Below are 144,179 nucleotides of genomic sequence, written 5' to 3'. Positions count from 1 at the left end.
GTGAAAGATCAATCCTTACCATGTGGACTAACTTGATTCCACTTCCTCCACCTCCTCCCGTTGTTCTCCCAAACCTACAAGTTCGAAGGCTTGAAAAGTTCAAGCTCACTCAAGCCCTTTTGGCAAGTAAACACGAAGATGGGAAACCTGTGTGTGCACACGTCTTAGAGATGAAGTCACACATTGATAGGTTAAGCATGTTTGGTGTCGAGATTTCAAGTGAGTTGGCTGTTGACTGGGTTCTTCAGTCACTTCCTGAATCATATAGTGAGTTCGTTAGAGAGTACTATATGATGGATCACGACGTGACCCTCATTGATCTCACCTATTTGCTTATAGTTGTTCAATCAGCAATGATTTGGCGTGCTGATCAAGCAAATTTGTCTGGTGAATCAAACTCCCAAAATTCAAGGGACATTGAAAATGATGACATTGGAGATCCAGAAAAGGTAAACTCTGAGATTGTTCCTTGTGTCATTCCAAAAGAGTCCATTTGCTTTTATTGCCAAGAGAAGGGGCATTGGAGACGAAGCTGCCCTATCTACCTGAGAGATCTAAGAAATGGGAGAGTCTAGTGTCATGACTCCTCCTTGGGTATAAAATCCACTATCTAACTCCATCAAGTGCCTATTCATTGATTCTTAATACATAATGTGATAAGATTACATTTGAATGTTTTGCAGGATGAGAGAAAAGAGAGGAAGCTTGATGGAAAAGCAAGATGAGTCTGATCACGAAGAAATGGATCATCGTCGCATGGATTCGAAGATCAGATTTTGAGCTTAGAAAGTTATGATAGATTTGTTAGGAATAAATACATAGTTTTTCAGTTGATTTTGCATTGTAAGGACAAGTTTTCCGCTGCTTTTATGAATAAAATAAAATTTTTGGTTTGAATAATTTTATATATCCTTGCAATGAAGTCGTTATGAAAAATTGATGTATTGTTTTTTATTCTTAATTATGTCATTTGTGGAAATGTCGAGAATTTGCCAAATGAGGAAAGATTCTCAGCCCAAGCTTCAATTGGACAGAAACTTGGAGTCATGCAACTTGATTGCGTGATGAATGAGAAACTTCATATTTGGAAATTAGACTAATTCTTTGACAAAGTGTCAAGAGAAGGACTAGGAGATCAAGTACACTAGGTTGTACATTGATCAAGTTCACCACGAGAGTGATAAAGATATTCGTCATGATTTACTAAAGTTTAGTGAATATGGTTATGCTTATAAGATTAAATATAATTCTGAGTTGATTGAAAGAATTTCAATCAATGGCAGAACGAATAAGAAGAATCAAGTAGGCAGAAAGATAAAAGTATCTCTATTCTAAGAAGAAGGGAGAGTAACTTTTATTGTGTTTTATGATAAGTCTTAATGATTAGGAACCATATCTCAATTGATCCTCTAAGTAAGTCTTAGTACATTTGCATGTCTAAGAAGAGAAATCGAGAATTGTGGAAATGGTTAAAATCAAGAAGTCAATCATACTTTGTTCCAACATCAAGTCTTAGAGTTATACTCCAAGATTGTGAATTGAGTGACAAGTCTCAAGAAGGTTTATAACACTCATCAAATGTGGAATTTGGAAAAGTTTTCTTATTCTTGCACATTTAAAATTTGTAAGTTGTGATGTCTTGGATAAGACAAAGACCAACTAGGACAAATTTTGTGAAGTGTTTTGTCTTGATAAGAACCACACTAACTCTTGAATATTTGTTTTGTCGAGGAAAGTTTCCTAACAAGAGAATCGTATATGTCAAGAGGTCAGTGGGAGTTTTAATGATCTTGAAAAAGGTTTCAAGAACTAATCAAGAATAAACCTTATCGATCATCACTAGCACACGACTTAAGGTTTATAGCCTATCGTTGATGACATACTCCTTTTCTATGCCATTCCAATTGAATTAATTATGCAAGTGAGTTCTATGAGTTCTCATGTGAATGCATAAAGACATAGCACCTTGATCAATGGAAAGTACATTGATAAGTAAGGATGAGTTGATAAACCACTTGGAAGACATGGTGGGCACTCGTGTTACCATGAAGCAAGAAATCGAGATTGAGAAAGTTCAGTCCATATGAGTTTGGATTTGTCACAAACTTTGGTTTTGACAAATTCACATGGATAGGAACTTATACACCACAAAATCTAAGTGTCATAAGATTACCTCCTTCATGAAAATGACTGTGAGGAAATGCTTTCACTAAGAGAGATTTTAAGAAGATAGCAATTGTGGAAATTGTATTCTCAAATTCGATTATGGTTACGGCATCCCTTTCCATAGTTCGAATTATGAGATTTGACAATTAGTCTGAACATTTGGGACTTAATGACATAAGTTCTGAATTTGTCTAGACACACATATGAGCTTTCTAAGGCAAAGGTGTATGATTTTAAGAAGCTTTGATAAAGGCTTATCAAAGCATTAGGTATTAGAAATATGAACTTAAGGAATTCAATAAGCATTGTTCTCTGGAAGTTTAATTGTTTTCTGAATACATGTCAAAGCTAGTGGGAGCATAAGTGTTATGCTGGTAAGAAAATAATCATCATGTTAGTGGGAGCATGATTATTATGGTAAAGTATTGCGAGTTAGCAATATTAATTATAGAAAATAAAGATTCACTTTGCAAAGTTGTAATGTTTGAAAAGTTGTTTTGCTATAATTAAGGGAGAGAATATTATACTTCATTTCAAAATTTTAAAGCTTAGATCGAGAAATGTTAATAAATTTAGTCAAGGATATATAGTGCATTCTCAAATTCGATTATGATCACGGCATCCCTCTTCATAGATCGAATTGTGGGAACAGGACACATAAAATATTATGGCAGAAGGATGATAAAGTATCACTTCTTTATGTGAGACATTATGCATCATGTCCAATACGCTTCGGGTATAGGATCGATTGCATATGCTGTAATATTTTACCATTCTAAAATTTTCCAAATGCCTAGGGCATTAAGAGGGAAAAAGGAACTAGAATCGGTTTGACTAAAATAATTAAACAACTATCAAAGGAAAATCTGAGGTTCACTAAGGATTTGTCGTTTGTGGGTAGTTAGAAGTATAGTACTGAATGGGCTATATTGACATTATTATGAATAGATAAGATTCTATTAAGAATAAGTTGTCATATGGAAAATATGGAAATGTCTCCATATTGGGAGTTGGATGTTGAGAGTCTGTGTCTAGATTAGAAACTTTTATGCAAGAAGGATATTCAAAGGAATGTACTTTGAATGTGAGACTTCACGTCTATGGAATTATCTTGTAACAATTTCCGATAGAGTACTTTGTAATTTCATTGGCCAAAGTCTTGGTGACTTTTGTGCTATGACTTTGCGAAAGGATCGTTGCATAAAATGTTAGAATCTAGCATATTCTAGTAGTTGCAAGAACCTTGTGTTCTAACACTAATAATAGGGATTGGGAATTGTGAAATGAGCATCATTGGAAAGGTTTTTCAATTGATTTATTTCACAAAGTATGGACCATAGGAAACCAAAGTGTGCATGCTTGGAGCATGGGATAATTGTGGTTATAATTCAAGTAATAAGTTGATTTTCTGAAACTATAAGCAATGAATAATGAGTAATCAATATGGTGTTTAAATAAAAGTGTTTTTATTTACGCTCAAAAGCTTTGGGGCCATATAGGATTAATATTATTATTGCGTTTCACTTAGCATGTTTTGACTTCCCGAATAATAAGATTATTCAAACTCCACAGTCGCTCGTACTTTTGGAAGTAAGTAGTGAATCAAGACTGTCATGAACTGGATTGTAGATTGTCTAAGGATAGACATGGCAATAGATTTGCTGCAACGTTCATGAGTACTTAGAAATTGAGATTTGAGTATTGGATAAACCCACGCTCAGAGTATTACTTCATGGAATTCATCACGAGTAATACTGAGACGATAATATCTATGATCTTGAAATAGAGATATATGAGTTGTAATTTGCAAGTCGGCTATACATTGGTGATATGAAAACGCATCAGTAACTTGGTGTTATAAAACATATTGTCATGTATGGTTTGATGAGTAAAAGATACAAGCATATGAGTCAATGTTTATTCGTTCCTTTTGCCCTAACGGGAAAATCGATATCTGTGGGCCCCTCGATGATTTGGTGTTGACTTATGCGCTGGGCCCAGCCAGGACTGAATTGATGTGTTCGATTAGAAGTCCTATATCATCACAAATCAGAAATCGGGAAACATAGATTCTGGACAAAGAGATTGATTGTATTCCATGTCTTATGTCTGGGGATATCTTGCAGAACAAAGGATTATATGATCACTTATCTTAGGACTCGTAACTGACTGGGTCAGAGTTCGGCAGCAGCTTTTTGGAAGCTACAATTTGCTGGTCAAATTTAGAAGGCATACTAGCAATTATAGTTACAGACTTATCCAAGTGGGAGACTGTTGGATTAGGTGTCTAAGCCCATAACTATAATTGGTATGTACTTGAATTGATAGCAGCACAGTCCTTTTGGGTTGCCCTCAAACCTAGCAACCGGACAAGGAAATTATGAAAGGAGAGATATTAATTTATTATAAGATTAATAAATTAATATAAATGAATTTATTAATATGTTAAAAGATTAATATATTAATAAGAAATCATTTTGTTTAATTAATTGTTAGCCAAAAATTAATCAGAATTAATTTTGGGGTTAAAAGAATTAATTATAAAGTGCAGAGACTAGTTTGCAATTATCTAATAGTTGAGTGGAAGGATCCAGAACCTCCTTGGAAGGAGGTGGACGAAATCTAAAGGGGAAACCCTAAGGATTTCGTCCAAGGGGGCTTAGATAAGGCCTTTGGCTTTGCTTAGGCCCTAAGCAAGGAGCATTAGGGTTTTTCCTAAACCCTAGATCCCTCAACTATATAAGGAGCATCCTGGTTCACATTTTGGTCACTCTTTCTTTGGAAGAAACCCTTAGGGCCGAAAATTGCATACTCCCTCTCTCTCCTTCTACTTTCCTTCTTGCTAGTTTGGGTGTGATTCCATTAGAGGCATTACACTTGTGGTGCTAAGCTTCCAAGAAGATCAAGATCAAGATCAAGGGAATTATCAATTGTTTACTATAACAATTGAAAGGTATGTAATTACTAAACCCTAGTTTGTTAATTTTGATATTAGCCTCTCTCCTCTAGGGTTCTTGTTTTGCAATTCAAAGTTGTATGTTCAATAGATAAAACATAGATCCAAAGTAGGTTGCATGTGAACTTAGGAATTGTTTTTCTAGTTTATTTGTTTTACCTAAAACCCATCAACTTTAGGGAACTCACTAAGCTTGGAGCTTACAATTATTTGTTATGGTTTCAGTTACTTCAGATGATTGGGAAAAGCAAAGGTGTGATCATGCACATCCTTCGGATTTTATTTTATTGGATTTTGGGATACTCTCATTTATGAACTATACTTTTGAAACAATGTTTTTGTAAATATTTATTGACTTGGGGTTGTTTTGGAAAAATGAAAAATTTTACTCTTATTTTTAGGACGTTTCAAGTTGGTATCAGAGCCTAGGTTTGAGAGAATTGGATGAGCATTCGTGCTAATATTGACTCAAACTAAGGATCTGTAAAAGTTTTCAAAATGATTTTTTAATTATTTCAAATTGTTTTCAAAAGTAACCCAAGAAGGAGGAGATGTGTATGATTAGCCGGAGCAAGAAAGTATACCCCAAGTTACCACACTATTATTTGTTATGATATGATAGAACTACATGCTAGTCATATGCTAGGGATCTTCAGGAATTGCATGATAGAATTGTCTAATATATGATGCCTGATAGCCTAGGATTACTTCTTGTATGGAATTGACATCATTACTATAGTTTCTTAGTGTATGCATCATAATTGTACACAACTAAGATTTTGTAGCCCGGTAATGTTTGGTTTAGGCTTATTTCATGTTCCTTGTTTGGTTGTGGGCTTAGGGTAGAATCAAATATTCGATTGTCTATAGGATCCAGTGTTATGTATGATTTGCATATGCGAGTGCTATAGGGTTGGTGGATGTTTCATGGATGGGTATATGTGTGAGCAGCCGGCCAGATGATGGATGTTTAGCCACTATTAAGAGAGTAGATGCAGGTGCATGTGTATCCTTAATGCTTAGGCATAGTGTTCAGAAATTTGCATGTAAGGATCTGCCTGATTTTTTTTATGGTGTCTTAGTGCTAGTCGGTTTCACTACTCGAATGCCACTTGCTTTGTGCTTTGTCGGACTCATATTGATGTGAGTTAACCATAAAATGAATACGCAAAGTTACATGTTGCAAAGGTTAAATAATTTTATAATTTAATAAACCTATTAATTCACTCATTTTGAATTTAATACAGAACAATTATAAAAACTAATGCATTCTTACGTACTTATACAACAAATATATATATATATATATATATATATATATATATATATATATATATATATATTCACAAAAACATTAATACAAAAATTCATACATAAATCATTTATATTTTAAGAAAAAATTTATAAAAAGTTCACGGTAAAATGCTGTCAATTCACAACTTAATACATTCTATTACTGTTTAATACACAAAGTTCACCGTAAAATGTTGTCAATTCACAACTTAACAATTTATCAGATTTCATCAAACACTTTGTGTGCATCACATACATCAAATCCATAATCACCATAAAACATTAGATCTAACCAAATATATAAGGCGACATTATATTAATAATATATATACTCATTTATAGTTTAATTTAATATATTTACTTTTTCAATTCTAAAAAAAATCACCAGTAACATTCACAATTAAATTCATAACTTAGTAACCTACCTAATTTCATCAAGCACCTTGTGTGCATCCTTTTTTTGCAAAACTTTCTTATGTAAACACTATCACCGGAGACTAGATCTGATGTGGTGGTCTAACCTGAAAATGCACAAACACATCATATCTGATAACGATTTATTTATATTAGACTATATATGAGAGAAAAATAGATGGAGGTGAGTTGGAGAGAAACATATCTGGTAGAGATCATGTAACGCCTGATTCCTGGTACGCATTTAATTATAATTTATGTATTTTTGTAGAGCTACTCGACAAGTTGGGAGCCCCAGACTCATCGAGTAAAAACGGGATTGGACGCAGGGTTTTAAGCAGTCTACTCGACGAGTTGAGAGCCCTCAACTCGGCGAGTAGGTCTGCAAGAATGAAACCCAAATTTCGGGATTTTGCACCCTATTTAAGCATCTTAATCCCCACCCCTCAGCTTCATTTACAGCCTCTAAGTCCCAAACCCTAATCCACAAAACCCTAGTGATTTCCTTGAGCTTGTGAGCCATTTTGAGTGATCTTTGTGTGTTTTTTAAGCTTGTGGAAGAAGAGAAAGCTAGAGGGCTTAAAAGGGAGAGAGTAGATCCATAAACTACACATCATTTGCTACATTTTCGGGTAAGAAAGTCCCAACCTTGCTCAATGGTTTCTTTGATCTCTTCTTTTCATCTTTATGAGGGTTTTGGTCCAAGTATGTTAGCATGTGAAGAATGGACGACCCAAGTGGGTATTCTTCCAGATCTAGGACCTTGAAGGACTATTATGGCATAAGGGTGTGAACTTTATGCCATAGGAGTCCCCATGCAAGCCATAGAGTGTCATTTTGGCCCTTTTAATCCCAAAAGGTCATGCATGGAAGTAAAGTCTGAGACTTTACGTGTTCATTTGGTATCTAGGACCTAGATCTCGGTTTTCATGCTTTTGGTTGGAGTAATAAGGCTTTTGGACAAAGATCTATGTCCTAAGTAACTAGGGTTTTAGCTAAATCCATTAAGAAGGGTTATTAGCGGGTAAAGTTGGAAACTTTACCCCTAAAAGGGGCATTTCCAGTGTGTAGACGAAGTATGGACTTTGGATCTGGAGAGTACATGCTTAATCTGTTAAGATGGCCAGAACAGACAGAGGAACTCGTCAAGTCCATAAGGGAACTCGACGAGTAGGGTCGTGTTGTCCTGTTTTAGTTTAAGATAGAACTCGACGAGTCTGTGAAGGGACTCGACGAGTTGATTCGCTAAATCGTGACTATGAGCAGCCCGATAGAACTCGACGAGTCGGGGGGATGACTCGGCGAGTTGGGTCGCGATTTTAGGACTGTTGAGTTAAAGAACTAGGCGAGTTGATAGGTCAACTCAGCGAGTTGGTCAACCCAGAATGCTGACTTTGACCAGAATGTTGAATTTGACCAGGGGTAAAATGGTCATTTTACCCTTAGAAGAATTATCAGTTTTTGACTAAGTGCTTAATGTGATGATGATAGTCGGGGAGTCGATTGGAGCAGCCATCAGAAATTCCTAACATGAGATTTCAGCAGCCAGCTTGAGAGGTGAGATTTCTCCAGTAGGAACGGGTCTAAGGCACCAATACCGGCCCGTTTATATATGTTAGTGTATGCCGGACTTAGGTCCGATGTCGGGGCTAGCCCGGTGTAGATTATATGTTTCTGGACTTCGGTCTGATGTCAAGGCAAGCCCGAGTAAGGATTTGTATGCTCGATGTCTTCGTGATTCTTGTATGTGTTTGGTTACATGTTCCGGACATTGGTCTGATGTCGGTGCAAGCCCGAGGAATGTTTAGTTATATGTTATGTGTTACATGTTCCAGACTTCGGTTTGATGTCAGGGTAAGCCCGAGGAAGGATTTAGCTTATATGTTTATGTTACGTGTTTATGTTATATGCTTGTTCGTATGTGATATGTATACTGGACTTCAGTCCGATGCGGGGTAGGGCCTGATGCCAGACTTTGGCTCGATGTCGGGCGGGGACCGTGCCGGATTTGGTCCGATGTCGGGCGGGGCTCGATGTAGTGGGCAAGGGCACAAGGCCCATGTATGGCATTATGTGATTATGTGTATGGTATGTGGTAGTTTGGGGAGACTCACTAAGCTTCGTGCTTACAGCTTTCAGTTTTGGTTTCAGGTACTTCCGCTAACAAAGGGAAGAGCTCGTGATGACTTCATCGCACACACCACAACTTTTAGCCTGGGATGTTTAGACTCTGATATTTGGCACATGATTTGATACAGTATTTTATTAGGATGATTTGAGATACACTACTTATGTTTTTGTGAGATGACAAATGGTATTTATGGTTTTTATAAATAATCAAAACGAAATTTTTGGACCGTATTTTTGGGATGTTTCAGATCTGATTGAGATTTCTTTGGTGGAGGAACTATCAAATAAAAAACGAGTTCAAGAGTTCTGGAACATAAATGAGTAGATTAACACTTGTAGATTGTGATGATGACTGCGATTTGTAAGTTGTGATGCTCTGACGACGAGATCGGCGAGATGAAAACAGATTTGATGTGGTTCCAAAGACAAAATGCTGAAATAGTAACAAAAACCTTTGTGAAATAGCACCAAACACTTAGATCTACATCAAACCTGACCAGATCCGGTGTGAGAGAAGATAGTGGTGGACATTAGTAGTGTTGCAGTTGCCGGCAACGATGGTTGTCCCCATATTTTTCAGATTTGGAATTACTACAGAGAAAGGAGGTGGAGATAATAGGGTAGCGACGAAGGAGGGAGGAGACGGAAGTTGGACTGACATCAACGAAGGTGGCGGCGGGAGCGAAGATGGTGGCTCTGACGGCGGCGGTAGGTGGTGTTAGTTGTGTGTTCTTAAAGGTTGGTAGAAATGTTTGAGAGTTTATGAGTTTGAAAGATAGGATAAGTTTAGATCTAATTTTAAGTGTTATTGTTTGAATGACAAAAATACCCTTAATGAAAAGGGTTCTGAGATGGTTCTTAACATTTAGTGGTTCTTATTTGATATTTTAACTATATATATATATATATATATATATATATATATATATATATATATATATATATATATATATACATTAGGCTGGAGGGTGTGGTGTCACCGAAACCGCACTCCCTTCACCGTCACATGTGCGCCACGTCAGTTTTTACCACACAAATGTGGTTTCTTGCCACACCAAGGGAGTGGTGCCACACTTTTATTTCTTTTTTTTGTTTTTTTTTAACTATTTTAATTTAATAAACTTTTTTTTAATAAAACAACATATTTTTTTCATTACTTGAACATTTAAAAAACCCATTACATTGAAAATTCAAAAAACATTACATTGCATTCCCAAAAAAAAATACATATGAAAAAAAACACATTTTTGAGATTGGTGAATTTTTTTTAAATAAAATAGAGAGAAGAATTTAAAAAAAAAATGTAGTATTTTGACATGTTTCCTCCCAACCAATCACATTGCACGGCTGTAGAGGGTCACGGTGCGGCTAAAACCGCAGGAGACCGCAGTGAGGGGGCGGTGTTCGCGGCTGAGGTGGCATAAATCGCGGCCACTCCCTGCAGCCTTGAGAGAGAGAGAGAGAGAGAGAGAGAGCTAGGTTCAAATGTGGATTGACATCTATTGTGCGGACGTGTAGACAATGATATTCTGTGAGAATGACAAAGAAAATATGTTGTTTGATAATATGAATACATTCAATCTTACATAACTATTGTCATTATCACGTATTTTCACTAATTAAATCGTCTATAAGATTATTATAGATTTATTATTATTATTATTATTCTGTTAGAATGTTGTCAGAATATTTATTGAGTTGTATTCTGTAAGAATGAAAATGATACGTGATAACAAAAATAAATAAGAATTAGTGAGAATACATGAAAATGACGATAGTTGTGTGAGGTTGAACGTATTCTCATTACTAAACAACATATTCTCTTAGTAATTCTCATATAATAACATTGGACCACATGTCCGCACAATAGTTGTTTATCCACATTATAGTCTCTCTCTCTCTCTCTCTCTCTCTCTCTCTCTATATATATATATATATATATATATATATATATATATATATATATATATATATATATATAAGATTAAATAGGAACAAAAAATTATTAAGAACTAGAAATCACTTATTTTTAAAATTATTAGAACATTTTTATTTTTTTCTAATATTTTGATTCCTTTTAAGTTTTGATACCCGACGCAAAAACAATAAGGATATTTTGGTTATCATTCATTTTCTCTTTGTACCATAAGCATCATCAGATAACTCTCATTATGTCACCAAACTTCAATAACTCATTTCCCTTTGCTTTTTCCTTCTTCCAGTGATAGCCACCGTCGCCGCCCTATCATCGGCGTACGGCGTTGCTATGCAGACCTTCCACCACCGTCTCCTTCGACGAATGTTACCATTTTCGTCTCCTCTGTCGACATCATAACCAATATCATCTCCTCCAGCGACTTGTACTATTGTCAAATCCTCTGTTGACACAAACAACACCATCATCGTTGATCTCCGATGAACCATCAAATCTTCATCATATCTCACTATATATATATATATATATATATATATATATATATATATATATATATATATATATATATATATATATATATATATATATATGTGTGTGTGTGTGTGTGTGTGTGTGTGTTTGTGTGTGTGTGTGAAATTAGAAGTAATATTATCAGGAGAATAGTAAAAATTAATTATAGTCATTTGTAGTTTTTTGGATTTAATTATTAAATATTTCATCCGTCCCAGAATTATTGTCCACGGATAAAAAACACACAGATTAAGGAAGCATTAATTAACACTAACTTTATACAATAAAATGACAATTTTGTACTTACTTTGCATTTAATGTTCCATTAAATGCTTAGTTAGTTAAGTAATAATAAGGGGGTATTTTGGTAAAAATATTATTTATTTTTAAAAATGAACTATTATTTTGGGAGACACCAAAAATGAAAGATGGATTATAATTGTCCATAATTGTTGCGAAATTATATATTAGTGATGGTCATGGTCGCCTACGTCTATGCCGCCCGGTGTTTTGTATTATTACTATGTGTGAAATCATTAATATTATTTGTTAAAATGTTTAAACTCTATCATATATGACTCTATAAGACATAATTACAACGATCTATAATATTTTTTGTTAATAGACCAAAAGTGCAATCCATTTTTTTATATTAATTGACTTTTTTTTACCAAGTGTTAAACATTGAAATCGACGTTACACACATGGAACAGAATCTTATGTTGAAATTGAAAATATCTCAACTAAGGTCTAAGGATATATTTGATATGCAAATAGCAAATATAATTAGTAGGGTTTGGAGTCTGACAACCATCCAAAAGAGATGGTTACAAATTACAAGTGACCAAAGTTATATGGTTCCTTGATTGTGATCCGCATTCATGCATCATGCCTACTCTAAAAGGAACTTGCCTTTTCAAGAATATATACCAAAGTCTTGCCCCATCTCATCTAGTGTGGTCTCATTTTTAATATTCTCCAACACATCACACACATCCCCTTTCTCTTCTCCATTTCCGTTTTTGTATCTTATCGTTTTGGCATGGGAACCTTATAATGACTTTTGCTATATTCAGTTTTATCTTTTATGCATTTAGATTTCTTTTTATTCATAAATAATCATCTGTCATATGATATCGCATATGTATATTCAAACGTCTATGTTGATATTAGCTTGTTTGGCCTGTAAAGAATTTGTATGTTTTGCAGCACATAAATCCTGTATTATATTTATCCTATATATTTTCAAATATTTGTCTTCTCGATATAACGAAGAGTGTATGTCGTATAAGTAGAGTCTATTTGTTGATGACGACTAATAGATTATTGGCTAGGGGGCTTTTGCACGTCAAAGATGAACCTATATATTAATTTCATTACAAGAAAAATATGATATTTATATGTAACGATTGTTTTTATTTTTATGTTTAAAAGATATTATAACTTATAACGTATGTATCTATTCTACCCTCTAAAGGCTATATCTATTCTACCCTCTTAAGGCTATATAAGTATCATATATCTTGGGTTTGGACTTTGGACAACCTTGGGTAAAGTCGGAAACACATTGAGCCCAAAGTACCAAACATTATGGACCCAAACAAAATATAGATTAGAATTTAGATTCCTCATTCCTGTATAATAACTGGGACAGGAAAGCCCCATATCTCGTAGGTTGTCCTGTTTTCCAAAAGACAACAGTCACCCTTTGAAAATCGAATGTTTGCTCTAAACCGTTCATATGAACGGACCAAATAAGATTAGAACCAGATTCGGAACAGCGCGGTTAAAATTTTCCACTTTTCCACATTTTTAAAAAATATCAAATTACAACCTCATAATTTTCCAACATATGAAAATAAACACTTCCTCATCCACCTCATATAATGACATTAGGCTATAATGAATAGTGAATATGGAGCTTCTTTGTAGTCTAGGTGGCACCCACCATGAAGGTGAACACCACCCCGGTGTTCCGTGGTGGCTCATGGTCGTTGTTGTATGTGGTTAGGAGGACGAACTACAACAACCAATGACATGTGAGATTGTTTTGACCCGGTTGACTAGCCATTGAACGGTCAAATGCATTTTTTAAAATAAAATCTTACCTATAAATACAACCTTACACTACCATATTTTTCACATCAATCTTCTTCATATTTTCTAAAATCACATAGATGGAATTTTTTACAAATTTTGATTTGGATGATGATATGGGTTTACCAACATTCTTTAATGTTGTACAAAACATAGCCGATGAAGATCGTACGAATTTTTTAATATAATAACGGTTGTCAATCGAGATCGGCAAGTTGCACATGAACTTTTTCGTACGTGATTATTTTGCCGATAAATGTCTTTATAATGATGAAGCATTCGAACGTCAATTCCGTATTAGTAAGGGATTATATTTACGTATTAGTAATGTTTTAGAGACGCGATATGAATATTTTAAACAAAAACCAGGTGCTAGAGGTAGACTGGACTTTAGTATTATAAAAAAACGTGCAATTGTACTTAAGTATTAAGGATACGGTATATGCATCAAACGGGTACTTGAAAGTATCTGAGATGACCGCAATTGAGCGTACACATTATTTTTGTGCTTGTGCTTATGTGGCTTTTCACAAAGAATATTTATGCAAACCTACTGCACATGATATTAAAAGAATGTATTGGCACATAAAGAGAGGCATGGATTTCGAGAAATGATCGGTAGCCTTGATTGTACGCATTAGGCATGAGAAAATTGTCCAAATGTGTGGCACGATCAATTTACTAAGGTGATGCAAGTGAGCCGATTATGGTAATGGACGTTGTTGCATCTCAGGATTTGTTGATATGACATTTGTTCTTTGGGGTTGTAGGGTCTAACAATGACAGTAATGTTCTTGGTTAGTCCCTCATTTTCAATGATATATGGACCGACAAAGCACCTGATATGTCATTCACAGGCATGAGTACAAACATGGTTACTAGCTTTGTGATAGGATATATCCAAATTATTCCATTTTTGTTAAGGCATATGTAACGACCGAAGATCTGAGTATTGACTATACTCCATTTGGCATGTAAGAGGCCGTTTTTTACATAACTTGTTCAGCAAAGTCAAGAAAATGGAAATGAGAATCGCGGCGCGACATGTTAAAGTCGTGGCGTACCTATGTGTTTAGGTAATGAACACATGTCACGAGAATGTAACGCGTGGTAAAGGATAAATCACAATGCAAATAAAAGATTGTTGTGACGCGACAAAGGTGATGGACACGTGTCACCAGAATGTGACATGTGACAAGGGATAGGATTCGTGGAAATATTTGCGACGTGATATCAAGGTGGACGTGACACGACCATGAGATATGTGGAAGAACGTTTGACACGTGTGGACACGTGTCGAACTCTACGGAGGCACATGTATTGCGATGTAACCTAGAGGTTTATGTGATGTGAGTCGTTAACCTATATATGTGATTCGTGTAATGTTTAAAGAGCTTTTCTAAGGAACGTGAAAATTCGGTATAATGTTTTTTATAAAAAAAATAATTGTTTAAAGGTCCCCGTAATGAGATATAATAAATTGTTTATTTGTTGAGAGAGTTTACTTTCTAATAAAATGGTTGTGTATGACTTTGCTGAGAGAGCTTACTCTTTAGCAAGGAAATTATTCAGAAAAGGGTTTACTTTATGATAAAACGATTATATGTATGGTTTTACTAAGAGGGGTTACTCTTTAGTAAGGAAATTATTCAAGAAGAGTTTACTTTTTGATAAAATGTTGGTGTATGGCTTTACTGAAAGAGGTTACTATTTAGAAGGGAAGTTATTCAGAAAGAGGTTTGCTTTATGATGAACTAGTTGTTTATGACTTTGCTGAGATGAGATACTTTTTAGCAAGAAAATTATTCATAAATTGATTTCCTTTCTAATAAAATGGTTGTTTATAACTTTGCTGAGAGGGGTTGTTCTTTAGCAAGGAACTTATTGAAGATATTATGGCATTTTTAGAAAGGGATTAATTTCTAACAATGGGATTTTTATGGTTTAGGGTTCCTACTGGAACAATGTTATGTGATTCTTTTAGGAATATTGAATATATGATTCCTTCAGGGAATATGAATATGTGATTCCTTTGGGAATATGTGTATGAGAATCCTACCACAATATTCTATGAGAATAATTTTATGTAGTTTCGTCATGAACTTTGTTATAGATTTCTTATGGGAAACATTGTTAAGAGTTTCCTACGAGAAACATTGGAAAAGATTCCATGTGGGGATATTGAGCCAACTGTTGGGATGAAATATGTGGGCTTGTAGTTTATATGAAAAGTTTATATTTGGTAACACCAATAAGTTGTAAACTCTAATAAATTATGAAGGTTTTTGTAAAACCAAACGTTTATATAACTATAGGTCATGATATTTTTACAACCAAAGTGATAATTTTGGTTGTTAAAAAGTTGGGTTGTTACAATATATGCGATACCTCAAACTGAAAAAAAAAATGTTCACAAAAAACATGAATATGCTAGAAATGATATAAAGAGGGCATTTGGAATCCTCAAGTAGACATGACATTTAGTGAAATATGTTGCACAACTCTAGGATGTAGAAAGGTTAAAAATAACAATGTATGTGTGTATTATAATGCATAATATGATTACTGAACATGAAGGTGGAGCGATTTGCACATACTAGTTTTGTCAACACGTCAATTATTGGTCAAAACCCCATATTTGATAAGTTGACAACGAAGGCCCTCGAAGCAAAAAAAATCAATTTGATTCAATAATTATAATTTAATTTTTCTCATCATATATATCTCTAATACTTAATTATTAAAAATTTATTTCATCTTATTATTTTATTTTTATTCTTTTGATAATATAGCCAGAGCTTATAATCCCAGAAAGCGGATGTTATAACACTTGTTCCACTTGTTTCTTGGCCAAAACCAAAGATCAAAAACCATATGAAGACATGGAGTCGTTGGATGTGTCACAATGGAAATAGAATATAATTAAAGTGTATTTTGTCACAAAATTGCCAAGGAAAAAGAAAGCACATAACTCTATTTGGGTAACCATCGATACATCAACCTAAAGTGCAATTTCCATGGCGATAGTTGAAACTGGTCCATGAAGAAACTTGTAGAACTATATGTTAATGAAGTAGTGCAGAGACACGGAATTTCATTGTCGATTGTATCAGATCGAGATAGTCGGTTTACGTCTTAGTTTTGGAGGAGTTTGCAAGAGGAACTTGGAACTGATTTTTGTTTAAGCATCGCATACCACCCTTAAACTGATGGATAAAGTGAAAAAAAAGCCATCAAAACTTTTGAAGATATGTTGTGAGCATTCACTTTGGGAGATATGGGCAATTGCGATAAGCATTTAGTCTTAATTATCTTTTCATTAATTAATAATTATCACCCGACTATGAACAAAATAACTCATCATGAATCCTATATTGTAAAACATGTCGGTCCTAATCATGTTGGTTGCAAGTTGGAGATGAAATTTTTACCTAAACGAGCACATAAAACCATTGAAAAATGTACAAATGATTCGAGAACGGATTTTGGAGGCTCGAGCTCGACAAAAGAGTAATGCAAATTTGAAAAATCGATCCACGTTTTTGAAAGGGGTGAACAAGTTTTGTTAAAAACCTTACCCCCGGAGAGGACTCTTTAGTTTTGGAAAAAAAGACAAGTTGAATCCAAGGTATATTAGATCATTCAATGTTTTGGAAAGACAAAATGTGTAGCACATGGGTCTTGGTACGTATTTCTTTCTAAGTATTTTGCATTTTTAGCCTTGGACTCGACGAGTTGAAGGACCAACTCGCTGAGTAGAAGCGGGATGGGACGCAGGATTTAAGTGATTGACTCGACGAGTCAGGTCCCGGAATCGACGAGTAGACCCTGTCTGGACAAAAACCCTAATATGAGGGTTTGCACCCTATTTAAACAATGTTATGTCGGCCACAACGTCCCTTATGCTCCCAGAACACCTCTCATTGAAACCCTAGCCGTTATTGAAGCAATCTAAGCCTTGTTGGTGGATTTTGGTGCTTGTGGTCTTAAGAAGGAAGGAGAAAATCTTGAGGAAGCAAGTAAAGACCAAGGGAACCCGAGTTTGTGCACCTCCTACAGTTCATTGAAGGTAAAAATTTGTAACCTTGCTCTTTCATTTGTTAGATCCCCTTTTGGGGAGATTTAGGGCTTTTATAAGCCATTTTTGATGGCCAATCATGATTGCAAACATGGTTGGGGGTTAGAGCTCCCGAATCACGTCATTAAGGGAGTCACAAGGCAGTTGGGGACTGCTTTTGCACCCATGAAAGGTCCCATGCATCATAAGAGCTTGTTTTATGTCTTTTTGAGCTCAAAGTCCCATGAAAGCACGTAAAGTTTGTAACTTTACGTGCTAGATCGATTGTAGAAGCTTCGATCTATCTTTTGATCAAAGGTTGTACATAAGAAATCGAGGATTTAGAGTGTGGACGTGACCGACTGTTTCCTAGGACTCGACGAGACCAAGGTTTTGAGTCCCATATCTGTTGAAGGTCAAAAGAACTCAGTTGAGTGTTAGAAGGGTTGTAACCGGACAGAAAGAGTAACCCAACGCATTGGATGTAATTTTAGACTTGGAGTTCATGGGACTCGACGAGTACTAGAACAGACTTGGCGAGTCCAAGGCAATCTTCTTAAGATTAAAGATGAACTCGACGAGTTGTTCATGCAACTCGGCGAGTCGAGGACAGGACTTGTTCATCAGATGAAGGTGGACTCGACAAGTGTTCATACAACTCAGCGAGTCAGATGAGTTTCAAGCGATGTTCATACAAGAGAGGAACTCGTCGATTCAATGCCAAACTAGACGAGTCGAGACATGGATAAGGACGAGTAAAGGGTTAGGGACTCGACGAGTTGACGAACCAACTCGGCGAGTCGGTTCAACTTGAACTTGACTTTGACTGGACTTGGACTAACCCTATTTAGGGTTGCACGTGATGGGTGTTGACTTGAAGGCTGTCGTGTAAGAATCGAGGAGTCGAAGGGAGTCGACTTGTGCACCGAGGATAATTCAAACACTGCACGATATTGAGATGAGTTACCTTCCAGTAGGGTTGGGTCTAAGGCCACAATGTCGGACCACCAAAAAGGGGTATTTAGAAGATGATTGTCTTTATGATAATTATCTTGGTCCGGTTATGTGTTTTGGTCATGAGATTTGACTGTATGACATGTTATGTGTGTAGTAGGGATTAGCTTCCCTGAAAGTGGTCCTTAGGACCTAGGGGTGGGTCAGTACCCGGATATGCCTGACTGTATGCTTATATATGTTGTTGCATGCTAGTGGTAGGGGTGAAATAGTCCCCAGTTACCGATTGAAAGATACTGATGGCAGTTACCGGTTGAAAGATACCGATGATGGTTACCGGTTGAAAGATACCGATGAAGGTTACCGGTTGAAAGATACCAACGATATTGTATGGTATGTGGTATGATGGGGGAACTCACTAAGCTTTGTGCTTACAGTTTTGGTTTTGGTTTCAGGTACCTCTTCGTCGAAGGGGAAGGAGTCGGCGGTGTAGCAGCACATCACACACACACACATGGTTTCCGCATCGAGTTTCTGGGATTGTACTCTGATTTTCATTACTTTTAATGTCATGGTTTGAGACACAACATTATGATTTTGTAAGGTTTTGTTTTATCTACAATGTTTTGGTAAAATGTTGATTAAACATATGAATTCAAAAGTGAAATTTTTGGGCTTGAATTTTGGGATGTTACAAAATGTTTGCTCTTCGAATAAGATTTCATGCTTATTAAACGTTAGTCCACCATCAAACTCTATAAAAATGTAATCATATACTTCCAATAAATCATGTAGCAAACATTATCCGTAAAATTTGGAACATATATTGTCAAGTGTTACGAAATGATAAAGAGAAACCAAATGTCATAGTCATATGACTACAAACACAAACAAAAATCTAACAAAAATAACATGTACTAAGAAAGGTAAAACTCAGTTCTATACAATTCAAACACACTAATGCTAAGCCTCCATATCCTCTTATTGTAACACTCATTTTCCATAATAAATTAGATAAAGACTTAATGGGATAAAGATGGGTTTTTTTAGAGAAAAACCCTATGCCACAACGTGGTTCATGGTTGACTAGAACATAGCATGGCTTTTATGAAATGCATACTTCTGGTGAGCACCATGACATGACAAGAGGGCTTCCATGATGTGGTGGTTGTTGTAGCCCAAGCCCACAATTTTTAGGGTTTCTTATGTATTTAAAGCCTCTAACTCCAAGATTATGGCAACCTCTTCAGCCTCCAACCTTCCAAAATGAAACTCTAGCTTCCTTTGGGTGATTCTTATTGTATTCTTTGTGTTCCTGAGGTTTGAAGCCTTCGGTTGCATTCGGCATAGAAGAATAAGGTGTGTTTTCTAGTTGGAAGAGTGTAATTACTTCGTATCTTGCATATCCTGCATCTTGTGTTGCTTGGGAAGGTATAAAGCTTCCACCTTTATCATTCTCTTCTCTTATTTCATGCTTTGAAGTCCTTTGAAAGAAAGTTCTTGGAGTTTTGGGCAACTCCAAAACCTTAGGATTGTTTGGTGATCATCTTCTGACCTTATTTGATGGAAACAATGCTAATTCATAACCCTTTTTGTTCCATGCTAAAGTCATAGTCATATTAAGAACTTTATGGACTTAGGGTTTAAGATCTTGTCTTGTGGTGAGGTCCTAATGGATAAAGTTGGAAATTTTATCCATTAAGTCGTTAAAAATAATCAGATATGGAAGTATGAGCTTTGATTTATAAGGATTAAGCTCTTAATGAGAAATTTTGGCTTCTGGCAGTAACCATAACGTGGCTAATAGGTAACCATGTCGTTGAGAGGTTCATCCCCATGACTGTTTTGTATGGAAATACCCACGACGTGTCCAAAAGATCACCACATCGTGGTGATAGTTGACTTGGTTAACCATTGACTTTTGTTGATCGTTGACCATTGACTTATGACTAGTTTGACTTAGGTTCAAACTTTGGATTTTTGGGTTGTTGGTTGATGACTCATCTCTTTTGGTGTTAGGTTGTTCGCGGACTAATCAGTGCAAGGTGTGAGAGTGTTATGGTGCTTATCTTGTTCTTTAGTCCTTGTGAGTTTCTCATTATGCCACATGTCCCATTATATATCCTTTGCATGGTAGGATAGTGGTACTGTTAGTGTACTAGTATGCTAGTTGACTAAGAGGACTCCTTGTTATGGTTGAGCAGTATAGGACACTTGGTGTCACGACACGCTAGACTGATAGAGTCTTGTCTAAGGTTTATATGATACTTTTAGGTGTCATGATTGGTTAGGGTAATCATATTATTAATTGTTTGTTGAATGGTTACCCTAAGGGATTGTATGCAGTCAAGTTGGATAGCCTGAGAACTCTTGGTCTAATGCCCGATTGCATGGTTATTGTTTGATTTATTGCTTCTGGGTGGATCATTTGTTCAGATCTATATCTAATTCCGACTATGTATGGCTTTGGCATTGTATGGAAGACCAAGATTTGAACCCTGACAATAGTACGAGAGACTAGGATGTAGCTCTTGGCAATGGTGTTTGGTTTGGGCTCGTTTACTCCTTGGGCGGGGCCCGTTATGTATGGTTGGTCGGGACCCGTTATGTATATTTGGGTGGGGCTCGTTATGTGAGTTGGGTTGGGCCTGTGAACTCTTAGGTTGAGCCCATTACGTGTGATATATGTATGTGGTTAGGAGTTTTGGTTGATTGGCGCTATAGTCGAGAATTGTATGCGGATGCATTTTATGCATAGTGGAATATGTGGTATGTTGGGGAACTCACTAAACTTTTTGATATAGTTATGGATTAAAAATGTTGCAAGTCGTTCGTGAGAAGAGCTTGGTGGGACTGTACACACGCATCGAAGATAATCGTTTCCGCAGTTTTGTAATCTTAACTCTGATAATGTATGGTTTCAATAAAAAAATGTTATTCAATGGCTTTGAAACAAATGTTTTTAATTGGTTAGCCTAATTTATAAATTAAAATCTCTTGTAATTTTTTGGACGTTACACTTATGCAAGATCATGTCTTTAGAAAAAAACTTACTTTTTCAAGTCGAACATCAACCTACATGTCCATTTTCTTCTCGAACATCCTCTCCTCCTTAATGGTTAAATCATAAAAAAAGTTGTAAAATTAATCGGTTGGTGAAACTTAGAAAATAAATATCAAGATGGTTTTATAAAATTTTGAACTTTATAGTTACTTGAAGCATAACATTTCATGTGGGTTCTAAGGCTAGAGGGAGTGGCTCGGTGCCACCCCTCGACAAAGCTTATGTGGACCTCAACAAAAAAGGGAACACCACCCCTCAAAATCAGTAGTACTTTCTTAGCGAGGCAACACGACAGCAGGGAAAAAGAAAGTTATTTTTTTAATATTTTTTACCATTTTCAAAATACCACATTGTTAGGTGTGTCAAACCCAACAATTAATATGGGTACAACAGACTCCAAATACACTGCTTTAATGCACTAAAGAGTAGTACAAGGTAAGCAGGATCGAACCACAGAGACACGGGATAAAAGTCTATACCTCTTTGCGCAAGGTACTTTGGTCACAAAAGGGGGGTTTGTTTGCAAAAGTCAAACAATGAAAATAACAATCAACTTTGAAACATGCAGAAAATGAAATAGATTTGTAAACAAGTTGTAAAAGTTCTTCTAGTTCTAGTTCTCAATGTTGCCATTCAATAGGGCTTCCATGACTTCGTATGAGGATATTATGATTTTTCTAAGTTTTAGTATAGCTAAATATACAACTAAAAACTCGAAATAAAGATCGAGTGATTTTTAGCCGACACAACCTAAATGAGAATCGAAGGTCTCGTCAATAGTAGTACAACGGTAAAAAGACAGACGAAAACGGACATCGGATGAAGAAGTTATGAATTTTTAATGGATTTTCCTGTCCTGGTCTGTTAAAAATAATAATATTAAAAATAAAGTCAAAATTAGCCAACAAAGTCTAAACGAAAGTTGTAAAGTATAATCTCACCTACGCGTGCATATAAAGAACATCGAAAATGGAGCTTGTATGCAAAAAGTATGAATTTTTTAAGATTTGGGCACAAAATCCGAGAAGCTTCGCATGCTTGGCTCGGAATCGGCCACGTCGTCCCACCTCGCATGCCTGCCCCGTGTCCGACTCGTGGCGCGTCCGAAGCTCCGGAGTGAGCCACCTCACCCTCACATTCGACGTGTGTCCTCGCCTTCGCTGCTGACGCGTGTCTCGGGCTCACATTTGACGCGTGTTCTGCCCTTCCCTCCGGATCAGAAGATTCGCACCCTACATAAGGGGAGGTGCGAATCCTCCTGGTTTTGTTTGGAAATTTCACACTTTTTACCCCTAAATCCATTTTTAAGCTATTCCAACATCCCCCGAAGCCCCGGGATCATACCTAACACCCGAAGAACATCCTGAAGCGTCCGAAGACCCTAAGAAATTTATCTTTTCGGTTTGAAACTCAACCCTCGCAAGGCCTGGTTTCAATAAAGCTCCCGGTTGTCATCAAAGAAAGTCATTTATAGAAACGAAGTGCTATCCAGATTATCATTTTATCATCCGGTTATTTCACGGTGAGTTTAATATAGGGATAATTGTATGTTATGTGTTATATGTGCAATGTGCTTTCTCGTGTTATTATGATAATGAGCTATACCATTGACCACGAAGTGAATGACTAAGCATCACTTGGGTATTGGTATGTAGCCTTTGACCATGAAGTGAATTATTAAGCATCACTTTGACATTGGCAGAAGGTTAGGTAGGGCTGAAAGCTTGTAAATTGCTAGCAAACTGCTAATTCAGAAATCATTTATTTTTTATGCCACATGGGCTAAAGTCTTATTGATGTATATCATGTTGAAATTGTTGTATTTCATTGATTGTAAATCTTTGAATCAGATTGTTCGTTAATATGGAAAACTTGTCATATGATACTCATCCGCCTTTGTTGTTCTTTGCCCCCCTTTGCTTCTGTCATATTGATATATATATATATATATATATATATATATATATATATGGCATAACGTTATATTGTAACTGTTATTGAACTCACTAAGCGTCACCGCTTATCCCTCTCAGTGTTTATTTATTACAGGTGATAAACATCCAATATAGTTATGTACTGTAAGAAGATGTAGAATAGTTTATATTATAGCTTTTGTAATTAGTGAATAAATTCTTGGGAAGTTATGTAATATATAAAACTTTGTAAAAACCTCGTTAGTCGGTTTGTATCCAGTCTTTTGTAATAAGACCATATATGTAAAATATGTTTATGAATGTGCATGTAGCATGTTTGGAGTAATAATGTAAAGTATGAAAGAGGTCTTTCACCACACCCTAAAACTCCTAAGTTGACCAAAGTCAATAATGGTAAAAAAAAGTCAATGGTCAAAGTGAGCCCCAGCTGACCGTCACGTCGAGGCCACTTATTGGTCACATCGTGACAACGTTAGGACAAAACATTCGCAAAGTTGTCTTTCTCCATGTCATGATGGTTAACCTGTCACATCATGGGAACTGCTCTGGACAACTTAATCCTTTAAGCTCTTAATCATTCAAGCTAAGCACTCAAACTTTCCATAAGGCTTTCTCCATCCTAAGGCATCATAAAAATCATTGCGTTTTAGACATGCATGTCTTGAGCACGAGTTAGGTCAAAATGAAGAAAATAATATCAAATCTTATACATGGAACTCATAATTCAAAAACTTTCCAGATCTAGGACAAGAGGTCACAAAGGAACCTCAAGGACTCATAAATTCGGTAACTTTATGAAATCTCAACACTCAAACCTCCTCAAACATAGTCTAGCATGTTCGAACTAAAAAAAGGAAATTGAGGACTTACAAGAGTCCTAAAACGGCACAAGATGATTATGGAGATGTTTGTTAGCTGAAACAATGCATCAACACACCTTCTTTTTCTTTAAGGGGCTAAACTCACCACAAAGAGCTCACAAGGTTAATATGGGTTTTAGGGTTTCATGGAGGGTAAAATGGAGGTGATGTAGGTTGAGGGTGTGCAAACTATATCCCTCACTTCCCTTAAATAGGAGCACAAATCCTGAAATTAGGGTTAAGCACTTAGGCGGACACCACGTCGTGACCATAAGCTTGTCACGTCGTGGCACACGAGATTGATGCGTGTTTTATTCATCCATGACCACGTCGTGGTGTATCCTTCACCATACCGTGACCATCACAAAATTCATATTTTTAAACGATTTAACTTCTTAAAAACATAATTGAAATATTTACCTGAAATAGATGTTACACAAACCTTTTCAGTTTATTGAATTTTGGAAAGTTGTGAGGCGGTGCGACAAATAACGTCAACACTGCGAACGAACTAGTGTCTTGTGTGTTTTAATTTCTAGTTGTCTTGTGTATTATTTTAATTTGAAGTTTGTTTTAAATTGAAGTGTCTTATGTTATATTTTAATTTCAAATGTGTTGTGTTTTTTTTAAGCGTATTGTAATTTTGTTTCAAGCTAATGAAATTTTAGTTTTTATAAAAAAATAATTTGTTTAAATTGATTACTTTTTGTAAATATTTTTTCTAAAAATTAACATGTCAAAAACGGCAACCACACCCTCTAAATGATAATATTTTGAAAGACAAATCATATATTACCCTACATTTACTATAAAAAAAGTAACACCACTTCTTCTAACCTAATTTAAAACAATAATACCAAAACATAAATGATTAAATCACACAAAAATCTTATAAGATGGTTGAAAGTTGAAACCAAATAATAATAATAATAATAATAATAATAATAATAATAATAAACTAGAAAGGATTCCCCGGTGTTGCCGGAGTCGAAAGGTATTGCTTTCTAAAGTAAAATAGCATGTTGAATAAAATTGAGATAATCCAGTAAAGGAAGATAAACAATGTCATCTAATTAAATAAGTAAAAAAATCCAAATAATTATTTCTTACAATAAATGAGGAAAATAAAGAAATGGTGTCACAAATTGAACTTTATTGCCATGTATGGCAGCGGCCGAAAAACCAATCCGGAAAATATAGACCGTTGTTTTTTGTCCGTTAATGTGAGGGTAATTTGGTCTTTTCATGTAGTAGAGACTGAATTTGTGACAACGGGTAAACCATATGGACCATTTATGTAATTTTGGCGGCGGCGGTGGTGGTGATGGTAGATGGTGAGTGACTTTATGGTATTGGACGAATATTTTCTAATAAATAAAACATTAATTTAAAACAAAAAAGAGAAATATAAATTAATAAAAAAATCGGATTAGGAGTAAAAGAGTAATTTCGGTTTCCATCGTTGTCCTCAATGTGTTAAATCCGGTAAACCACGAGGACCAAAAAAGACAAAAAGAAAGTAACGTTAAAATGACGCAAATATAGTTGAGGGACTATTTTTCAAATAAATGTGAAATAGTTGTTTGTGAACAAAAACATAAAGGTGAAGGTATAATGTTGTAAGTATAAATACTAATAATATGTAATAAACAGGGTTATGAAAAATTCAAACCAAAATTAAAGGGTTATTTGTGAATAAAAATATAAAAGTAAATGGCAATGTTGTAAATAATGGAGGAACAAAAGAAAAAAAAAATGTGCCATTTACTATTAAAATTTTCCAAAACTTTAATATAATATTATATAATAATACCGCCAAGATTTGTATTTTATGAAACAAGCAACTATAATTGAGGCAATCCCAAGGAAAGGAGGTGCAGCCGACCACAAATTGCACACATTTCTCTGTTGGCGCAACCACCATTTGGTCAAACCCGTGTGCTCGCCACCCGCTGTTTCACCTTTCAATCATATATTAATAACAGACCCTCATCACTCATCATCTCCACCGCTAACAACATACCGGAAAACTCAACATGTGCCGTGGATTTCAGCAAAGCGAGAAAGATCGTCTCTTAAAAATCAAAGCTTTTTATCTCTTGTTATCCCTTCCCAAAACCCACAAACACTTGCCCGATTCCCTCACTCTACATTATCTACCCCGGATTAATGGCAGCCCCTTGGAGATTAATGGATCCGTTATCCGACCCGATGCTCCGGCGTTTGTCACCCTCTATCGGGTAATTGTGTCTGATAAGGGTAAAGGGTCGGTTATGTATGGGAGCAGGGAGAAGGTGGGGGTGAGTGAAGGGGTGAGATTTGAGGTGTATTTGAGGGAAGAGAAGGTGGTGAAGGGTGGTTTCAGGAAAGATGAAGAGGGTGAGTGGAAGATGGAATGCAGGTGTGGGTTAGAAGGAGAGATGGTGGTGGAGATGCAAAATGTGGAGGTTTGTGTAGCGACGGAGGGTGAGGTGGAGGTGATGAGGGAGAAGGTAGAGATGGTGGTGAGGAGGAAAAGAGGGAGGTGTTTTGAAGGGTTGGAGGAGATACTGGAGCAGCGGAGTGAGGGGGAGGAAGTGGAGGAGAATTGTTGTTGTTGTTGTGATTGTGGCGGAGAAGATGACGATTCGGAGGAGGAGGACGGTGGAGGTGAGGTGGAGGCAGAGGTGGAAGGTGTGAGATGGGCGGTTGACGTCGGCATATGGGTCATGTGTTTGGGTGTGGGTGTCGGGTATTTGGTTTCAAAAGCTTCATCGAAGAATCTAAGGAGACGCAGATTATTGTAGCTTTGAAATTAATCTGATTTATTTTTTGTTACAAGATCACATAAGTTTTGTAAATATAAAATAGTAATACATTTCATGATCTTTATATTATTATGATCACGACAATTTATATATATAGTTTGTTCAAGTGAAATAACATTTAATGTTATCTCTCCAGCATTCAATAGACGGCGCCTTTTCGATAATTTTTGAAAGGTCGATATAGCGAATGTGATTATCAAAACTTTTTAAGCAATCTTATCTTAAGAAATGACATCATCCATTATTTTGCAAAAATCTAAAGAACATAACTTACTTATTTTAATATTAAATTCTTAATACTTCATTGACTTACAAAGCTTTCATATTATTTTAATGAGGTAGAAAATCAATTTTGATATGATAATATGTTTTATTAACAATATTATAAATAAGATCGAAGATAAGAAATAAGAGAGTATTACTTTATAAAGAAAAAAAAAAGTTAAGTAAATGTGACACAAACAATACGTAAAAATGGAAATTAAATACCAAAAACAACAATTTTGAGATAAAAATATTTTTTATGAGAAATCGGTCATAAATAAACAATCAAGGAAAGCCACTCGCTATTATGATCAATCAACACTAGAGATGAAAAAAGCATTAAAGTAATAGTTATTGAACTGATCCCCATTTTTGAAACCAAAACATATTCGTGTGTATCAATTTAGTCTTGTTATTATTGTCGATTGTGAACCATTTGGTTTTAGGTTTGGGTATTCTCACAATGCACCAAACATCTTTGTAACTCTTCTAATTTTTATTTTCTTTATAGACAAAACTGTAAAAGTTGTCTTTATGATTTGTCCAAAATTATTATTTTGATCCTAAAAGTTTTGGATTTACAGTCTAAAACATGGGGTGTTGGAGAACAAAGAGGGAGGGTAAAGTGAGCAAGTTGCATGGGGTCTAATTTTTTTTGTTGTATACTTTTATTTAAAAATAAAAACTTATAATAACGATAAAGGTTATTTTTTTTTCTGACTGAGCTTTTAAAAATATTTAATTTTTCAGGACCGGTTTTGCTTATAAAATTGTCATATTATTATAATGAGGTAGAAAATCTATTTTGATAGGATAATATGTTTTATTAATAATATTATAAATAAGATCGAAGATTGAAGAAACAAGAGAGTATTACTTTATAAAGAAAAAAAAACGTTAAATAAATGTGAGACAAACAATACGTAACAATGGAAATTAAATACCAAAAACAGCATTTTTGAGATAAAAATATTTTTTATGAGACATTGGTCATAAATAAACAATCAAAGAAAGCCACTCATTATTATGATCAATCAACACTCACAGATGAAAGAAGCAATAAAGTAATAGTTATTGAACTGAACCCCATTTTTGAAACCAAAACATATTCTTGTGTATCAATTTAGTTTTGTTATTATTGTCGATTGTGAACCATTTGGTTTTAGTTTTGAGTATTGTCAAAATGCATCGTAAATCTTTTTAACCTTTTATTTTTTTAATAAGCAAAACTGTAAGTAAAAATGGTCTTCATAATTTGTTAAAAGTTATTATTTTGGTTCAAAAAATTTTGGACTTATTGTTCCAAAACTTTGATTTTATTACGAATTTAGTCCAAAATTTTTTTAAAATATTTCAAATGATTCTATTTTGTTTATATATATTTTTTTATCTTTCTGATTAAAAATTAAACAACACAAAAAAAAGGTAGCCCCACTTTTCTTTATTTCCCTACAAGACTAGTCTTCATCTTTTAACCCTTCGGTCAACATCACAACCACCGGCGTCGATCACCACCACTACAACCACCGGTTCGATCAAACAATTTTTTTTCTTTTCAAATTTGAAAAACAAAATGCTCATTATTTTTTCAAATCTGCAATCTCAAAAATGAACTATCAATTTTTCTGCAAACACATTTTTTTTCAAATCACTCAAACCGGAACAAGATTACTCAAGAACAATATATTTCTACAAACTCAATTTTTTTAGATTTCAAGAACAATAATACATTTTCCAAACTTGCAAAAGCGAAAACCCTAGAATAATGAACTAAAAAACTCAGTTTTCTAGACTTACAAACAAAAACGAAAACAAAATTTGAGTTTTCGAGATCTACAAACAAAAAATCTGATAACCTTCAGAAAACTAGAGTGTGACATTCCCAATTTCATGGCCAGAAAAGACCGATTTGTTTATGCTTGTTTTTAAAATCAGAGTAATCTTTTAAAGAAAACAGTTGCGGAATTTGTTCCCAAAACAAAATATGATAAGAATTTATCAAAACATTTCTTTTGAGAAATGTATTTTCATTAAATAACAAAATCTCGGGATGTCATGTTCCGATACAGACCAAAAGCATAAACAATAAAAATAGACCTTACAACAGTCATTTATAACTACTGATCTATAATCCAAAATCTCTCATCAAGTCCACCAACTTATACTCTTGTTCCATTACCTGCAATGCAAAGAAAACTGAGTTGGTCAGGCTTGAGAGTCTGGTGAACATATAGGGTTTTCGACCCACAATAATATAATTATTATATTCAACCATCAAACAATCAACCCAATTACCCATCCTCATTATCTTCTTTATTTCTTAGGATTTTACCCTAATAATTCAACTACTCGTCATCCATTCATTCCTAAGGATTGACCTAAGGAATTGACACAAAATCTATTGCTACATAAGACGCATCTACCAACATCATCCTTTAAGCGCCTCTGCCAGGATTACGTCATACACTATGAGGCGCGACTGTCAGGTTTATGACATTCTCTTTTAGGCGCATATGCCGACATTATCCTATAAGCGCATCTGCCAGGATTATCCCATAAGCGCATCTGCTAGTATTATGATATTCTCTATTTGGTACATCTACCAATATTATTCTTAAGCGCATCTGCTAGTATTATGACATTCTCTAATTGGTGCGTCTATCAATATTATTCTTTAAGCGTATCTGCTAGTATTATGACATTCTCTAATTGGTGCATCTATCAATATTATTCTTTAAGCGTATCTGCTAGTATTATGACATTCTCTAATTGGTGCATCTGCCAATATCATTCTTAATCATCTTACATACCTCATCATTTTATCACATACCAACTATCTCATCTACCCATGTTCTACCCAACATATTGGTAGATATAAAATACATATACAGTTTAACTCATTTAAAATATAAAACATTCATTCCACACTTATCTCAAATAAACAACGGTACATAAACACATAACATGTATTTCGAGCAAATACTTCATATTTATGTGTTAGAAGAAAGTAACCACACACTCACTTGATCAGAAGATGACCGGACAGCACTGTGACTATTAAAATAATCTTTTGCGACGAAACCGGGTTGTTTCCTCCAAAACCGGGCTTCACGCGGGTAGAGCTTCGGCCCGTGAATTTTACTTCTCGGGATCTTCGGGGCTTCGGGAGTATAAAATGCCAAGAAGAAAGAAGTTTAGGGTGAAGAAGTGTAAAAATTAGCAACAAAAGCCGGAGGCCTCGCTGCCCTTTTTATAGGGGCTGAACCTCGCACGTACGCCGGGCGTACGAGGCACTACGCGGGGCGTAGTTCGGATCAGCCTTACACGTTTCGAGCTTCGGGTGGTGAATCGGGCTCTCTCTCGGACCGCATAAGACCGAGGTATGCTGGGCGTACTTAAAGGTTACGGGGGGCGTCCCCTTAGGATCAGACCGGTGACTCCTCTCTTCGGATAGTATCCGAATTTCTTAATTAAATTTAATATTTTAATTATTTAATAAACTTCAAAAATTCATATCATCCTTATACGAACTCCGTTTTCGACGTTCTTTATATCCACGCGTAGGTGAGACTACGCTCTACAACTTTCGTTTAGACTCCGTCGACTGATTTCGATTTTTTTTATTATATTATTTTTAGTAGGCCGGGACAGGAAAACCCCGTTATAAATTCATAACTTCTTCATCCGACGCCCGTTTTCATCTGTCTTTTTACTATTGGACTACTATCGACGAGATATTTGATTCTCATTTAGATTGTTTTGGCTAAAAACCTTCGATCTCAAATCGAGTATTCGGGCTGCATACCGCTAAGTCGAAACTTAAAAAAATCATAACTTCCTCATACGAAGTCAGATTTGGAGGTTCTTTTAATGCACGCTCTCGGTTTAACGAACTCTATGACTTTCGTTTAGATCACTAAGGCTAAATATCTCTCTAACGTAAATTCATTTTTTACGTCATTCAACGTCGTGTCGGTTCTGTCGCGAAACTTCGACAGCTCATAACTTCTTCGTTATAACTCGGATCTCAACGTTCTTTATATGCACAGAATCCTTGTAACATATACTAAAACTTAGTTAAGATTAGTCCTTCAAAATAATCTTCCATCGAAAAGTCATTTTTTTTTACGCTTAACGTCTCTAAATTAACTAGCCCTGATCTACGGGCGTTACATAGAGTGAAAACCAAATTGATTATCGTTTTATGAAAACATAATCGATGGAGAAGAGGATGAATGTTCTTGGTATACTGATCTACAACGTCACCGGTCGGACGTCAGAGTCGTTGGAGTCATAGTCGTTTCTCTTACTGGGTGGGTTATTTTTTAGTATCCTCGCATGCTCTGTCGTCGTCTGTATGGAGATGACGACACCCGTTTAACAAACCCTAATCGTCACCACGAAAAGCTCTAGCTCTTCGCCGCCACACTCCTACGATTTTTCAAATCTGTCTTGGACCAACACTCGAAACACCAAAAACCTAGAAACGTTGTGATCTTATTCATTAGATTTTGTAACATCCTGTTTTGGGGCTAAAAGTTTTGGGTGTTTTGGTTAAAATAAAAGTTTCTTTAATTCAAAATAAAACACAGTGAAAAGAAATAAATAAATGAATGGAAGTACATGATTTTGATTAATAATCATAATAAACATGTTTTCTAAGCCATAAATAGATTATGATAAAGTTTGGGGGCCAAAAGAAAACTTTAAAGGTTTAGGGGCTAAAAGTGTCAATTCTTATAAACTTGTTTTTGACCTAAGAATTTGACCAAATAAGCATCCCAGGCTAGATTTGAATGAGTTATGGTGGGTAGGATCAATTGTATACTAAAAATAATTTTTATTAAGTTTTTAGCCATTTTATGGACCAAGTATGAAAGGAATTTCAAATGAGGGACCAAAAATGTCAATTCGGTAATTCTTGAAGGGCGCCCGAGCCCTAAAGCGCCTCATGCGTTTCGACGTAAATCAGACCATATCAACATGTTTTCCTATTTTCACTCTTTTTCTTCTCCTCTCGGTTTCAAACCTCTCCCACCATTTTGGATCGATTTTCCCCACTTAATCCATGGTGTTTTCATGATTGGAATGTTTAGATGAATGTTTGCTCAAATCATTTTAAGAATCTTGCATCTAAGGTAGATTTCTTCCCTTTTTCCCTAGATTCGAATTAGGGTTCATGTTGAAGTAAAATATGAATTTCTTGCTCTATTGGTGATGTTTATATGAAATTAATGTTGTAGTTTCCTTCCTTAATCCATCTCCAAGATCCAACCAACAAATGATTGTGAGATTGGAGTTGTTTTGATGAACTTTCTTAACCATCAATGGTGAAATTCAAGTTTATGTTTAAATTTGGTGAGTATTGTGAAACTATTGATGTAGTTTAACTCCTTGATCTGTCTACAAACTCCAACTAACAAATAGTTGGGAGATTTTTGAGTTTGAATGGGATTTGGTGGGTTTCTAAAACCTTAGATCTACAAATATGAAGTTGAACCTTCAAGCAATGATATGAGATTGAGTTTATGGTTAGATGATATATTTTCCATCAATTAGTGATCTATTTATCAACCTTTTGGATAATGGTGAGATTCCATAATGTTTGAATCAAATACTAGTTTCAGTGATGGTAATTAGTGATCTTTCTTCTTTTTCTTTATTTTTTTAAATCTAAAAATGATAAATATAAAACAAAAGAAAATAAGAAATAAATAAATAAGGGCAAAATAGTCTTTTTTATGTCCACATGGATGAAATGTGTAACTTTTAAACTAACGATGGACGGTCCTATTTAATTTTTAAAAGTAGAGACTGATCATGTCTTCTAACACCTAGGGACGATTCATATAATTTACTCTAATAATTATTGTAACATTCCACAAGGCATATACATTTGTTTCGTTTTGTTTCGCAGTTTTGATGTATTTATTTATTGATATGATATTTTTATTAGATATTTGTGAAATAGAAAAGGTTTAAATGATATAAGAAGCTACATAAATATTTGGATTTCTTTTTATTCCGCCACCAATTGATACGTCTCTTTTAATGCCCATCCCATGCTACTCAATGTCGAGAATCATGGTGGATATATGTTTCTAGCCTTTTGAAATCCAATATTTAAATAATATATTTCTTAATCAATGATAATATACCCGACTAACCGACGTCATAAATATTTTATTATAAGTTTTGAATTATACAAAAATAAACAATATTATACGTAAATGATACAGACGTGTTTGACACAAAATGTTTGAGATTTTTAAGTTTCTAACGTTTGACAAAACACTTTATTTTGAACAAAAAGTCTTGTTTGACTCTACAAACTTTTATTGTTTAGTTTAAACAAAACGTTCCAAATGTAAAAGTTATCTCACGTAGCATTTAATAAAACGTTACCAGCTATATGTTATCCGCTACCAACTAGTTTTGTCAAACACCCTCTATATTTTTTTCACAAAGTTTCAATGCCCCTGTCTAACCACACATTCTATCCTGAACTGAAAGATTGAGATTACTAGCATGCATTACCTTCTAAGATAAAGAACGGATGGTTATCAAAGAATGTGATAATGAAAAATTAATTATATAATAGTCTCTTATAAAATTATATTGTTATAATGATTGTTATTTCAAATTATAAATTTAATTACAACTTGTAATATGGATACAACTGTTGTTGGATAGGTGCACACTCGGTGCGATGAATAATAATGTAACCTGCTTTGTTCTTTTTGACAGGTTGTGATTTGATTAGTTATACATTCATGACTCTTGTTTGACCTGTTATTACAAAACCATGGTGGGACGATGCTAGATGATTTTTTCATACTTATACATTTTTTATAATTATCATTAAGTTCTCTATTTTTCTTTTTGTATTTTATATTATTGACCATGTATATTTTCCTATTAATATTGGTCATTGTCATCGGATAATAACAGACAAGCTAGCTATACAACATGACTTTAAATATATATATATATATATATATATATATATATATATATATATATATATATATATATATATATATATATATATGGTAGTTTTGCTCTGGAAGATAGGTTTTAGAGGCTTAAATGTGAAGGAAAATTTGAGAAATTTCAAAATGAAATTGCCACAACTCTAGATGACATCGACTATTGAGGAATGCATGCTTGTCGCGACGACTTATCGTCATTAATTTTGTTTTGGTTGAGGGGTTGTCTCAACAAACAAACATGACTCTTAGAAGGTTGGTGTTTCTTTATTTGAATGTTTTTAGAGCAATTGCTATCGGGTCATCATTTGATCATACCTACAACATCACAAACAACCGTTACGACTTTTCGTTATAGGGTGACTTGTATTTATAGGAAATCTTTTGCAAACCTCTTTAATTATGATAGATTATTGTATCTAACATTTATATGTGTAACACTTATTTGTAATCTATATTGCGTTGATTACTTTCTATAACATTTATATGTATAACACTCATAAATGATACTTTTGTTATCATTACTTAAATCAAAACTATACAAAATGATATAATAATATTGAAAATCTATAATAGTATCATCATGCTGATTACAAACTTAATTTTTGAAAAATATATCAACAATTTATAATTGATACATTATTTTTTTCATGACCAATAAAAAATCTTCTAACTCTAACAACATCTACAAGATGGTTTCATTCTGCCTCAAGCATGTCAATCTCCGCACCTGCACTACCAAAGCATGTCAATCTCCACATTCTGTCACTTTTATTTTTTTTTCTTATTATGAACTACCTATTCTTTTCTTTCCATTCACATATTTTGAGAGAAAGTCTTCATGCTCATTATGTATCATGTATTCGACTATTTTCGAATCCTTTCGGTTTCCTTATTCAGCCCGTGTCATTGCTTTGAATATATAATTGAGCATCTTAACTAGTAGCAGTTGATTATGACCACCATAAAATGAGTTTATATCAAAACAAATATAACAATCTTTCATTTCATTATGTCAAACACCAACTTCAAATGAACTCATTGTATAGTCGCTAAAAACGTTAGGTTTAAAACATTTTTGTATAACACCAAAGAGCTTGTAGTTTATAGATATCAAGTGTGTTGAAAATATGCTCATCTCTAAATGGTGGAAGGTTCAAATCATGTAATAAATATAAAATATAGATAATGAGTAGATTAAATGGATGTGTGTATTAGCCGTTAATAAATATTTTATATAATATTTAAGTAACATGGTAAGTGATAATTAAATATTGTTAATTGAATTCATATGTAGATGACAAATGACTTTTGTGAAATGGTAATTTTTGCTGCGGATAGCCTACTAATTTTAAGCTGTTTTTTTTACTATTTCAAAAAAGTGTATAATAAGATTAGAATATTTGTCTCTTTTTCTACCGTATATGTCATATGTAGTATGATACAGTTGAAGAAAAAAACGCCGAGAGATACCGAAATAGAAAAAAGAATAAAAAAATATAAATGATCGAAATAATGGGAGTTTGACGTGAAAGGCCGAGACGGAAGGGGTGCTCGGAGTGTGCTAATAAAAATCAAATCTAACATAAACATCGCCAACTTGGCCGAAGCTTTTCTTGGACTTCCGACTTCCGACTTCCGACACCGACCGAGGAGTCGAAGATTTAGTCCTCACACTCCATTCCATTCCAGCAACTCCTCCTCATATCACCGTTTCCTGTTTCTTGTGTTTGTTTATTGGAGGGATGGGAGGCACTCAGAAGAGCTACACCACTAATCCAAATGATTACAAGCTTTTAGAAGAAGTAGGTTACGGCGCCAGCGCCACCGTATACAGAGCGATCTATCTCCCCACCAATGACGTCATCGCCGTTAAGAGCTTGGATCTCGATCGCATCAACAGCAATCTGGTAATTCCATTGCTCCCTAACTTCTCTTGCTGTCTTGTTTCCTTTTCTGATTAGGGGTTGCTGATTCAGCTATCCAGCCACCAAATGAAAAAAAAAGGGCATTTTTGCTTCTTTTTTATTCAGTTGAAATTGATTTTGTTTCCGATTTTTGGCTTGTTATCCTAGTTAAATGCACAAATAGGGATCGACTTCTTACGAATTTAACATCATCATACATCTACTTGTAATGTTCTTTCTTTCTTTTTTTTTTTTTTTACAAACTTCAGTGCGATCACCTTGAAAAGCGTTATAATTGACATCGATCTTGGAGTTGAAACTTGGCCCCTTTGACATGAGAAGTCAAACCACATCCCCTTCTTCTGGAAGGGGGAAAATTCTTAATCTTGTGAAAAATCCTACCTTTTTGATTTACTATACCCTGGGTAGAGATCAAAAGGCAGTGTTACGAAGTTCTATCTGTGATCTGTCTATTACATGGCCCCTTCATTTTGTGCAAACTCTAGAGACTTTCTTTTGAGTTTATTCGTGGACATGAGCGCTAACTGCATAAAAGATAGCGCTAACAGAACAGGCTTGATTACAGTATTAGGTTTAGACCAGTTTGGCTTGCCAACACAACTTTAGCCATGTTCACGTAATGTGCCAAGCTTTTAGAAGCACTAAATGTGCAATCAACATAGAATTTATGACAGCCCATCCTACAATAATAAAAAAAAATCAGAAGTTTGAGCACCTTATAGGCTTTAAGCTGCTAGTTACTAAATACAAATATGGTTTTAAGTTGATTTAGAGGTTATTGGACTTGTATGCTACTCTAGGATTGGGCTTTACAAAATGATGATGTTTTTGTTTTGTTGCATTCATAACGCCTTTTGATCGTTTTGAAAAATGTTAAATGCTTAAACCTAAAAAAGAATAAGATCAAGTGAGGTGTTTTTTATGGGTAAATGGCCACTTTTATCATGTAAAACCTATATTGGTTGTGATTAATCAAACCTAGGTCTTCTAAATTCTGGCCAAATAAGTATTAATGCATTGTCTTTAAATGACAATAGATATATAAAAGCATGTTGAATTACTCGCCATGCCCATGCTGTTATGGATAATTTATTATGATATTGTTTGGGCATCAACTTTTTTATATGGTAGATACAAAATGATACCTTTGACTTTTGCTACATGAAAACAAACACGATAAAGTCAAAAATACTTCATCAATTAAATGCAAAGTTTTTAGATATCATACCTAGACATTTTGGATAAGATGATAAATGCAAACTCATCAAAGTAAGCAATAGTAACTATCTTCAAGTTGTCATCATGAATGACAATTGACATGTTTTTCTTTTGTTTTCCAAACTTTTTTTCAATTCCCTGGCTGACATCATAAAAACACAATCTGCAAAAATTCATGATCGATCTTAGGGTTTAATATGGTGATATGATATGATACATACAGGATGATATTCGAAGGGAAGCACAAACAATGAGTTTGATAGATCACCCAAATGTGATAAGGGCATTTTGTTCATTTGTTGTGAAGCAAAACCTTTGGGTGGTTATGCCATTCATGGCTGAAGGTTCATGTCTACATCTGATGAAAACAGCATATCCAGATGGATTTGAAGAGTCTGCTATTTCTTCTATCCTCAAAGAGACTCTCAAGGCATTGGTCTACTTGCATCACCATGGTCACATCCACCGTGATGTTAAGGTCACTAAAATCTTTCTCATCTCATAATTCTTCTTCTTGTATAAATAAATTAATAAATAAATAAGTTTTGTTATTTGTGTGTTTGTTTAAGGCTGGAAATATACTTCTTGACACTAATGGAGTGATAAAGCTTGGGGATTTTGGTGTCTCAGCTTGTATGTTTGATAGAGGTGACAGACAACGTTCCAGAAATACTTTTGTAGGAACTCCTTGCTGGTTCGTACAAGTCAAACTTCCTTTTTTTTATCTGGTCAAACCATTTTTTCATCACTTTTCACCTTAATATATTATTATTATTAATTATTAATTACAGGATGGCACCCGAAGTCTTGCAGCCTGGAAGCGGATATGATTTCAAGTCAGTGTTTTTCTTTTTCTTCCTTAATAATAGGAATTTATATTATATATTTTTTTTAAATAAATAAAAAAATGTCATTTATCTCTGTTGATCATTTATTTACAGGGCTGACATTTGGTCATTTGGAATTACTGCACTTGAGCTGGCTCATGGTCATGCCCCTTTCTCAAAGTACCCTCCCATGAAGGTTGGTGTTTTTGATTATTATTATTATTATTATTATTTTTATAATTTTCTTCACATATTTAATTTATACTATGTTTTGTGTGGCGACAGGTGCTGTTGATGACCATTCAAAATGCGCCACCTGGACTTGATTACGACCGGGATAAACGGTTTTCTAAGGTAAGATTTTCTCTTCTTTATTTCACATGTTGTTTTACAATTACATTGATGAGTAATAAATAATAAGTTCCATTTGTGAAAAAAAAAAACAGTCTTTTAAAGAAATGGTGGCAATGTGTTTGGTGAAAGATCAAACAAAAAGGCCAACTGCTGAGAAGTTGTTAAAACATTCTTTTTTTAAGCAAGCTAAAGCTCCAGAACTTTCTGTCAAGAAACTATTTGGTGACTTGCCACCACTTTGGCATCGTGTCAAAGCCCTTCAGGTATGCATCCACTTCAATCTCTTAATATTTATAAAATTTTATTTTCACATTTATTTATATATAACTCATAAATATCTATCTGCAGCTAAAAGATGCTGCCCAACTAGCACTTAAAAAGATGCCTTCAGCCGAGCAAGAAGCCATATCACATGTCAGAACCATTATTTATTTATTTAATTTTTTTTTAAATATAGTTTTTTTTTTGTCTTTCTAATTCTTTTTTCTTGTTTATGCTGATAATAAATTTACAGAGTGAGTATCAGCGTGGTGTTAGTGCTTGGAATTTTGACCTTGAAGAATTAAAATTCAGAGCATCCTTGGTATTCATCTTGTCATAGATCTTTGTTTTTTTTTTCAAAGGACATTCTTTTTTGGTAACTGTTTAAACATGGCATTTTGCTTTTTGTATTAAATAATCAACTATAACTGAATTGTTCAATTGTTTGTATTCACCGGAGGTGCAAGATGATGACGAAATTCAAGATATCAGGGACCTTGATGTAAATTCAACTTCATTTGCCAATAATGTAAGAATATGTATACATATATTTTAAAAGTATTATCCAAACTTTGGAATATTAACTTTTCTCTGTTACAGGAAGCATCCAATTCGAAGGCTGCTACTATTGAGAAACATTCGACAAGCGAGATTGAATCTAGGTCAATATTTATTGTGCAAGTTTTATTCACCAATTATTCTTAATGTTGTTGTTCTTTTTATATTATAGTGTTTTAATGTTTAATTGTTGTTTTTTCTTCAGTGATGAAGTTGTTGTCCCATCTGAATCCCTAAGCAATAAAGAAAGCAATCTGCCAGAAATTGATGATAAAGGAAGTATTATCGTTGAAGAAAAAAACAGAAAAGAAACAGAGAAACCACAAGCAGATAAAGAAGCAGTAGTAGCACAGGCTAAAAATAGAATTTTAACAACAACAGGAACAGGAAGAAATCGCCAAACACAGAGTGGACCTCTTGTGGCTGCTGCAGTATTGAATCATTCAAAATCTGACAGGACTCGTACTTTAGAAAGGTTTATTATCTTTTCTTTCATTATTGATTATATTTGTAAATATTATATTTTTCTGATTTCATTGTTGTTGTTTATACTCATAGGTGTGAAACTGAAAGCTTGCAAGCTGTTGATAAAATCCATCATCAAGTAAGAAGAGCTCCCAGTTTTAGTGGTCCTTTAAACCTTCCAAACCGAGCTTCAGGAAACAGTTTGTCAGCTCCAATTAAACCATCTGGAGGTATTTTTTTTTTATTCATTTCAACTTCAATGAAACCCCTCTTTGTTTTTTTTTTCTTTTAATATATATATATATTTTTTAACTTGTACAGGATACAGGGATTCTTTGGATGATAAGTCAAAAGCAAATTTAGTACAAATAAAAGGACGATTTTCTGTGACATCAGAAGACCTGGATCTTGTAAAGGATATTCCATTATGTACAGTTCCTCGAAGGTCCCCCCAGGTAAAATTCCATATTTGTAAATAAGTAATTTTTTTTTTTTTTTTTTTAAATTTAATGGCGTTTGTGATTCATTATTATTTAATATAATAATAGGAGACATTACTGAGGAAGTCTGCGAGTGTAGGAGAGTGGATATTTGATTCAAAACAGGTTTTTATTTAATATTATGATTTGTATACTTTCATGCATTGATGCAAAATTATACATTTCTGATTTTTATTTTTTATTTTTGGCAGCCTACACCTAGGGAGATGAATAGCAGTTCTGTTTCTGTACATAACAATTTACCTGCATCAGTTCTCATGCCCCACCTTCAAAACCTCTTTCAACAGACATCACTTCAACAGGTAAACTAAACTATGCTTACTTTTTTTTTTTTTTTTTTTTTTTTTTTTTTTTAAATAAAAATCATCAACCCATTTTAATTTTTAATGGTGTTCTTTCTCCAGGATCTTATCTTGAATCTGTTGAATAGCTTGCAACCATCTGATGTAGCAGCAGAAGGTGAGTTAAAATCTCCATTTATTATAATAAACAATAAAAAAAAACATCAATGAAAGTATGTTGCTATTTCTTTTGTTTAACTAAACTTATGTTTTCTGATTGTATTTCAGCTTCTCAAAATGGGAAATTGCCACCATTGCCTCGCAGCTCTGAGAACAATGGAGCTGTATGTTTATCCTTTCTCGTTTATTATGCATTACTACTTTGTGTTCTTTGAAATAATTTCAGTTTAAGCAATAAACATAAATTTAATTTTTTAATGGTAATTATTTTCAGGTTGAAATTTCTGATAGAGAACGTTTGCTGCTTACCAAGGTTTCTGAGCTACAATCCAGGTTGTTACTTGTTACTCAATATAAACTGGGTTCCTGTTTTTTCTTTTTCACTTTTTTTTTATATGTTATGTCTTGGGAAGTATATTTAATTTTTATATGTTATACAGGTTAACAGTCTTGACCGAGGAGTTGAGTGCCGAAAAGTCAAAATACGTACAGGTGAGTTGACCGAGTTCTTGAAATTTAATTTGTATTAAAAAAAATTAAAAATGAATTAATAAGAGAGTTAGTTAAACCTTGTTCTGGTTTCAGTTACAACAGCGAGTTGATGCTATTACAAACCGGGAGGATGGCCAGAAAGGTGAAGCTGATGCTTCTTAATATCCACCTGGAAAATACAACTCATATAATGCTTGCTTGCTGTGTATATTCTGGTAATTAAACAAAAAAAAAAAAAGAAATTTGTTCATTCTAATTTTATTCAGCTTTCATATAATGGGTGGGTGTTTTATTTAATTGGAAACAGTGGAGATGGTGATGAAGAACAGTTGGATGGATGTGTAATAAGTTTTTGAGTAGCAATGATATGATATGATATGATGATTTCTTCTTCAAGTTGAAATGCAAAAAAGAAAAAAGCAAAAACAATCAATATCTTCTTGCGAGGGTAGTCAGGAAACCATTTCTTTCATTCATTTTTCCCTGTGTAAAAGACAAACAGAGAAAGAAGCGCATGGATTTCATTCTTGAAGCTCATCCCATTCACCATTCACCATTCTCATTATATATTTATTATTATTATAATTATTATTATGTATGTTTATGTTAATGTGTCAATGTTGTAGCAACAAACCCTGTAATTTCTCGACAAATGTTCACATCATCATAAGTTTTGTTGTATTTTCGGATTTTCTGGAAACTCTTATATATAGCACAAATGTGAATATCACAATAAAACGTAAGTAATTTGTGTTTATTATTGTGTTTATCTGCTTTGTCTTTGTGTATGCAATAATCTATAAAAAGAGTGAATTGTTCTTAGCATCGAGTTTTATGTTCGAAGTTGACCAAGACTATCAATGAAATATCATCAATTCTAAGGTGGAGAGTTCAAATCTTCAAATTTAATATATCATATTTGAGCCACTATGATTGTTATATATTCCACGGAGAAAAAAAATGATAATATACTTTATTCGTTTAAAATTGCAAAACATTTATTTGGCAAAAAGTATAATTAGGTGGGACCCATGAAGGTGGTGAATGCTTTTTATAAATAGGTTTTATAAACGGAGAATCGTGAGCAATATTAAATGTTGTCTTTGTTTTTTGAGATTATGATTTAAGGTTCAAGTTGTTCGTGGACATAAATGAAATTAAGTAGTTTATAAATATATTAGATTTATTTGTTGTTCAAAAAAAAAAACTAATTAATGTCCATGTATTATTATTATTTTCTTGTCATTTTTGTTGTCTTTAAACCCATTTTGATTTAATGTTTTTTTGTTGTTTTTTTTTTTTAAATTTTTTGTTATTTTTTTATTATTAATATTATTATTTAAATAATTGATTTGATTTGATGTCTCTTTGACTTTAACTTTATCTTTAATAATAAAGAAATTGATTTGATGTTTTGTTTTTCTTCTATTGTTACCTCAATCGATCATTTGCAAAATTTCATATCTTATATCTTTGTTTTTGTCTAGATCATTTGCAAAATTCATTCGAATATTTCATATCTCATATGCTTGTCTAAATCAATATACTTACAACGATTGAATCATATGACGGATTTTCAAACTGATCACGTATGTTATTTTAGATAGTTTTATTATATTTATAGGTTGAATTAGTTTTCAAACTAATCATGTATGTATTTAATTTGTCAGGTGTTTAGTACTTATGAAAATCTAAAGGAGTGAGTTGATAATGTGGCACAAACTCTCATATATGTGGTCATTACAAAGAGATCAAAAACGAAAACAAATGACTATGTTTCAAAAATCATTTTAGTTTGTAATCGGAGTGGTGTCTATAAAGGTAAAAATACATCTGGCAGAAATATAGGTGGACGTCATCCATATGATCAAACTCCTAAATTGACAAAAAAAAAATAGCATTAAGATCATTTATTTAATAAATTTTAATTTTTTTAATTTATTTAATAATAATAAAAAAAACAAAAAAGATAAAAAGAACACAAAAAGAAAAAATAAACAAACAAAAGACATGTGATGAATTTAAAATATGATTGTATACTTTATATAAAAAATTGTTGGATTACATAGCTGGTTATATAAATAAAAACAAAACATGGTTATATAAATAAATAGTACGTATCTAACAAGAATAAAGTCACATGGTTTGGGATAAATATGAAATATATGAACACATGAGGGATCGAATATGACCAGTGCTAAAAGCCAAGCCTCGCTCCAACACCACCAACCATCCGGCGACGTTTAGAAGCGCCACTCCTCAACTCCTGAGTCACCGCCGTTTTCTGCTCCTCCGGCCATGAACTCTCTTTCTCTCGCTCCTTTCTCCTACGCCTGCAACTCTTCTACCCTCCCAAAACTCAAACCTCTATACACACTTCATCATCACCCTTACAAAAACGTCAACCAGGTCATCTTTCACTTTTTTCGTAATAAATTTATCGTTGTTGATGCATGATTTGATTTCTGAAATCCATTTGGGTTCTTTTTTATAGAAACGGAGAATCAGAAATGGAAAGTGCAGGGCGGAGTTAATGCACGATGCGCCGTTTGTTGTCGCTATGGGTTCGTGTGTGGTCAACTCGTTGGTGTTTCCTCTTCCTGGAGGTCCCAATGACATTGAAGATGGTGAGTCGGCGATCGATTCAGCTGATGCAAGGTTTGCTGTCATGGGGATCATAAGCTTCATCCCTTACCTCAACTGGATGGTGATGCCTTTCTCTTGATTCCGCTGCTTGATTAATTAAGAGTTCATGCTCTGTACATGATCTTCATTGTGTTTGTTTTTGATGATTGATTGTTAATTATGTCTTATTGTGTGTAGAGTTGGGTTTTTGCTTGGTTGGATACCGGTGATAAACGTTATGCTTTATATGCCATTGTTTACTTGGCTCCTTACTTAAGGTTTTTAAACAAACTTCTCATCTACTCTTTCCATGAAGATATATATATACGATCATCACATATTCGAGAGTGACAGTTGGCTATTGGTTGCGATTGCAGGACGAACTTATCACTGTCGCCTGATGAAAGCTGGGTGCCTATTGCGAGCATTGTTCTATGCATTCTTCACATTCAGGTAAAAGTTATCTTTATCATAACTGCAACTTCTTCTTCTTCTTCTTCATTCGATCATGCTGATCTGATGATTATACGATTAACAGTTAGAAGCGAGCATCAAGAACGGAGATCTTCTGGGCTTCCGGTTATTTAATTCCACGTTTTCAAAGAAAGATCTTAGAATCTCGGAACAGGTACTCATATAATTTAATAACTTTCTTTTTTCTTTTTCAAATCTTGATGATGGGATTGGGGTGTAAACTTTTTTAATTGGCTAATTAGGGTAGAAGAAAAGATGAACAAAACGGGAAGTTGCTTTCTTCAAATGATGAAATAAGGGATATGATTAGGGGTTGGGGAATTCCTAAAAAGCATGCCCGGAAAGCTGAACATTTGGGTGACAATGGAGAGGAAGGGTAAAACCGTAGAACCTTGAATTATTTGATTAAGGTATAAATCAATTTGTGTATTTTAAACATGGCAATGTTTTGGGTCATGGAAGTAGAAAAAGAAAACAGTTGGGATTGAATGTGCTTTTTGTTACCACATTTGTTTGAAACTGTGTCCGCTCACTTCAATCATTGGAATCATTCAAATAGGACAAATAAATAATGTTATGTTATTTTTTATGAATAGATCTTCATATTTACCAATCATTTCTTCCATGGTATTTTCTTTGGTGTTTAATATCCATTTTCTCAGTTATAATTCTCTCCCGTTCTATTCCGAACATTTTATATTCCATTTCAAATGGATTCTAGTAGTGGCAAATCCAAAAGCCAAAATCGCAATAGTTGAAATGAAAGCGGAAGCGATTCACAAGATTTGTCATATTTCATTCCCGAAACCCAAATCTCAAATTATACGAAATTCCCACAATATCAACACCAATACAGCCAACTTATAATACAACATTCATATGACCAATTTCGGTTATCTCAAGATTTTAATCCGTTACCACACTATCAACGTTCTATTCCCGAAACCCAATTCCAATATTTCCCTCTCGAGGTATCGCAATTTCGCGATGCTCAAAACGATGATCAAAAGAATCTAGCGATGAACCCCTTCCCCTCCCTCAAACCTAGACCTCAACCCATCCCCTAATACTCAATAAATTATACCCAATGCCAAAAAAATCCTGAAAATGGTCTGACAAGGAAGAGGTGGTGTTGGCGAAGGATTATATCGACATTTCGGAAGACAAGGAGCATGAAAATCACCAAAGAGTGGAGTCTTTTTGGGAGCAAAATTTGGAAAACTTCATACATCAACCGAGGGGGGGAGGGGGTTAAGATCGTTATAAGCATCAAGTGAACTACTCGAAAGGATGTGTAGGCGAAAGTTAACAATTTGAAATGCATATAAAACCAAGATATATTTACGTTGGCACAAAGTGAGTATTGCAAACTCTTTAAAATAAAAGCTTCTCTACACGTGACGACATGTGATATTTAAAATTACGACCTATATGGTTAACAGTCGAACCAATGGGTGAGAATCCCTTTCTCCATCCAAAAGCACCAAAACATTCTACTCCAACACGTACATAACTTCTTCCAATGCACCATTTGGATCCAATTTCAACGCCTAAGCTCTTAATATAATTATGGAGTTATCAACTCAAATCCATAGTTTTCCGAATTATGTAACATCCATAAATTTTCATAAAATTTAACCTTTTCAAAACAACATTTTTCTATAGAAGTGTTTGTAAAAACCTATGTTTCCAAAACATTATTTAAAAAAATCAGAATCTCTTTTAAAATAGTTTTCAAAACATTCACATTATTAGAGTTTCCCAGAAATCATAAGTCCAAAACACGAGGATGTGACAGTCATGCCTTCACCTTGCCATGATTCACTGAAGTACCTAAAACCATAAACCATTAAACCAAAACTGTAAGCACGAAGCTTAGTGAGTTCCCCCAAAATACCAACACCCAACCAAATAACATATACAAATAACAGCATGCATACAGGGCCTTCAGCATGACTGGAATGCCCCACCGGCCTACAGTCCATCTGGTATGCCACAGAGTCTTTAGTCTGACTGGAACGCCCCACCGGCCTACAGTCTATCTGGTACGCTCACAGAACCTTCAGCATGACGGGTACGCCTCACCGGGCCTTCAACCTATCTGGGTTCTACGGGCTTTCGGCCTGACTGGTACGCCCCCACCGGCCTTCAGTCTATCTGGGACGCCCTGGGTCTGTTGGCCTTTAGCATAAAGCAGGTCCGACTCAACCCAACCGCACACACAAACCAAGTCGACATATACATAACATATAAACATACATATAATGTACCGACATAAACATTATCGGGTTTGTTGACTGATAGCACTAAGCAGTACAGTCTCAACCTAACCTTACTACATCAACACATGCTACTGGAAAACATATAGCCAGAATAGATATCAGACAGATCTAACAGATCACTAAGCATAACAACTTCCTATCTACCAGGATACCGATCTAACAGATCATAACATCATAGCAACATCCTATCTACCAAGATACCGATCTAACATATCATAACAACATAACAACATCCTATCTACCAGGATACCGATCTAACATATCATAACAATACAATAGCATGCATAACAGGATATCAATTCAATGGGCCGACATTGGTGCCTTCGACCCACAAGTACAGTAAGGACAACTCACCTCAAATGCAGAAGCTCCCCGAAAGAAATCCCTAGTTGCTGCCCTGCCGACTTCCCGAGCTATCAATACCAACAACACACCCAATTAGCAATTGGGTTCCATGCCATAATCCATAATCCATACTTGGGGTAAATGATCATTTTACCCCTGACCCAACATACACCAAAGCTGAGGCCTAAAACCAAAAGATCCACAAAGGCCCACTAATCCCAATTTTTCAAATTGGGCACAACCCATATGGGTCTTATCCTAAGCCCATAATTTTCCTTATTACAATTCAGATTACTTCAAGCACCCCTTGGGACAAACTTGGTCAAAGAAATAAATCGAAAGTCAAAGTCAACGGTCCAAGTTGACCCAACTCGTTGAGTTTCTCTATCAATTTGCACAGATCGAGAAAAACCAAGCCAACTCGCCGAGTTACTCTATCAATCTAAAAATGTCGGGGAAAATCGATCCAACTCACCGAGTTTATCTAACAAACTCGTCGAGGTCGCCAGAAACCCACCTTTTAACACATTAAGCACTTAATCCATTGGGATATGACTCCAAAACATAGATCTGACTTCCTTGAGCTGGAAAACCACGTAAAGTTGCCAACTTTACGTTCATGCATGTCTAAATGAAGCTCTTAAGCTTGGAATGGACTTAATAATTGACTTAATGCATGCATGACACCAAAATCCTCATAAGGCTTGCACCTTGAAGCTCAAGGGTACCAAAACCAACCCAAGTCTGGAAGAACAACCCCTAAAATGACTTTACTCCATCATCATCCCCAAAAAGAGGCCAAAACACCAGAAAACCCAAAATAAGGAGATCTAATTGAATATTAAGCAAGGTTAGGACTTTATACCCGAATGTGCTGGAAATGGAGCAAAGAACCCATATCTGAAAGCTCCTACTCGAACCACCACTTTGCACCAAGCTTTTCTTCCTTCAATGATCTTCAAACACACCAAAACACACCTACAATGAGCTCACAACACTCAAGGAGGCTCTAGGGTTTCAAGATTAGGGTTATGGGCTATGGAGGCTGGAAATGAGGCCAACACCTGGGACTTAAGGTGTTTAAATAGGGTGCAACACCCTACAATTAGGGTTTCATTCTGAGTGGCCAACTCATTGAGTTAAGGCTCCTCAACTCGTCGAGTTGCCTCATTAAACTTCGCGGTCAAGCCAACTTCTACTTGATAAGTTGAGGCTCCTCAACTCGTCGAGTAAACCCATTAAATCCCCACGATTTTTCATCTTCAACTCGCCGAGTTGGCTCCTCCGTCTCGCCGAGTTCAACTTGAAATTGACATAATTCCACAATTAACCTTCTAGATTCTAGGTGCTATAACTCTCCCCCACTTAAATTAGATTTCGTCCTCGAAATCACTCCTTATTAATACTCATAACAAAACGACCAACCTGATGATCACAATCGGAAATTATCCGCCTAAGACAGTCTTCCCATGGTAATCAGAACCCAAACCGAAACTTCCATCTCGAAGACAACAATCAAAACTTCAGCCCACGCAAACCACTTCTACTCTTCTGATACCTGAAATCTATAATGGTCTGACTCCCTAACATACCACCTACATTGAAGCAACTCCATGCCAGGCTCTCAACGAATAACATACCAACCATAACACTTCCAACTCTGATCATACAACGGTCTATCCAGATCTACCAAATAGTTCTTCAAGCCCGATGAAGAACGAATCCTCAATATTTGGAATACTAACCAATCTTACCTCTCCTGATATCCGCGACCCAAAGTCTCAATGGTCTGACTCCCTGTCAGACCTACCCCACCAAACTGTTACCAAGCCAACCTCATAGAGTCTTGTACCAAACAAAATGCTTCCAACCCCTGATCACATTGTTGCTTTAAAAGGGAAACAAAGTTACTGGCCATATATAGCGACATAACACTTATACTCGACAGAAGACTCAGATAATCCTTCGAGTAGAAGATTCATTCCTGCAACGGTTAGACTCAGAGTTGCGCAACAGGGTCAAACCAATTACTCTGAGATTATTTAATCCCGTTGTGAGTGACTTATCATTTCCCACATACCCAAACTCTCCACGCATACGTGAAATTCCACGTTATTAATACAGCCCGAAACACAGATACTGCCTAAAACACTAATGTTAGGAGCCCGAAACCTCGTCACTAGCCCAACCTTCACAATGGTAGAACCTTCCATTTGAATCTACCCCCAATCCCTAACCGGGGCATTACCAGAACCATGAAGAATGATCCTCGAAACACACTGACCGCGAACTTATCCCAAAATCAAACCATATGATGAACCCAAAAACTTAACACCCTTGACGCTTTGCTATGCCATTACCGACCACTGCTTTGACTAGCAACAACGATCAAAACTAGGGATGGCAAAAATCCCCATACCCAATGGGGAACCCGAAACCCGCACCCGTTTTGACTGGGGAATCCCCAGGTTGACCGGGGATGGGGACGGGGATGGGGAATACCCGAATAAAAAAAGTGGGGATGGGGATACCCTTAATCCCCGACCCTGGACCCACCCCCGACATATATTAATATATAAAAATAATACAGAACATATATTTATAGTATAGTTTATAATACATAAAATTTGATCTAAGTAACCTAACTCATTAGTAATTACTTGGTTGAAATTATACTTTTTGCTTTTTCTTTTATCTAATTTAAACTCGTGTATATATATTTTTTCTCTTTGGTTGATCTATTTTACCTTAAATATCAATCTGATAATTTTTGTGGTGATAATTTCTCATGATTTAGAGGTCTACTCGACGAGTCGGTTGCCTGACTCGCCGAGTAGTAGCGGGCTGATCCGCGTGTTTAAGTGACCTACTCGCCGAGTCCAAGGAGGGACTCGGCGAGTAGGAACTGGTAGATGAAACCCTAAATTCTAGAGTTTTGCACCCTATTTAAGGAACCATTAGCCTCCCTTAGTCCCTTACAACATCTATTTCGTGGAAGAGCTTCATTTGAGTGTGTTTTTGAGCTTTGGAAGGTGGAACTTGTGAAGGGAGCTTGAAGGTCAAGTAACTAGCAGCAAGGGACTCGTATGGATCTGCAAAATCTATCTCAGTTTGCTTCATTTGAGGTATCAATTCATGATCTTGGCCTCATTCCTTTCTAGATCTCTTGGATGAAATTAGGGCTTCTTGGCTTGGTTATGAAGCTATTCTTGGGTATGAGCTCAGATCTGAAGTTGTAACTTCAGATCTGAACTCTCCTTGATTTGTAAGTCCATAAAGCTATTAGCATTGACAAGTATGAACCCCTCATTAAGTGTAAAACCCCATTTCAAGCTTGGTTGGCATTTTGAGTCATTAGAGCCTTGCATGCACGTAAAATTCGCAACTTTACATGATAAGCATGTCTTGGGAACTTGGATCTGCAGTATGGAGCCTTAGTATAGATTAAAAAGCATCTGTATGGATGAAGGACTTTAGGGACTCGGCGAGTCGCATGGTAGACTCGGAGAGTCATATGAAGATGGTCATGAACTCGACGGGTTGGATGAACAACTCGGTGAGTCTGATGAAGATTGCCTTGGGCTCGGCGAGTGACATGGTGACTCGGCGAGTTGGAAAGTTATGCAAGGAACTCGGTGAGTAGCTGAGGGTACTCGATGAGTTGAGGTCAACATGGACTGTTGACCGTGATAGTTGACTTTGACTTTGACCAAGGGTTGACCGTTTTGACTTTTGAGGATAATTGGTAAGCGGGTATTTTTAAATTGGATCATTGATGGTTATAGGTGTTGGAGTTTGGGGCAGTGTTTCGGGAGCGTGATTTCGTGGTTCAGTCCGACATTGCAAGGTGATTTATCCTCGCTATATCAACAGGGTCTAAGGCACCAAGGTCAGCCCTTTCTCGGATTGTATACTTGCATTTGTTTGATATGCTTATTGATATGTTAGATCGGTATCCTGGTATATAGGATGGTGCTATGTTTAGTGACCTGGTTTAGGTCGGTATCCTGGTATATAGGATGGTGCTATGTTAGTGACCTGGTTTAGGTCGGTATCCTGGTATATAGGATAATGTTATGTTAGTGACCGGTTAGGTCGGTATCCTGGTTAGGATGTTTCTATGGTATATGATCTGCTAGATCGGTTTGTTCGTCTATGGACTGCTATGTGATTAATTGTTATATGTTCACATGGTTATTTGTTTGGGGGTTGGGTTGAGGCGGGTTCTGCTTCGTGTTTTAGGCCAACATACCCAGGGCGGACCGGATAGACTGTAGGCCCAGGAGGGCACCTAGTCAGGCCGAAGGCCCGAAGAGCGGTCCGGATAGGCTAAAGGCCCCAAGAGGGCGGTCCAGATGTGTCGAGGATCGAAGAGTGGGCCAGACAGACTGAAGGCCCGGTGCTGGCGGTCCAGTCATACTGTAGACTCAAAGAGTGGACCAGGTGGACTAAAGGCCCGGTGCGAGCGGACCAGTCACACTGTAGACTCGAGATGCATGGGCGTTCTGTATTGTTGATATGATATGTTTATGGTTATATGAGGTTGGTATTTTGGGGGTAACTCACTAAGCTTTCGAGCTTACAGTTTCAGTTTATTGTTTCAGGTTCAGTGGATGGCCACGGGTAGGCGAAGGCATGACCGTACACTTCCTCGATTGACGATTCTGATTTTTGGGAACTCTGATGTATAAACTATTTTGAAAACAAATTGTACTAATTGAATGGTTTCAAATGATTTAAAAAGTTTTAAATTTGCTCGAATTTTATGGTTGTTACAGTAGACGTAACCACTAACCAGTAAGTGGCAAAACACTACAAGCCATTTAACCTAAATTTATATATTAGTATTGTATTGTACATTTTCTATCTCATTATATTTCCCTTTATTGCTATCATCTTCCCACTCCTCCCCCTTGCTCCATTTTACAGAAACGCCGACCATGGTGTTGCCACACGGGATCAAACTAGCGGTACATCTCATCACCACTTACTTTGGCAATATCGTTTCTGTAAGATTTCCTATTAACCTAATATCATAAAAACAATATATTGTTAATGTGGCTTGGCATGTTGATAAATAATTTAGAACTATTTATGTCGATGAATGCCTTAAGAGTGGAAGTAAACTAAATTACTAATCACTAATTAAAATAAAATATAGGGTAAATTACACGAATGATCCTCTAGTTTTGGGTCTAACTTTTATTTTTAACTCGGACAATCCATATAGTTTGATTTTGTTGCGTCTTTAGTTCATGATTGAACTAAAATGATTATTTTTAACCGTATTAATTTTTTTTTATTTACTTATCATTTATTTTTATTTAGAATATACAAAAAGAAAAAAAAGGAAAGGAAAACCCCTCTACCCCTAACCGGCTCCCCCCCCCCCCCCCCCATCACAACCCTGACTTATCTTTAAGGGGGTGTTTGGGATTGTTTTTCAAAACAGGTTATTGACGTGTTGACTTTTTGAAAAATCAATAAGTCAAAAAAGTGTTTGACAAACTCAAAAACACTTTTCATAATAGCTTTTCTATTAGTTTTAAAAAGCATGTAAAACTTGGCTTTTTGAAACTGGTTTTGATTTTTTAACCAAAATAACTTAAAAATGAAATTTTAAGCCAAACACTTTTTAACTTATTAACTTATTGACTTTTTCACCATAAAAGGTAATCCTAACACTTTAAGTTCCTTTTACCAACACCATAAGTGAATAAACACTTTTGTCTAAAAGCACTTTTAGAGTTCAAAAACACTCCCAAACACCCCCTATCTGATGTATCGTGTTTCTTCTCTACTCAACACAGGTGCAAGAAATCCCGTCGTCGTTGTTGCTATGGATATTTCTGACGAACGGAAATCAAAAACCAATAACATTCTCTCCCCCCTCTCAACTCCGGTCAACTAACCCCAACCCCTGAATTTGGAACACTGTAGACGTCGCTAGCATCTTAGATTTACTCCGCCAGAAACACAACCCATGCCATCTCCAACATCTTAGACTTACTCTGACACATTTGTCACATTTTTCTGGTTTATTACAATTTGATTTTGAGTTTGATTTTGGCTTCCTCTGAATTAAGTTTTTAGGAAAACTCGAATTAGAAGAACACCGACTTGTTTATCACGAAAACATCTTGCCAAATCGCTATCGGTTTCATTGGGGTTTTCTGGGTATACCTTCAAGTATTGGTATTGGTATGAGTCTTCATTTTGTTTATATATGTATATCCTTGTGTTTGCATATTCGATGGAGGGACCTTCTCCCGTTATTCCCCTTCTCAGTTCTCTTGTATTTTTAGTGGATTTGTCTACCTATTTGAAAAACCAAAATCACAGAGCATAAATGAATTTAGGGATTTAAGTTTTTTGGTTCGGATTTTAACTAGTTTAACAATTTTTTATTTTTAGGATTCTATGGGATTAAAGTTTTTCATCAAAAGTATGACCGGAAAATAGATTCTCAATCAAGATTCTTGCTACTACTTTTCAGGTAGCTCTATACGAGACTATGATCTGTTTGTTTTTTTTATTATATTGCATTTGAGTTTTTATTATGACAAAAGTTTTTTTTTATTTTTATTGATTTCTACTTGTCAATGATTTGTTAGTAAAATGAAGATTGATGAATTTCTAATAAGATGGAGGACAAGACGATAATCGTGACAGAGAAGACGAATGTATGGTAGTGGTTCACCAGAGAGGAATAGAAAGAAGGGGGTGATGGGTGGGTTAGGTGAGAGGTGGTGGGATGAGATTTGGGACCCACACATTTAATTATCAATTTTCTTTAATAAATAACTAGAGGGCGTGCCCTTGCGTTGCTACGGGTCGGAAATTTTTTTATTGTTTTCTTGTTTGTTTCAAATTTCATAGTTCATGTTTATTTATGGGACAATTTTTTAGAATATACATAAGGGACCAAAGCTGACAAAATATATAAACTATGGTGGTTAGATGTTGAAAAACGAAGATTAATATTAGAGAAGGGACCAAAACTGTCAAGTTGTAGAAAATATTGGGGCTTACTGTAATTAATATTAAATAATGGACCAAAATTGACAAATCCTAGAAAGTATTGTAGCCAAATGGTGTAACATAAAAGAACAAGGGACCAAAAGTATTAACATCACAAACAATTATGGCCAAAGTTTGAAGGACAAAACTTTAGTATTCCTAAGTCCTCCCACTTTTAATTTAAAAAAAAAAGACCAAAAACAGAGAGGGACGAAATCTGCCAAAGCCACTAAGTATTGTGGCAAAATTGGAAGGTAAAAGAAAATAGATAGAATTGCAACATCACCCTGATACCATTTCTGTCAAAAGTTTGGAACTTTACTGTTCCTAACTTTCATTTCCTTAATGTTTAAAAAAATATTAATAAGAAGAAAGACAAAATAGTCATTTTAAGATTGGTAAGAACCAATGGGCAACACAACCGAACAACCAAAAATTAAAGACTATCTAAATTTAAAAAAAAAAAAAAAAAAAAAAAAACTTGTTTGAAACTTAGGTGTTGTTTGTTTTTTTGAATCAAAAATCCATAAAGTCTGTGGACCACCTTTGCAGTAGAAGAGGTGGACCAAACGGTTGCAGATTGTAATAAGAAGCGTGCTTGTTTTTTTAACATTTGCATGCTGCTGCAGATATTAAAAAATTAAAATAAATTGATTTTATAATCCGAAAACAGTTTTTTAATACCGAAAATTTAACAAAAAAATAAAAATATTTTATCATAAAATAATGATATTTCATCAACAAGTTATTATTATTCAACATAAAAAAAAAGAAAAAAAATTCAACAAGAATAAACGAAAAAAATGTGAAATAAAATTCGAACAATATATAATTAATACTTTAACTAGAAAAAAAGAAGAAGAAAAGGTTGGAAGAGACAAAACAAGTGCTGCGACAAGAAGAACACGCACAAAAGTTTTTTAATCCGAAGATTTCTGAAAAAACAAACAGTTGCGAGATGAAAAGTGCTGCGCCGTGCAACAGTAAGAGGTTTGAAGAAGTTTTTTTCAAAAAAAAAAAACACCACCTTAACGTACAATTACCCCAAATCAAAGAGACATTCATGTAATTTGCATCCTTGAACTACAACAAATCCATAACTTTTGTGGAAAACAGGATTCGAACCTATAACATCTTGATCCCAAAATGTAGACGTAACTAGCAAGTAGCAAAACATTTCAAACTATGAAACCTAAATTTATATAGACAAAATTGCAAAAATGGTCCTTGTGGTATGTATTTTTTTAAGTTTTAGTCCAAATCCCGACTTTTTTGACTTCGTGGTGCTTTTGACCATGTTTGCTTGTGATTTTGGTCCCTCGGAAAACTGAAAAGACTAAAATACCCTTTATGATATACTTTTTATGTTTTTTCATTTTAATTTAAAGGAAAAAAAAATAATTAATTACCTTGGGCCCACATCTCTCTCCTAAACACGTTTCGTTTCCTCAAGACTTCATCTCCTAACTAGATTTCAAGCTTTCTATGGAGCAACAAAGGAGGTCAAACATTAATTAGGAAATAATAAAAACAACATAGTAAAAAAAGGTTGATAGAGGTGGAATCTGTTGTGAAGATTAAGCATTTATCCAATTGTTTCTTTCATTTTTCTCGTCATTTTTGTACATCTGGGTTGAATTGGTTGTGTAGATCAAATAGCAAATCACTGCAGAATCAAGCATCAATATGTATTTAATTTGTGTTCGGTGACCTTCGTCAATGATTGCAATGAAATATCTCGGCCGATGACTTCATATTCCTTGGGTAGCTCTTGTAGATGGATGAGCCATGTCAAAATCGTCGTCTCCATCTCTAAAAATCAATTCCTCATAATCAACTAATCAAACTTCATCACCACCTGGAACGAAATCAAGGATGAAAGCTCCAAATCGGAGACCAAATATACAGACTCTGTAAATTGGAGACCCAAATGTCAAACATTGATTTATACAAATAATGATGCAGAACATCGTGGGTTGAGAAAATGACTTCGATTTAAAGGGTTTATCACACTCGAAATATGAAAAAACAAAAAAAGAATCCAGTTTGAGGATATTGATTTCAAATAGGTTTACACACCCTTTTCGTGTTCTTCACTGTGTGTTTTTCAATTTTCCAATGTGTGTATTGAACCCCAACCAAGTATGTGTATTGAATGAAGCAAGTTTGTTTGAACATTGAAGAGTAGAGATCATGACCTGTACCTGTGGTATGCATTTTTTTTGTAAATCGGCTTGCAAAAGTCAGCTTGGAATCGATTGTAGTAACAATGATAAATGGATTGCAGAGATCGATTGCAAAAAATCTGGCTAGGAATCGGTTGTAAAAATCGATAATGAGTGTTTGTATGAAGGTGATTGATTTGGTGGAAGCCATGGTCTTGAAGAGAGTCCCTTCTTATTTTTTTAATTATTAAAACAAATAAATTAGTATTAGATTTAAGAAGAAATGAAAGAAAAATGAAAAATAAATACATAAGATATTACAATTATTTCACTGTTTAGAGGTAAAAAAACACAACAAAAACTAACACGAAGCAAAAAAGGACAAGGTTTAGACTAAAAAAAAAAAAAAAAAAAAAAAAAAAAAAAAAAATGCATACCGGACCATTTTTGCAATTTTGTCATTTATATATTGATACCTCAGTATATCTCCCTTTATTGCTATCATCTTCCCGCTCCTCCCCCTTGCTCCGCTTTACAGAAACGCCGACGCGACCATGGTGTCGTCACACGGGATCAAACTAGCGGTACATCTCATCAACATTTACTTCGGCGATATCGTTTCTGTAAGTTTTCCTATTAACCTAAATCATCTACTTTTCAATCATTTTCCAATTAAAATATCTCCAAGTAGGTTACAATCACATACAATTGCAGAAAGTATGCGAATGTCTTCTACGTAAAGGAACGCTATCTCTACAGCAAGTGCTACGATTCACCGAACTCAATAAACAGAATGCTACCAACGCTTTACTTGTGTTGATTCAGCATAATTGCGTTCAGGCCTTCAGTATCGAACAACAAGGTACTCTTTCTAATCATTTTTTTTTGTTTTCTCATTGTTATATTATACACCAACTTCAATTTCACACTACATTTGCTATCGTTATGGTTAATTGAGCGTTCAAATTGTTTTAACTTAAGAATGTTTTCTGGTGTTTCAATATTTGGCTGATGGATCTGGTGAGATACTATATGCAATGGCTTCCATACAACTTGCTTAATATACAAAGTGGATTTAGATTCTTTGTCATGTTCCATCTGTTCTGAAAACTAATGACAAATATGTCTGTGCAGGTGGATTTGGGGAACCACCAAAGATGGTGACTCAATATATGGCCTTACATGACAACATCATCCACCATATGAGGTTCCCTAAGTTCTTAGATATCGTGTCAAAGGAATTAGGACAAGAGGTAAGTTAGATTGTTTCCTTCTTTGAATAATTTCTCTAGAACTTTTTTCTGACTGTGTTACCTGTTTGTTTAGTGCATGGAGATTTTTGAAGGATTACTTCAACATGGTAGATTATCAATGAATCAGATCATGGATAGGCATAAGGGTATGCATAAGGCCTTGACAAGTAATGAAAATACAACTGCTGCTGATGTGTTACATGAAAACTTCAGTAAACTTGCTGAGGCACGCTATATTGAAAGATGCCCTGCTCATTCACCATTTCTTAAAACAGAAAAAGAAGATGGTGCAAAGAAAAAAACTCCAAAGTCTAAGGTAACAAATAGTGAAAAAGAAAAAGAGCTATATAATTGTGATTCTGATAGACTGATACTATGTTTAAACTTAAATTTAGATTTCAAGAAACTGATACTGAATTTACAATCTTATCTCAGATGGCTGATGCATCACAGACCTTGGAAGCACGTGCATTAGCAGAAGCATCTCTTATGGAATCAATAAGATTTTTAGTTGAAGCAGATACAGATACCAATGGTGCCCCTGATGACAATAGCAAAAAAAAACCTATTACAGAAGCTGTTGGGGAAAAGGTGCATTTTGTTTTTATATATGGGGAAAAGCTGCATATGTGGTGACAGATCTCATATGGCTATACTTTGTTTTTCACAGCGTAAGCAACCTGAAACAGGGGCTACAAATGAAAATAAAGAAATCCTTTGGCGCGTTAATTTTGAGGAATTTGTACGACGCCTTCGCCACAAGGTTTTTATTTATTTATTTTTCTTACATACACAAAAAAACATATTTAGCTTAAGTTAATTAGATAATAACATAATTATATATTATGTGGTTTACAGTGTTGTGTTGCCCATGTTACAACACGTATGGATAATGAAGCTGGCATTGTTCTAAGTGCAATTTTTGATGCAAGTAGAAGAAATGAAACTATAGTCAAAATGGAAAAAACAGGTATGACTGCATCTTTTTTGGGCAAATTGCAGAGAATTGTATGTCAAAAATAAAGTGTGTTGTCTATATTGGTAAAAAGAGTAAAGTATGTTGCTTTTTTTTTATCTGAAATCTTTCATCTTTTTTTTAATCTTGTTATATTTGGATATCTAAGAAGATTTTAAACAATTTTGGGTATCACAGTTCCACTTTCCATGGATACAATATATGAGGAAGCAATGAAAAGTGAAAAAGGAAGAAGTTTGACTTTAGAACGTGTTAGAGATTCACTTGTCCAATTTGGTTGTGAACTTCCCATAATTGGGATAGATGAAACATATAGCATTGGTAAGCTTATTATTTTATGAACTATTTATTCATAATCCATTAAAACCCATAATTAAATAAATTGCTATTTATTGTTGCATAGATTTGAAGAAAATCATTGATGAGGCACAAGTTCAGGAGGTTGAATCGATTGTGATGAAAAAATATGGCAGGGAGGCTTACAGGATATTTAGATTATTATTACAAAGTGAAAGGCTATGTGAAACTGATCAGGTAGTCAATTTTTTTTTTTAAAATTATTATTCTTATTTGATTACTAGTACATATTGGTAAAAAGAATAAAGTATAACTTGGGTTTGTATTTTTATATAATTTTGGGTTTTTGATGTAGATATCGATCACTACATTTGTTGATAAGAAAGATGCGTTGAAGATTCTTTTTCAGCTATGGAAAGATGATTTGTTGCATATGGAGGTACTTTTTGTTTCTGTTTTAGGGTTGGTGAGAATTAATGTTTACCATGATGATGATGATGATGATGTATGGTACAGAGGCTTGGAAATGAAGGTACGAAGATGGAAAGTATGTATTGGAAACTGAATAAGGTTTCTGTTTGGGAACAAGTTGTGGATGACATGTATCATGCTGCACTTAACTTAAAGCTTCGTCTTGAATATGAGCTTCATCAATCAGATGTAACTATTTATTTTATATTTTTTGTTTAATATGATGGACAGGGTTACTTAGATTGTGGTGTTAATTGTTGTAGGTTAATGGGAAAGGAAAGGCTGCGGGAGAAGAGGAGATGGCAAAACGCGTGAAGCTTAGAGAGAAATGGGCGGTTCTAGATTCTTCTCTCATGATCCTTGATGATGCTATTATGCTATTTCGTGACTTTTAAACTATTTTATTTATTTATTTATTATGATTATGATTATGTTGGTTTCGTAAATTGAATAAGAAACTTTAATTTATATGATTTTTGGTATTTAGTGGAAGAATTTTATCATCCATTGTGACTATGATTGGGTGTTGAAAAAAACCGAAACAGAATAAACCACCCCAACTGAATAAGGTTTGGTTTTCGTTTTTATTTTTTACTATGGTTTAACCGAATAAGGATTTAAGACTTTTTATCATCAAGATGTATGACACATTTGATAATTTGACTAATTAGTAGATTCCATAATAACCCTTCCATATTGTGTTCTAAGTTCATTATATAAAGATTCGAATCATATTTCTAACTTTTTTGAAAATCATGAATATTATAGTATCATGCTATAAAAGTGATCTAATGTGATTTTAAAACATGGTTGGTACCAAATCATTTGGATTTGTTTTATGGTATAAGGCTAATTGAGGTTACATATAATGTTAAACACATACATAATATAACTTTAACCACTTACAAATCAACAAATTAAAATGGGTTAGCTTTTGTATCATGTAGATTTCATAGAACAAACCTCCAAAGATAGTCATCAGGACCGGTCTTGAGGAATTAAATATCCTTAAAAGTCTAGAACAAACCAGAAAAAAAGACTCTTATTGTTATTATAAAATTTTGTTTTTAAATAAAAATATATAATAAAAAAAATTGAGCTGCCGCCATTTTGCCCCCTTCATGAAATGAATCAATGACTATGAAAGAGTTGGATTCATTGAAAGCCATCAGATCAAACACCAAATGTTGATTTTGTTCTTCAACACACATAAATATATTTCTAAGACAAATTTCTAAAGACGAATATAGGAGCTTCAAAGTTGTTTCTAGAACTTAAGAACAAACCCACATTTATGGGGACAAACTCCGGAATAATCCCAAATTTTGTGTGTGGTTTTTGTTTCTGGAACTAAAAAACCCAAAAAAACAAATCTGAAATCGATTTGTTTGTGTGGTTACAGGTTTTTTTGAATATGGTAACATTTTCCAGACTGAGGAACCTTCAAATTCAGGGAATGAAGGGATGGGGAGTTACACATACATATACAATATATCTCTATCCCCCCCCCCCCCCCCCCCCTGAATAGTCTCTATTTCTCGTCTCCCCTTTACTCATGGTGGTTGGTGATCAGCTGATTAAAACAAGGGAGTAGCAGGTGGTGTTGGGTAGTTGATTTCATTTCGATGCTCGGTGATTTATGGTGGTTTTCTGATGGTGATAGGGTTTCGATTTTGTTAAGAAGATGATCAGAATAGGGTTTTTCGAATGGGATCGACTATGAGAATAATGATGGTGGCCGGAAGGAGGGATGGTGGTGAGGAGCTAGGGGATAGATATACTAGTGGTTTGTATTTTTTTGTTTGAACGAAAAAACTAATCTACTTTTAGTTTAGAGTAAATTAAATGAATGGTCCCTATGGTTTAGGGTAATTTGCGCATTTGGTCCATAACTTATTTTTTAACTTGGAAGGTCCCTACTGTTTGTTTTTGTTATGCGCTTGGTCCCTTTCTTACCTAAACACATCACCAACCTCATCTCTCTCACCTTATCTTACCTACCCCACCGTTTTTCTGTATTTAAATAATAGTTTTTTAAGTAAGATGGGGATCAAACGCGTAACAAAAACAAACAGTAGGAACCAATGATGTAACAAAAACAAACAACAGGGACTTTTCGAGTTAAAAACATAAGTTAGGGACCAAACACGCAAATTACCTCAAACCCTAGGGACCATTCATGTAATTTACTCTTTAATTTAACGTATTGAGAGAAATTTTGGGCTTTCTTATTTTTAATAATTAAAATATTAAAATAAATATTAAAAAATATAAAAATAATAATAATAAGTTAATAACGTATAACCAAAAGGACTACCGATCCAATTTTATAAGGGTTTGAACTTTTTCCTTAAGCTACTAGGAGTGGGCAACCACTCTTGGACTTAATAACGACTAATAACGCCGAACACCACTCCCTTCTATAATTATTACACGTTAAAGGTATTTCCGTTGCTTCCCGTTACCACCACAACATTTGATAACTGCATTTCCTATTTTTATTTATTTATTTATTATTTAATTATTTATTTTTTCCTGTTAATAACTCGTTGCCTACTCCTATCACTCTTACGTCTTGTTCCTGAGTTCTACTTAAGGAGAGAAATGGAAGGATACGGAAGGAAAGTGAGGGGTGTCGAAAGAAAATCGTGTTCCCGAGTTTCATTAATGGAAGGAAAGTGAGGGGAGGGGAAGGATTTTGAAGTCATATTTTTCTTCCAAATTTTCCTCCCAAATTGGGTGGATTTGAGAAGAAAGTGAGGAAAAGGAAAATTTTAAGTTTTATTTTCTTTTTCCTTCTAACTTGGGAACACAAAAACTAAAAATTTTTCTCTCCTTTCCTTTCATTTCCTTCGAACCCGAAAAACAAAATAATGAATATTTTTCTTCATCTACCTTTCTTTCAAAATTTCCCTTACCTTACCTTTTAATGAATTTAAAAAAAAAAACTCGGGAACAAGCGTTAGAGACGGCTATTTTTGCAGGTTTGTGTTTGCGTATTGTTGTTGTGATTTGGAGGGAAACTCAAGAGGTACGTCTCTCTCAAGTCTCAAACCCTAATTTTTCATCATCAACGCATTGATCTATCGATTTCCACCTGCTAACTCTACACTTAAAAGATCAGAGCATTCGTGTTTCACACTCTTCTATCAAGAGACGAAGTTTCTCCTTCTTCTACAGAGCTATTGGCGAATTTGTGTTGGTTTCAGTTTTGAAATTTCTTAAATAACGCAGACAATGAAGTCTGATCACGCTAATGTTAGACTCGTGGTAGAAGAAGATAGAATCAGCAGGTTACCAAACGAGCTTATTCATAAGATCTTGTCTTGTTTTGATATTAAAGTTGCAGTTCAAACATGTGTGCTATCATCGAGATGGAAGCTTCTCTGGACATCAATGCCCTTTCTCAATTTCTCAAATGTGAAGATTCCTGACCTCTGTTCGTTTGCCAAATTCATGACTCATGTTCTGTGTGGCCTCAACCATCAAATACATGTGTCTTCCGTAAAGCTAGATTTCAAAGGAGCGGCCAATGAGGATTTTGTGAGAAATATTACAAGTTATGCCTTCTCTCACAATGTGCAAGAACTAGCTGTTAATAATTGGACCATAGGCCTCCATGTTTATCCTCCTTGCCTATTTAGCTCTCAGTCTCTTAAATATTTCAATCTTTCTTTCTATGGAAAGCGAGCTTGCGTTACACTCAAAACTCCTTGGGATTTTCCCGCTTTAACAACATTGCATCTCAGTGGCGTTGCATTGTGTGGTGATCTTTTCTCTAAATGTGTGAACTTAAAGAACCTCACTTTAAAAAGATTCCGGATCAAGGGTGTAGATGTATTTGACATAAATGCCCCTCGACTTTCTAATCTCAGGCTTATCAACAACAGTTGTTCAAAAATATTAAAGCACCACAACTTGAGAATCTTACAGTAGATAATTGCCGAATCAAGTGCTTGAATGGTCCACCAGGACTTCCATGTTTGTGCTACAGGGGTTATCGTCCCCCACCATTGTCTAAAGATGGATTGCGTTCTCTAAACAAAGTGGACATCTGTTTATCTATGTATTTTTCACCCATACTACATAAGGAGGAAGATGCTCGCAAGATTATTGACATGCTTCAAAATCTCCATAGTGCAAAATATTTTACACTTAAGTAGACTTACAATCTATATGTTTTTTTAAGCTCTTAACGTATATTTTTTCTTATGCAGTGTATTTCCTCATTTCCGGATTTGTTATTGGAACATCCTTCACCTTTTAATGACTTGATAAGCTTGACTGTAGACTCCAGTGTGAGAGAGTTTCCACACAAAGTAAAAATGTCTACCGAAGCTAGAAACTTCTTGCTCGACAACTCCCCAAGTGTCACGTTAAGGATGATATATTCATAATATACTTCCCATGCATAGCTTAATGTTGTGAACTCATTACCTTTGTTTTAAGCATATACTCCATGAGACCAACCTTGAATCCCTGGCTTTGTCAGAATTGAACTTTAACAAGTATCATGAACTTAATTTTTAGGGATGCTAAAGATTATGCCAACATAAATATGTCCATCCTTATTGGATTTATGAAAATGTTAGAGTTAATCTTACTTTATATATTGTGGGTTCTTTTTCTCATTGAAACTTTTGATTACTATATGCCTTAGGCCCTTAGCAAGTGATTTCTTCAACACTGTTGAAGTTTACAACCTGGAACACTAATAGAAATAGTGGTGAACATTTGGACCGGACCGGTTTGGCAGAAGTGGGGCGAGGGTGACCGCGGACCGGAGGCTAACCGGTCCGGTTCCGATTTCGGGTCCGGGCTTTCTGGTTCTTATACACATTGGACTAGTACAAATTTAGTTACATGTGGTACAAATCGTTGAAGGTCTATTGATAGTTTTTTTTTTTTAATGTTAAATTTAGTTTTTTTTAATGTTAAAGTTAGTTTATCTGTTATGAGGAATAAAACGAACGTGTTTTTGAGTTTGATTGTGTGTTTTAGATTAAAAGGCTGAATTTTTTTTCTGACTTGATATCCCAACTTTGGGGGACTGGAACTTATTAAACATGTAACAAAAAATAATGAAATTATTGCTTAAATGCAAATACAAACTCTAAATTATATGATGGAAAAGAATCCATCTGAATTCGACTTTAAACAAATGAGATATGTATATTTTAAAATTTTCATAGATTATAAAACGTTGTTGAAATGTTGAAAACTTTGTAGCATTGATATTTCGACTCTCAAGGGACTTTAACTCAATGGCACCAAACAAGGGCAAAAATAGTCTTCCTCCCCCGCTTCCGAATTCACCTATTTCCCTGACCATGAAATCCCTCGTTTCCCTTCCCCTATCTTGCCCCATGAATTCCACTAATTATTTAAGTACACAACATATATTATACATGGTTTATGCCAAAAAGCCATTTTATTTACAATCTTGTTATGTTTTAGCCCCACCTTCTTTTTTGTTCCTTCTTTACCATTATATTTTAGAAAATGTTTTTATTTTTGGGTCCTTGGCCAGTCACCAACAAGTCATGATGACGTGTCGGTTTTGTATTTTTCATAATTTACATTTAGCCCCAACACTTACGTATAAGTTTGAATTTAGCCCTAACATTTTTTGTTCCCCATTTGCTATTATTTTTTAGAAATTTTTTTATTTTAGCCATTGTCCGGTCATGTATAAGTATTTTAGAACGTAATAACTTAAAATGAAAAAAGAAGGAAAACACGAAGGCAATAGTCGAAACTATAATTTCTCCTTGAGGGGTCGGGCATTTAGTTACTAAGTTAATGATTCTATTTTTTGTATTATCAGTGGTTGTATTTAATGTACACATGTGTTTTAAAATGATGGAAAAGACCTAGTGTAAGTCATGAGTTCATGACATCTAATAAACAATATGACATGTTAATCTCCGAGCTAATCAAAATTGTTAATTCATTCATAACTCATCTAAGAAACAACTGACTATTTCTAATGACATATTTGTTGAGAAACCAAATACTTAAAAAGAATCAAAACTGTAACTTCTCCTAGAGGAGCGAGGCGTGTTAGCTAGTAAGTTAATGATTTTATTTTTTGTATTATCAGTGTTTGTTGTATTTAATGTACACATGTATTTTAAAACGAAGAAAAAAGATCTAGTATAAGTCTTGAGTATCTGACATCTGATAAACATTATGACATGCTAATATTTAAATGAATCAAAATTGTTAATTCATTCGTAACTCATCTAAGAAACAATTAGTTATTTTTGACAACATATTTGTTGAGAAACCGAATATTTCTAATGACATATTTATTGAGAAACCAAAGAAATAACAATTTTTATTGGTTCAAAGATTACATGTGACATCGTTTATTTGATGTCTTTGACTTGAGACTTATACTAAGTCTTTTTTCCTTGGCTCAAAGACTTACATTAAGGGGCTGTTTGGCAGGATCTGAATTTATAAGAGCTGAATTTTTAAGAGGTCTGAATTTCAAAGAAGGTCTGAATTTTTAAGATCTGAATTTTCAAATGCTGTTTGGTTGGAACCTCTGAATTGCAGTGCTGAATTATAAAAATGACCGTTTTACCCTTCTATGTTATTTTTGCTAAATTTAACGTTTTTATAAAATAACCGAATCAACTTTTTGAATAATTATAAAAAATTTACAAACACCATATAAAATCCAGATTAGATCATAAATCCAAATCAAACATAACACTAATCATTTCTTGATTATACCCAAAGCTCATGCTTTTATTGTTTTGTGAAATCTTTTAGAACCATCTCCATCCATAACAAATCTAATGTTAATGAACTCCTTAAGCTTGTGGATATGAAATATCCTCCACTAATAGACACCACCTGTTCAATATATAACATTGTACTTTCATTTAGTGAATCCATAACATGCTAATATTCATATTTCATCAAGCAAAACCAAAAAGCATATGATTTCATCAGCAAAACATTATCATATTTCAGGAAAAAAAAAGCAAAGCATATGATTTCATCAACAACATTATCAAATTTCAAAGATCAACATATGTCAACAACATTTCAGCACATAACAACAAGATCCGCAACATATTTTAGCAAATGAAGAAAATCAACAACTTATATTAACAACTAGGAACACATTATCAATAAAAAAGAACAAATCAGCAACTAGTAACACATTCTCAGCAATATATTTCACCAAATAAACACAAAATCAGAAATCACCCCATATATTTCAGAAATCAACACATTATCATAAATCAAAACTGAACCAAAACGAACTCTAAGTAATGAATCTCTGATATTCGAATTACAGGGGAAACACACTAGATTTTTAAGCATTAAACTTGAATTACATAACAAGAGAAAAATAATATGTTACCTGCAGAAGATACCGGAGGTGAAGGCGACACAGGTGAAGCAACCGGAGGCAGATGCAAAGTCGGCGGCGGCGGCGACGTTGCCGATCGAATGTATGTAGACAAAATCAGAGGAGGAGAAAGGGGTGGAAGAGAACCGTCGTCGATGAGGGAGCTGAAGGGCTTGGCTGCCGACAACGATGTCGGAGACGGTGTTGCTGTCGGAGGCGGTGTTGTAGATCAGAGGAAGCGAACGATTATTGGAGATCGGTGAGGGAAAAGAAGTGGGTGAGAAGGAGGAGATGGGTGCGAGAAAGAGAGAACATGTTTTGGGGTTAAGGGGCATAGAGCGTCTTTTATTTTTTCAGATGGAGTATCAAATCTAATTCGGTAAGTGCTAAAATTCAAATTCAGACCAAAACTTAAGAGGTAAACAAACGGTCTGAATCTTAAAAATTCAAACCTACCCCTTATTAAGAGGTATTAAGATGCAAACAAACAGGCCCTAAGTCTTTTTTCCTTCATTTTAATATATATATATATATATATATATATATATATATATATATATATATATATATATTAAATACAATAAATATTGATAGTACAAAAAAATAGTCATTGACTTACTAGCTAACACGCCCCACCCTTAAGAAGAAGTCATAGTTTCGACAATTGCATTCGTTTTTTCTTTTTTCATTTCAAATTATAACGTTTTAAAATACATATTCGTAATTGACCGATGACTAAAATGATTTTTTTTTTCTAAAACATAATGACAAATGGGAAATAAAAAAGAGAAAATGACAAAAATAGCCATTTACACTAATGAGATTACAAAAATAGCCAAAAAAATCAAAATTACAAAATTAGTCCACAATTTCGCAGATGGAGATGCCCCATCTGCGAAATCAGCATCTCATCTGCGAATGTACAAGCACCTAAGGCACAGCTGTGCTTTAGGTGCTTGTACATTCGCTGGTGCTTTTAATTTATTTTTTTTTAATTTTTTTTCTGTATATATAGGGGTAATTTCGTAGATGGAATAGGTCCATCTGCGATTTACTCTCATTCTATCTGCGAAATTGTGGTTTTTTTTGTATTTTTTTTAGTTTGACTATGAAATGAATTGGTTTGACTACGAAATCATGTTGCTATATAAAAAGTTTTGTAGAAAAATATCATTTTGGTTGTTATTTGTTTAGGAACTTTCTCTACAATTTGCTCAAAAAATGATTGAATATTTGGTTTGTCTTGTAACAGGTGGGAGATGGCAAGTTAATGGAACTAATCTGGAATACATATGTCCACAGGGAGGTATTTCTGAACTTGCTTTGATATTTTCTGAGTATATTAGTTATAGTGATTTTGTATCTTTGGTAAGAAGCAAAATTGGTTTGTTAGACAAATATAGAATTAGTCTTCGTTTCCACCATCTTGAATTAAATTATTATATAGCTATAGTTGAAGACATGGGTGTTAGAATGTTGATAAACATAATCAAATGTAGTGGAGGAAGGGCTGTGAAAGTGTTTGTGGTGGTTGATGAAGTTGAGGAGGTTAATGGGGGTGGTGAAATTGGAAACTAGCTTGTTGGTAATTTATGCAGTTATAAAGGGAGCAACGATCTGATAGGTACTTTCAATACTCCTAGTGTACCTCAGTTTCACAGTGTTGCTGAAAATGTTAATGTTAGTTATTCACCTATTCACTATGTGGATCCTGAGAATTACAAGCATGTTGGTGATGATGATGTTGGTACTTATCTTGACGATGTGGGTGGTCGTTGTGATGATGTTACCGAACAAGAAGTTAAAACAGATGTTGATGATCGCTTTGAGTTTTTGTACGTCGCACTCGATTGCTCGGTTAGTATTATCATATTATATTAATTTTTTAATATTTATTTTGGTGTATTTGAATAGATATACAATGTATTGTAGATACGCGCTTTTGTCAATTTTTGTAAGCCGACCCTAGTAGTAGATGGAGCTCACCTAAAGGGCGAGTTCAAAGGTACCATGTTACTTGCAGTTACTAAGGACGGACAAAACCAAATATTACCGGTTGCATATGGTATATGCAAAAATGAGTGTACCGATTCTTGGACATGGTTTTTTCAAAAACTACATGATTGCATAGGAAATATGCAGGAGCTTACAATTATATCTGATAGGTCTCCATCTATAGCAACATCCGTTGCCAACATTTTTCCTCACGCTCATCATGGAATATGTGGTGTCAATTTGTATTTCAACATAGTATCTAGATTCAGCAAGAGTAAGACGGCTAAAGGGATTTTTTGGGAGGCGTGTAAGGCGTACACAGTTGATGCTTTTGATGCTGCCATGGATGTTATGAAAAAGACAAAAGAACCAGTATGGGAGTACTTAAAAAGTATAAATCCAGAAACCTGGTCAAGGGCACATTTTAAAGGGAACCGATACAATCTTATGTCGTCCAACAGTGTGGATAAATGCATTATCTAGACACGCACGTAAGGTGCCAATACTTATGTTGATCGATTTTTTTCGTGCTACAATGCAACAATGGTGGTTTCAAAGACGTAACTTTGCAGGTATTAAGTAAATTTGTAATATTAATGTTTTATTAGTTTTGATGTTATTGATCTTAACTTCTTCATTTTGGCTGTTTTTTTAGCGGAAACAACAACAATACTTACCCCTTGGGCAGATGAAGTTGTAAAAGAAAACAAGAAAACTTTTACCAAATGGGATGTTTGCATGATCTCAAATACGAAATGCGAGGTCAAAAAGGGGGCACAAAATGTGATTGTTGATTTTCAACATATGACATGTACATGTAGGCATTGGCAACTTGATGGGATACCTTGTGGTCATGTCATAAGATGTTTAACAGTGAACAATTACCAAGACTGCTCGAGGTTTGCATTAAATGCTTACCTTACCGAAACACTGAGGAAAACATATGAGGAATCAATAAACCCTCTGCCAAAGTCATCCGAATGGGAGATCCCCGATGATTTGATGATTGTTAAGCCACCTATAATGGATAAACGTCAGCCAGGCAGGCCAAGAAACACAGACCGCATTCCATCCCAAGGCGAGGGTCCAATTATAAAAGAGTGTTCTACATGTGGTCAACTAGGACACACGAGAAATAATTGTACTGGAAGGGCGTCCGGTAGCAGAGCAGGTCACATAATTTCTACTGCAGAAATGACATATAATATTGGTGGTTCAGCGGGTTGCTCACAAACCTATAACGCTGATTTTGATATAAAACAACCTTGAAATTAAGAGTAATGATGAGTTGTTTACTTATTATGTATTGTAATATTTTTATTAACTCTTACAAGACATTGCTATGCTTTCATATTTTAGTTAAGTTTGTTGATTATAACAATGAATGAAGCCTTTATATTATAAAATATAGTTTGCAGATTTTTTTAACAGTTACAACATGTTATTTAAAAAAACAACAAACGATCCTTTTGCAACCTAATCTGTTTCATGATAATATTACAACAACTTTGTAACTAATTTTTAAACTCAAGGAACTGCAATGGGTACTTCTCTTTCTCCATTGTTATATAGTCATCCCTAATTCTCATTTTGTCTTCGAAACGATCCTTTTTTACCATAATGTGTATCAACTGCTCATCCTTCTCAGCAAGCCGTTTTTCAGTCGTTTTGATTGCCTTCTTACTCTTTTTTTTTATCTAATCTTTATGCTCTTTGATTTTGTTTTGATTGAGGTCAATCCATTCTTGAGCTTATTTGCATTCCGATTCAATATCATTAGCAAGTTGAGTGAGAAGTTGGGATGACTCTTTGTCCTCTTCTTATTGTGCTTCAGCCTTCTTTAATTCTTCAAAATTTTCATGTGACATATATGGCCCGGCTGAAGAGAGTGTAAAAAAAGGGTCTACCGAATCACAGTAGTAACAATCTACTTCGTTGCATGAGCAAATTTCGAATTTGTGTGAGGAACTCATAATAAAGTCGATATTGTATTAAACTGAAGCTATAAGTGGTATTTATACATACTAGACAGTAATGAGAAGTCCAACTTTGAAATGACTAGACAGTAATAATAAGTCACTGTAGTAACCTGCACATCGTAGTGGGACCCTTAAATGACAAGAGATAAATGACAGTTTGACATGATAAAACACTGGATAAAGCTGAAAATCGTAGTCCAAATATAACCATTTCGTAGTCAAAGTATTAATTCATAGTCTATTTATTTATATAAATAGATGTTTAAGATCTAAAAACCAAACACCCAAATCACCTAAACGAAACGAACTCCCATTATTAGAAATGTCTTCGAATGCAGCAAGTTCTTCGAATGAAGTACCTGGTTCCAATTCTGAAAGACCATGGACGACAAATGAGGTGTTAGTTCTAACACGATGTTGGCTAAGTGTTAAGGATGGTGTATCGTTACTTGCTCCCCTGCATTGCCTAATTGGTGATGAATGGACTCGCATAACATCTTTATTTAACCATGAGATGGGAGAAGGACAAAAAAGAGAAAAATCAGATGTTGTTACTAAGTGGATGGATGTAAAGGAAGAAGTGACATGGTTCAATCGAGCATGTAATTATGCGAAAAGTAACAATGTTCGTTATCGTGACGAAGAAGAGTTCTTGGAAGTTGTTACAGATTCTTACATCTGTGAGCATGACGGCAGAGACTTCGAATATGAGGAAGTTTGGAAGGTTGTTAAAGATAAACAGTATTTCATGTAGACCGCTCTAATTTCTGTTAAGAATAACCCATGGACTTGTGTTTTACGTTAATTCTTTGTTCATATTATGTCGTTGTTTTTCATGTAATTGTTGTAATGTTTTTAATGGTTCATGGAATCCTTGTTACTAATGTATTCTAATGTATTGTGAAAACTAATGCAATGGGCATTTATTTATTCAAATTAATCATACGAGTTGCTCACATAATAAACTAAAATAATTTAAAACAAACGAAATACATACAAAATACATGAAAATAACCTAGTACATGAAAATAACCTAGTACTCACATAATAAACTAAAATAGATTTTAAACAAACGAAATACATACGAAATACATGAAAATAACCTAGTAAATGAAAATAACCTAGTACTCACATAATAAACTAAAATAGATTTTAAACAAACGGGATATATTTCAAAATATTCCAAGGGGCTTCAAACTGGAATTCTAACCTGTTACTTAATGACTTGTATTCCTCCTTAGCAGCTTCCAAGATGACCTTCTCAGTAGCATTTAAACGGGTGTCGTCAATTTTGGTATAAAGATCGTTGAATAATAGAACTTCGGTTTTCATTTCATACCATCTTGCTAAGATGTCTAGTTCGTCACGATCGTTTCTTGTAGCCATACAGTTTTCAGCATTGAAAATATTGGTTAAACGGCTCCAAAACATTGGATCGTTCAACTTGCTTGTCTCGTACACATGAATATAAGCATGTGTAAGAACCAAGAACTCTTCATTGCTCCATGATATAGAACTCATTTTGATTGAAACAAAGAGAGTAGAATCTAAAAAACAATATTTGAACAGCTGTATTGGTTTATTTAATAAAGTATTTATGTAACTTAAGGTCAATTTATAGTAGTTTCTACAGAAAATTACAGTCCAATCTTCTAATATGTCTGCAATTCATAGTCAAAATTAACTGACGAATGCAGTGTACTATACTTATACCACAACAGATCACCGTTCGAGTTGACAAGTCATCCCCGGTCGAATGACAACACAATACATTGCTGCTTGAATTGACAAGCCATTGCACCAGGAAAGTAAGGAGTCGTTATAAATAGATTTTAATATCCGTTGTAATTGTATCGTATTACTTCCCTCCTTGCAATTATGGACTCAAAACATATATGGAGGAACGCAGAGGAGGTCGCTTTGGTTCAAGCTTGGATTATAACTGTAGAGGAGGATTTTCCACCGGGTCCCCCATAAGTTCGTGCTGGATCATTTTGGTCTCGTGTCTGTCATTTGTTTCACCATTTAATGATCCGTACTCAATATCGAAGAAGAAGAGATGTCAAAGCGAAGTTTCTGGATATGAAAATAAAGGTGAAACTATTTCAACGTATTTATAACGAGTTGGATAACGAACATGCAAATACGGATGAAGACATTCTATGGCAGGTGGCTTTGGAACTATACCGTTTTGAATATGATGGTAGCGAGTTTACCCACTTAGATGCATGGAATCTTTTAAAGAATGTCCCTTATTTTTAAATGCATGTTGGTTAAGTTAATTGTTTTTCGTTATTTAAGTTGCTTGTTGTTGTATGTGTGTAGTCGTTACTATTTAATAAACGTCCATTTCTTTTAATGTATGTTGTTTCCTCAATAACCAATACATAGAACGCCATAAAATATAAATGGGGTACATAAATAACTAATACATAATACGACATAAAATATAAACTGGGTACATGGATAACTAATATGTAACACGACACTAAAATAAAAACGGGGGACATAAAAAACTAATACATAATACTACATAAAACATAAAGGTGCTACATGAATAACTACTGCATTGAGGGAGGTAACAGGACCACCGTTTCATTTGGTATTTCCCAATGCACGTGTGATGGTATAGTATTCACCAACTCAGATCCATATGCAAGTCGATACACATAATTAGTGAACTTGTAATCAACCATTCCGTGAATGGATTCAGATGTACGGGTTCTTAGACATGCTATAGCGTGGCCACATGGTATACCGCTTTTTTGCCATTTACCACAACTACATACCCTTCGTTCAAGTTGTACGTTGTTGGTGGCAAAATTGTCATCGACTTCAAATGTATCCCCATACAAACGTCTTGCATTACAATTATAAGACTTGTTGATACATTTTTGAACCTTACTCTCAACGTAAGGGGTCAACCCACCAGACAACCTCCCTGTAAAATTTGATATTTTAATAAAAATAGTAGCACAATAAAAAAAACTAAATATAATAATCTCCCTTACCCGCCACTTCGGCCCGTTCAACATACTTTGATTGTATCGACGTGGTGATTAAATCAATTATCGTTGTTATAGGAAACTCACGTGTGGATATAATTTGCAAAATTTCAGGGACGTCAATCGATTTAACATTGTAACGTATTTTTGGGAAAAATGCTCATGTCCATTTTGAAATCGGTATATCGTCAAGCTAGTAAATTGGACTCATAAGCAAGGTGCAGAAAGGTGGTTTCCTACATGTACTTTGCAACCTTTCCAAACACAAGTAAAAATCATCAACGCTATATGCATTGCATGACTTCCAAAACAACGATTCGACTTCCGTATTGTTATGTACGACAGACTCACGTATCTTTCGAGCTATATCTTTAGGACAATATCCATGATAGGAATCCGGGTAGGCACTCTGAACACCAAAGTCTATTTTATCACACAGGTTGCTTATGAAACCAACCTCTATGTCCTCACCTAAACAATCTTTTAACCTCATCATGAACCATCTCCATGATTCTTCACACTCTAAGGTTACCAAACCAATTGCTAAGAGTAGTGGTTCATGATTTCCATCTAAAGCCACTGCGAAGTACATTGTTGTCAGATAGCTCCCAAGAAGGGGTAAATAACCCACATATATCAGCGGTATCATGCACCTAAGGAAGGTACGAATCTACATAAAAACGAACACATATTAGTGATAAGTAAAAACTAAACGAGATACATTACCATGAAATATTATATAACTCAATAAAAGAAGTATGTTATACCACGCAACCTAAAGCCACAAAACAGAATTGAAAGCGGTTGGTATCGGTTTTCTTAATGGCTGTGAAGGTATTAGGATTTGTTCTTTGAAGGTTATGCAAGAAAATTGGTAGTTGAGGAAAGCTTCTTTCGCTGTAAGTACTCATTTTCAATACCGATGATAATGCTCTACAATCATCACACAAATGCAATATGAAACAAATGCAATTATAAATAGAAAATATTATATCTCTACTATTCAAAATTCATAGTTTAACCTTTTAAATTCATAGTCAAATCAGTTCATTTCATAGTCAAATTTACTGTCCGGCATGACAATACTACAGAATGTACTTGTCTGGATTTCGTAGTTCAACTTTTTGAATTCATAGTCAAACCAGTTCATTTCATAGTCAAATTTCACTGACCGACATGACAATACTACAGAATGTACTTGTCTGCATTTCGTAGTTCAACTTTTTGAATTCATAGTCAAACCAGTTCATTTCATAGTCACATTTCACTGACCGACATGACAATACTACAGAATGTACTTGTCTGCATTTCGTAGTTCAACTTTTTGAATTCATAGTCAAACCAGTTCATTTCATAGTCAAATTTCACTGACCGACATGATAATACTACAGAATGTACTTGTCTGCATTTCGTAGTTCAACTTTTTGAATTCATAGTCAAACCAGTTTATTTCATAGTCAAATTTCACTGACTGACATGACAATACTACAGAATGTACTTGTCTGCATTTCGTAGTTCAACTTTTTGAATTCATAGTCAAACCAGTTCATAGTAAAAAAGAATTGTCTGTAATATGATTTCTTCTATAAATGGGTGTCACTTAGTATGAAAAATTTAACTTAGAAAGTAACTCCGATTTAAAAGAAAAAGAAGGCTAATGGCATACTGCAATTGCGGAGGAGAACGTATCGTTAGGATTTCGGGTACAACTAAAAACCCAGGAAGATTGTTTTATGCTTGCCCATATTTGGTATCATGTTGTTAACGTCATTCAAATTTAAACCCTCGTGTTTACATGACAAAAATTTATTTTCTTACTGTCAATGTTAAATTTAACAGGGACCAAAATGCGGGTTTATCAGTTGGGTTGATGAAGAGAAGGACCAATCATCTATGGTAATAGCTAAAGTAGCTAACTCTAATAAGCTCTTTCAATCAGAAAATAAGAAGTTAAAGATAGCGTTGGTTTGTAGTTGGGTGTTGTTCTTGGCAGTTCTTGTTTACAAGTTGTAAGCTTTTCAATATTGTTTTTATGGTTTTGAAGTTGTTAGGTCAATAAATTGTTGTATTTGTAACGTTAAAACAAATGTTGTAGTCGTTCTTATGTTGTATGTATTGATAAGTAATTAGTAGGTCATTAATTTGTTGTAATTGTCATAATGTTAAATTTTTTGCCATCCGTTGAGTAAACTGTAAAAATAAACTAATAATCAAATCTAACATTAATTTAGATATACAATTATATAATCCAACTACATAGGACCAAGACTAGACCCCCAAAAATTTTTTGTCATCCGTTGACGGAACTCTAAAGCTGCATTTTTTGGGTCAATAAGAACACGTATTGGTTGACCTGAAACGAATTGCTCCATAAACATACAAACAAAAACACCGCAATCTCCCAAATGACTACTTTGTTGGGGAACATTTTCTTCATAAATGAATTGCATATTCAATGGAATCCTTGGGATGTTCCTCCGGGCCCAATACTTAATCTTGTCCAAATAATTTGCCACCCGACGTTCAAATTTGGAAAAGATTCCTTTAGATTTGAATTTTTCATAAGCCCCTCTACCAAGACTGTCATAAATATGCACTTCCATTGACGCTAATCGTAGTTCCCCAAATAGCCAATGATTAGGGGATGAATGAATCGGCAATAAGACCTGTATAAGGATCAGAAAATAAAATTATGTTTTTTTACATCACAATACAAAAACATAACAAAAATAACGATATTATTTTCAATATAAACAATTAAGTTTACCGTATCAACATCCCACCAAGCAACCATGAAGTTGGGGTACGTAGCAATACCAGCCATAAACGCCCTCCAGTCCTGTCCTTCCAAAGCATGAGAAACAAAAAAAATTGGAGGCATTATTGTATGTCGGTCGCTCTCAAACTGTCTCTCCATCAATAGTCGGTACCAAATGGTTATATGATGCACACATGATAGTTTTGTTATTGACTAAAAAACAATTAACTTTTAAAATAATAAATTAACAATTAATTTACCGCTGACTCCAACCATCCGTCGTGTGTATGCCCAAACAATGAGCTCCAAAAATCTCTATCTAACACGAAATTAAACAAACGATGCTGGACATCATATGAATGAAATATATAATTTTGGATGACAACCTCACCGTCTGCTACGTAAGGTTGCAGGCGCAACATGGAGAAGTCATGAGCAACACCAAAAACTGGAGGAGGAACGGGGCTTGTTGATTTGATATCAACCTTCTTTTTTGTTCTTCTTTTTTGCTTCGGTGTCGTGTGCAACTAAAAACAATATTCAAATGTTTAAATCTATATCTTTCAGATAATTCACATAAACATAAAATCATGAGTTTATAAATAAAACAAATACCTCGGTGTAAGGAGGACACAAATATTGTGATGATTTTCGAGTCCTCGGTTTATCGGGTGTAACTTCTTTGCCATCATACTCATCAAAATAATCTATAATTCCCGTTATTATTATTTCGTCTTCGTCCGGTACATCATCATCAAATTTGTTCCCCGCATTGTCATTCCTCTCCTCCGACTCCTACATTAAAAATAAAACTTTATACTTAATAACGAAATACACATAATTTAATAAGCAATAATATCTAATTAAATAAATGATTTAATCTACTAAAAACAAAATATAAATTAATGTAACTATAAGAACCTCTTTAACTTCACTATAATCATTTACATCAAACACATCATCATCAAATTTGTTCCCCACATAGTCATTCCTCTCCTCCAACACCTACATTAAAAATATAACTTTTTACTTAATAACGAAAGACACATTATTAAAAAGTAATTATTCAAATCGTAAAGGTAATATCTATAACAACCTTGTCGTCTTGAATATCACCAAAAATATTTTCAGTTGTATTGTTTTTATTCATCACTTCATCTTGCACAACCTATATTTTCAAATATAAAATATGAACACATGTATTCATATATGTTATTAAAATATAAAAAATAATGTAGCGTGTAACTAACCTGTTCATCATATTTTCTTTGTGACACTATCGGATCATCAAAAGTAATGTCGTTCCAAAATTGTTCAGTATTTACTTCTTCAACAAAAACCTCTGTAGGTTGTCGGTTCATAAACACATGCTGCTCCAGTGCATGTAGCCGTTTCAACACCTCGTCTAGGTTGTGTTTCCCACTGCCCCGACCTCTACCATGAGAGCGACACTGGACGACATACTAGACGAAGATTCGTCTTGTCTCCTAAAATGGTCCCGTACTGGGGATGGAACTGCTTTCCCTTCACCATATACGTACTCTTGAAATGACATATAATAACAAGATGTCATCTCACCATCACCCGGTAACATGTTTTGTCTTGGTGGTTGCCCCTCCTAAAAAATTAAACATATTAAAAATGCATATAAAAGTATAATAATCAAGTTTATAAATAATAAACGAAAAATTTATAAACCTGTATCTTTGACCAAATCTTGTTCACGTCAACCCATTTCAATTTTTTTGTTCCACTCCATCGTTTCATCCGAGGCAAGTCTTTATTTTTTCTCAATACAAATCCACATGCACGAACAGCCAGAATCATCTCATATATCCATATCTACAATTTTTTACAATTACAGTAATAAAAGTTAAAATTAAAATAAAAAACATACCAATAAAACAATTTAAATATAAGAAAATTTTTATACCCTTATTGGAGCCGTAAATCCTGAGACGGAGTACTTTAAAGTTTGACGACGCTCAGAAAGTGATAAATAATTATGTATTTTGTTCCATGTATTCTCAAGGTCAACATAAGTAAAATCCCAGAGATAGCTACCCCAAGCGAAGCTAACAAAACAAAAAAAAACAAAATTGGTTATTATATAAATTATAACTTTAATAAAATAAAACTTTTAACGTAAACAAAATATACTTGTTTCAAAGATCCAAATTCTCAGCAAAAAAAAACCAATCTTGTGGCACCCGATCATTAACTTCTTTACCCAAAAAACTTTCACACAAAATGTATATCAAACATACTCTAACTGCATCAACGTCGTCAAGTGCTAGGAATGTTCGATTTAAAATTAAACGTTTCAGGTCGCCGATTTTCACCGAACTATTAGTATGGTCCGGAAATAGCCGTTCACGCAATAAACATCTTTTTTTACTGCTTAATAATTTTTCTGACCCTTTTCTCCCAATGTTTTTTGGATACTCCCGAAAATTGAAGCCGGTAATCAAACAAAACTCTTCCGGCCCATAAACCATTTTCGTATTGCCTATTCGAAAATATAATCGTTTTATTCCATCTGGAGATAAAACAGGGTCCGGCCGGATCTGATGAAGGAACATTTTATGAAACAATAATGTGTCCCCTTGTAAACGAGGGACATCAATAAAATAACCAAATACGGTATCTCTGAAAATGGCACGTCTGACATCATCTAAAACTTCAAATACTTCCCATATTTTACCGCCCGAGCCTTTTAAGTTCGCAAAGGCTTTCATATTGATAAAACTAAAATCATGCTGCAAAAAAAACACAAAAACAAATTAGAGAACTAAAAAATATTTTGTTTTTAAAATATATGATTATGAATTGCAATAAGTACATAAACAATTAGTAATGCAAATACAATTTCTTAATTAATAATTTATATATTTCCGATAAAAAACAATAACATACACATATATAAACAATTTTCCAAGTTATACAACAAATATATTTACGATAAAAAATAATATCATACATAATTATATAAATATTTTATTAAACAAATTTTCAACTTAAACGACAAATATATCAACGACAAATTTTCAACTTAAAATAAATTTTCAACTTAAACAAATTTTCAACTTAAACGACAAATATATAAACAATTTTTATCTTTCTAATTAAAACTAACATTTTATAACCATATAAACAAACAATTTTTAAAATAAAACGACAACCAAATTAACAATTTTGCAAGTTATACGACAACTTTATACAAATTTTCAACTTATACGACAAACACAAACAATTTCTAACAATATATATACGACAAATTTTCAACTTATACAAATGTTATACTTATACGACAAATATATATAGAAACGACTATTTTGCACATACTATAATTTAACTATTTTTCACTTTATATAAACAATTATACGATAAGAATATACAAGTTTTCAGGTTATACAACAACTAAACAAACAACAAAAATAACAAATTGTAAACATTATCTACGCAGTCTCTACTTGTACATTCAAACAAACACTAACAAAATAGCATTTAAACTTCAAGTATACTAAAGAAATCTTAAAACTATCAAACACAATAAAATTACCCTTTTTTAACACTAAATAATACAATAAATGATAAAATAAAAAAAAGTTTAAACATTAAAAGAGTTAAAATCTAACCATATTTGCGGGATTGTTGACATAATCCTTCATTTTCTTCAAAAACTAGCCAAAATTCCGAGAGAAGCCCAAAGATAGAGAGAGTTTTTGTGTATAGAAGGGTGAAAATGGAGAAAAAAAACGTTTATATAGTGAAAAACAAGGGGATTTCGCAGATGGGCTTTAATTTCGCAGATGACACATCTCATCTGCGAATGTACAAGCACCTAAAGCACAGCTGTGCTTTAGGTGCTTGTACATTCGCAGATGAGATGCTCATTTCGCAGATGGGGCATCTCCATCTGCGAAATTGTAGCCTAATTTTGTAATTTCGATTTTTTTTGGTTATTTTTGTAATGCAATTAGTGTAAATGACTATTTTTATCATTTTCTCAATAAAAAATGTTAGAATGTAAACTCATACGTAAATGTTAGAGATAAATACAAACTATGAAAAATACAAAATCGACACGTAATCCTGACTTGTTGGTGACCGGTGAAGGGCCCAAAAATAAAATGTTTTTTAAAATGTAATGACAAATAATTATAATCATATGTATTTTGAGATAAAATACAAAAACGATCGTACATTTTATTATATTTAATTTTAATATTTTATTGTATTTAACTCCATGATAAATTAACAAATAATCGATAATCATATGTATTTTGAGATGTAAAAAAACATAAACAACTTTTTATGGAATTAACCTTTCTCCAAATTCTCACCAGTTCCTCTCCTTCTCACCAGACTACACCTCACCATTCGCTCTCTCTAGCCCTAGACAAAGCCACCGCAGAAGCTTATCTCCGGCAAGGTCTCCACCACCATCACCACCTGCTATTTCCCTATACTCTCTATGATGAACCCCAAATATCAACGTTCACCGTCACAGTCACCACGATCTTCACCACCATCGGTAAAAATAAAGGCTTAAAAAAGCGCTCAAAACAAGGAAGCTCTCTTTCCGGACATTCCTCCATCTTTCATTCCTCTCTCTAAACCTGTTGTTTCTCTTCCCTATCTCTAACATAAAATCTAAATACCACCATCGTTCACCGCCGTTGTCACCACGATCTTCACCACCATCAGACAGCCACCATATTTAGGTAAAAATGAAACGAATCATGGCGTTCTCTCCTTGCTTCTACTCTTCTTTGCCAACTCAAAAACTGTGTTCTGCTTCTACTTTTCGTTCCCAACAGATCTAGGTCAGATTCGTATGATTCCAAACTCACATTGACGGATCTGGATCGAGGATCTTCGAATGTTTTAATGGTAAACATCCATAATTTTCTTTAAACATTTATTCAATGAAATGCCTTATTTCTGTCTGGTTTACGTCATGATTCAGATCTTTAAGTGGTTGATAGAAGCAAAACATTGCAATGATTACTCCACCATAGATGGGTTAATACTAGGAAAAAAATCTTTATGGTAAATATGAAACTGTAGATGGTAACTGATGTAATCAATGTTTTAAAAACCGGTTTGAACCGGAAACCGGGAGAGGGAGCGTTTCAACTATTACCGGTTTTACATTGATTTCTGAACCGGATTGAACCGACCGGTTTTTAGAAAAAACCGGTTGAACCGGTTAAACCAAATAAAAACACATTAAAAATAACCATTTACATAATAAACTTTGAATTTTTTTTTTTCAAATCTATTTAGTTTTCTCTAAATAAAAACATATGGTAAATGTTATAAATTCTTTTGATATGTTTGTATTCATCAAAAACTATATTTCGTTTTGGTATTATATTTTATTTTCTTTTTGAAGTATATGGATTGATGTAAAACACTAAAACTTATGGTTATGTGTTATTTTAATGTATTTGGATTCATCTACAACTTATTTTTATGTGTATGTTTAATGTTTGAACTTGTAAACATTAAATTCATAATTTCTATATGTCCGTATGTGTAGGAAAATAAAAAAAAACATGAAAAATATAAAAACCGGTTCATCCGACGGTCGAACCGGTTAAACCAGTTGAATCGGGAACCGGTAATCATACCGGTTCAATTAAAAAACCGGTTTTTAAAACATTGGATGTAATTCCTTCAGTTTTATTTTTTGTTTTTTAAAAAAGTTAAACTTAGCCTTTGGAATTAGAAAATAAGGTAAAATTATAGTTTTTGTCTATGTGAATGTGTGACTGAAAAATAAAACCAAATTTTTGTAATTCACAATCAGGGTGGTGTGTTTTGTGAGTTAATATAGATATTCAAAGATACAAAAGCGTAAAAAGGGTGCTTATCATAATAGTTATTTGGATTTTTTTTTTTTTTATTATTTTCCCTATTTTCTGGATTATTGTTTATATGGTGTTTGACTTTCCTAATCTGCTGTTTATCAGGTTAGAAGGGCTACAATCAAATCATGATTCATGTGGCCTAATTTATATGAAGGTGCGTGCGTGCTCTTCTAATTTCCTTAAAATTTTGTGGTTTTATTGAGATTTGGGTGTGGGCTTGTAAGTATTTGCAATTTGCATTACTAATTATAGCAACTTGCATAAAATATTACAATATCAAACATCATTAACATAAATTGTGAAAGCTTAACATAAGTTAGCAAAAAACTATAATAACTCTTTAATTAATCAAAACATCATAACAGTCAACAATCCCTTTTCATGCTTAAAAGAAAATATTTTAACGAATATATCATTTGTTAGTATCTCAATTGATAGTTGATTTTACAAAAGCAAAAGAATCACAACTGAATAGATGAATTTTTTTATCATTTTTTTTGTTAAGGGTAACATCTACAAAATTTCATGATTACATGGAATTTAAAACCAATACTTGTTATTAGCGTTTAATCAAAATTATATATATATATATATATATATATATATATATATATATATATATATATATATATATATATATATTTGAAAAGATTATTTAGTGCAACGAAATAATAAAAAAAATGCATTTTTGTTGGTATTTATTTCATTCAAAGCATGCCACAAAGCAAACTAATAAATAAATAAATAAATAAAGTTTGTTGTTATATACAACTCACAAAATATTACAATCGAGGCTAAAATATATATTAATATTATAATAGTCCTTGTGAAAATAAATTACATAAATGGTCCTTGTTTAAGTAAACAATAAAAGATTTGAAAGTATAATGCTAAAAAGGGACTTTTTCAAAATATATTCCTAAAAACTATGTTTGGACGCGAGGATTCAAGTATAAATGTCTCTTCTTTCGAATAAATATAAGCATGCAATTCTAAAAACTAAGGCAACAAAATCAGGTGGAGCTGCACATGCTAATATCGACCTATGGACCAGAGATAAGTAAAGCTTTTTAACTTAGCAAGTTGTTTAATAATACATTTGTCATATAGATTTTTTGTACACAATTTGCTTGAAAATGAAGACCAATGTCTTAGGCATGTTACATTGCTTGAAATGGACCAATGTCAACATGCAGTTCGGATGGCCATAGAATGTTAGAGTTTTGATATACTTAAGAAGCAATTTATGCATGTCATGCCTTTGTCAATCAGAGGGAATACCAATGTGAGATAAATATGCATACCATATAGATTGCTATATTTATGTTTGTGTATATATTTGGTTATGTGTTTCATTGTTTTTATATAACATTTTTGTAAATTCTCCGTTTGCCTTTTGAGGTTTATTAGGGTTTAGAGCCTCGAGATTTATTTAATATCTGCCGTTTAGTTACTAAAGGATGTTGTTGGATGAGCTGCAAGATGTTTCAAGCATATTAGTAACACATACGTTCGAGAGCCGAGAGGACACATTGATTAGGTAGGAAATAAGACGTAGATATAGTAGAGGATGGAGACGAGAGTATTCTGTTCACTTATTCACTATGTAGGATAAGTTTTTGGTTTTGACGTCTCCCAAGTGAGGAGAGACATGTTGCGTCGCATGCTAAAATTATAATTTTTTTTATCCGGAGTGTCTTCAAATTAGTTGACCCAACTTTCTTTAAGACATCATAACAAGAGAAGAACCAATTTTTGTCGTTTTATCTTTTGTTTTCGGTAAAATGCAAGAAAAACAATAAACTTGCATCAATCTTTTTACTATAGCACCTTACTTTCATCTCTTTCCGGTACACCATTTTACTTTGAGAAACCTATAGTTTATAACAAATACACTAACAATTTTTATATTTCAAATGTATAGTGACTTTGTAAGAAAAAAAAACTAAAATTAGGTTGATTTTTGTTTGATTTAGCCTTTTGTGTTTAATCATGGAAGATTTTTATAACAAACAATACATATCCACATATTATTACTATAATAAGATGTTCGGTGGAGATACAAAGCCTTGTCCGTCATAGTGCAAATATATATATATATATATATATATATATATATATATATATATATATATATATATATATATATATATATATATATATATATGCAAATACAATCATTTATGCTGGTACCACTGTGTATGGATTTGTAACGCAAAAATCCAATATATATCATATGCACTATATTATTTGTCAGTCACGACGAGTTCAATGGCTTGTTGCATTGGGTTAGGTGTTATTCGTAGAGGTAATTATAAACAAGTATATATTCTAATGCAATGAGTTGGTTGCATTAGAAGTTGTACTTGTTATGAATTACCTTGGGAACACCTTATCCCTCGTTTGCATTGAGTTACAGCCATTTTGTAGCCCGTCCACCCATCCCACCCAAATGTGACATCATAATAAAAATGTTTGTGATTTTGTTTAGATCAGTTGATTACAAATTAGGTATGATACATATCACATCTACTTGATTCTGAGTTACAAATCCATCTACAATGGTACCAACATACATGATTGCATTTGCATATATCCTTATATTATGGCAAACAAAGCTTTTCATTGCCATTGATCGTCCTATTGTAGTAATGATACGTGGATCCGTCATTCTTGGTTATAAGAAGCTTCCATGATTAGAAACAAAAAGGATATAAATAGAAAAGTGATTAGCATACTTCCATTTATCTGTTTCTTTCCATCACATCATTATTGCAATTCTAAGAAAGCACTGTATGTCGAAAAATCAATCTAATTATATTTTTTTATCAAGACTTATTTTTGAAATATAAATACTATTTTGTATTTGCTATAAACCAATAGTTTTTTCAAATTACAATGTTATATCGGGAAAAGATGAATATAGTGTGCTATTATAAAGAGATCCTTACAAATATGTTATTTTTCCTTGAATTTTACAGAAAACAAAACATAATGAGACAATAGTTGGTTCTTCATTTGTCATGATGGATGAAGAAAAGTTGGGTTTGATTTGAAGTCTCCAACTTTTTTTATTTTATAACTTTAGAATGCTTCTCGGCGTATCTCTCATCACTTGGGACATTAGCAACAGTCACACGTGGGACATTGTTAATCGGGGAGCTGATCTCGCATACTCATTAGAAAATTCCCGTATCCATTTTCCATAATATCCAATCCTATATGGTATCTAATCAATGCATTATTACGACACAAACAACATACATATAACATTATATATCATGTGTATATTTACCTGACATCGGTATTCCACTGATTGAGAAAGGTATGGCATATATTGTTCATGTTGTTTCCGGTGTGATTCATTATGTTAAAAGAACTGATATGTTAGCCCTTGAGTTTGTCCCTTGCTCCGAATCAGAATCAGAAGGGGTCCATGTTGTTTCTCTATAGCACATTCCAAATTGATGTGCTAATAAGTATAACAAGTCTCGTTTATTAGTAAAAAAATTTAAAATATCATTAAACAATTATATGACTAATTTAAACAATATCTTAAAATTACCGCAGACTACCCACATACTTCTCCCCCTTTTCATAATCCTACGATTCACACGTTTGCTTTGGGGTGGTTGTGGTGCTTTGGGTTTCATGTGGTTGTATCTTCTTAGACAATGCTATATCGTTGCTCCAACCTTTGTTGTTATCATACAAGTCTTGGTTGATTTTGTTCGTCAAGCTGCCTTTATAGGAATGTCAATGCTCATGATTAGGATTTTTCTCCAATGCTTTCTTTTTGTCTAAACAAGTTCATTTAATAAAAGAATATGTTTGATTGCTTAACATATTTGATTGGAGGGAATCAATAGGTTTTCTCTCCAATGTTTTCTTTTTGTTAAAAGTTCATTTAATAAAAGAATATGTTTGATTGCTTAACGTAGTTATTCAAATGCATAGTATCTGGGAGGGATAATAACTTGAAAGGGTAACGAACTTTCGAATTTGTTCACATTTAGTCACTAAACTTTTTTCGTTATCTATTTGTCATTGAACTATTAAAACTGTTCACATTTTACCCTTATGACCGGCTGTTACCGGTCATAAGGGTAAAATGAGAACAATTTCAATAGTTTAGTGGCAAATAGATAACGAAAAAAAGTTTAGTGACTAAATGTGAACAAAATCGAAAGTTTGTTTCCCTCTAAAAAGTTCAATGAATAAATGTGAACAAACTTCCTTTTGTATTATGTTTTAGCAAATAATTTATTTTTGTTTAATTGTAGCAACATTTGTTGATGAAGAAATCTATGAAATAAAAAAATAAAAAAATAAAAAAACAAAACCCCAAAAAATGTATTAAAAAAAACGAAAAACCGAAACCGAAATAAAAAACCAATGACTTGGTATTTTCAAAAATAAAAAATCACAATTTTCCAATCTGATTTTGGTTTTACAAAAATTCAACTTTCGGATTTCCATATCTAAATCCATCCTGTTTTTCTATCCAAAACTCCCCCTTTATGACATGAGAGAGAGAGAGACATGTAAACACCTCTATATAAGGGGGTCCATACCACATGTAGAGGTGTGCTTGAGAGATGTAACATTAAGAGTGTTAGTGTGTGTTAATTATGTAGATTTAGATCTAGATCCTTTTTTGTAAACATCTTTCATAATCAAATGCATCTCTTAACAAAAATAAATAATTTGCTAAAACATAATACAAGAGGAAGTTTGTTTACATTTAGTCATTGAATTTTTTAGAGGGAAACGAACTTTTGGTTTTGTTCATATCTAGTCACTAAACTTTTTTTCGTTATTTATTTGTCACTAAACTATTGAAACTGTTCACATTTTACTCTTATGACCGGTAACAGCCGGTCATAAGGGTAAAATGTGAACAGTTTCAATAGTTCAATGACAAATAGATAACGAAAAAAAGTTTAGTGACTAAATGTGATCAAAGTCGATAGTTCGTTACCCTTTCAAGTCATTATCCCTATCTGGGACCAATTTTTATTGTTTTTTTTAATAAAACTAAAGGTTGATTTTTTTCAAAAACATTCTTTTATGAAGTTAAAAACTAAGTTAAATGGTGTAATTTATTTCATTTTGAGTAACGAATAATGGTGTAATTCTTGGTCTCATTTTGAGCTTGTTGATGAAATATCTTAAATGGTGTAATTATTTCATACATTGTGATTTAGTTTTAATATATTAAGTTAATTAAGGTAGCAATTGATGTCTTAAAAACAGGAAAAATCAAAGGAGGTTTAATCTTACAACTGAAGGTAAAGAACATGAGGGATAAAAAAAAATATATAAAAAGATAATGGCATTAACTGTGGAACTCGTTTTTAATCCTGTAAAATCTTGTAAAATCTTTCTGGGGATAGGTTCTTATCTAAACTGCTATTTTTATGTACTTTTTTTTGTAGTGACGGGCTCTTAAAATCTATTAATAGTTTCATTGTTGGCAACTCAAGAAGACAATTCTAGATGAGAACAAAATATACACTTACCAAGAAAGCCAGGATGAATGCATTGATTGGGCTTTATAACTAACGACGGGCATAGGTTGGAGTCTTACAGATATAAGTAACGGGCATAAGTGACAGACATAAGTGAAGGACAGAAATGACGGACATGTCTAACGAGCATGGCTCAACGGGCATGGCCCAAAGTGTTGGCCCAAAATGCATTACTTGTTGATCAGAACGTGTTGATTCAGCATATCAAAATATCTTGAGCTAAAAGATGATCACGATTCAAACTGATGAACAAATTCTCCTCGTAATTGAGATGACAGGTAATTATATCTTGTAAATAGCTAATGTTTGCAGTCCAGAAAAAAGGCAGAAAAACTCTAACACCCTACTTTTAACTTTGATTGGTTTCTCTTGTTGAAAATTGACTTTACCATTGAAGTGCCATCTCGGGTCCCCACCCGAGATTGTTTCAAGTATCATCGGAGTCAAGGCTAAACGAAGGACAAAGCGAAGATTCGTGGCAAGTCTCTTTATCTCAACCGTCTCGTGAACCTAAGTACTCATCATTCGCCAATGATGAATACCTGCGTTCACGAGACGGTTGAGATAAAGAGACTTGCCATGAATCTTTGCTCTGTCCTTCGTTCAGCCTTGACTCCGGTGATACTTGAAACAATCTCGGGTGAGGATTTGAGATAACACTTCGATGGTAAAGTTAATTTTCAACAAGAGAAACCGATCAAAGCTGAAAGTAGGATATTAGAGTTTTTTCTTTGCCTTTTTTCTGGACTACAAACCTTGGCTATTTATAAGATATAATTAGCTCTCGTCCGAATCAAAATGGAAATTTGTTAATCAATTTGAATCGTGATTATCTTTTAGCTTAAGATATTCTGATATGGTCAACCAACCTGTTATTAATGTCCGTTACTTCTGTCCGTAAGACACAATTAAATATAGAAGTAATGCATTTTGGGCCAAGTATTTTTGTTCGTAACTTCTGTCCGTCCGTTATTTACGTCTGTTACTTCTGTTCGGAAGCCACCCTATGCTCATCGTCAGCCCCCCTATATGAAGTGATATGGGTAGTACACATTTCAGTCCATACTTAATAGTATGCCCGCTTTGTCACCCTAACATCCATATGTATTTGAGAAAAACAAACCATGTACATTTAATTTCAACAAGAAGCCATTATACATATAACCCAGCGATAAAAGAATCTTGACATGCATAGATCAATGTCAATTGAAAGAAGTGGCATGTATCGGTTGATGTCAATTGGGAGAAGGAATTTTTGCATGCATGCGTCAATATCAATAATGTAGATAATATTTTCATTGGAAAGAGTGGCATGCATAGGTTGATGCGTCAAGTCGAGTGGGAGAAAGAATCTTTGCATGCAACTACAGAGAATCACATACGATATATTAGGCCTGGCAATCGTGTCGTGTTCGGGTTGGCGTGTCGTGGGTTGGCGGTTTGGCGGGTCAAAATATGTCAACCCAAACACAACCCATTTAAATATACAGGTCACGGGTTGGCGGGTTTGAAACATAAACCCATATATGATCCACCAACCCATTTATTTATACGGGTTCACAAGTTGGCGGGTTCGTGGGTCCGAATTTTAGATATTTAAGTCTTAAACATCCACATGAAAATTAAAAAGATTCACAAAAACATGTTACAGACTTAGCCTTATAGGTTACGACTTATGACCTTAGACCATCCACCACGAGTCATAATGTCAAAACAGTCAAATGGTCTATGAATAAATGGTATATATTATATAATACTTATTAAATATTAATACTTGATACATAAATACATTTAAAAATATAATAATTTTTTTTATTAAGAATATAAACGGGTTGGCGGGTCAACCCATTTATTTTTTGAGAAACCCATATATGACCCATTTAATAAACGGGTTGACGGGTTGGCGGGTTGAAAAACCAATTTATTTCGTGTCGTGTCGCGTGTTGTGTCGAGAATTGTCAGCCCTACGATATATATATATATATATATATATATATATATATATATATATATATATATATATATATATATATATATATATATATATATATAGAGAGAGAGAGAGAGAGAGAGCAAAGAGCCTGAATTAACAATCACATACCACACATACAAAATATCTAGCAAAACATGAGTAATGAGAAGATGACTTGTGAATTGGGTATAGAAGACATATTCTCAACTCTTTTGCAAGCAGGTTTAGAAAGTGTGGCTAGCCAATATGGATTGCGTCTGTCGGATGGAGTTCTTCTACCTGTCCTACTCAGCATATCAAGGATCCACCTCCAAATAAAATGTGTATTTATGTCAAAACTATGGAGGCATGCCTTTGTTTCCCGATCTCCAAGTTTTTTGAAGATTTATTATCTCATTATTTTATACACATAAGCCAATTAAAGCCAAGTGCGATGTTCAAAATTATGGCATTTGACCTCCTATTTAAGGAAAAAAAAGTTGACCCTTTTGTTCCTTTATTCTGTATTTTCTACGTAATGTTTTAGTGAAGATCAATATGTTTTCTATAACCGTGATAAAGAGAGACAAATTGCAACAAATCCAAAAATACCATCTAGAAATGGAAAAATGAGTTCTTTTGGGCGAGCCTAAACCTCATACCCTAAGGGATGGTCTTTGGTGACAAATCAAGGATGGTCAATGACCCGACCATAAAAATATCACCCCTCAACTTCGTAAGGACTTAAGCAAAATAGAAGGGTATTGTGTACCAGGAAATGAGATCAACATACTCGTTTTTGTTGCTAGTGGAAAGAGTTGTGTAGGATCGACACAACAAACTCATAGTCTCCATGCTAAACGTGAGGATTAATGGTAAGTGACTGTCATTTTCTAACAACTCTTACCCATAATTTGAAGTGTGATTTTCATATTATTTTTTCTTGTTGTGTTTAAAAAAAAATATATATTTGAATATGTTAAGGCTCTTCTGTGTGATTACCAAAAGGAATGCAAACTAGAGGCAAATGTTGTATCTTTAGATTTCTACTAAGGTAATGAGAGGTAATGGCCTGTGATGAAGACAACAAGAGCAATATTACATGTTAATGAAGATGATACCAATTACCAGAGTGACAATGATAACACATGTCAATCTGTAAGCCTTGTAAGCAAACCACTTTTATGTCAGGCTTTGCCTAGTTTGCTAATACACCATCCAGAAAGAAGAGAAAAGACTGCTCAATTGGTGTCTACTACCAACATCACAGACGCGAAGCACCGTCAAGGTTCTGGCGGTAAAAGCAGAGTTGATTTTATGAATGCCATGCAAGGAGTAGCCATGGAGGTTCCTTCCGTTTGAAGAGGTACCACCTTGTTAGAAATTTGGGTTTAATGACACTTGGAAATATGAGAATCGTGAATATCACTTTCAAATCGAAGTATTTGGGTGATACTCCCAAATCCACAATTGGATAAGATGAGGAGAAAATTAGAGAAAAAGAAAGAGAATGAGAGGGTATGTTTTTCGTGAGTACCAGATTATGACAAAAAAACTGGTTTTTGATCTTTTTCTGAAAACTGTCACAAGACAGTTTCAAACTGTCACAAACCGCCAAAACTGTTAAAACGGGTATTTGAATAAGAGTCAAAAACTGTTAAAACAACTTGACCCCAGCTAGGGGCTCTGCCCCTTGGACCCTGCCAGGGGCTGCCACCCCTTAGACCTCCGTTCGTTTAGGGGCTTCGCCCCTAAATAACTATATACTTTGAATCTTAAATGAATTTAAACAAGTGTGCACTCCGTACCTTTCGTACTTGTTTAATATTTATCAAAATTGATTTTGGTCAACAAGTCAACCTATTACACTTAAATACAATTAGCGAAACAATTCACCAATAATCCTCCACCCCCCCCCCCCCCCCCATTTAAGTGTAATCTTGATTAACTTAAAACATAACATAACAACAACAAACTCATGCATAAATGAAATGTCGTGACGATTGAATTTCACATTAGTATATTATTCATTCCAAATATTCAAATAGCAGGGTGTCATTAAGGTTTGAAGTTTGAACCCTTTCTATTCATAATGAATACATGAAGATAATATACATCACAATTTACATTCTCAAAGTTCTAAATTGACACTATATTTTACTAGCTCGTGTTTCCATCCTTCAATAAACATATCAAAGTCAAGTCTTAACTTCTTGAAGAAGCTAAACTTTATGCTTATATAGGTAGCTCTTTTGTTCTTGCACCTAAAATGCAATTTTCAAAGAACTTATAAGAAATAAAATTTCAACCTCTTTAACTTGTAGTATTAAACATATACCTTGGGATGATGATAATAATGTGTTTCAATCTTCAAATATCAAGCTTTCCACATTGAACTCAACATCTAATATTGCATTAGATGAGAATTGGGTATCTTAATATAAAAAAATTTAGATGGACTTTAAACCCATCCCTACAGCTGCCTTGTGTACATGATCTTTAGCTAACCCTTTGGTTAAATGATTGGCTAAGTTTAACCGAGTTCTCACAAACCCCACACATATCACACCAGTTATGATGAGCTCACGAATCATGCTATGTATAACACAAAATTGTCTAGACTTCCCATTATACACTAGACTATAAGCTTTAGCCAAGGTTGCAACACTATCACACCTGATAGAACTGGTAGATATCGATTTTGACCAGAGTGGAATTTCATAAATCAAATTGCTTAGCCACTCAGCTTCTTTACCAGCAACAGAAAATACAACAAACTTAGATTCCATGGTTGAGTTAGTAATACAAGTCTGTTTCTTGGATGCCTAAAAAATGACACTTCCTCTAAGAAGAAACACCTAACCACTTGTAGAGGAGTTGTTAATCCAACTGGCATCAAAATAACCTTTCAAAACAGAAGGATAACTACTATAAGTTAAACCATAATTCATGGTCCCTTTCAAGTACTTGAATACTCTACTCATAACTTGCCAATGATGTGTACTAGGATTATTATTTACTAGTATATCTGCTAAGCCTTCCCACAGAGTTTGCTATATCACGCTTAATACTAATCATGACATACATTAGACAACCAATAGCTCTTGAATATTCAAGGTGAGAGGAGGGAGATCCTTTACTAGGTAGAAGCTTGAGACTAGGATCTATAGGAGTGCTAACAGGAGAACAATTCTTAAAGTTAAACTTTTTCAATATTTTCTCAATGTAATAAGATTGAGAAATTGTAATCCTATTGTTTCCTTGTTTAATTCTTATACCAAGAATTACTTCAACCTCCCTTAAGTCTTTCATTTCAAAACTAGATGTTAATAATTTCTTGGTTTTATCTACTTCTTCTAAATTAGTACCAAAAATCAACATATCATCCACATATAGACACATCATAACTCCTTTACCAGAAGTATCAAATGTGCTATATACACACTTGTTAGCTTGATTTAATGCAAAACCATTAGACAAGACAACATCATCAAACTTTTGATGCCATTGTTTTGGTGCTTGTTTCAAACCATATATGATTTCTTCAACTTGTACACTTTGTGTTTATATCCAGGAATCACAAACCCTTCAGGTTGTTTCATGTATATTTCCTTATCCAGTTTATTATTCAAGAATGCAGTTTTCACAATCATTTGGTGAATCACAAGATTATGTATAGCTACAAGAGCTAATAATAATCTAATAATTGAAATGCTGGCAACAGGAGCATACGTATCAAAGGAATCAATGCCTTCCTTTTGTCTAACGCCTTGGATAACCAATCTGACTTTATACTTATCAATTGTGCCATATACCTTCATTTTTCTTTTGAGGATCCATTTACATTTTTTTGCAACCAGGAGGCAAATCAGACAATATCCAGGTATTGGTATGCATGATAGAATCAATCTCATCCTGAATTGTCTCTTTCCAAAAATGAACATCCCTAGAAGTCATAGCTTCACTGAAAGTCTTTGGATCATCCTAAATATTAAAACAATATTGATGTTGAGACACAGTCTCATCCCTTGTTCGTTCAACTAAATATAATTGAAAATTAGAGCCAAAAGATTTAGCTTTTCTAGCTCTAGTACTCTTTATAAGTTCAAGCACAAAACATCTACCACCAAAAGCATCTTCAGCTTGAGTTGTGTTCTTGCTGAAAGATTGATGAATCATGTCCCTTGGTCTAGGTATAGATGTAAATCTTTCTTTATCAAAGATAGCATCTCTTGACTCTATATCAGTGTTCACAGACATAAAGTTATTAGATTCTAAAACATAAAATCTATAAGCTTTGGAATGGTCAACATATCCAATAAAGATACAATCTATACCTCTTTCACCCAATGTTTTCCTTTTGGGTTTAGTGAGACTCATAACTGCTCGACAATCCCAAATTTTGAGATAACTCAAATTTCATACCTTTTTACACCAAAGTTCATAAGGAGTATTCTTACTCCTTTTGTTTGGAGTTCTATTCAAAATATAACATGCAGTTAACATAACCTAACCCCTAAAACCTTCACTTAAACCTGAATATAACAATATGAAATTACCCATTTCTTTTAAAGTCCTATTTTTCCTTTCAGCTACACCATTTTGTTGTGGTGTATAAGGAGCCGTAGTTTGATGTATTATTCTAGTTGATTCAAAATAAACCAGATCATAATACTCACCGTTTCTATCAGTACGCAAAACGTTTATTAATTTATTTTTATGAAGTTCAACCTCTTGTTTATAAATCTTAAATTTATCAAGAGCTTCATCTTTGGATCGTAGCAAATAGACATAACAATATCTAGATACATCATTAATAAAAGTAATAACATACTTTTTGTTTCCAAAGGAAGGTGTTGCATGGAAATCACATAAATCACTATGTATAAGTTCCAACACCTTGTTTTCCCTAACAACATCTTTGAAAGGTTGTCTTGTGATTTTAGTTAACATGCATGTTTTATATTTTTCATTATTTATATCAAAAGCAAGAATTAAACTCATTTTGACATGCCTTTTAATCTCTTATAATGAATATGTCTTAGTCTAGCATGCCATAAATTAAATTTATTAAAGTTATGCTAGTGGTAGAAGAAGCCATGCAAACAAAATTATCATAACTAGGATAATTAATATTAAGCATAATCATTCCATTACATACATATCCGAAACCCATAAAAGAACCATGTCTTAACAAGATATATTATTCACTTTCTAATACTTGTTTGTAACCATAATTATTTAAAACAATTTCAGACACAAAAGTCTTTTGAATCCTTTGTACATATAAAACATTGTTCAGACACAAACATTTTCCAGAAGTAAAATAAAGTAAAACAGATCCTAAACCCTTGATTGGTTCAGTTGTAACATTTCCCATTTTCAATACATATATACCTTCAATTGGTTGACCTTCCTTGAACCAACGAAGATCTTTACATATATGGCTTGTTGCTCTCGAATCAACCCACCATGCAACATCATCATTCTGCACATAAAATGCTTCAGAAATCACATAAATATAATTATAAACATATTTAGAATTCTGCATGGAAACATAAATCTGATCTTGTTACTTTTCTGGATCCTTGGGATCCACTTGGTCCAACACTATCCTTCTTTACTTTACGAAGACGTCAATCTTTCTTGAAGTGACCCGGCTTGTTATAATTCCAACAAACCAACTTAGCCTTCTTGTTAGAAGACTTTTCATCATTTCCTTTAAACTTCCTTTTTTCCATTAGACTTCTCGGGGTTCTTTAAACTTTCTCCTTCTACGATGTTCACAGAAGAGGAACCAACTTGGTTCTTGCCTTTAGGATTGTTATCAAGTTTTTGAGTCCTTAAGGACTCTTCAATCCGTAAATGGTTTCCAAGTTGAGTCAAAGTTAATTCCTCTTTGTTATGTTTTAGATTATGTTTAAAATCTTTCCAGGAAGGGGGCAGTTTTTCAATGATCACAGTCACATAAATGGCTTCATCCATTTTCAGATTGTGTTGAGCAAACTGTCCCGAGATCCTTAACATTTCATGGAATTGTTCCATAATAGGCCTATAGTCAGTCATCTTGTAACCCATAAAGTTACTTACGAGAAACTTATTGCTTGAAGCATCTTCAGTCGTGTATTTGGATTCAAGAGAATCCTACAACTCTTTTGCAGCTTCAACATTTTGGTAGATATCAAACAGAGAATCAGACATACCATTGAGAATATGACCATGACAGATGTAGTTATCATTGTCCCACTTTGATCTTCTCCTTGTTGCCTCCAAAGTTTCATCTTCAACAAATTTTGGCATGGGTGTACTCAGAACATCGACCACTTTCAGAGTAGTGAGAAGAAAGTGCATCTTCTTTTGCCATCTATGGAAATCTTGCCCTTCAAACTTGTTTAATTTGTCATGATCACAAAATACTTCGATTTTTGTTAGAAATTTGGGTTTAATGACATTTAGAAATCTGAAAATCGTGATTATCACTTTCAAATCAAAGTATTTGGGTGGTACTCCTAAATCCTCAATTGGATAAGACTCAGAGAAAATCAGAGAAAAAGAAAGAGAATAAGAGGGTATGTTTTTCATGAGTACTAGATTATGACCAAAAAACTGTTTTTGATCTTTGTCTGAAAACTGTCACAAGACAGTTTCAAACTGTCACAAACCGCCAAAACTGTTAAAACGGGTATTTGGATAAGAGTAAAAAATTGTTGAAACATCTCGACCCCTGCCACAAGCTCTGCCCCTTAGACCCTGCTCCCAAGGAAGCTGCCCTGGACCCCCGTTTTTTCAGGGGATTCGCCCCTAAATAAAAGTGTACTTTAAATCTTGAATAAATTTAAACAAATGTGCACTCCACACCTTTCTTACTTGTTTAATATTCATCAAAATTGATTTTGGTCAACAAGTCAACCAATTACACTTAAATACAATTAGTGAAACAATTCACCAACACACCTTTGGTACAACAAGCTCACTTGTTATTCTGGGTGATGGTTCAGGCTCTAATTGTGGGTCGTGGACACCTCAAACGTCCTGCAAGGCCGATCGTAGTGGAATTTTTCATCCATCTTGGAATATCACTTGTGAAACCGATGTGTTGGAATCGACATACATCTCTGAATTCATATCTAATGTCTTTCCACAAGTAACTTTATCCCAAATGGTCAAGATGAGCACCGACGAACTCACCAATAGACGTCATGCCCACATGGTGCGGTCAATGGCCTATAATGTGGGGTTTGATAAACGGCACAAAACTGAACTTGAAGAGGCTCGAGGTCTAACAGTCGTGGCCTCCACTGAAGTATCCGAGTATAAGACCAAATATGAGCTTACCAAGAAAAACCAACAAGAACATGATCGTTTGGTTCGTCAGGTTTCCAACCTAGAACTCGAAGTAGCCAACCTTCGTGTTAGCAATAGTAAGTTAAATGGTCGACTCACCCACTCAAGGAATGATATGGATTGGATGCTACAAGAACGTATTTCCGAATCTTTTGATAAAGCCATGTGTTCCGAGACATTTATGAGTAACTCCAAAAGACTTTACAAAGCATATAATGATTATTGTTTAGAGCATGTATGCAAATTAATGAAAGAAAAGTATGGATTTCAGATCCCGGAACATCGGATGCCGAGTGGGAGTTACGAAGAATTGCAACATGCTTTGCCAACCTCTCCCAACGAAGATTATTTGGCATCATCTGGACTGGACCAATCCAGTTTTGAGGCTTTTAAGGCCTCTTTGATTGAAGAAGAAGAATGATCTAGGCTTCTTATAAGATGTATTGTTGTGTACCCTTGTAATGAATGTATGTACTTTTTTCATTTGTAATGAATGTCTTTGGGTATTTTTAAGTTCAAAAAATGATGATTGTATACTCTTTAGTGCATGGGGAGAGAGTATAGGACATGTTCTCCTCTCGTAAAGGGTGAATTGTGTAATGTATAATGCTCAAACTCTCTCATGTCGTCGAGAGTAACTTCTAGGTTATTTGGATAACCCAAGGAAGTTTGTCTATGCTAGGTGTGAAGGTCACCCATAATATGTCTCATGTGAGCAATCATATGCGGGATAATGAGAGAAATTGCTAAAATTGATCACATTCAGAAGTTCACATTTGAAATTCCTCAAAGCACTCAAATGTTGTGATTCAAACTTGTGAAGTACCAAATGTAAATGTAGGACATAAGTACGAGAGTTCAAATTTAGACGTGTAAGAAACAAAAAATAATGTAAATACCAAAACTTTTGAATGAAGGAGAATGCTTTGCCTCCTAGAAGTTATATTTCCTTAGGTTTATGATGTTCTACGTGCGAGGCATTGGGATTCCTTGGAGTGTTTCGAGCACATAAGACCCGTTTTGGTGAGCTTCTATCACTTTGTAAGGGCCTTCCCAATTCTGGCTCAACTTCCCCTGATCTGCAGCTCTACTCGCTTCGTTTCGTCTAAGCACTAAGGGGCTCGTTGTAACCAATGGTTCCTTTCGAAAGCATCGAGGAATAGGTCAAAGGTGTTTGGCTCGCTCAGGTTGAGTATCGATTGTTGAGAGATTTGTCAACTTGTTGTATATCTTGATATCTATAGTCTATGATGAGCAGTTGTTGATCGGTCGATCAGTTTCAGAGTTTGGTATGTTTTGTTCCTCATTCTTGTTTATGAAATTATTGTTCATACCAGGCTCGAGTTTGGCAGATGTCCTTGGTTATTGGAAGTTTGGATGTTGGGGCAGTGTTGTTTAGTTTTTCAGGTGTGGCTTTGGATTTGCGCAAAATCAAGTTTTGACATGTTGCGTCAGTAGAAGTGGTATCTCGATTGACCCGTCCAGGGTTTTGACATCATTTCTGAATGATTTTGGAAGTTTTATCGAGCTAAGTTACATATTGATAGGATCCGTTCAGTTTCATTCAAGGCGTAGGATCTTTGTTTTGGCTGAATGAGCATGTTTCTTTTAGCGGTTGAAGTTCGTCATTTTGGTTAAATCTACAGGTACTACACCCTCTGGGTAAGGTTGTGAGGAAGAAGGAATGTATTTAGTCTAGGGTTGGTTATGCGTTTCCCTTGGGGATATAAGTAATTTGAATATAATAACATGAGAGCACTTGGCTTGGGTTGTGTTGAGAGAGATGTTGATGGGGTTCCTACAAGTCGGTGGGTTGATGGTTGAGTATCTTTAGGCCCTTGTGGTGCTGGTCTTGAGTCTTCAGGATAATAATGAAATAACTATAAGATTGTTGTGATACCGTGAGCTTATCATCCTAGTGGGTAGATGGTGTCACGATGTATTGTGAACTAATGGTTGCATGACTCACATGGGAGGGACCCGATGGTTATTTGATTGAGACTCTTAGGTCTCGGATCATTAGTCTTATTGGTATGGTTGGATGTCAGTGTGTTGTTTTTGGAAGTTAGGAGATTTAGTGACCAGCTGGTTTAGATCATGTGGGCAGTTAAAGGTTGTTAGGAGTAATAGTTGTGCATCAGAATTCTCTTACGATGTGCTACATTTTGAAGCGAGTTTTATTGGGGGCTGATTATTTGAAGTTTGGATACCAATGTTGGGTATCGATTATGGAGACTTGAGTCATGAAGTTCGTTTCAAACTTCTCGAGTGATTTATCAGGTGGATGGACACCTCAACTGATAAGGGATTTGGATGGAATGTGAAATTTTGTAAGGACCATCATTATGGTCATGATAGCAGTGGTTTAGTGGTGACTTGTCAGGATGACAAGTGTGTAAGGTTTTGGGGCACAGTTTTTGGATTTGGTATTGGGAGGAATTCACAATCGGTATGTTTTGAGTATTCTTTCAGCATGTTTTGGAGGTGTTCTTAGTCAGGGACAATGGGTAGGTTCGACGAATAGATGATCATCAGTCTTAGGGTAAGGTTTCTAAAGTGTAGACTGATGGCTTCTTGGTTTCGGGGAGTATAGTGACAAAGTCGGTTTGTGGTTGTAGTTCTAAGAGTTCTCGATTTGTGCAAGTTTTCTTTGGAAATTGGGTCATACAGTTAGGGAGAGAAAGCAAACTGTTACGACTGAGCATTTTCAAGTTATTGGGTTGTTTGTTGGCAGTTGTGGGTTTCCAAGCGTTCTTTCGAGTTTTCTTTATAAGATGCCTTGATTTCGAAATGGTTAGAGGGAGTTCATGGAATATGTTGTTGTTGTTTCAGGAATCATATCCGAGACGAATTTCGAGGACGAAATCCAGTTTAAGTGGGGGAGAGTTGTAACATCCTGTATCGAGAAGTTTCTTATTTAGGGATTTTGGACAGTAAATGGGTCACTTAAAGGTCTTGGGCTTCAAGGGAATAGGTTTTAGACCTATTGGATGTTGATAATACTGGTTATGCAATCCGAGCCCTTGGTTTGTGTTTTGGAGTCAAAGGGTAAAATGGAAAAAGTGATGTTTCGAACTTCCTTTTTGGAATAAGGATTTTAGTTCGGTATGTTTTAAGTTAAAAGTAATTAGATATGATTGTCGGGATCTTCAATAGGGAGTCTGACAGTATGTTGGGCGTACACTAGCTAGTATAATGGGTGTACTAGGCTGAAGAACACGTTTTTAGGGCATTATGTTGAGCGTAAATTTAGGTACATTGGGTGTACCGCCGCAAAGTAAAAACCCTATTTTAATGATTTTGAACCCTATTTAAGGTCTCTAACCCCTTGGGGGTCCTTCCCATCATGAGCCTCTAACTCAAAACCCTAGTCTCATCTCACTTATTTTGAGCCTTGGCATCATTTATGAGCTGATTTCTCCATTAGAAGGTGGAATGTTGAAGAACAAAGTAGTGGCAAAGTGTATGGAAGAAGGATTCAAGCATAGATCCAGCAAGATTACATCATTTCTGGACAATTTTGAGTAAAAAGCTTCAAACTTGCTCATTACTTTCATAGATCTTATTAATTTTCATATTTGTCACTTTTTGGTCACTTTAGTGCATAGAGTTTAGATCTTGAAAGTTTGTAACCTTGTTATGGATAAAGTTGGAGACTTGGACTTAATGGATTAAGTTGAGAAAGATGCATTTTTGGTCTTTGAGACTTAAAGACAAGATCTTGGTTGTTTAGACGATCCTAATGGATAAAGCTGGAAACTTTATCCATTATGGAGCTATTAAGAACCATAAATATGAGATCTTCGTCCTTTTATCCCTTCCATGCAAGAGTCAAGATGTCTTAATGGATTATTAAGTTAGGGTTTTATCTTTTGGGCCTAGTGTAGCCATGGAAAGTCATAAAGGTGGAAACTTTATGAATTAGAATGATGTTATGGGTCTGGATATGAGAGGTCTTTAAGGAATAAGTTCTTAATATGAAGTTTTTGATTCAGACGGAGTACGATGGGCGTACCAATGGGTACATTATGTGCACTGGGTTAGAGTCTTGTGGTTTTGGATGAGATGCGACTATGCCTGACATAGTAGCTGAGTACGCAGGGCGTACTCAACCAACTGGATCTTCCATTGACTTTTTGACTTTCAGCTTTGACCGTTGACCAAGATTTTGACCAAATGTTATCTAGGGGCATTTTAGGTATTTTGAGTGGTAGTTTGAGTTTAAGGCCCTGGTTTTTGTGTAAGAGATTAGTAGATGCAGTAATCGGAGTAAGGTTCGGTCTAACTATCTTTTCAGACTGTGATGTGAGTTTCCCTCACTGCACTTGTGAGTCGAAGGCACCAATGTCGGCCTACTAGGTTATGTATCCTGGTATAGAGGATGTTGCTATGTTGTATTGATATGTCAGATATATGTGTCCTAGTATATAAGATGTTATGCGGTAGTGATTTGTAGATTAATCTGTTTTTCTGTTGACTGGTTATATGATTATCTGTTTACTGGATATATGTTATCTGTTATATATATGTCGACATAGTGTGGTTGGGTTGAGGAAATACTGCTCTGTGCGGAAGCCAACAAACTCAAGAGCAAGCCATACATATGATGAGGGCCGGAAAGGCAAGTCAGACTTATGTTGTGGGCTTGAGAGCAAGCCATACATACGTTGATGGCCATTAAGGCAAACCAGACTTATGTTGTGGGCTTGGGTGCAATCCAGATATAGGATGTGGGCCAGAAAGGCAAACCAGACTCATATTATGGGCTCAGGGGTAATCCAGTTTGATGGTTGTGGACCCAATATGCATGTTGTTATATGTTTGTGTGGTGGTATTTTGAAGGAACTCATTAAACTTTGGCTTACAATTTTAGTTTTATGTTTCCGGTTGTAACACCTGTTCCAGGAATTGTGTATTGGGTTCAAGCTTTTAAGGTTTTGGTACATGGACTCGGCGAGTTGGGAGTCCAACTCGTCAAGTGGGGGCATTAAATCAAGGACGCGGGATCGAGACCTACTCGGTGAGTCGGAAGACACAACTCGGCGAGTAGGAGTTGTAAGAGGAAACCCTAGTTTTTAGGGTTTGCACCCTATATAAAGATCATTATCTACCCTTGTGGCCTCCCTTAGCATCTTATTATCTCTAAGAAGAACGTTTTCGGCCGTGAACCTTCTTGTCTGGGAGTGACAGCCTTTGTGAGCAATTCTTGGGGTTTTTGGGAAGGATTTCAAAGTTTGAAGAGGAAGGGTCAAGGGAGAAGCAGTAGATCGAGCATCTACTCTGTTTTGGCCATCTCGTTGAGGTATAAATTCGTTATCTTGAGTTGTAGATTTTAGATCTCTTTCTTGGAAGAAAATGGCCATTCTTGAGGCAAAATGAAGTCAAGTTTGGATCTGGACCTTCTAAGGTCCCAAATTGCATAAAGTTGCATCTTTTTATAAGCTTATCCCCTCTCCATGCATGAAAACCTTATTTGAAGGTTATTTTTTGTGTTATGGCAATGTGAGGTCATGCATGCACGTAAAGTTTGCAATTTTATGGGACATCTGCCCTAGAAGAAGATATATCTGAAGTTTGGGACCTTAAGTCCCACTAGAAAGGACCGTAAACATGTTGGACTAGGGGAACTCGGCGAGTCGTGAAAGTGACTCGGCGAGTCAGGAAGGGTTTTCTCATTCACGGTCAAAGGTTCACGGTTGGGAGTTCACGACCATGAACATCAAGGAACTCGAAGAGTCACTAGGGTGACTCAGTGATTTGGTGAGTTAAACAAGGAACTCGACGAGTGTCAAGTTACACTCGACGAGTCAAGGTCAGCATGGATTATAGACCTTAACTTTGACCACCCTGGGGGTATTTATGGGATTATGCTGAGTTATTCACTCATTGATTATAGGCAGTTTGGGAGGAGCAGCGTGAGATATATCTGACTTCAGTTTGCCAGTTCAGCCTTTGAGAAGTGAGAGTTCAGCCTTTGAGAAGTGAGTCTTCTCACCATACCAACGAGTCTGATGCACCAAGGTCGGCCCATTTTATGATAGTTGGTATACTTGTTATGTAAAGGTGTGTAATATGTATGTATGCGTGATATGTGGTAGAGATAGCCTTTGTGGCTAATGGTAGAGACAACCTTTATGGCTAATGGTAGAGATAGCCTTGTGGCTAATGGTAGAGACAACATTTATGGCTGATGGTAGAGATAGCCTTTGTGGCTAACGGTAGAGATAACTTGTATAGCTAATTGATATGTGCCAATGGTAGAGATAACTTTTATAGTTATTTGATATGTGATATGTGGCAGAAGTAGCTTATATAATTACTTGATATGTGTTAATGGTAGAGATAGCTTTTATAGCTATTTGATATGTGATACATGATATAGTAGCTTTTATAGCTAATTGATATGTGATAACGGTAGAAATAGTTTTTACAGCTAATACGATATGTGTCATGTGGATTGTGTGTAGGGTATGCTCTGGGGGACTTACTAAGCTTCGTGCTTACGGTTTACAGTTTTGGTTTCAGGTATCATCAGTTTGGAAAAGAAGAGCTCAGATTGATCGTAGTGCACGCCTATGATTTCCACAATGAATGATTTTGGGACGAACTCTAATAAATTTTTGTGACATTTACCCTAATTTTTTTTTTTATCTTAATAAGCTTAAAAAGTAAGGTTATGTTTTGGATTGTTTTTTATCTTTAAAAGTTTTTTTTGGACAATGTTTATTGATTTATGAGGATAGCAAAATAAGTTTTTAAAAATATTTGAATTAATTTTTGTAGTGAATTTTTTTTATACTTAATCTGATTAAAAAAAAGGTTATGAAAAAAAAATAAGGGAATAAATGAGACTAAATAGTTCAATAAAGATCGTAGGGTCATTTATAGTTTAAAAAAACTAATTCATAAAAACCTCTTGTTCAAAGAATGCAAAACTCCATTTTAAAAAGCATCAATACAATAATTTTTTTTTTACTTATTACTTTTGAAGTAATCTCAAATACATTTTTTACTTACTGCTTTTTAAAAATCCGATAATTCGATAATTTATTTTGAAAGGAATCCAAAACACCCTCTAAAGTTTAAGCGGGTGTTTGGTTTAGTTTTTCACAGCCAAAAGTCATTTGTGGAAAAGTTACAAAAAGTCAGGATTTCCTTGCTTTTTTAAAAAATTCATTTTCTTTGTATAAAAACTCCAAAAATAGTTTTTAAAATTAGTTTTGACAAATATTTTTTGTTTTTTTTTTTTTTAAAATGACGTTGGATCGTAAAAAACTAAGCCAAATACCCTTTAAATACCACCGATAACCAATATTAATACTATATGGAATATATGAACACGTGAGAATTGTTACCTGACCGGTGCTAGAAGCCAAGCCTCCTCAAACACGGCACACTTCCCCAATTGTACGAAACTCGACGGATCTTCGGTCTTCAACAACCGGGGCTCCACACCCGGCGCCACTCCCATCTCCTGAGTTGCCGCCGCTTTCTGCTCCACCGCCGATGAACTCTCTTTCTCTCGTTCCTTTCTCCTCCGCCTGCAGCTCTTCTACCCTCCCAAAACTCAAACCTTTGTACACACTTCATCATCACCCTTACATAAACATCAACCAGGTCATCTCTCTCTCTCTCTCTCTCTCTCTCATTTTATTTTGTTGTTGTTGGTGCTTGATTTGAGTTCTGAAACCCTAGTTCTGTCCGTGTGTATCCGTTTGGGTTTTTTATTTTCTATAGAAGCGGAGAATCAGAAATGGAAGATGCAGGGCGGAGTTAATTCACGATGCGCCGTTCGTCTTTGCTATCGGCGCGTGTGTGCTCAACTCGTTAGTATTTCCTCTCCCTGTAAGTCCCAACGACGAGGAAGATGGTGACTCGGTGATCGATTCAGCTGATGCAAGGTTCGCTGTCATGGGGATTATAAGCTTCATCCCTTACTTCAACTGGATGGTGAGCATTACGACCTTTCTCTTGATTCCGCTGCTTGATTAAGAAGAGTTCATACTCTGTACATGATATTTTTTTTGTGTTCGTTTTTGATGATTGATTGTTGTGTTGTGTCTTATTGTTTGTAGAGTTGGGTTTTTGCTTGGATGGATACCGGCGATAAACGTTATGCTGTATATGCCATCATTTACTTGGCTCCATACTTAAGGTTCTTAAACTTGTCATTTACTCTTTGATTTTGTTGATCTTGAATTGAATTGCTTCATATGTTATAGATTGGTTGTGATTGTAGGACAAACTTATCACTGTCACCTGATGAAAGCTGGTTACCTATCGCAAGCATTCTTCTTTGCATTCTTCACATCCAGGTAAAAGCTCTTCAAGCTCATAGTCTCCAATCACCATAACTACATCTCTGACATGTTTATACTTTATAGAGCTGATAATTATACGATTGGCAGTTAGAAGCAAGCATCAAGAATGGAGATCTTCAGGGATTCCAATTATTTAATGGAGCTTCAAGGAACAAATCTCTAGAGAAAGATGTGAGAATCTCTAAACAGGTACTGACTGATTAATTTAATTTTCAAATATTGTTGATGGGGTGAAAAGTTTTTGGTTGATCAGGGGAGAAGAAAAGATGAACAAAAGTTGCCTTCTTCAAATGATGAATCAAGAAATATGATTAGTGGTTGGGGAATTCCTAAAAAGCCTGCTCAAAAAGCTGATCATTTGGACGAAGAGGGAGATGAAGGGAAAAAACATTAGATCAGATGATTGTTTGATGAATCAATCATTTAGGTAACATTTTATTGATCTCACCAATAGATATAAGTTGTTGTGAAAGAGTGTTTTAGTTTCCACATTTGTTGAAAATAGTGTTGATTGCTCTCAAACTTCAATCATTATAGCATTTACAATTCGAGACATGAACAAAGTTATGTTATTTTTTTCTTATCGGGAACTTTAGATCTACCACTGTGAAAATAATTTTTTGATATTATTTTCATTCGTTTGTTTTCTTATGTTGATTTTTCTTAACTTTTATCTACTTCTATCAGAACTTTAATTTGTAATGTCTTTTTCACAATATGGAATGATTATTTCCAAGAAAGTCTAAAAATGCCATCTTTTAATATATAAACAAGGCCACAAGGGGTAATGTCACTATTTTTTGTACTTAGTTACTGTGAACTATTTAGACCTTACTTACATGATTGTTTAAGTTTTATCAATATGGTTTCTAACAGTAGGTGTTTTACCGGTTAGTGCCTTTTTTTTTTTTTTTAAAACTACATGTCATCACTCATCCCAAGGTTGAAAAAAGATAAGTAACTTGAGCAAAATTGGTTACATGGCATTCATGTGGCATCCATGTCAGCTTTAATACTTTATTTAAACAACTCCTTACAAAGGTGTTAGGCATTGGAATCGACCAATTTTTCTTGATGATCACGTGGACCTTGTGGATACCCTGATTGGGAAAGTACATGTTCATTAACAAACAATTTCAACTAAGTAGGTTGAATAGCTTCCAAAAACTTGAAAAAGACGATTTGTGAAAATGCTTTATAGTTTTGAGAAACTAAAAATGTTCAGCAAACAAACATTTCTATTAAATAGACATACGATCGAAATGATCCAAACATGTTATAGATATTAGTCCACACATATTTTATGTACTGGGCCTCATGTAGTATCACATCTCTTCTTGTATAGCTGTCGGGCTTCAGGCCCATTTATCTTGTAATTGTATATTCGTATCCTTTCTAATGAGAATCTAGTAATTTATCGGAAAATAAATTTTGTAAAATGGTACTAGTGTTGTAGAAAGAAAAAAACCGGTTCCTTGCTCTTTGTTTATAAAAGAGCAATGATTTGACATATTTGCTCTTATACGTTGAAGCCATCAACTTCGCCACTTCATCACCATCTCTTCCGTTGCTGCTTATGACGTCCCTTAGCTGTGAATTCTCTATGATAGGTGTGGGCGTTCTTAATTACTTCCTCGATGTTGCAGTCACTAAAAGATGATATACATAATTTTTTTTTTAACGAGACTAAGGGGATAAACAATATCTTTAAGTGAAACAAAGGGTGCGAGTGAGGGGAAAAAACGTGCTGGTAGCCATAAGGGAAAATGACATAAAAGCCCTTAAGTTTTCACAAAAATATCGGTTTTACCCTTGGACATGTTTTAGGTCCGGTAAAGCCCGAAATTTTGTTTAATTTGTTCATTTTTACCCTTGTAGCCGGTTTCCAGGTAACCTACCAGACCTAAAACACGTCCAAATTAAACAAAACTTCGGACTTTACTGGACTTAAAACACGTTCAAGGGTAAAACCGACACTTTTGTGAAAACTTAAGGGCTTTTATGTCATTTTCCCTGGCCATAAATCGGAAATTTTATTACCATTGCCAATGATAATGTGCTTGTTTAACTTGCTCAAATTGAAAAAAAAGACTGAGGGATTCAATCGGTAGGAGTGTAAGGACACATGGTGGGTTATTGGAGACGGGAGGAACTGACTATAAGCCTGTTGACAATGGGCAAGGCGGGGGCGGTCTACTGATGTTGGGTCATGCTCATGATGGAAAGGGTGACTAAGACCGTGGGCAATAATTGTTGTTTTGGTTGGGGTTGTTTTGTCTATGCACACAACCACCCATATCACATCTAGTTTGCTTATCTGACTATGGGAAGAGGATCTAATAGTGTAGGTGGTGGTGTTACTATATTGGTTATTAGTGTGTAGTGATGTGATGACAACAGTGGTGATCAAGGTGGTCGGGTTATTAGAGGCGAATTTAGCCTTGTGGGTGTCTTCTAAAATTATGTTGGATTTAGCTTCATAAAATGGTGGTAAGGGGTCAGACTGTTGGATCAAAGTGGCAAACTCATAAAGGGTATAAGGGTTCGTTAAGACCAAATACTAGTTGAAGCAAGAGACAATGTCTGAAACCGATGTCAGACTGAGAGGGTTGGATTAACCGGTTTTGCACTTGAGTCATCCGTTGTTTTCGAGAGTGAGCGTAGACCGCATTTCCAAGAAAGGTGGAAAATGAGACTTATAAAGAATAGTGGTGGAAATATGATTATTTTTCGGTGATAACCCATTGATGGATTTGCTAAGTTCGATGACACGTGCTCTCTTGTTACTAACCCGACTTTCGACTTTCTATATGAGTCTTGTTGACGCTTTACAATATTTGGCATTCACCCGACCACCCAACAAACATCACTTGTGTCTTTCAATAGATGTGCTTATACATGCATGATCCCCAAGAGCCTCACTTCATGACTCTCAAACGTATTCTCAAATGTATTTGTGGTACTTTGGATCATGGTTTACAACTACATGCCTCTCACTCTCGTGGTCCGGCCGTTCTTGGGTATTGATTGGCCTGACTACCCACTTCAGGTTACTGCGTTTTTCTTGGTCAAAACTTTCTCTCTTGGTCATCCAAAAGACAAGGTACGATATCTCAGTCCAATGTCGAACCCTAGTATCTCGGTGTTGCGATATCGTTGCTATTCGGGTGTTGTGAATGTTGTTGTTGATACCGGTTGTCTTCACAATCTTTTGCGTGGGCTTCATTATTTACCGCTCTTCGCTACTCTGGTATGTTGTGATAACGTCATTGACGTGTATTTGTCCACCAACCCGGTTCAATATCAACACACAAAACATATAAAGATCAACATATATTTTGTGTGTGACAAGGTTGCTATGGGACAAATTTGTCTTCTTCATGTCTTTTCATCGTCTTAGTATATACTATATACTAACATTCCCACTAAGTGGTTTCCTTAATCTTTATTTCTTGATTTCATATCCGGTCTAAACGTTCGATCTAGATCTCTTGTTCCTATTGCAATGGGATGTTAGCCGTATATTTATATGGTTATGTATTTGTATATTATGTGTGGACCAGTGTGCAACATCCCATTTGTAGTTAGCCCATTAATCTTGTATTGTTTTTATATAGTTGGTGGGATACAATATTGAGTTTTGGGAAAATCATTTTAATATAGAAAAAGAAAGGGTTTGAAGATTTTTATCTCTTTGATACCATAAAATACTTTAATTGTCTGCTTGTTTATTCCCTTTACATGGCTTGAATATAAATACATAAGAAGTGGTTTATCAAAGGGTACAATAAACCTAGTCTAATACAAAGAATCCTAGTCTAATACAAATTCTTTACAAAGTAAATAAATAAATGAATGAATAAATATGAAACATGAATGATACGTCTAATAAATACAACCTATTTTCATTTTATAATCAAAAATAAACATGACTATACAAAGAATACTTAATATCATAATCAGAACTACTTCGGCTAGTACTCTGCTTGTTTTGGTAGACGTCTCGGTGCTTTGGGTTTTAGCAATAGGCTTATTTGGAACACACTTAGGTATCTTCTTTTGTTCACCAAGTTTCTTAGGACTTTTAAGAAAATTCATATACCATATTGCAGAGTTCTTTGGGTACCTTGTGTATTTCCCATCATTGTAATCTACATAAAGTAGACCAAAACGAATAGAATATCCTGCTATCCATTCAAAATTATCCATCAACGACCATACAAAGTACCCCTCTACCCTAACGCCATCCCTACATTAATAGTGTAACATGGTCCGATTAGAATGGAGGTGAAGTAAAGAAAAGGTAGATACTACACATAACACATTATACAGTTATTTTTTTTTTAACAACAAAGATACAATACATTATACAATATAAGTTTACCTAACCGCATCTCGGAGTTTTTGAAGATGAGCATTATGATAATCAATACGTTGAGTGTCAACACAGGCTGCGCCAATTCCAATGGTGTCATTGTTTTTGTCTGGCCAACCTATATAAAATGATCCAATTGAAAATGTAATATTTCCTATAAATTACAATGAATTAAAACAACCATTTATCAGAAAGGAAAAAAAAAAAAAAAAAACAAATTTGATTACCATTTTCTGTTATGAAAATCAATGGATCTCCATAAGTATGTTTTATGTGCTGCAGAATTTTGTAAAATCCAAGTGGATAGGAGTACAACCAGTCACTGCCTCCCTACATTTGATCAATCACAAATTAATAGTATTAATTAAGAAACAAAATATGACACAACTCCACACTTTGTTACTGAAATTAGTTATACCTGTGGACCGATAGGCTTCCCATCAAGACCCTCTGAGAAAAAAAAAAAAAAAAACATATTTATTTATTACATCATAAACCTTCCGTATTAAATTAAGGATTAATTATTTATTACATCATATATACCTGCTTGTTGATGGACATTGCTATCTGTCACATAGGAGGGAACTTGACTTGGTTTTGCAGAGGTGGCGTAATAGGAGGTATAATAATTCAACCCAAGAAAATCGTAAGAACCCTTGATTGACTTGGCTTCCTCTGCCGTGAATTCTGGCAAACGGTCACCGGTAACATATTTTATCATATTGTCGGGGTATTTTCCGCTAAATAATGGCTCCATGAACCTAAAATTAATTCAACATTTAATATCTGGTTATCATTACCAAATCTGTATAAAATAAGTTCCACATGAGTAATTAATGATACACGTAGGGTGTGTGTGTATAACTGTATATATATATATATATATATATATATATATATATATATATATATATATATATATATATATATATATATATATATATATATATATATATATATATATATATATATATATATATATATATATATATATATATATATGGACTCACCATCCAAACATGAAGTCTATGGCTCTGAGGGCTGCATCCTTGTCTTCTTGTTTCTCAGGATTAAGTGGCTCGCAAAATACTGCGTTTAGTGTAATCCCAATCTTACCACCTTGTTTTTTCTGAAAAGATTTCAGTCCCAAATGGATAAGAAATATAGATATGGTGATGCTCATGGATAAACATAAAACTAGTTCATATATATTCATTTTGTGGGTCATTCTTTTTAATCTTTCCATGAAAGTAACCACAATGCATGGTTTATTATAAGAGTTAAAATATTTGATAAAGGAGTTGAATGAGATGTAAGGTCAATGAATTAAATTCAACCATATATATCATCCGATTCTTCAATGGGAAAAATGAAAAATACACGCAACCCACATAAGAAATACATATATACAACCAAAAACAATAACCAAGATGAATATGATATATATATTACTTGAAATTTTTGTCGATATAGATTGACAACAGAAGCATGAGAAAGGAGTAAGTTTTTTGCTACTATATACGGCTCAGTCCCAGGATCCCCAACGCCGTCTTTTCCCCTGCCAGGCGGAAATGTACCATCAGCGTATCCACACGAAGCATAAGAATGCGGTTCGTTTATTGTGATCCAATTCTTCACTCGATCACCAAACTCCCAGAAGCAAAATCCCGCATAACTCGTAAAATCATATCTAATAATCAAATATGCACAATAATATAATATCCGGATGAGGTTGCATTTTGTTTTTCAAATTATTTAATAGCTAGCCCCTGTATGTATATTTTCTTTTTGATCAGTTTTACTTACATAATCTTTTCACTTAGGAAGCCCATGTATTCTTCTTCCAGGGTTTCGGGAGTGTCCCAATGAAAGAGAGTGACATATGGCGTAATTCCACAAAGTATGAGCTCATTGATTAGGTTATTGTAGTAGTCAATACCTTCCTTGTTGATGCCATTACTTGGTCTTCCACCTAAAAATTCAACACCAAGTTACAGCTTTAACTAAACAAAATTAATGTATATATATAAGTTAAGTAATTTTTTTTCGTAATTCACCTGGAAATATTCTAGTCCATGAAATTGAGAATCTATAGGCATTTAGACCCATTTTTTTCATCATTTGCACATCCTCCTGTTTATACATCAAAAAACAAAAAACGGTTTGGATTAATGAAATGTTGCAAATTGATTTAAGAGTACACTAAGGTTAAGCATGATTAATTACCTTGTATTTAAAATAAGCATTGGTGCCGTTGTTTCCATTATCACCATTAACAATGGCATCTAAAATAAATTAAAGCAAATTTTCATGAAGTTAAATGATGAAAAAGAGTATTGTGATCGTATTAACAAAAAAAAAATGAATATGAGAAAGACCGACCAGGGTTGTTGTGGCAGAAGACATCCCAAATGCTTTCACCTCTACCACCTTTAGATGCGGCACCTTCAATCTATATCATCATCAATTATCAAACAAGAATGTGATACTCGAAACGTGGATTGAAATTGCACATGTTTTTCGGTAAAAATGTAAGTAGAAGTCTTTAGTCACAACTTACCACCACATTTACATTAAACTTATTTATTTATTTATTTTTAAAATATGCAATATTTTAATATTCGGCAAAAACTGCTTTCGGAAAATATACTATTGAAAATGTTTTTAAGTTATCAACAAACTCAAGAAATGTTATAAAACTGTAACGAGCGCTCAAGTTTTTTATTTCCACATGTACATGTTATACCAATGTATAGAAATGTCATATTACAATATTGCACTTTTAGCCAAAGTTTTAGATTTTGTTAAGAATTTGATCCAAACTTCATTTTTTGTTAGAATATATATGATCCTAATTTATTGAAGAAAAAAAGAATCGCCTTAAAATTATTATTATTATTATTATTATTATTATTATTATTATTATTATTATTATTATTATTTATTTTTTTTTTACAATTTTTTTTTATAACTTTTAAAACCTTTTTCAGATCTGTTTAAGACATTTTTAAAACTTTTTAGAAACTTGGCTTTTTTATATAACCTTTTATAAACTATTTCGTAGTTTTTTTTTTTAAGTTTTTATAAATATTTTCATAACTTTCTTTATACCTTTTTACAAAGAAAGTTATAAACTTGCTTTATATATAAAAATTTTAATACAACGATTAGAACTTCTTTTACAATTCTTTTGAACTTTTTTTTGGGTATTTATAACTTTTTTTGAACAAAAGAAATTCTAAATGTAGTAAAAACTGTAAAAGGAAATTGTAGAAAAAAAAACTATATAAAAAGGTTTAAAAATATTGTAAAAAATATAAAATTTTAAAACAAAACTAATTTTGAATCGAATTTATACATAAAAAAATTAGACTGTATTCGTAACAAAATTTAAAACATTATCCAAATATGTAAAAATAAAATATGACTTGTTATGTAAGGTAACATGGGTAAAACTTGTGCAAATACAAAATTAAGAGTTCATTACCTTTTTATAGCATTTATTTTTGGTTTTTTGGTCAGTTGAAGGCATTTCTAACAATATATTTTCTAAAAATAGTTTAAACCTTGTAATATTTGACAATATATTTTCTAAATATAGTTTAAACCCTTTAATATATTTTCTAAAAACCCTTTAATAATGAATCAAGAAATTTGGACTAAAAACAAATCAGAATATTGAGTCATTCGTATAATCAAATCATTCCTATAATCAAGGTATATATGTAGAAAAACTAACTAGTATATTAACTTATAAGTTATGAAAGTTAAGACACATCATGTTTTCGCATTAATAGGTATCTTCAGTTTCGAACAAAATGTTATCGTGGATGTTGGAATAACGTCCTATAATTAAAACATAAAAAATATATTATAAAGTCGAAACATGCCTGATATGCAGAAGTAGCAGCACCCCAAACGAAATCCGGTTTAAAATCATTACTATGTACAAGATTTTGGAAAAGGGAAAATTTAGCTCCAGTATTTTGGGTTGTTGTTTCCATATTTTTGGATTAGATTTTCAACTTTGTAGGTTATGAAGATAAGTTATGGGTTTACCATCCAATTTATACTAATGTAATGCATCCATCATAATTGACTTTATAAAAAATATTTTTGAAATAAAAAATCTAACACCCAAGATTCAATTGTATTAAGGTTTAAACTAAGTCGTGTTTTTTGAATTGAAGAACTGATTTGTGGGGAATAGCCGTGGAACGAGAAAAATTCAAAAGAGTAATTGAAAGCTAAAAGTAATTGAATATTATCTAACGTGTGATTTTTGTGAATAAATTGACTTTTAGATGGTCGGTGACATGGCAGAGTTATCTATCCTCATCGTCGACAGGTGACCATGATAAATTGACATAAGCAAATCTAACGTATGACCATGCATGATATTAGCATAAAAAGGAATTATAATGCATAATGCATTAAGTTAATTATCAAAATCGTTACAACTCAACAAAACTATTCATGATATAAATATGATTTCCAAGTGAAATTAAGTAACATCATTATATCACTCACGATCATCAGAGTTCATCACCATATTTAATCGTTTGATCAAAGTTGTTGATAAAAGGAATACGAAGCATTAATGATGATGAGATTGTTACAAAATAAACAAGAAAATTTTGTGATGGATATTGAAATAGTCTTAACTTAATATTAGACTTTTTCACTTATTTTCGTAATAAAACACCTTATAGTGTTTAACTAAGATACTCCACCTTTTTACTATAGATAATAACCATTACGTGTTATCTTTGCGTTGTAGATTAGATCTCTTTATAAATAAAGTTTGTGGTAAAATGAAAAGGTTTTCGGTTGAATTTTATTCTGTTTTTTTTTTTTCTAAACTTTCTATTAGTTTAATTGGTATCAAAATAAAATTTAAAAAAGTAGGGAAATCTTCAGAAAAATCATAAAATTTTACCTTAATTTACAAAAAAATCTCAAACTAAAATTTATTTACAAAAAATCATGAATTACTGGTTAAATTGACGATTTGACCATTTTTTTGTTTTACCGGTTTTATTACTTACCTGTTTCACTAAAGTCTCATTATTTTACCATAATTTGCGAATAAATCTCAAAATAAAATTTAATGATAATTTGACCCTTTTTTTAATGTAACATTTATTTTATCGGTTTCATTATTGATTTAGACACCTAGTTATTGAATTAGCTAATAAGATGGATATGATGGTTATATAATGCTACATTTACTGTAAAATTTGATATACATCTCATAGGCTCATTTATGACTATGTATCTATCTCAACAAATAAACCAATAAAATGTGTGTTCCCAGGAAAAAAAATGCAGAAAATTAGTTGATGTCTGATGAGATGGATATATTGGATTACATAAGATTAGATATACAATTTGATATTTCTTATAAACGTAAAAAATAACACATTTGTTGCTAGTTTATGTAATTATTGTAGTCTTCGTTGGCTGCATGTTATGTTCCAAAAAAATATACAAAAGATCAGGATATCAAGTTTATGCTAAACATAGCATTATATAACTCAACATATCCATCTCATCATCTCATTTAATGACTAGGCGTCCGGATCAACTATAAGACCGGTAAAATATATGTTACATAGAGAAAATGGCCAAATCACTAAATTTTAGTTTGGGACTTATTCGTAAATTATGGTAAAATAATGAGATTTTAATGAAACACGTACGTAATGAAACCGGTAAACCAAGAAAAATGGGTCAAATCGTCATTTTTACCAGTAATTCATGTTTTTTGTAAACAAAATTTAGTTTGGGACTTTTTTGTAAATTATGGTAAAATTTTAGGACTTTTTTAGAGATTTCCCTAAAAAAGTATATTTAAATTCACTTATTTGGTTATTAGATGTAATAAGTTGATAAATTATTTTCTAGTGTTCAATAATTTCCGATTATATAGGTTAAACTAGTAGAAAATCCATGTTTCGCATGGGTTAGATGTTATGGTTGAAAAGTTGGCGACTTCATTATATTATTATATAATTTTGTGATTACAGTTGATATAGTAGATGTTGAAAAACCGATGCAACATAGCAATTATGCAAAACATGAAGCATACATTAATAAGAATTAGGAAAGAAGAAGCTGAAAGTATGTTGTTGTTTCTTGCATGAAGGCCAAAAATTTATAAACCCATTTTCATTTTTATGTCGTGACGGAATTATAAAAAAAAATAAAAATAAATAACATCCACTAGTTGGACGAAGACTTAATCTAGTTAGGTATACAATAGTGAATTCAAACGGTATAAATCCACACAACACCTAAAATAGGGCATGACATAATCAAAGCATACTTACCTTTGCCAGTAAAGTGTCCCACATATCTCGTGCCTTGTGTCTTCGAGTCAGTCAAATCTTCACAATAAGAACTGCAACAACTATTGTATTTCTTTGGACATATGATGGTCATTCTTGCTCCTTCTTTATCATACAATGGTACTTACAGTCATTTTGGTACCATTCAGAATGCCAGCATCATACAAGTCCTGAAATTAAACAATAAACTCTTTTGAGATAAAACAACAACATAATTTCCAACTCAATGAACTTCTTACTACTTCCTCAAATTGGCAACTTATCTTATACCTGACTTTCTTTTTGCTTGGGAACCATACCGGACTTAGACCCTTGATGACATCAATCATCCAATTGACCACTTTCTTGTACTTGTCCAGTAAGGTGGTCAAATCTTTCTTATTTGATAAGTGGGTCGATTTGATAACTGGTTGGGTGTCTTCCTTCTTGGAGAACATATCCTTTTAAGGGTCCAACAAATTTATCATTTTCGGCTCTTTTGGTTGGTCTAACGGTGAAAGGAGTTTCTCATTGGGAGTAGGTGGCTCAGCCTCTTTTTTGTCAACCTCCAACCCCTCCTCTACAACTTCCATGCTGTCATCATTCTTAATTTCTACTTCTTCCTCGACAACCTTTTCCACTTCTACTTCTTCCTCCTCTTCCCCATCTTCAAACTGCAATGTTGGGTCATCAAAAAATTTCCCATCATTCAAGGTGATGGCAGAAACGGTATGCCTTGGGTCCTCTTCAGTCTGCGATGGTAATTTTCCTTGAGTATCCAATATACTCACAGATTGAGCAAGTTGTGCAATTTGTTCCTCTAAGCTTTTGAGGCTAGCTTTGGTTGTTTCCTGGAAGATTTAGGTAGTAGTGGCAATGCTTTTCACAATGTCTTCCAAGGACATGCTCGAAGTTTCAGCTTTTTTGGGAGGTACAAAATATGGTTGTTGGAATTGTGGAGTTGGTTGGTATTGGTCATTTCCCCAAGCTTGGTATGGGTTTTGGCATTGGTTGTTTCCCCAAGTTTGGTTGTTTTCCCACCATTGATCATGTTGAGGTTGATCGTGACTCCATTGATTTCGCCAGTAGTAGCTTCCCCTTTCCTGCACTTCCACCCATTCCCCTTGTAAATATGGACACATGTTGGGGTGATTCTGAGTGCAAAAATCACAAGGAATAGATGTGGGATGCACAATTTGGTCACTTTCAATCATCATAACTATCTGGGCTAGCTCAGAAAGTTGGTCTTTATTGTAAGGAGTGTTCATCTTCAAGCTACACTGTTTGTTTTTGTTTTGTTTTTTTCGTAGAGATGTACATGCTCAAAAAACTCTTGACATAAACAATTAGTAACACTGTGTCCCCGGCAACGACGCCAATTTGTTAGGGGTGTCAAACCCAAAAAATAATAGGGGTACAATAGACTCCAAATACACTGCTTTAATATACTAAAAAGTAGTATAAGGCAAGCAGGGTCGAACCATAGAGACACAGGACAAAAGTCTATACCTCTTTGCACAAGGTACTTTGGTCACAAAGGGGGGTTTGTTTGCAAAAGTAAATAACTAAATAACAATCTACTTTAAAAGCATGCACAAAATGAAATAGATTTGTAAACAAATTGTAAAAGTGCTTCTAGTTCGAGTTCTCAATGTTGTTGTTCAACTTGATTATAACTTGATGTAATTCATGATTGCTATTCTAAGTTGGTACTGAAAGATATTAACACACTCTAATACCTCTCGCTTGCCAAATTATCTAACCAAAACACGCTCTTTGACTAGACCTAGCTTTACTAATTAAACCTAAACACGCTCTTAGATTGCATTGAAAAACTACATTAAGTTTTGTACAAGTTTCCCAATAATGTTCATTTCTTCTCATACGCTCGGAAGTGTGAAAACATGTGATATATGTTTTACAATAAGAAAACTTATTGCTTGTTACCAATTATTAACTCAATAGAACGATTAGGTGCCCTAAAAGTTAATTAACTGCACAAAAATTCAATTCATGAAAGTGGCTAATCAAACACAAATCAAATTCAAGGATTCTAGTTTAAACAAAAACATAATCACTAGAATAGAATCACAAATCGAACATCAAATCATATGCTTCAAGTCAAGCAATCAACATGTTTTGAACAAGAATTAGAAATTAGGGTTTCTTAGCCACACATGGCTAAGAACAAATCAAACAAGAATAAAGATGGAATTGCAATGTTTAATTCTTACTAAAATGAAATCAAAAGTGTTTGTAATGATTAGGTCTTCTCAAAAGCTTTGAGAAATCTCCCAAAATTGCCCTAGATCGCCAGAAACTGCTCCCAAAACGTTCTCCCTTCAAATGACGTCTTCTCCTGTCTTTTATTAAAGTTCACGTGCATGCCATGAGGCCATGCGTTTTTGGCATGGCCATGCCTTTTGCCTATGTGTTTTTAGCATGGCCATTTGTCTTGACCATGTGTTTTTGGCATGGCCCATGCTTTTTGCTAAAATTCCAAAAAGTCTTCACTGTTGACTCCATCTTCAATCTAGCTTCACCACGAGTCATGTTGCTCAAATATGAGATGATAAAGGACAAACACGACCTGTGTCAATGTGACAAGAACCGCATTTCAAACATAGTCCTTTGCTATGATGATAATGCAACAATGACTCGGGTTATGTCTTCATGCTTTCCTCCATGGAATGACAGGTTCATCTTATCTGCATGCTCCAAAGCTCCATGCATCCATGCATCCAAGCTCCACGTTCCATGCTCCATAATGCCTGCAAAATAAATCAAAAATAGTGAAATACCAGACATTCTTAACGAAATATGCAATTTCCCTAATAATCAACTAAATGCAAGAATTATGAAGTAGAATGCTATAAAAAGACGGAAATAAACATGCAAAATAGGTGCATAAAATGCACCTATCAAGGAATATAATTGTTCATTCTATTCTAGAATAAATATAATTCTTTCTGTTTGTTGATTTGTATTTGGGCGTGTTTTGTTTCATTCAAAAAACCTATAAAATGATGAAAGGCCTAGTATGCTCAAGAGTCATATTAAAGTGATATTACTAAATAACATATGATACTAATGGGTCACACTAACAACAACTTGATACAATTGATTATTTATTAGAAATTGATTTTAATAAATATCCAATAAAACTCTTATAATTAGATTGGAAATTATTTATTTCATGGAAATAATAAATTTCATTAGCAAGTAACTTAATATACATCATATGGTATGATTTATAAGTCATGTACAAACTTTTGGACTAGTTGAATCCTTTTGTCTTTTCATAAAAGACAAGGTTTATATTTTATAAAAGAGTTTATAAAAGTTTGACTTTCTTTCTTCTCTTTTATGCAATTTTCGAAATATGCATAAAATGAAGAAGTGTATGACTTATCTAATCATGCTTTAAAGGCATGAGAGACATACTTATGAGATGGAGACAAGTTTGTCTAAATTTGAAGGAACCAATGGTTAATAACTTCACTTTTAGACACTATAAATATGAGGCTTCCACTCTTGAAGTTTTTGCCCCATTCTCTCTTGCTATGGCCGAGAGTTTCTCCCTCCCTCTCCATATCTTCTCTAATCTTGCACTTTGAAGATTTGACGCTTGTATTTTGCTCTCTTTGAACCATATTAGGGTTTGGTTCAAAGCTTCAGAGTTTTATACAAAAAACTAACATTCTACATCAAGTTGAGCCATTGTTGGTGTCTCAAAGGTTTCATATTCTTCATCAACTCCAAGCATCCCAAGAGGACCTAAAGAACTACAAAGGTTGTTGTTTCTTCACCTTTTCTTTGGTTGGTGTTTTAATCTTTCCTAAAACTTGCAAGAAGATCCTTGGTTGGTATAAATTGTTTATGTTATTTCAAAAAATTAAAGTTTTCTGTTGTCATATTTTTCAAGTTTATGAAACTATTTTTGTACTAAAACCCAATAAATGACACATTCTTGTTATTAATAATTTCATCATTTTAGTTGAATCAAAATGTTAGTTTGTAATAGTTACCGGATATTTTTTTAATCTTATTTGGTTTTTAATGGGCTTTTATTATTATTATTATTATTATTATTATTATTATTATTAGTATTATTATTATTACTTTTGCTAATAAGAAATTTTGTAATGACTTATTTAATACATCCTCTGTCCCAAAGTTATATTTCATCTTTCCTTTTTGGTTTGTTCTAAAATAACAATCCACTTCTAAAAATAAATAACATTCTTACCAAAATATTTCATCATTATTACTTAACCAACTAAGCATTTAATGGAACATTAAATGTAAACTAAAGATAAAACTGTTATTTTATTGTATAAAGTTAGTGGTAATTAATGATTCCTTATTCTGTGTGTTTTTTATCTGTGGACAATAATTATGAGACGGAGAGAGTACGTAATAAGATCATGTTTGGCGGCTTGAATAAATTAAATGAAATTTTATATAATACATGTGAACGTAATATACAATTTTGAGTTTTTACATTATTTTATACATCACTTAATTATAATTAATGAATTTCTCATTTACAAAAATTAAAAAATAAAAATATATACAACTCATTAGAAAACCAAATAAGATTATCACTAATAAGATTATAACAGTATATATATATATATATATATATATATATATATATATATATATATATATATATATATATATATATATATATATATATATATATATATATATATATATATATATATATATATATATATATATATATATATATATATATATATATATATATATATATATATATATATATATATATATATATATATATATATATATATATATATATATATATATATAGATAGGTTCATTTGAAACTATGTTAATTTTGTAAGACTGTGGGACACAATCAAAAAATAAATTTAAAATGCAAAATAAAAGGAAAAATTTGTAAAAGAAAATTTTTAATTATTATTTTCGTCATTTTATTTACCTATTAAAAATAAAAATCATCTTTTTTTTTTGAAAAATACATTAAATATTCTAATAGAATATTCCACTGTAAGTATTCTAATGTGATTTTTAGAATGTTAAAATATTATTGTATTCTACTAAATTTGTTAGCTATGTAAAATATTCTAATATTCTAATAGAATATTCTACTAAATATTTCATAGATATTTCAAAAAACCGGTAACTTTTTTATTTTTATTTTTTAAATAAAAAAATGATGAAAATAATATTTCTTTAAAAAATTCTAAAATTTTTAATTATTTTACATTTTAAAAATATTTTTTTATCTACAAAATGAGTGTTTATGATTGTATCTTCTCGTCTCTCAAAATATAATGGTCTCAAATTAACTAACCATATATATATATATATATATATATATATATATATATATATATATATATATATATATATATATATATATATATATATATATATATATATATATATATATATATAATATATATATATATATATATATAGGCTCTATCGAAAACAAAAAAAAAACTCTAAAAATCATAAAAATACATAAAAAAAAATACTTAGAGATCATAAAAAAAAATTTGAATTTTTTTTAAAAAAAATAGCAGGTTTTTGTTAAAATTCGCTGAAAGAAAAACAAAAAATCAAATTTTTTTTTTTTGTACAAAAAAAATTCAAAATTTTTTTCACCGATTTTTTATAAAAAGCTGTGACTTTTTCAAAAAAAAAAAAAAACTTTTGTGATCTCTAAGTATTTTTTTTATGCAACTTTGTGATTTGTCTGGTTTTTTTGTTTTCCAAATAACTCTTCCATATATATATATATATATATATATATATATATATATATATATATATATATATATATATATATATATATATATATATATATATATGTTCAGGTTCATTTGAGATCATGCTAATTTTGTGAGAACGTGAGCCCAAATTTAAAAATAATTTTAAATTGCAAAATAAAAGGAAAAATCCAAAAATTCTTTTTTAATTATTATTTTTGGAACTTTAATTACCTAAAATAATAATAAAAATTACTGTTTTTTTTTAAATACGTGAAATATTATAATAGAATATTACATTGTAAATATTTTAATATGATTTTTAGAATATTAGAATATTCTACTAGATTTGTTAGATATATAGAATATTCTAATATTTTACTGGAATATGTAAAAAATATATATATTTTTTTATTTTTTGGAAAACATAAATTCCGAAAATAATATTTGAAAAAAAAATTTCAAAAATTTTCAATTATTTTGCATTTTAAAAATGTTTTTTTATCTACTAATTTGTTTGAGAAAAAGAAAATGCATATATATGTTATGTATATGAGGCGTAAACACAAGAAACTAAATACACTATCATCAAATCCTTTTTTCTTTAATTGAAGTCTTAACTGATGTCAATATAGGCTATGTATATGAAGTCGTGATCAATCGCAATCAAAAGTATCATCAAAACCTGTAAATGAAGTCTCAACTTATCTCAATACATGCTAAGTATATATTGCTGTGGTGGTGATAGAAAGCAGACTAAAAGAAAAGATGATCTCTTATTTATCGAACCGCATGTCTGTCTTTCATAAGTAGAATACCAGATACGACTTTTGGCTTCACTGGGATGTATCTGCAATCTTCAAGAAATTTGCTATATTTTTATTGCGCTCGGATAACTCTAGCCAGGTTTGTCAAGTATGTATAATCAACCTATCAAAATTGTACGTGTAAGAATTCAAATCAACAAAATATTTTAATATATTTTTTTTGGAATTCAACAATAAAAATTACTTGTATGAAAGTAATTTTTGTTTATTGCTCATACAAAATGTGAATTGATTTTTTTTTGTTTTTCTCTTCGCTTTGATTCCATCCACTCGGCAGCCATGTAATGGAATCATACATTCCGATTCAGTCAAACCAAAATCCTTTATTTTGTTTATGTATAACATATAATGAAAAACAAAAAGGGGATAGAATTTCCTCCAACCCCCCCCCCCCCCCCCCCCCCTTCTATGATTTTTGGTGATTCTAAAGGAATTAAATTTCATCCATTCGCCAGCCATGGAATGGAATCACGCATTTCGATTCAGTCGAACCAAAAAATTTTATTTTGTTTCCGTACAACATATAATGAAAAATAAACAAGGGGATATAATTTTCTTCCCCCCCCCCCTCTTATGATTTTTGGTGAATCTATAAGGAATTCAATTCCATCCATTCGGCAGCCATGGAATGGAATCTCGCATTCCGATTCAATCGAACCAAAATTTTTTATTTTGTTTCCGTATAACATATAATGAAAAACAAACAAGGGGATAGAGTTTCCTCCACCCTCCTCCTGCGATTGGTGAGTCTGAAGGAGTTCAGTTCCATCCCTTTGGCAACCATGGAATGGATTCACGCATTCTGATTTCGTCGAACCAAAACTCTTGATTCCTTCCAAAAACATTCTCTATCGAAAGAAACATACCTAGATAGAGTCTCCATCCTTCTCGCCAAAAAAGCTTCCTTCGCTGGATAACTTGTCAGCATTGGGTTTTTCCGCATGTTTCTTATTAGCTCTTGCAGAAGTTGACAAAACCGCAGTCGGTACAACAGTGCGAGTAGTGGTAGGGATAAGTGTTGGTTGGGGGTAACCAAACAGTGCAGGTTTTGCATCCGATATGAACACAAAATTTAGTACGTTTAAATTGTAGTCCAGTCCTATTAAAGTGGTGGCGGAAAAGTCCAATGTAATGAAGTAAATCAAAGGACTCCAGTACCAAAAGTGGCTGAAAACAGCAAGACCAATGATAGCCTCCATCCTCACTTTAGTGTTAAGTTCCAACCATCAGCATCAAGGATTCCGGATGTCACGGACCGAGTTTCTGGAAAATTCCATGTTCGTCTGGAGAACTCTGGAACGATCAAGTATCCTTGAGAAGTCTCCGAAGAGATCAAAAATACTCTAGGAGACCCCAGAAGACACTAGAAAATTATAGGTGTTCGCGGAACATGGTGGAAGAATCTGGAACAATCAAGAGAGAACTAGAGTAAGCTAGAACAATACGGAAGATCCTATACCATCATAGAATCCTCTAGCACACAAAAGAATAGTATAGAACCTTATAGAATTTTGTATGTAGAATAAGATCTTCTAAGAATGATCTAGAATACTCGGGAATGTCCGGAACCTAGAAACTTCCCTTGAGGAGGTGTAAGGTTCCTATAAATAGGGAGAAGGGATCATCTGCCCAAACCACCGAGAAGTTGCTTTGTAAAGAAGTTGAGTTATATAATATAAGCTTTCCTTCGTACTTGAAGTGTTCTTTGTCGTGACTCTTGCTTCCTAAGTTCGTTAGTACATCTAGATTGTCAAAGTTAGCCTGACTTAGTTGGAGAAGCACTAAGTGGCACACAATATTGACTAGTCTAAAAGAGTCATCTCGTGACACGGATGCCAAAATCGCACCCATCTTTGCAAGTTTATCTTTGTTGTCACTGAGTATCTCCCTCTCGAGTTGCCGACTAAAAACAGATGACAAATTTTTTTATTAAAAATATCAGTTTAAATAAGAACCTATCCTCACCAACTCATAAAGAATCTAACAAGATTAAAAAATTTAACTTTGTTTTACTTTCCCATTTTCCAAGAAATTAGGTTATACCTTAATGAACTTAATATATTAGAACTATACCATATAAGTAAGATAACCTCAAAATGGGACCATTATTTGAAACTTTCTAACAAAAAGAAAAAATAAACAAACATGTTTTGTTTATGTAAGGCTTATGGATGATGAGGATAGGTTTACAAACAAAGTGTAGAGGAAAAACATTGAAGAGACATACTCCACATCAAAAACTACTTACAACCATAGTGATCAAATATCGACTTTGTTGTAGAACATTACCTAAATTCCCCTACGCGGGAGTCCATCTCTTGTGTGGCTTGGATCATCACCATGGACATTCCTATGAATGCGGCTTGTCGAAAAAAATAGAAGGGGTTGGAGCACCGATATGGCATTGTGTGAGCAGGTACCAGAACATGAAATCCCTAAGGCCATAGTCGCCCCATATCGAAGGTGGGGATCATACGACTGTGAAAAAGGCGAGATCGGGTGTGTGGTCTGCAGTAATTATTAAAGTTACTAACTACCACAGCAATCATGGAATCATGGAATGTGGTATAAAGAAAGAGAAAGAACACATAATTGTTCGGGTTCAGAGCAGAGGACCAACCCGAGGGATAACACCGCAGTGCTTCTAACATCATCACTCGCGTCTAAAATAGCAAAATGCAGAAGTTGTTGGATTGCCTTTTTATTTGTTGTCCCACTTTATGGTAATGCCAATGCATAGATGCCCCCGCATCTTATTATCGAATCTCCATCACGGATCATGATATCAACTAATTCCCCGGCTTCTTCTTCTCTTGCATACACTGTAAGAGCAACGCCTAGTGCCAAACCCCTATACGCGCAAATAATTTAACGTTAACAATATCAAAAGGACAAAATAAAGTTATAAATTGTAGTGTTATCATAACTCACCTTATCTGATTTTCGTGTTGTGTTTCATGTGCATGCGTAACCATTGTGTATGTCCTCTCACTTAAAATTCCAGCATTTACCAATCCAAGACTGATGCCAGCAACAAGACCTGAATCAACAACAGTGGTACCATCACCGTCTACACTTACACAAGAGGCAACACCCAATATCTCATCATATGTATTATCATCAACACTTCCTAATGCTACCAAGCCTAAACCAAGACAAGCTCCATGCCAGATAACCAGCACCAAACAAGGTTTAGCATAAGGTTTTATTTTGATTTGTTGCAAGTAAGTAGTGATGGAAAATACAAACCTCGATCTCTGATTCTTTAAGGATATCCATTATGAATACTTTAGTTTTTCCATCATCATTTTCGTTAAGAACCCCAAGAGCATATAGGGCACCACCTTGTAAATAAGGAGGCCCAACCAAACCGTTGCCTGCTCTGTTCATTAAAGATTTTACTTTTTGAGTTGTCCTTATAAATGACACCAAGCCCAGCGACCGCGTTGAATTCTGCCAACCTTTTTGCCATGCCCACCCATTCTTAACATAACAATAGTAACAGCAACAATCTTTTGGTGAAGTTAATTCATCTTGCAAACCATGTATGTTATTGTTATGTACATAACACTGTCTACCTGGTTTTCTACTAAATAGCCATCCAAAGAAGTACCTGCATGCATTAATGCATGCGCATAGATGCTTGCACCATGGCAAGCACAGTTTTTCATGGCCACTAACCGGACTATTTTGTTGATGATGTATGGATCCGCCCTGTTTGTTAACAAAAACTATTCCATAATTAGAACAAAAAATCATTTTGATTCTTGCATTCCTTTTAGCATATATCTCCTCACCTACTACATTGGGATCTGGGAGCCAATCACGCACATGCGAAAAAAAACTGTCATTCTCAATCTCTACAACATCAAAAGCAAGTTGATACCCAATAATTGCATCATCACGGCTCTCCGATCGTAAATGTGTTTCTAAGAGGGTAGAAATATCATCCGGTTCTCCCAAAAACATAAGTAACCGACATATATCAAATGAATCTTGAGGCTCCGTATCCCGATAAAGCTCAAGAAGAAGATGTAGAATCTGCCCAAATTTTATATGTCAATGAAGTAAACAAATAACCAAACTTTGTTAAAAAAAACTAAAAACCAATATTTAATATCATATGCATAATTACCTCATTCTGATATTCTCTCCTACCCACAACTTCATGACATACATCCATGTAATATGATAGAGTAGCATGGATGTGTTTACTATATCCAACCTTCGGCATTCGATGTCCATCGCAATCGCATGTAGATGTCTCTTCTCAGTAATACACCTTAAATTAATAAATAAAAAACGAATAAGATGCAAAAGTATATTAAAAGACATCTGTGGGGTGCTAACCGGGTCAACCCAATCGGGTTCGGGTTATTCGGACCCTGATCCATTTCGTGTTATGCAAAACAAAAATACATATACTCAAACCCTGATCAAAATTCAAAATCTAAACAATATGTTTAAATATATCTTCCTGTATCAAATTTTGAAAACTAGAGAAAACAAATCATATTATTTAATAACTATATGTTCCTGCGTTTATCAAATAGAAGCAGTAGACAACAAAGTGTAAAAAAACAACTTACTTGAGGACTATACATGCATGAAATAGAGCTATGAGACTCACAATAAACATGTATCATGGAGATTAACAAATAACTTGCTTGATTACTTGAGTACATGGAGTACAACCTGCAAGGCTAGTAGTACCCCATTATCTACTGAAAAAAAAAAGGTCTTAATAGGAAGATCTGTGAAAGATGGTTCTTACCTAAGAATTTGTCCATTTGATATGTTGCTTATGATTTTGCTCATTATTGTGTTGAAGTTGACTCATGTTACTATGGCTATGCTTTGGGACAATATTGATTTTCTATGGTTATGGAGTTGTGATAATATAAGGAAAGAAGATGAAGAATGCAAGATTTGGTTGGTAAAGGGTGAAGCTATGGTGCTTTGGTTGGATTAGAATCATGGAATTTGGTCTATCAAAATGCATTGGGTTGTTATGCATGCTCATAGATTGAGATTCGAGTTTGGGATGGTTGATCGGATTAAGCCAACCCGAATAAATAAAATTCATCTAACCCGAAACCCGACCCTATTAAGGTACGAAGTTAAACAGGTTGACCCAAATAACCCTATCTCAACATACAGTGTAACGTCCCAAAATTTAAGACTAAAAATTTCTTTTAATACAATATTACTGAAAGTAAAATCATCGATTCAAAACATAACTCAAGTATTAGTTTTCAAAACACATGATCATTATCAGAGTAAACATTCCCAGGCTTACAAATCTATGGTGTGTGCCATGCGATCGCCCCGAGCTCCTCCCTCCGCTACCGGAAGTACCTGAAAACAAAACTGAAAACCGTAAGCACGGAGCTTAGTGAGTTCCCCACCTTACCACATACCATGCATAACCACATAATGCACATACTGGGCCACGCCCGCTATCCTGGGCCTCGCCCGCTACAACGGCCCTGCCGCTCCAGGCCCCGCCTGGCTTCGAGCCCCGCTCGGATACATATCTGTTTCACTTAGGCCTCGCCTGTCACAGGGCCCCGCCCACTAACATATAATAGCACATACACATATCACATAATATCACATAAGCTAAACATATACTAACGGCTCTTGCTCTAAGGCCTCGCCTATCTATGCCCCCCCCCCCCCCCCCCGTGTCCTGCTACTGATGAGTCATGGAACCCCGTCCATACTCCTGCTGATAGTGAGATACGGGCCCAGCCCACCCGCGCTCCTTTCCTATCTTGGGCCTCGCCCCTGGACTGCTGCTACTGAGATGTGGAACACCATCCACACTCTGCTATTGGTGAGATACGGGACCTCGCCCACACTCACCTCCCTACCAGGCACATACAAGTATCACACAGACAACAAGTATAAACTATCACATAAACCAATTCTTGGGCACCCGCCCTATGTCATTGGACCTCATCCGAACATCATACTAGCATACTGTGCCTAGGGCTAACCCCCGGGTCTTCTACTCATAACTACATGGGTCGGCATTGTGGCCGTAGACCCATTCATACAAAGGGAAACTCTCCTGCACTGGCTGAACTTGCTGATGATCCCACTAGCTGCTGCCCGACCACTGACTGAACTCCTGCTTTACTTGCTCCCCGAGCTATCAATATCAATGCAACACTTAGTCTAACTAACCCCCGAAAGACCACCAAGTCAATTCCGATCTAAGTCAAAGTCCTGGTCAAAGTCAACCTTTCCAGGTCAACCCTACTCACCAAGTCCACTTACTGACTCGCCGAGTTCATATACTCAGGGTCCTTCCATTCGCGACACGACTCGCCGAGTCAGTCCCTGACTCGCCGAGTCCAATGATTTCTGAGTCCTGACCTGTCCAACTCGCTGAGTCTCCACCCGACTCACTGATTCGAGTCTCAACTCGAAGGGTTTGGGGCTTAGCGACCTGACTCGCCGAGTCCAAGAACAGACTCGCCAAGTACCAGGCAATCTTCATCCAACTCGCCGAGTTGTTCATCCAACTCGCTGAGTTCATGCCCAACATCATCCGACTCGACAAGCTGTTCATCCCACTCGTCGAGTTCCTCCTCATCTTCATGCTACTCGCCGAGTCCACTCGAAGGACTCGCCGAGTCCAATCAAATCTACACACATGCAGAGGACTTTTGAGTCATGCGTGGACTCCAAACTGTAGATCTACCCTTCCCAAGCCTATCCTCCACGTAAAGTTGCAAACTTTACGTGTAGAGATGGAGATCTAGGCAAAATACACCATAAACTAGGGTTTAAGGCCAAGGGGCTTCAAAATCGACTCAAGGGCTGATACTTTATGCTTCTCCAGTCCATAACACACTTGGATCTGAAGTAGCAACTCCAGATCTGACTTCTAACTCAAAATAATAACATTATGGCTAAAGAGCCCCAACAACCACACATAGATCTAGGTGCAAAAAGGGTCCAGGAACTAATTTATTACCTCCAAGTGCTCAGAATGAACTCACAATCCCATATCTATAGCCCATTCTTGCTCCTCCAAGTTCCTTCTTCCTTTTCCAAGCTTTAATGCACCTTCCAAGGCTCAAATAGGAGATATGACGGCTAGGGTTCGGTATCCAGGGCTAAAGAGGCAGTAAGGAACCCTAGGAAGAAGATTAAGACGTTTATATAGGCTTCAAGTCCCGAATTTAGGGTTTTCCACGCACAGACCAGACTCGCCGAGTCACCTTGGCCGACTCGCCGAGTCGGTCACTTACTCCTCAACCCGGATCCCGCTCTGACTCGCCGAGTTCCTCCTTGAACTCGCCGAGTCGCCCCTTAACATTAAGGTTTTCTTTCCTTTCTTGGCCTTCAAAACTTTAGGTGTTACATACAGACCCTACTAAACCCGAAACCCAACCCTATTAGGGTTCGGTCTTTTTTTACCCTAATCTTCATTTGCAAACGGTGTACAAAAAATAGGACATGCGTATTATTTAAACAGCTTATTAAGTTCAAGAGCTTTACCTAATGAGCATTCTTTCAAATATAGCTTCAACCCTTTGGTCAACATTAGCAACTTCACTTAATTCGGCTGCCTTTCTTTTCATAATAGCATACGAGTCGATTGCTTCACCTGAAATAAGAAACATCATGTCAAAACCAAAATTTTGTTTTAATAGTAGCATATACTCCATAGACCACTACTTATACTTTAAAAGGTATAAATAGCTATACTTACCGGTAAGTGTCTGAAAAAAATTTGAGTTTTTAGAAAAATCAATTAAGTTCCCAGCATCAAGGGCATATAACAAAGATTGATTTGGTTGTTCTTGATAATAATAAAGTGAGAGAAAGATGTGTTAAGTTTTAACCAAAATAAAGAACATGATGCATTAACAAAATAAGATGGTAATGTAAGGAAATAGAGACCTTTCACAGAACCAAGGCAGCCAAATGTCATTATTCAGTCTCTCCTTCTTCATATAAACTCTCTCTAGATAGAAGAAAAAGTAATTGTGGTTAGAAAGTTACATAAATGTGAGGCTATCTGAAATCTTTGGCCAAGAGTGTTCAGATTCGAAAAGGTGTGAAGCTTGAGGGAACGATGAGCCTCTTTGAGCATTGATAGAACCCCCCCCCCCCCCCACACACACACACACACACAAAACTAATTAATGAAGCGTCCATTAACAACGACTAACTTGAGATTTGGAATCAACAAAACACAAAAAAAAAAATTGATCTAAAGCAAACACATAGATAAATAGAATAAGTATATATGTATGTATGCGTTTGTGCAACGCAATCATATGATTCAAACAGTCAAAAAGCTAGGTTATACACAAGAACAAAAAACTAGGGTTTAGAACATAGGGTGAATGAGTAGAAGAGGAGGTGGTAGTGGTTCGCTGGCAAAATCGGGTTGTGAACTAGGGCTTTCAACGATGCAGGGTTTTTACGGCGTCAGATAAAGGCGAGAGGGAGGGTTCTGCGGCGAAATTGGAAAGGATAGTCTTCGGCATCACTGTGTGGGTGATATCGGTGTGGTTGGTTCGCGAATGGCACCAGAGGGAGGGAGGGGTACGAGATAAGAGGAAGGAGAGAAGTGAAGGAAAGTGCAACTGTTGGCGGTGCGACTCCTCCCATATTGATTAACGATGGAAGAAAGGGTGCACGAGTTAGAGGGCGGCGGCGGTGGAGTCACCAGAGAGACAGACGATAAGGAAGATGAGAGAGAGAGAGGAAGAGAGAGGAGGAGGATGATCGTACATGGCCGGCGACAATGGTGGCGTTAGTTTGAGCTACGGGTAGATGTGAGTGTTTTTGGGCTATGTCGCTTCGCTACGATTGGGGAAAACTATTTCTGACGCTTAGTTTAGGGCAACAATGTCGTTAGCTAAAATTTGAAATAAAATTTTCATTTACCGCCGAATTATCTCTTTTATATATAACCATTTGATTAGATCAATCATTTTTCCATATTTATTCACACCATTATTGTAATTGAACAAAGATAAGAACGAAAAACCAAATAACAACTAGTGTCATACGCGTCCGGTGGACAGGTTGACAAATGTATAAATCGTATATTGATTTATCTCAATCTTATTGCATATTACTTTCATTCATTTATATATTAGTTCAGATAAAATCACCCACAACGACAAACAAAGTAAGATCTTTTGGAAAAACGTAGTAAGATCATTAGGCATATGGTATCCCAACAATTGTGTTTCGCCATAAGGATAAAAAAACATGAATGTACCATGTCATTCCATACATTTAAAATAATTGAATGATAAATATGTCTAAAAGCTATTATTAAAAGCTTAATCTATCTAATAATTTAAATTAACCTATAAAAAAAACTTAGGACTACAATGATACGAAAACTGAAATTTGAAAATTGGAAGAGAAATACAATCTAGAAAACAATGTTAAAAAACTTCAAAAGTAAATTGAATTCAACTAACAATATCATCTTCCGAAGACTCCTCACACAATCGTGGAAGTCAACGCTTCATTGGTGTTATTGAGGATCCAATAAACGATTTTTCAGAAAAATCAACTTCAATAACCGCACAAGCATCCTAATTGTAAAAAAAAAAAAAAGGAAAATAAGAATCATAACTAAGAAAGTAATGTATCAAATGAGATGTCAAAAATCGTTGAAATTTTGTACACAATACATTGTAACTTACTTCACTTTCTCCACAATCTTGTAAACCACATATGGAGATAGGTGTCTTAGAAATATCATCTACAATAGTATCATCACCAACCTAATTGAATAGATCAATGAGAACAATAAGAAAAACTTCAAATATATCAAATGAGGTGACAATAATCGTTGAAATTTTGTTTCATATCGTAAGGTAAAAAGAAAATGTACACAATATGTTGTAACTTACTTCACTTTCTCCATCATCTTGTAAACCACATATGGAGATACATGTCTTAGAAACATCATTTTCAATAGTATCATCACCAACCTAATTGAATACATCAATAAGAACAATAAGAAAACTTCAAACCTAAAAAAATAAAACAATAGTAAAAAAAATTAATAATACATTGCCACATCTGTCACTATCTTCCACATCCTTTTCCTCATATACATTTTGTAACAGCATCATTTACATTACTATTAGTAGCAACCTAATTATAAGAAAATAACATAACTAAAACCATGTGACAAAACATATGTTACAACTTACATTATTAAATATATTTCCCATGTCTAACCTCATACACAGGTGCCACAATAGCATCATCTTTCATATTACCAGAACCATCCTAGTAACAGAAAATAAAAGATAAATAATAAGCATAACAAATAATTGATAGCTTATTTTATTTCCTTATTTTTATTAGTTTATTTTATATTTTTAGATCTTTTTTATCATTATTGCATTGTATTTTATTTTATTTTCTTTATTATGGATCATATTGGGGACTTTTTATGTTACATGAGGTATTTTGTAGGATTTTGGAGCTCATTGCGGTTGCGGTTTGACTGAAGTTGGGCTTAGTGGGCTTTTTGATGCATTTTTAGGCTTGGCGGATCCGTTAAAGGAGATTTGGGCTTAAAAGGCTAAAGACTTGGATGAAGTGGGCTTGTGAAGATGGATCATGGATTGTTAATTTGGGCTTGGAGCATCCATATTTGAAGCGAAAAGATGATTGGTTAATTTGAATCATGTGGATATGGAGGGGACCAAGGGAATCTTTGGTAGCGGGATGGTTAATGGAGGAAAAATGAGCCAATAACATTTCAGCAACACTTACGCGGGTGGAATTTCCATCGCGCGGGTACCCGCGCAACTGCCCAGTTTTGGGCATTTTGGTCATTTGGCTTGTCATTACCTTGGGGGTTGGATCTTTCAGCTATGACTTCGATTTTCCACTATTAGAGACCAGAAGAAGGCGATTTTAGAGCTCAAGACTCAATTCTTTTCATCTTTCCAAGTTAATGGTAGTTTCTTTATGCAATTAGACTTTTGTGATTGTTATTTTATTGCCATGAGTTGCTAAATCCTCTATTTTGGTAGACCTTGGCTAAAACCTTTGAATGTTTGTGGGTTTTTGAAGGATTTATGCTTATTTATCATATATCTTATGTCTATGATTCTAGTTCATATTTCCTATGCTTGTTTAATGCTTTGATCATGAGCTTGGTACTTTAATAAGCAATTGTTGGTTTATTTCTTTGGTTTGGCATTGAATCATTGAATTTACTTAGAACAAGGGCTTTACGATGGTAGAAATCATCTCTAGCTTATGAATCATAACTCTTTTATGGATGTGTAAGCATTGTCATCCTCTAGGAATTGGGGATTCCTTCATTCTTAAGGCTAATCAACTTCTTGGGTTCAATTGCTTCAATTGGATATTTGATTTTGATTAAGAAGGTGTGTTGTGGGCTTCCCCAACCTCCATACAACTTATGAGGAATCTTGTCATATCATGATTCATGATTGCTATAACCAATTTGGGATGAATGATAAGCTTCATATTAAATCCTAATGATAAACACACAAATGTTCATTGTGTTGAATTGCCTTAGTTTACCAATTCTTTCCAATATTTGAGCATCTCATCATCTTGCTTAATTGCAAGCTTTTTAGTTATTCAAGTCTTTTAGTTTTCAAGCAATCACAACCCCCCCCCCCCCCCCTTTAGTTTAATTGTAGTTAGTTTATTTACACTAGTTCTATTAGATTGCATTGGTGATTGAATACAACCATTTTCCCGATGATTGATACCCCTTTTTACCATTATATTATGTTTTATTTGCAAACAAATGATGTAATTTTATTGGTGGACTTGACATCCTACCAATAATGTAATTGAACTAAATATACAGCAACTTAAACTAAATGGAAAGAAAACATGGTATGAATTAATTATTGCACTCAATATTATTTACCTTATAAATGAGCTTGTCAGAAACATCAACCTGATGATTATCACAAACGACCAAATAATTGTGCAAGTGAAATACATAAAGAAACATAAGATATAATGAATATAACTTATATTTATAATTTATAGTAAAAAATACAATAAAAAGTATTGTTAATGTTGATGTTGTTGATTTAAGTGATATTGATTCAACAACATTTGTTTGAATGGGAAAAAAACCAACATCATCCTAAGTATGCACACAAAGAAAACAATAACAAAGTAACAATTAAAGATTTTCATTATGTAACAGAATTAAAATTGGTAAACAAAATATTATAACTTACATCTTTATATTATGTATGATTTAATTCCGAAATAGAAGCATTAAAACCCTCATCTTTGACATTACGTAAGTTATCATAATACGAAAAAAAAATATATGAATAATGATCATATTAAATAAAGATGATTTAAGAAAATATGTAGTAAAAATCATTTAATGAAATGAAACATGATCTGTAGCATAATTTCTAAATTTAAGATTATTTACATGAGAATTCCACTTATCAAAAACACAAACTCCTTGATAAACAAACAGAAAAAAAAATACAAAAACAAAAAAATACATAATGTAAAATAAGATATAAACAATACAATAAAAATGTATAATGTAAGATCCAACAGTTTTTTGTAACTGAGAAATGACCTCATATGTAGGCAACGTCTTTTCTTGGTTTGGAATTTTACAATTGCACCATGGTATTTAGTAACCGTGAAACGACGCACATATTGTGGCGCTAAATTGTAATGGTCGATCTTAATTGAAAAAAAAATACTTAAACCACATAACCTTTCAAATAGGAAAGTATGTACCCAATTAGGATCATTACCACCCTATAAAAACATAATAAAATAGTATTATATGTAAGCATTTGTGTGGGTGTTTCAATATATATATATATATATATATATATATATATATATATATATATATATATATATATATAAAGAGAGAGAGAGAGAGAGAGAGAGAGAGAGAACAATACCTCCAATAAATTCATATTAACTAATTCACCAACAGTAAGGCCCGTAAGTTGAGTAGCATATTCATTAAAGAAAACACATCTCATCTCCTTATCATTATCAGCTGCTTCAAATACCAACTTATACATATACAAAAGTTATTAGAAACATCATATAAGTATTAATATATATATATATATATATATATATATATATATATATATATATATATATATATATATATATATATATATATACACATATATACACTTGACCGGGTTAATTATATACTACCTCCGTCCCAAATTAATAGTCCACTTTTGAATTTTGAAGTATTTTTTCTTCAACTTTGACCTTAAATATTTTTGTTTTTGATAGATAATACTTGATGCAAAATATATGAATGGATTGTATTTTTAATGTTTTTTCATTGTTATAAGTTTTATCAAGTAATATATAACACAAATAAAAATATTTAAGGTCAAAGTTAAAGAAAAAAGACTTAAAAAGTTAAAAGTGAACTATCGATTTAAGACGGAGGGAGTATAATTTTCTGACAGCCAAAACAAAAGTACCCATTATCAACGAAAGTACCCTTCATATAGCATCTTGAACACTGGATGAACTTCCAATCATTAAACATATCTATGTCAATGATGGTTCCAACAAGAGTGTATTGTGTACCTTTCATAAATGAAATATAGATATAATTCATTACATATTTAATATAATAATTGATATTTCATAGTAATAAGGTACTACCTCAATGACTCCTTTTTGTATATCACTATACATATTTTCTATGGTTGCCACAAAAGGACGTTCAACTTGTCTCTCCGATTGAAGCAAGACATACATCACTTGACTATAATCTGACAACATAAAAAAGTAAGGTAAATTGATAACTGTTTTAAAATAAATTAACAAATAATAAATATAATAACACGGTTACTTTGATTTATTTGTAGCAACATTGTCTATTGGAAGATTAAAATACAATTCAGATCCAACTGTAGTTCTCAAACTTAGAACACCTACAATAGTAACAAATATGAAAAATTAATATATATATATATATATATATATATATATATATATATATATATATATATATATATATATATATATATATATATATATATATATTACACGTAAACATAACTAACATGTTATTTATAAAACAAAGAAATCACACCTCTGAACAATACAACTTTGCAAGACATTACAATGAGTACACTTTTCATCTCCTTAAAACTTTTGATATGTTGATCGGTGTACTTCTTAGCCAACTTACCCCACAATGTTATACTCACTTTCATATCATTGTAGCAAATAAAATTAGTGATAAGCATCAACCAATGTTGTAACATATTAAATTATCGCAATTATATATATATATATATATATATATATATATATATATATATATATATATATATATATATATATATATATATATATTGATAATATACCATTGATCAGAAAGAACAATCTTTCGCAATCCTACTTTACATGAGTTAGATGGTCGTGCTGTTTCTTCAAGAGAACCCCACTCACAAAGATTCCCAATGTCATCTACAATATAATAAGAAGTTACTTAAGATTTTGCAATTTAATAAGAAACGTAGTAAAACAATATTAATCTGTAAGATATTTGTCGTCCCCAACACGTGAACGAAGCTCATTGAACGGAAATAAGTCAAATACATAACGTTGAAAGACTGTTGATGGCAAGTGGGAACAATCCTAAATTGAAACACATAGATATTTGGGTCTTAATTTCACTACTGGAGCTCCAGAAAATCTCTTGCTAAGCGCAAGAGATACAAAGGATCAGGTAGCCCCCGAATCAAATAACACTAGGGCAGAAATACCGTTCATAAGGAACGATCCTAAAATGAAACATATTAATATAAGCAACAATTAAATATAAATAAAAAGATAGGGAGAAGATACATACCCGTCGCCACATTAGGAGCTGCTCACACTTCCTCTGTTGTCAACTGGAAAGCCCTACTCTTCGCCACAGGCGCATCTGCCCAGCCTTGACGGCCGTCAGTAATCCGAAGAGTTTCAGGAGCGGGTGTTGATACCGGTCCTACTGTAGCTAAACTTAGACAACGTGCCTTCTTGTGACCCCTCTGATTGCAATGAAAGTAAATCAGATCAGATATCAGGGTGGTGGTGGTGGTAGCAGTACAATCCCTTCAAATATGACCAGTCTGGTTGAACTTGAAGCAGCCAAAACCACCCACCCTGCATGCCCCCTTGTGCATCTTGTCGTGCTTGCCACAACAGCTACGACCCTGATGGCCTCTCGATCTAAAGTCAGATACCTTAGGCCTCTTGACCGAACCCTCAACACTAGGCACATAATCAGGCTTCCTCTTCTTCTCCATCTCCAGGTCAATCTCCTTCTCCCTGGCTCGAGCGATCATATCCTCCAGTGTCTTGTAGCTAGATCGTCTCATAAACTGTCGAATGTCACTCCTCAACATCTCATGATATTGGGCCTTCTTCATCTCCTCGTCCGCCACATACCGCGGAACCAGAAGCGCCCTCCCCCCTAAACATAGCAATGATCTCAGCCACTATCTTAGTAGTCTGGCGGAGATCCTGAAACTCTCGTGCCAGCTGTTGCACCTCAATCACCGATGCAAACTCCGATCGGAACCTGGTTGAGAAATCATCCCAAGTCATCACATCAATCGCATCATCACCTACAATACGCCCTACCTCCTCCCACCAGTCTCGTGCCCTGTCCTTCAGAAGACAAGAAGCTAATCTGACCTTGTCCCCCTCGGGACAACGACTGGTGCGGAAGGCGTTAGGAACATCCACTAACCACCTCATGCTTGCTATCGGGTCCCTCGCCCCATGATAATCTAGAGCTCCACATACCTGAAACTCCCTGAAGGTCAAAGAACGCGTCTCAACCAAAGTCGCCATCTCGGCGCAAAAGGCGCTCAACCGCTCATCCAGAATCTCTAGTATACCCTCCTTGACCATGCAAAAGATCACAGGAGCTTGTTAGAGGATACTGTACATAATCTCAGACGAGATGAACTCTCTCGCCTGGTCATCAAGCTGCCCGACTCTAGAACCCAAGCCCGAACCCTCACCAGCACCAGAACTGCCAACAAGTCTGCCTCTCAATGTCACCATACTGAAAATAGACCACATAAACCATCCGGATACACATCAAAATATATACATCGAGGGAATCACAACTCCACAAGTTCCCTGGTTTCATCGTAGCCCTCCTTGAATCGAGTACAAATCCTCTTCTTTCAATAGTACGGGCCCATACTACCTTCCACATCTATCCGTACTTTCCTCAAGGATTGCCTTGATTTCACTAAGTCACTTTATATCCATACCATACTCCCTCTTAAATAAGCTCTCATCACTTGATCTCATCCTAGGTTTTTACTATGGTAAACTCCACATCACTATCTGTCATTAGCTGTAGAAAGAACTCCCGCTAACTTCCTATAAGTAGCTCATTGGTATAATTACATATTACAAGAACCAAATAATTCTTCGAATGAGAGGTCTCACGCTACAACGGTTGGACTCAAACAAGAGTTGCGCAATAGAGTTAAAACCTAGCCTTCTCAGATTATCTAGTTCTCATAATATGTAACTTAGCATATTCGCTTACTAGTAAGCTAAAGTTAGTTAGAACTCCTAATAAGCACAAAGCAAGCAGCATTTGGGCATCAAGTAACTAGATTCAACACTACCTAATCAGGACACCCTATTAATGACATAATAACTAAACAGTACTATCATGCAAGTCTACAAGCTCATACATTAGGCATATAAAGGCATCTCTCCTAGCATTCTATCGTGCAAAAACTAAGCAGATCCTTAGCCCTAACTAGCATGCGATTCAAAAATTCACAGATCAAAGCATAACAGATAACATATATAGGTATTTTAGGAAAACTTACTAGAGCTTGGCTGATTGTATGCACCACACCCAGTCTTATTTTAGAAAAACCTTTTTCTAAAAATATATTTCTTTTTGAGAAACTTTACTAAATCCTATATATAAACCTTCCTCGGGCCTCGCCCGGCATCGGATCGTAATCCGGAAGCATATAAACTACATCGGGATAACCTCGGCATCAGATCTAAATCCGGTATACACTAGCATACATAAATGGCCGACATTGGTGCCTTAGACCCATTCCTACAGGAAAAAACTCACCTCGCAAGCTGACTGCAGAATCCCGCGAATAAACCTCTCGCTGCTAGCTGGCAGTTCCCCGAACTGCTGATCACTCGACTCCCGGAGCTATCATTACCAACATAATACTTAGTCAAGAACTGATAATCCTTCTTAGGGTAAAATGACCATTTTACCCCTGGTCAAAGTCAAAGTCAACGCTTGGTCAAAGTCAAAGCCAACGCTCCAAGTTGACTTAACTCGCCAAGTTGCTCCATCAACTCGCTGAGTTCTATGAATCAGAACCCTGAACTCGCGATCCAACTCGTTGAGTTACCCTCCTGACTCGTCGAGTTCCCTGGCTACTCATAGTCGCGATTTGTCAACTCAACTCGTCGAGTCCCTTCACCGACTCGTCGAGTTCTACCTTAAGCTAAAACGGGGCAAACCAGCTCAACTCGTCGAGTCCCTCTATGGACTCGTCGAGTTCCTCTGTCTGATTAAGGCATATCAATGGATTAAGCTCCTACCATTCAGATCCAAACTCCATACTTCATCTACACATTGGGAATACACTTTTAAGGGTAAAGTTCCCAACTTTACCCGTTATTAGTCCTTCTTAATGGATTTAACTCAAACCCTAACTCTCTAGAACATAGATCTTGGTCCACAAGCCATAATACTCTCAACCAAAGCGCATTACAATAGATCTAGGCCTTGGACATCAATTGGACACGTAAAGTTCCTATCTTTCCTTCCATGCATGGCCTTTTAGGGATAAAAAGGCCATAATAACATTTTTAAGCTTGCATGGGGCTTCCATGGTCATAAAGTTTAGACCTTTATGCCATGGAACCCCTTCTAGATTCTAGATTTGAAATGTAAGTCACTTGGGACATCTAAATCCCAAAGACTAAGGTTCTTGAACCAAAACCCTCATAAAAATGGAAGTAAGTAGATCCAATGAATGAATGATCAAGTTAGAGACTTGATTACCATAAAGTGATGAGGATAGAAGGAAATCCTTGGATCTACTATCTTATCCTTGAACCTTCTAGCTCCTTCTTCTTCTTCTAGCTTCAAGAACACACAAAATCACTCAAGAATGGTTCACAAGCATTAGAGTTTCGAGATCTAGGGTTTGGACAGTGGGGGCTGGAAATGAGGCCATAAGGTGGGGATTAAGATGCTTAAATAGGGTGCAAACCCTGAATTTAGGTTTTCCAAACCCAGACCAACTCGTCGAGTTGGTCCTCCCCAACTCGTCGAGTAGGTTTCTCAACCCGCGTCCAAAAACTTATTTGTACTCGTCAAGTTGTCCCCCTTGAACTCGACGAGTAAACTTTCAATTTGCTTATTATCTTTTCTTAATTAACCTTTTAGTTTTCGGATGTTACATTTTTGTTCATATCTTGGTATGTTCCTCAGCAACTAAAAAAATAATAAAAAAATCTAGAAGTTTTTGGTATTTTCTCAGAACTATTTTTTGTTTATATTCTAATGGGTTGTTCAGTAAGTTTTGGGGAAAGAAGTTTTTACGAGTTTTTCCCCATCTTTGTTCACATTTTGGTAGATTTTCAGCAACTTGTGGGAGGAGAAAAGAAAATTTTACAAGTTTTTATCCTTTTATCAAATTCATATTACCGGAAAATTATTTTTAGTTAAGATTTTATGTGTACAACTTCACTTCGTGAAACATATGTTTGTAAAGATTATTGTGTTGATTTGACATCTCCCAAAACCACCCACACAAAAAAAAAAAAAAAAAATTGTTACCTCAAAAATTTACCTTACCCATTTTCCATTTACTGCTCAAAAAGAAAAAAATGTAGAAGAATAGTGTGCTTTAATCAGGTTACAAGAGTGGTGCCTATGTGTTTTTGTTTATGGTTTCACAAAATAAATCAGATCTGTCTCTAAATCAACTTCAAAATTACATCTAGCTACCACTTTTATAGTACATAATAACAGCTCGTTGTACAAATTGTACAAAAGATTACAAGATAAAGACTAAAATACACTTTTCATATGTTTTAAAAGAAAAAAAGAAAAAAAGGGAAAGGGGTGTACAGTGTACACCGTAAACTATAAGACAAAAGCACCGGTGCCCCATATTATGATGCAACGAGACCATCTTCTCCAAATGAGACTCGCCTAGTTTATCCTCCTTGGAATCGCCATAGCCATTGCCTTCCACTGGTATCTTTTAACTAGCCGACAGCGGCTCCACCAACCACCATCACCTTCAACCTTCGGAAGCATACAAAGTACGACGTAAGACCTCCCGTTGTCGGCATCGACCTACGGCCGCCGAGCACGTTCAACACCGTCAAGACAACTCCATTTGCGGTCTCCATCGTCGTCTCTGACAGGGGCTACCGGCCTCCGAGTTCTCTGCTGTCCTCACCGGAAAACGAAGCCAAAGCGCCACCAACAAGCAACAACCCCCTACGACAGCAGCTCCGACGTCGACTATCGATGTCCGGCGAAAGCAGCCAAAGCCTCGGCATCGGCACCATCGGATGTCCACCGCTGCTCTACTACCACATCTACCTCATCCAAAGCACTTCTAAGTGCCGACGGCTACACATTCATCGGTCGGACCATTCTTGTAGACAATCTTCTTCAGCTGTCAACTCAACAAGGCAGCGCCTCCGACAAGAACCACCATCTCCGATCGTTGACCATTTCCTTTTTGGCACCTCCTCGTTAAAGCGTGATGGTAAAGCTGGAGGATATTATGTTTTTCAAAACTAATAAAAGCAATGGGCCACCATGCGATACTCTTGTCCATAATCAGGTTTACACGCACAAAAAGAAAAGAAGAAAAAAGGAAATGGGCTCCAAATGGGCTGCAAATTTCGATTTGGGTTTTCTCCTAATCTTTTTATTTTATTGGGCTCTATCAACAATAAAATGAGCCAATGTTACAAGACAAGAAGGATTCAATTAAATATTGGCATGCCATATGCTCTGCTCAACATAATACACTTTCAAAATGTTCGTTGCAGAATGATCCACTCAGCGTTTCACAAAAAAAAAAAAAAAAAAAAAGATAGAGAAGAGTAGCTAGCTTTTCGCTGCTCCACCAAACGTTTCAAAAGATGATCATGATTGAAAAGCTCAACTTGAATTCCGACATCAAACACACTTGCAAATATTGGATGCAAGGTCTGCCTATCTCTATTTTCTTAAATATTTAGTACATTCTACATATTATGTTTATTTAGTAAATCTAGAATATTTATTGAAACTCTATTATGACTACCGTGGCATGTATCTACCTTCAGAGAGTTAAGATATTTATGCAACAAATACTAGCATGCTACATAGTAGAAAATATTTCCATATGCAAAGATGCCATATTTTAGTAACTGAATTAGCAAACAATCCTTGAGTTAATCCTACTATTTACCATAGCTATTGATTGCATGCCACTCAAGAATTTAAGCATTTTGCCATCGTCGGTTCTTAGCTACTGATTTCATGTCACACAAAAATTTACCCAACATAAGTAGTTTGACTTACAAGCACATAAAGGCACATGTTGTGAACAATTTCCAAAATTGCATGCTTAACTGCCACTATCATGCACTTATTTTACTATTCTTTACAAAGTATGGAATAATATAACTTACTATTATTGTTTAGAATGTCATGTACAAATGAATGAGGCTCGAACGTGCGAACACATATCATATATTCATTCGTTCTCACTCTCACCCTTTCTAAAAAGGGGGAGTAGAAGGGTCGGCACAACATTAGGCAGAAGTTGTCGAATTTGGTGTCTAAGCTCATAACTATAATTGATATGTACTTGATTTGATATGTAGCATGGTCATTTTAGGTTGTCTTCAGTCATGCAACTTGACAAGATGACCAGTGGAGAGAGAGTAGAATTTATTATGTGAAATAATAAATAAGTACTCAAATGATTTTATTAATATATTACAAGACTAATATATTGTTTGGAAATCATCTTATTAATCATTATTTAATCAAAAATTAATTTAGTATTAATTTTGGGATTAAAAGAACTGATTAATAATGGAGGGGCTGTTTTGCAAATCATTGTTAGTTGTGGAACTAGGCCTAGGGACTTCTTGATAAGAGTGGACAAAATTTATAGCTTGGTGCTTATAAGATTTCGTCCAAGGCATCTTATGGAGGTCCATGGGTTGCTTTGGGCTTAAGATAGGAACTAGTGTTTCCTTATTCAACTCCAACTTCAAGACTAAGCAACCTAG

The 144,179-nt window shown here is 34.5% G+C and overlaps 10 protein-coding genes across 11 annotated transcripts; 6 read left to right on the top strand and 4 right to left on the bottom strand.

The window, feature by feature from the left end:
* The first annotated feature begins 26,273 nt into the window (after positions 1-26,273).
* LOC111918902 (uncharacterized) lies at positions 26,274-27,270 on the top strand. The gene has a single exon (XM_023914525.2). The coding sequence runs from the start codon at positions 26,408-26,410 to the stop codon at positions 27,155-27,157; it is 750 nt and encodes a 249-aa protein (XP_023770293.1). The 5' UTR covers positions 26,274-26,407; the 3' UTR covers positions 27,158-27,270.
* An 8,685-nt stretch (positions 27,271-35,955) lies between these two features.
* Positions 35,956-42,252, top strand: LOC111918892 (serine/threonine-protein kinase BLUS1). Its single transcript, XM_023914513.3, has 22 exons — positions 35,956-36,341; positions 37,801-38,055; positions 38,147-38,271; positions 38,369-38,413; positions 38,519-38,600; positions 38,690-38,758; positions 38,851-39,021; positions 39,107-39,172; positions 39,273-39,341; positions 39,480-39,548; positions 39,620-39,681; positions 39,783-40,052; positions 40,136-40,272; positions 40,364-40,497; positions 40,591-40,647; positions 40,734-40,844; positions 40,947-41,001; positions 41,112-41,167; positions 41,278-41,336; positions 41,444-41,495; positions 41,589-41,710; positions 41,803-42,252. The coding sequence occupies exons 1-21, from the start codon at positions 36,177-36,179 to the stop codon at positions 41,655-41,657; spliced, it is 2,178 nt and encodes a 725-aa protein (XP_023770281.2). The 5' UTR covers positions 35,956-36,176; the 3' UTR covers positions 41,658-41,710; positions 41,803-42,252.
* Positions 42,253-43,655: 1,403 nt separating this feature from the next.
* Positions 43,656-45,210, top strand: LOC111919205 (uncharacterized). The gene is made up of 6 exons (XM_023914816.3): positions 43,656-43,904; positions 43,990-44,202; positions 44,319-44,398; positions 44,498-44,573; positions 44,659-44,748; positions 44,837-45,210. The coding sequence occupies exons 1-6, from the start codon at positions 43,794-43,796 to the stop codon at positions 44,972-44,974; spliced, it is 708 nt and encodes a 235-aa protein (XP_023770584.1). The 5' UTR covers positions 43,656-43,793; the 3' UTR covers positions 44,975-45,210.
* Positions 45,211-56,871: 11,661 nt separating this feature from the next.
* Positions 56,872-59,910, top strand: LOC111918883 (uncharacterized). Its single transcript, XM_023914503.3, has 12 exons — positions 56,872-57,029; positions 57,121-57,268; positions 57,541-57,659; positions 57,733-57,975; positions 58,095-58,250; positions 58,330-58,422; positions 58,518-58,629; positions 58,813-58,956; positions 59,039-59,169; positions 59,288-59,371; positions 59,449-59,592; positions 59,667-59,910. The coding sequence occupies exons 1-12, from the start codon at positions 56,961-56,963 to the stop codon at positions 59,796-59,798; spliced, it is 1,575 nt and encodes a 524-aa protein (XP_023770271.1). The 5' UTR covers positions 56,872-56,960; the 3' UTR covers positions 59,799-59,910.
* A 2,730-nt stretch (positions 59,911-62,640) lies between these two features.
* Positions 62,641-63,339, top strand: LOC111919285 (F-box/FBD/LRR-repeat protein At3g51530-like). Its single transcript, XM_042900546.1, has one exon. It carries the CDS (start codon positions 62,641-62,643, stop codon positions 63,337-63,339), a length of 699 nt encoding a protein of 232 aa, XP_042756480.1.
* Positions 63,340-75,964: 12,625 nt separating this feature from the next.
* LOC128132989 (uncharacterized) lies at positions 75,965-76,595 on the bottom strand. Its single transcript, XM_052770011.1, has 2 exons — positions 76,522-76,595; positions 75,965-76,420 (listed from the first exon to the last, which is right to left on the bottom strand). The coding sequence occupies exons 1-2, from the start codon at positions 76,576-76,578 to the stop codon at positions 76,007-76,009; spliced, it is 471 nt and encodes a 156-aa protein (XP_052625971.1). The 5' UTR covers positions 76,579-76,595; the 3' UTR covers positions 75,965-76,006.
* Positions 76,596-77,100: 505 nt separating this feature from the next.
* On the bottom strand, positions 77,101-78,598 carry LOC128132725 (uncharacterized). Its single transcript, XM_052769645.1, has 6 exons — positions 78,446-78,598; positions 78,211-78,354; positions 77,853-78,130; positions 77,609-77,680; positions 77,434-77,517; positions 77,101-77,307 (listed from the first exon to the last, which is right to left on the bottom strand). Exons 3-6 carry the CDS (start codon positions 77,871-77,873, stop codon positions 77,101-77,103), a joined length of 384 nt encoding a protein of 127 aa, XP_052625605.1. The 5' UTR covers positions 77,874-78,130; positions 78,211-78,354; positions 78,446-78,598.
* A 2,232-nt stretch (positions 78,599-80,830) lies between these two features.
* Positions 80,831-106,189, top strand: LOC111918850 (uncharacterized). Of its 2 annotated transcripts, none has more exons than XM_052769182.1 (9): positions 80,831-81,239; positions 81,336-81,408; positions 82,494-82,545; positions 103,743-104,834; positions 104,955-105,167; positions 105,293-105,372; positions 105,457-105,532; positions 105,626-105,709; positions 105,792-106,189. In XM_052769182.1, exons 4-9 carry the CDS (start codon positions 104,724-104,726, stop codon positions 105,930-105,932), a joined length of 705 nt encoding a protein of 234 aa, XP_052625142.1. In that variant the 5' UTR covers positions 80,831-81,239; positions 81,336-81,408; positions 82,494-82,545; positions 103,743-104,723; the 3' UTR covers positions 105,933-106,189. The 2 variants fall into 2 exon arrangements, with proteins under 2 accessions (XP_052625142.1, XP_023770234.1); XM_023914466.2 differs by having other exon boundaries at positions 80,833-81,239; positions 105,626-105,727.
* Positions 106,190-109,246: 3,057 nt separating this feature from the next.
* On the bottom strand, positions 109,247-113,962 carry LOC111918838 (beta-glucosidase 24). The gene is made up of 12 exons (XM_023914459.3): positions 113,804-113,962; positions 112,296-112,365; positions 112,140-112,198; positions 111,971-112,046; positions 111,720-111,885; positions 111,366-111,603; positions 110,924-111,042; positions 110,457-110,674; positions 110,332-110,363; positions 110,141-110,243; positions 109,923-110,031; positions 109,247-109,787 (listed from the first exon to the last, which is right to left on the bottom strand). The coding sequence occupies exons 1-12, from the start codon at positions 113,915-113,917 to the stop codon at positions 109,424-109,426; spliced, it is 1,668 nt and encodes a 555-aa protein (XP_023770227.1). The 5' UTR covers positions 113,918-113,962; the 3' UTR covers positions 109,247-109,423.
* Positions 113,963-123,703: 9,741 nt separating this feature from the next.
* On the bottom strand, positions 123,704-124,036 carry LOC111919271 (26S proteasome non-ATPase regulatory subunit 1 homolog A). The gene has a single exon (XM_023914872.1). The coding sequence runs from the start codon at positions 124,034-124,036 to the stop codon at positions 123,704-123,706; it is 333 nt and encodes a 110-aa protein (XP_023770640.1).
* Positions 124,037-144,179: the final 20,143 nt, after the last annotated feature.

Source organism: Lactuca sativa, chromosome 3 (assembly GCF_002870075.4).
Source record: "Lactuca sativa cultivar Salinas chromosome 3, Lsat_Salinas_v11, whole genome shotgun sequence".
Lineage (NCBI taxonomy): Eukaryota > Viridiplantae > Streptophyta > Magnoliopsida > Asterales > Asteraceae > Lactuca > Lactuca sativa.
The sequence above is the reverse complement of the archived record's forward strand: the minus strand, read 5'-3'. Positions and strand labels throughout refer to the sequence as shown.

Excerpts from the sequence above, each read along its gene's own strand:
- LOC111918902 (XM_023914525.2), top strand. The coding sequence starts at position 26,408 with ATGTGCCGTGGATTTCAGCAAAGCGAGAAAGATCGTCTCTTAAAAATC.
- LOC111918892 (XM_023914513.3), top strand. The coding sequence starts at position 36,177 with ATGGGAGGCACTCAGAAGAGCTACACCACTAATCCAAATGATTACAAG. Across the intron at positions 38,272-38,368 it reads TTTGTAGGAACTCCTTGCTG|GATGGCACCCGAAGTCTTGC; the intron begins GTTCGTACAAGT and ends TATTAATTACAG. Across the intron at positions 38,601-38,689 it reads CAAAGTACCCTCCCATGAAG|GTGCTGTTGATGACCATTCA; the intron begins GTTGGTGTTTTT and ends GTGTGGCGACAG.
- LOC111919205 (XM_023914816.3), top strand. The coding sequence starts at position 43,794 with ATGAACTCTCTTTCTCTCGCTCCTTTCTCCTACGCCTGCAACTCTTCT. Across the intron at positions 43,905-43,989 it reads CTTACAAAAACGTCAACCAG|AAACGGAGAATCAGAAATGG; the intron begins GTCATCTTTCAC and ends TCTTTTTTATAG. Across the intron at positions 44,399-44,497 it reads TACTTGGCTCCTTACTTAAG|GACGAACTTATCACTGTCGC; the intron begins GTTTTTAAACAA and ends TTGCGATTGCAG.
- LOC111918883 (XM_023914503.3), top strand. The coding sequence starts at position 56,961 with ATGGTGTCGTCACACGGGATCAAACTAGCGGTACATCTCATCAACATT. Across the intron at positions 57,976-58,094 it reads AAAAAACTCCAAAGTCTAAG|ATGGCTGATGCATCACAGAC; the intron begins GTAACAAATAGT and ends ATCTTATCTCAG. Across the intron at positions 58,630-58,812 it reads AGTCAAAATGGAAAAAACAG|TTCCACTTTCCATGGATACA; the intron begins GTATGACTGCAT and ends TGGGTATCACAG.
- LOC111919285 (XM_042900546.1), top strand. The coding sequence starts at position 62,641 with ATGAAGTCTGATCACGCTAATGTTAGACTCGTGGTAGAAGAAGATAGA.
- LOC128132989 (XM_052770011.1), bottom strand. The coding sequence starts at position 76,578 with ATGGCTGGTATTGCTACGTACCCCAACTTCATGGTTGCTTGGTGGGAT. Across the intron at positions 76,421-76,521 it reads CTTGGTGGGATGTTGATACG|GTCTTATTGCCGATTCATTC; the intron begins GTAAACTTAATT and ends ATCCTTATACAG.
- LOC128132725 (XM_052769645.1), bottom strand. The coding sequence starts at position 77,873 with ATGAACCGACAACCTACAGAG. Across the intron at positions 77,518-77,608 it reads GTGATATTCAAGACGACAAG|GTGTTGGAGGAGAGGAATGA; the intron begins GTTGTTATAGAT and ends TTTTTAATGTAG. Across the intron at positions 77,308-77,433 it reads ATTATAGTGAAGTTAAAGAG|GAGTCGGAGGAGAGGAATGA; the intron begins GTTCTTATAGTT and ends TTTTTAATGTAG.
- LOC111918850 (XM_023914466.2), top strand. The coding sequence starts at position 104,724 with ATGAACTCTCTTTCTCTCGTTCCTTTCTCCTCCGCCTGCAGCTCTTCT. Across the intron at positions 105,168-105,292 it reads TCCCTTACTTCAACTGGATG|AGTTGGGTTTTTGCTTGGAT; the intron begins GTGAGCATTACG and ends TATTGTTTGTAG. Across the intron at positions 105,728-105,791 it reads ATGTGAGAATCTCTAAACAG|GGGAGAAGAAAAGATGAACA; the intron begins GTACTGACTGAT and ends TTGGTTGATCAG.
- LOC111918838 (XM_023914459.3), bottom strand. The coding sequence starts at position 113,917 with ATGGAAACAACAACCCAAAATACTGGAGCTAAATTTTCCCTTTTCCAA. Across the intron at positions 112,199-112,295 it reads CTTCTGCCACAACAACCCTG|ATGCCATTGTTAATGGTGAT; the intron begins GTCGGTCTTTCT and ends AATTTATTTTAG. Across the intron at positions 111,604-111,719 it reads TTCCTAAGTGAAAAGATTAT|ATATGATTTTACGAGTTATG; the intron begins GTAAGTAAAACT and ends TTTGATTATTAG.
- LOC111919271 (XM_023914872.1), bottom strand. The coding sequence starts at position 124,036 with ATGGAGGCTATCATTGGTCTTGCTGTTTTCAGCCACTTTTGGTACTGG.